The 144,179-nt window shown below is 41.5% G+C and overlaps 2 protein-coding genes and 2 long non-coding RNA genes across 7 annotated transcripts in view; 1 reads left to right on the top strand and 3 right to left on the bottom strand.

The window, feature by feature from the left end:
• Positions 1-54,489: 54,489 nt before the first annotated feature.
• Positions 54,490-87,842, bottom strand: LOC123454563. 2 transcript variants are annotated; one of them, XR_006633401.1, is made up of 6 exons: positions 87,730-87,842; positions 77,577-77,754; positions 75,509-75,588; positions 73,959-74,057; positions 55,190-55,289; positions 54,490-54,868 (listed from the first exon to the last, which is right to left on the bottom strand). It is a non-coding gene; the product is annotated as an uncharacterized LOC123454563 (long non-coding RNA). The 2 variants fall into 2 exon arrangements; XR_006633400.1 differs by lacking the exon at positions 73,959-74,057.
• Positions 87,843-115,065: 27,223 nt separating this feature from the next.
• LOC123454784 lies at positions 115,066-116,970 on the bottom strand. Its single transcript, XR_006633480.1, has 2 exons — positions 116,645-116,970; positions 115,066-115,299 (listed from the first exon to the last, which is right to left on the bottom strand). It is a non-coding gene; the product is annotated as an uncharacterized LOC123454784 (long non-coding RNA).
• A 1,083-nt stretch (positions 116,971-118,053) lies between these two features.
• Nr2f1 (nuclear receptor subfamily 2 group F member 1) lies at positions 118,054-127,908 on the top strand. 3 transcript variants are annotated; one of them, XM_004651619.3, is made up of 3 exons: positions 118,054-118,567; positions 121,091-121,618; positions 126,865-127,908. In XM_004651619.3, exons 1-3 carry the CDS (start codon positions 118,093-118,095, stop codon positions 127,143-127,145), a joined length of 1,284 nt encoding a protein of 427 aa, XP_004651676.3. In that variant the 5' UTR covers positions 118,054-118,092; the 3' UTR covers positions 127,146-127,908. The 3 variants fall into 3 exon arrangements, with proteins under 3 accessions (XP_004651676.3, XP_044989960.1, XP_044989959.1); XM_045134025.1 differs by having other exon boundaries at positions 118,420-118,567; positions 121,094-121,618; XM_045134024.1 differs by lacking the exon at positions 118,054-118,567 and adding an exon at positions 120,282-120,398.
• Fam172a (family with sequence similarity 172 member A) overlaps positions 123,692-144,179 on the bottom strand; it is a 438,504-nt gene continuing 418,016 nt past the window's right edge. The window contains exon 11 of the mRNA XM_045134028.1: positions 123,692-123,874. Coding sequence (XP_044989963.1) covers positions 123,807-123,874 — 68 coding nt within the window. The 3' untranslated portion in view covers positions 123,692-123,806. The remainder of the gene's footprint in view (positions 123,875-144,179) is intronic.

The raw sequence follows: 144,179 nt of genomic DNA, 5'->3' as shown, positions 1-144,179 counted from the left end.
GATTATCCACAGATATTTTAAGTGTTGAGACATTAAATTGTCAGCTCTATCAGTTTGATTGCAGTAAAACAGGAAAACATTGACTTTTGTCTAGTTAGAGAAATTTATTTTTCCCAGAATGACAATCCTTTAAGTAGAAGCTAGGCAGCTTGCCAGCCGTCCATGTCCTACACTGAAGTTTGAAAATGCAACCCATATTTTCAAGTGTGTGTTTTTTCAAGGTTCAATGAGTGGTGCATAGTACTTTGCAGAGTCTCATACACCACAGAATTCTGCAGCATAGTCCATTCTGTAAGCCTGAGGAGACCCCTCTTTGCAAGGGAGAAGTTGTAGCTTTGTCCTCATGCAGTACGTGTTAGTGGTGATCTTCACTTCTTTAAAGTGTCTCTGAAAAATAAAATAACATTATTTGGACCGCCACACTGTGAACAAGTTTGATTAATATGTTTTATAAGCCTGAAATAAACGTTCATCGGAACTGTCAGTAAGCTGACAGTTCTCAAGTCTTTGTTCCCAGATTGGGTGATTTGTCTTATCTTCTTTTTAAAATACCATACTCTATTCTAAAAAAAAAATGTTAAAAAATCAAGACACTACTAAAATTTGATTGCTGCTAAATCAGCCTGTGAATACTATGCACATGTGTGTATGATCTGAAAAGATAAAAAATGCCGTATGTTAGTTACTAACATCGCTTGTCAGACACCTGAGTTTTTCACTGGCCAGAACAACAGTGCTGCCTATAATACTAGCCCATTCTAAGAATCAAAAAAGTCAGATGTCCTACATAATCAATCCTTTTCATAACATCTGTGACTAGGAAATCAAGTGGCCCAAATGATTTCAATGAAAACACCCATCTTGTGACAGATGCAGCCATTACTTCTGCGGAAACATCTCTATGTGGTTGCATAGTTTCCAACCAGTTTGCAAGATCATGCATATAAAGGCCAGTGGGCAAACAAGCACCATGCCTGAGTCTTGCTGGTAGGCATGAGTCGATCCTGGTATGGTGAAGAGCACTTAGAGAGCAGAAGAGCAGCTGAGCAAAGTCCCCTCACCCAGGAGGGCACTGCTACCTGACTCCATCAGCTGGCTGTCCTGTGTCCTGCAAAAAGGGCTTCGTTGCCCTTCTCACCACAACCAAGACTAATAACTATTATAGGTGGACATTATCTGTCCCCTCATTTCTTGGTTCCATCTGTCACTGCTGATTCAACTTCCATTCCATGGCATAACTTTCAAACACACTGCCCGTACACTGCTGCCAAATACAGTTCCTCTTGCCAAAGAGCTTTCCACCTTAATTTGGTCCTACCTGCTCTCCACACCATGTCCACAAAAGCTATGCAACATTTGGTCACATATCCTCTTCTTGTAACTTATGGTTCTCTAAATGCTACAAATGTTCATTTTTATAACAATAATGTTTTAATTCCTATATCGCTTTTCTATATAATCAGTCATTTTTCATGTTTTCATCACCAGGAGACCACACTTTGTGCATGTTATGATGGATACATGGTTAAATATTATGGCTCTTTTTGCTCATTTTGATGTGCTTTATTCAACTTTTGATAAAGTTCATTTGCATTCTTCCTTTATGTTATGACTATCTCTTATGCCTTCTAATACATCATGTAAATTATACAATCCATATTTTCATTCCCTACTATGTATGTACATATGTATACATACACATGTGTGTGTGTGCTTGTGTGTGTGTGATCATCTATGTCTTACAAAGGTCTCACAAATTAGGTTCAGATGACGCTTATTTTGATCCTCTTTGTTAGGCTGTTTTTCCTTTAAGGAAAACTAGCAGCCAACTTAAAACAAGTTAAATTCAATTTACATGCTTATAACAATTCCATAACGTCAGTAGTTTCAAACTATTTTCTAGACCTTGAAATATTTCAAGTACTAAATTGAGTAAGGTATATGTTATTAACCCTAACAGATGTGGAGAAATCCTGCCTGGCTCTGTTTGACATCATTCCTATTTCTGACATCATAGATGCTGTTTTCCAAACACATAGTCAGAGTCGGGCGTGGTGGCACAAGTCTTTAATTCCAGCACATGGGAGGGAGAGGTAGGAGGATCACTATGAGCTCGAGGTCACCCTGAGAGTACATAGTGAATTCCAGGTCAGCCTGGGCTAGAGTGAGACCCTACCTTGAAAAACAACCAAAAAAAAAAGAAAAAGTCCGTAGTCAGGGTGCCTCTGTTCAAGTGGCCTGAGACCGGGTGCTTTCCACAGTGCTCATTTGCTCTCTTGACTATTCAAGACCACTTTTATCATCTGTTCTCTTTTTAGTTTTATTTATTTAGTTAGTTTTATTATTGGTTTAACAGTGCTGGAAACCAAACCTAAGACCTCACAAAACAAACAAGTACTTTATCACTAAACACACCACAAATGATATCCTCGACCTATTAAAACTCAGTAGGATCTGGGCTGGAGAGATGGCTTAACAGTGAAGGAACTTGCCTGTGAGGCATAAAGACCCAGGTTCAATTACCTAGTACCCATATAAGCCAGATGCACAAGGTGGCACGTATGTCTGGAGTTCGTTTGCAGTGGCTGGGGATCCTGGCATGCCCACTCTCTCAACCTCTCTCTCTCTCTCCTCTCTTTCTCTCTCTCTCAATCTCTCAAAATAAAAAAAAATCAGTAGGATCTGATTACTCTACTGATAACAGCCATCCTTACCATGATTATAAACTTAAATTAATATACTTACAAAAATTCCCACATTTCACTTCTTCCTATTTCATTTCATTTCAGTTGCACATAGTTACTTGCACATAAAGTAAAAGTAAAATTTATTGCTAAGACTTGAGAAAGTCTCCTCAGCCTACATGCCACCTCCTTCGCAATTTCCTGAGCTCTGGGGCCAAATATAGGCTGCCTCGGTGCTTATTTTTCCATATTCACTATTTTTAAACATCTATAAATATTTACCAACAACATCTATACACTCATAGAGTTTAGAAGAACATGCAAGTTCCTTCTTACCATTAGTGAAATATGAGAAATCTCCTTCTTTACATTAAATAGTCACTACACATAAAATTCTCTGCCTTCTACTCTTTCACTGTCAGAAGAAATGATCACTTCAGTGCAGTGGTTTTCAAGCTATGTCTAGGGACCCTTGGGGATCCTTCTTAGAAAAATAACGGGGAAAGAGAGGCATCAAAATAAAAAGAAAGAAGAGACAGGAAAGACAAGAAGGTCTTCTAGGCTCAATTCATCCAGCACACCATCACTTCCTTCCCACTTTTTATTTTGAAATAATTTTAAATTTATAGAAAAGTTTCAACACAGTACAAATAACTCCTGGATATTCTCAAACCAGATTAAACACCTTGTAACAACTGCTTTACTGTTCCGTCCATACCCTTCACCCTCCTCCCTTCATTCTTTGTACATATAAATGTTTTGTAAATTGAGGGTTACATTCACAGATCCCAAGCCCCATTACCTCTAAATACTTCAGCATGCATTTCCCAAGAACAAAGTCATTCACTTAACATTACCAAAGTATAATAATCGAAATCAAGAATTTAATATTGACCTAATACTATTACCTAATCTGATATAGTGGGCCCATTTTAATTCTGTCAATTATCCTCAAATGTCCTTTACAGCAATTTTTGTTTGGTTCTTGATTCAGTCTTTCCTTATCTTTCATGAAATTGGCCTTTGAAATAGTACAGACAATTTATTGTAAGCATCCCTCAGTTTGGTTTTGTCTAATAGTTCCTCAAAATTAGATTTAGGTTATGCGTCTTTGACAGTAATGTTATATAAATGATTAGGGGCTTTTTCCTAGTGCATTACATCAAGAAGCACATAATATTGTTTGGTCCCATTACTTACAATGTTAACTTTGATTATTTATGTAAGTGCTATCTAACAGGTCACTCCACTGTAAAGTGTTTTGCAATTAAAAATTATTTCACCCTTTGTAATTCAAAAGTAATTTAGATAAGATGCCTTTTTACTATATTTTCATTTATGTATTTTCAAGCAGAGAGAGAGAAAGAATGAGCACACCAGGGTCTCTTGCTACTGCAAATGAACTCCAGATGCATGTATCACTTTGTGCATATGGATTTACATGGATACTGGGGAATTGAACTCAGGATGCCAGGCTCTGCAAACAAGTACCTTTAACTCCTGAACCATCGCTTCAGCCCCAGAACATGCGTTTTTAAGGCTGCAAATGCCCTAATCTTTATCAAATTTTCACGCAGTAATGACTCTTGTCTGGTGGTTATAATAGTCTTAAAGGGTGCCTTTTCAGCAGTCACTCATCTCATAGTTTTAGTTGGTATATGCAATTGTTTAGATATCAAATGTTGCCAAAGCTCCAAATATTAAAGGGTTGGGCCCCAAGGTGGTGTTATCTGGAGATGTGGAGACAATCACGAAGTAGTGCCTTATGAGAGGACCTTAGGTTACTAGAGGTATATCCTTAAAGAGGACTGCAGCCAGTTGAAGCCTCTCTGATCTGACCCCCAAAGTTTTCTGTCATGTTCCCATTATTATTTGGGCCATAATATGGCTTTATTTATTTATTTACCTATTCATTTATTTAAAAGAGAGACAATAGGCACACCAGGACCTCAAGACACTCCAGAGCCACCTTGTGCTTACATGGGTACTGGGGAATAGAACCTGAGTCTTTAGGCTTTGCAGGCAAGTACCTTAGCCATTAAGCCAACATTTTTTTTTTTTTAAGTAGAAACTTTGTATGGACACATCATTTCCCTCCTCCTATGCCCGATTTCTCTGCGGGCCCTGCTTGATGGGATTGCTGCTGTTCACCATGGAGTGGGTTGTGAGTTGTGAGAGCAGTGGCCAGTCACTGTAGGGGGAGCAATGCCTTTGAATATTTCCTCACACCCTTACCTTTACAATCTTTCTGCCCCTCTTCTATCAAAGCACTTGATTACCAGCCTGAGTTAAAAGGTAAGACCCTATGGCTGACGACACCACACGCTGTTGACATAGAACAACTGGCTAGAATCTGAAGGGTAGCCAGTTCCTAGATGGTTAGCCCATATGGTGCTGGAAAGCGCTACATGAACCTAGGGAAAGTGGTCAACAATGTTTTGAGCAAGCAGGGGACGCTGTTATAAGAAAGCAACCAGCCTGACAAGACTTACAAGCATGTACAATGGTGACACCCAGCCTAGGTGGGTAAACAATGACTCTCTGATTGGCTAAGAGATCCACTCAGTGGAAAGGAACCCAAGTCTGAATCCTATGAATATCACTTTTATTTGTGGAACTCTGAACTCTTCATTGTTGTTGTTGTTGTTGTTTTCCTGCTTCTGCCAGATGAAGTGAACAGTTGTTGTTTCCCATGTGTTCCAATAGGACCTATGGTCACCAGGGACCCAAAGGAATGGGACTCTTCAGTGATGCACTGGGACTTCCAAAAGCAGGACTTAAAATATACCTTTTATCTTTTCAAGTTAATTTTCTCAGATATGGCATTACAGTGAAAGGAAGTTAATGCAGTGTACCCATTTCTGTTGTTTAGGGTACGTAGGGACTCGTGGACTTTAATGGCTTAAAATCTATGATTCTGCTTACTTTGGAGCTCATATTGTCTAAGATTTAGCCAGTAGAAGTATGTTTGAGCTGACTCTCGAGATATTTCATCATAATTTTGACTATATGATCACTTTTGTTTGTTTTAGATTTGGAGACTTACTTCCAAACAATCTTTTCAAAAGATTGAAACCCTGAGCCAGGTGTGGTGGCGCACACCTTTAATCCCAGCACTCGGGAAGCAGAGTCAGGAGGATCGCTGTGAGTTCGAGGCCACCCTGAGACTCCATAGTGAATTCCAGGTCAGCCTGGGGTAGAGCGAGACCCTACCACAAAAACAAACAAACAACAACAAAAAGATTGAAACCCTTTATTCTGCCATAACATGTTCCCTAGCTTTTCCTTACTTTCATTCCAGTTTGTATTAATGGCACCTAGAAAATAGAAAAGACGGTAAACGATAACGCTCCTTTGCGTCTCTGGCTTGCACGAGTTTCCTTCTGTCCCTCCAGCCTACCAAACCTGTTCCCACATGAGGAGCAGAGCAGCCACCGTCCCCTCTCCTTGCATCTGTGAAGTTCTAGTCACAACTCCAACACCCTGTCCTTGGTTTACAACAGCACAGAAATGGTTCCCAAGCTTTCTAACAAGCAACCACTTGATTTAGTGTGCCATTCTAATAATTATAATGGTATGCCTTCTAATGGTTAAGTCAAGGGTGTGCTATTAGCCCTGGCCTAATTATTTTACTGTTGAGGACTGGCAAACATTTTGAAGTATGTAATGGTGTACACACAGTGCTTGTGGGTCATAGAAACAACTTCAGTGTTACCCACCCTATAGATTCTGACTTTCTTATTCAATTCTAGCACCCAAAGCACATCCACTTGGTATCACTATGCTGTAGAATTGAGCTATGCACATAATTAGAAAAAATTTTAGTGTCTATGTTTTAAAAAGTAAAAAGAAACATTTAAAGTTATAACAAATAACTTAAAAAGCAGAATTGGTGATCCTGGTGTAGATCCCTCTCTAGTAGCAAGTATGTTTGACTAGTAACCCTCACCATCTGCTCCTCCCATGCATGTCTTTTCAAAGACAAACAAACAAAAACTCTGAACAAATAACATCAACATCAGAGTTAGCCACTGACTTTACCAGTCGCCAAGTGCTTTCACACATCCACCACAGGCACCCACTTTCCCAGAGCTCAGTCCCTCGATTCAGTGTGACTGCATTGTATTGTTCTGCTACCTAAAATGCAGAGCAAATTCTAGGACATACTCCACTTGCCCTGAGCACACTTAGTGTGTTTTTACCACATATCTAAAAGATTTTGAGTTTCTTAAACTACTTAAGTAGTCTTCTAAAACAACTAACATATTTCAGACCACCAATAGTACATTATTTCCAATAGCTATATTAAGGGCTTTGGGGTGGCTAATTTTTCATTAAATTACTTTGGTCTTAGGTTTTAAGGTTTGTTTGTTTGTCTTGAGATTTCTATTTTTTTTTTGTTTGCTTTTTTGAGATGCTTTGACACCATAGATGCAATGCATCTCTCAGCATGGTGAGCCCATTCACGAGATACACAATGTTGAGGCATCTCATTGTAAAAAATAATGGTGCAGACACCAAGAAATCAGCAAAAAATGCTGGTGAGGCTTCAGGGAAAGGGAAACACACTCTGGTTGGGGTGTAAATTAAAAATGCAGCCATCTGGAAATAAGTACAGAGCTGCCTCACAAATCTAAAAATAGAATTATCATAGAAGATAGTTACACCTCCTGGGTAGATACGGGAAGAACGCTAAGCCAGCACACCAGTAAGATACCTGCACATCTGTGTTTATTATGCTACTATTCACAATAGCCAAGCTATATAATCAGCATAAGTGTCTATCAGTGGATGAATGGATAAAGAAAATGTAATGCATATGAATTTTATTCAGCCATAAAAAAGAATCAAATTACAACATTTACAATAAAATGAATAAAACTGAAGATATTATTTTTAAGTGAAGTAAGTCAGACTCAGAAACAAACACATTGCATAATTTTAATACCTAAAATTCTATATTAAAAACAATAATATATGAAAAGAGAAAAGGAGATAGCTTGGGACTAGTGGGCAAGGGGAGGTAGAATAAAAGTGAAGGGAATATGAACAAAGTACATGATATAAATGTATTAAAATATCACAATGAAACCTATTATTTTGTACAATGACTATACACTAGCAAAAAATAATACAGATTTGTACTGAAGAGATGACTTAGCAGTTAAGGCATTTGCCTGCAAAGCATAAAGACCCGTGTTTGACTCTTCAGATCTCACGTAAACCAGACACACAAGGCCAGAGGCCCTGGTGCAACAATTCTCTCTCTCTCTCTCTCTCTCTCTCTCTCTCTCTCTCTCTCTCTCTCACACACACACACACACACACACACACACACACACACACACATAAAAAAGGCTAATCTGAGCTGGGCATGGTGGCATATGCCTTTAATCCCAGCACTTGGGAGGCAGAGGTAGGAGGATCACTGTGAGTTCGAGGCCACCCTGAGATTACATAGTAAATTTCAGGTCACCCTGAGCTAGAGTGAGACCCTACCTTGGAAAAAGAAAAAGGAGGCCCATCTGTTTGGCTTGCCTCAAGTTCTTTTAGCATATAATATTTTTTCCCTTAAGGGGAAAAGATATACATCAAACTGCAATGTTTTAACTTTCCTAGATGACTAGTCTTCTTAGTAACCTGAGTAGTTTTTCACTGATACATCCTACTAGTCAATTACCTTTTTGTATACTTTAAGTGCTGATTTTAAATATAACTGATTGTAAGTAAATTTTCCTTTAAAAATACCATGAAAACATGGCGGCCATTTGCTTTTCCATTGCAGTGCTGTCTTTAGCATTCAATTATCAAAAATAAAATTTATGCCATAGTGTTTAATCTTCTAACATACAAAAAAAGAGAACTATGTTTGGCAGATATAGTGAAACACAGCTTAATGTTCTTATGTGTAGAACTGTTTAGTCCACCATGGCCTATAGGAGCCACGTGTGGCTCCTGAACCTTTGCTGTGTATCTATACCAAGCAGATTTGCCATGAGCATGATTCATACCAGACGCAAAGATTTCAAGTGAAGAAGCATAAAATGTATCAATAATAGCATTATGTTGACATAATATTCAGATAGTGTTTGGATATACAGGGTCAAATGAATTATATTATTAATCCCACTTGTTTCTTTTTACTTTTTAAATATATAGCTACAAAAAGTTTCTGATTATATATGTGACTCACATTTCTGGCTTGTATTTAGAGAAGGCTAATCTAGACTAATACAAGCAAAAGCCACAGTTAAAAGGCCAATTCCTTGGCATTTCATAAATATCCTCTCACTACATTGTTTTCTGTGGGAGGGTGGGTTTGTTTGTAGCATTCTAACAGACCATCAGGTCTCATGAAAGCTCAAGACTCAGCCCTTGAGTAACACCCACTACATACTCCTTTGCCACAGTACTCTCCATGTGCCAAGCTAATTACGAGTTCCTAATTATTCCACCGTCCTACTTTCTCACAAATTCTCTTCTTCTTAGCCCTACTGTTTCCCCTAGTCCAGGTATTTCCCTCTCTCATCAGGATGCCTAATTTGCATCATTGCCTCCAATGTCACTCTGTTCACTCCATTCTTCATGTTGTGGCTGGAATTATTTCATTTGTCATTTCTCTGCCCTCAGGATAAAGTCAAGACTTCTTAGGGTGATAAAGTATTTCAAGGTCAGAACTTATATCAAATCCTCTTCAAAATTCCATGTATGATTATTTCACCTTAGGGAAAAAGAAAGAAGGAAACAAAAGATTAGCCTTACTCCTGGCAAAAAAGATGTAAGCAAAGGGTAAATTGTGTGCTACACCCTAGAAACAGCACTCTAAGAGAGCTGGACCCTCCTAGAATTTCCATAGTTCTACTCTTCTTCATGCATAATAATATATTTTGTTCTGCTCTGTGAAATAATAGATATTAGTTTGGTTTTCTTATACTACTTTAACCAATATAAATATATATCAACATATCATTTTGTCTATCATCAATGTATACAATTGTATCTCAATAAACCTTGAAGAATTAGAGACATTTGATCTAAACTAAAATAAATGAATTCCTTTACTGGGTCTGGTAACCAAAGTTTACCAATCATACTCGTGAAAGGCCATTATGACTTTCTTCACTGCCATTCATTCATGCATTTACAATAATGAGAGAATGTGTAGAATATGAGCAAATATTGTCTTTTGTCAAAGTGCCAGGTACTATGTATGTTTAATTCAGTTGATTCATGAAAATGAGCTATAGAAATTTCTAGATGAGCTTCTAACCTTATCCCTTATCCACAAGGCTGTCTCTGACTTCAATTGGTTTTCTTGCCTCTTTGTCTATGTAAATCCCTCTCCATTATTTAGCATAGGTTTTACTTCTCCCAAGAAGCCTTTTATGACTCCTAAAGTAGGATATGATATCTTTCTGGGTGCCCCCTTATCATGTAATGATTACTCGTGTTTTAGCAATTAAAATTACCCATATATCTATTTGTATCCCAACCAGATGGCAAAATGGTAACCTCCTTAAGGACAATGTGCCTAATGCAATACTGTCCCTCAGTGGTAGGATCATGCCTCTCACAAGGGACATACTCTATAAGCACTTATTCTTATAAAAATGTAAGTAGATCAGTCTTTGGAAAATCAAAAAGAAAACTGTTACCTTAAATCAAAAGAAGACAGGGTTTAGTAATAGAGTTTTTCTTTACATGATTCATATTTTCTCTCACTATCTTATGTACGAATAACATGACTGACTTACTGAGTTATTCACATATTTGAGTAAATATTGTTTCTCTCTGAGTCTCTGAGGATTTTTATGAGTGAGATTAATACTGAAACTGACCCAATGTTACTGGGTCTCAATTAATCCATTAACAGCCTGAATAGAATCCAAGACTGAGTGAGAAAGAATTCTTGTTCTCTGTTCACTGTTTCAAACTAAGATACTGGAATTCTCCTGCCTTTGGGCCTGACAAACTAGAATTTAAACCAGAGACTCTCCTAGTTTTCAGGCCTTTACTCATGGTGTACAACTATATCTCAGCTGCCCTGAGCCTCAGTTTTTCATTTTTCATTTATTTATTTGAGAGTGACAGACAGAGAGAAAGACAGATAGAGGGAGAGAGAGAGAATGGGTGAGCCAGGGCTTCCAGCCACTGCAAACGAACTCCAGACATGTGCGCCCCTTTGTGCATCTGGCTAACGTGGGACCTGGCGAACCGAGCCTTGAACCAAGGTCCTTAGGCTTCACAGGCAAGCGCTTAACCGCTAAGCCATCTCTCCAGCCCAAGTTTTTCAAACTCTATAATAATTATATGAGCAAATTTTGCAATTTTATATAATAAATCTCTCACTCTCTTTCCATTTATATTTTTTTTTCTCTAGAAAACATGGGATAATACACATACTGGCATATTATACCATGAATATTTTCTCTAATTTCAACATGACAAGTAGGTACTTGACAAATAATGCTAACGTTTTTGTAAAGGATTCACAAACAACAGCTTTCAAGCTGAGCCTATCCCTCACCTATTTGTGTAAGCAAGGTTTACCTGAAACATAGCAACACTCATGTTCTTATGCTCTGTGCACGACCATTTCAGGGTCACCATGACAGAGCTGATTAGCAGGAAAGATAATTGAAGAATTATAACAGAGAACAAATGGCCTACAAAACTGAAAACACTGATGATCTTGCTTCTGACACAAAAGGTTTGGTGACCTTAATTTATCACACAGATTTCACTATAATTCCTATTGTAGTATGATCTCATGGTAGAACATTAATAAGCCCAATAAGATTTATTGAATAATATTTCCTGTCTTTCTATTTGTGAGGTCCAAGACCACCTGATAAGATAGGCTAAAATTGTTCTCACAGTGTAAAAAAGGACATAAAAATATTAAGAGATATTTTGGTGGTCATTAGGAACTTTTGTCATAAAATACACACAGGACAATGGCTGGTCACATGACTTGTTTTCTAGCTTCAGGAGTGACTGCAGGTGCCTGAACAAGTGTGACAAGGATGGCTGAACAAAATGATATGGAAAGTTCAACTCTTTTAGAATACTGACAGGTTAATTACAGTACTTGCACATACATGTTCTGAGATAAATGAAATAGTCAGAAAAGCAAGAATATTAAGGCTTTCCAGAGAAATAGAACCAGGGGAAGAAATTTATCATAAAAAAAACTGGATCACATGATTAATGTAGACGGACTGAGTCTCAAAAGAATGCCAGCAGATGGAGACCTAAGAAAGCCAGAGGTTCAAGTCCAATCCAAGTCTGAAGGCCTGATAAATAGGCATAGAGTATTTTCCAATCCAAAGCAAATCCCCAGCTCAAGCAGTTAAGAATGACGAATTCTCTCTTACTCAACCTTTTTATTCTATTCAGACTTCAAGTGACTGGATGAAGCTTGCCCATGTAGGAAGGATAATCTATTTGGTCTAGCAATGTTAATATCGATCTCATTGAAAAATACTCTCAGACACTCAGAATGAAGGGTGACCAAATGTCTAAGTAACTCACCAGTCGAAATGACACGTTAAAATTATCACAAGGCTGGATAGATGGCTTAGCAGTTAAGCACTTGCCTGTGAAGCCTAAGGACCCAGGTTCAAGGCTTGATTCCCCAGGACCCACATAAGCCAGATGCGCAAGGTGGTACTTGCATCTGGAATTCATTTGCCGAAGTTGGAGGCCTGGTGTGCCCATTCTCTCTCTCTCTCTCTCTCTCTCTCTCTCTCTCTCTCTCTCTCTCTCTCTCTCATTCTCTCTCTCTCTCCCTTCCTCCCTCCATTTCTTTCTCTACCTCTTTCTCTGTATGTTGCTATCAAATAAATAAATAAAAATAAAACAAAAAAAATTAAATTAACCATCACAACAAGACCCTATTGCTGAAGATACCACAATCTTCAGTTGCAGGACATTGAGAACTCAAGCCCATACTAAATTGGAAGCTGCCCCACCCCCACCCCCACCCAGCTCCCTGCTCTCTGCTGGCTGCCAAAGTGCTCAGGTGTTTTGCAGGCTGTTGACAAAGAGCACTCAACACGGTCTTACCCAGAAGTAGAACAATCAGCCAAGCAGGACATGCTCATGGGTACAATAGTGGCCTGACTGTTATGGGGTCACCAGTTGCTCTCTGATTCTATTGGAGGCCCATACCTATGAAATTCATGCTTAGTACTAAAAAACCTAGTTAAAAACTAAGTTAAAAGCCTGTGATTGAGGAGGTTATGGCCCCTAAGATGGAAACTACTTCTACTGTTTGGTTAGATGTTATTTTGTGTGCCCATAAAATTCTCTTCTAAATTTGTAAGTCTATGTGTAAGTATTTGTTCTGTTCTCACCTTTGAATAACGTAACTTCTCTTTGCAGATGGTGGTGACTACAGGTGAAACTCAAAACTTGTCAAAGTGCTAAGGATAAGTGAATCTGGAGTGCTTAACACTGAATGAGACATCTATGTCATCCCCTCCAAGGCTTGGGGAAGAATTTAAAAGAGGAGATACAAAAAGGCCCCGACTGAAACTAAGGAAAATTGGCAAAACAAGCAAGGGTGCTGTTTTCCTGATGAACCAGATACCAGCACAAGGGGGAAAGAGACCAACACAGAGAAAAACCATCTCCTACCAAATCAGAGAGAGCCAGAGCCTCAGAGGCCCCCAACACCTCATCACTGAAGCAGACCAAAATCGAACCCAACATAGCTCAGGGAAATTTTGCAGAAGAGGGGGTGGAAATAATGTCAGAGCCACATGATGGGTCATGATATGCAAAGACATTGATCGTACCAATAACTGTGGGCTAACCCCACAATGCACGACCCATATACATCAACAAGGAGAGGCCATTGGTGAGGGGGTAGGTCACAGATGAGCCTAATAATGGTACTAAACTGCATGTATTTGCTGAATAGAAAACTAATAAAAAAAATTTTAAATAAATAAAGTAGAATTTCCCATAGAAAAATAAATAAGTAAGATAAGATAAGATTTAACAGAGATAATAATAAAAGAGGAGATAGACAGAATGCATGATCCAGAGGGCAGGGATGAGAGCTGTAGAATGCTGTCATCCGGTCATGACAAGGCTGTTATATTCTTAACTGCATGCTAACCACTGAAACTTGCACAAGACCCATACAATACTGGGTCCTTCAACATTCTGCCATGGATGATGGAAGAGGGCGTAAGGACCCCCTCTCTCCCTGAGGAGCTAATGAAGGCTTGGGGAATGGGAGACATTTTCTGCAGTGGTATAACCACTGCTGCTTTGGTAAATAATAACTCACCCATGCCCATAAAGGCAACCCTAATTAAACTTGGTGGATCATACCCATACACAAGAAAAATAAAAACAAAGATATGAAAGTAGGAGAAGCCAGTTGGGAAGAAAAAAAAGGGTCAGTGTCAGAACAGGAAGGAGGGTCATGAGAAGGTGATGGGAGATTAGGTGCAAAATATAATATATACATGCACGGAAGCTTTCAACTTTTTTTTAATTAACCATCACAGGAAATAGGTGAAGACTCAACTTTCATTCAGGTAAAAAAAAAAAAAAAAAAAAAACTTGGGATTGTTACTTGTAATGTTCTGTAAAGACTTTCTTATTGCTGCTGTACAGAAGAGCAGAAAATTTAGCATTTTCAAAGCCAGAATTGTATAAGGAAGCAATTCTACATATGTAAAAGAAAAACTAAGATTCAACATCCAAATTAGTATAGTATCTCCTAAAGCTATAACTACAAGCATATAACAAGTATATATGAGACAAAGAGTAAATTTTTCCAGGGTTTCTGAAAAATGAGTTGTATATTAGATTACACTCACTTCTTTGAGGCATGATATGGTAAGGCATACCGAATATTCCCAGTGCAATCAATGCTTATTGTTTATGAGTATGTTTCTTCTCACTCTAAACAGTTATTACAATTTTAAAGGCCTGAATATAGTTACAATGTAGGTTATCTAAATTTACTCCTTCTGTATTCCAGAAATCTACTTGGAAAAATGTGTACTTTTTGTTTGTTTTTTTATTTATTACTTTCTTGTTTGTTTTTGTTTTTCAAGGTAGGGTCCAGGCTGATCTGGAATTCACTATGTTGTCTCAGGGTGGCCTTGAACTCATAGTAATCTTCCTACCTCTGCCTCCAAAGTGCTGGGATTAAAAGCATGCGCCACCATGCCTGGCATGGAAAAATGTGTTTTAATCCTGCTAATCATCAATACCAGGACATTCACTAACCATATATTATTAATGCTCATCTTCTAAATTTTATATTATTTCTTTTGGATATTTAGAGATAATGATAAAAACTAATCTGGTATAGAAAATTTGCTATAAATATTACTATTTTATTTAAAATCCTTTGTTAAACTTTATAGTTTAAAAAAATGAACGCAAGCATTTTTTATAGAATTAGGGTGTTTTGTGCTCTACTGTTTTGAATCCAGTAGGAAAAACAAAAGTTAAGAAATTCTACTTCCAGAGGCCTACTGACATTACTGATTATTGCTTTGAGTAAACAAATAAATGCCTATTAGATCTGTGTATTAAGACCAAAACTCACACAGTCTAAGTGAGAAGTGACTAGTGCAATCAACTATCAAAAAAATTTTTTAGGGCTGGAGAGATGGCTTAGCGGTTAAGCGCTTGCTTGAGAAGCCGAAGGACCCTGGTTTGAGACTCAATTCCCCAGAACCCACATTAGCCAGATCCACAAGGGGCGCATGCATCTGGAGTTCGTCTGCAGTGGCTGGGGGCCCTGGTGCACCCATTCTCTGTCTCTATCTGCCTCTTTCCCTCTCTGTCTGTCACTCTCAAATAAATAAATAAAAATATTTCTAAAAATTGTTTGTTTATTTATTTATATATTTATTTGAGAGAGAAGTGGGGCACACCAGGTCCTCCTGCTGCTTCAAATAAATTCCATATGCATGTGCCACTTTGTGCATCTGGCTTTACGTGGGTCCTGGGGAATCGATCCTATGCCATCAGGCTTTGCAAGCAAGTGATTTTAACTGCTAAGCCATCTCTCTCCAAACTAAACAAAAATGTTTTAACAACATTTTGTCATATCTGTTTTAGCTATTAAAAAGGAATAAAAGACAACTTTTCATATCCATATTTCTGGAATATTTTTATACAACTTGAAATGCGGTCAGTAATTCTGGCAGACTGAGTAGACTTTAGTAGCTGACAGCACTCAGTAGCATGTCAAAACCTTTTTAAAAAAATCTCCTAAACACAAATGTTCATTTTCTACTCTTTGTTGGAATTATAAGTTAAGAACGGATGACTTCATGGTAATCATGCACATCCCAAACATTTTAATATCTAAACTTAGTAAAACCCAAAGCACATTAGTCAAAGCTCATTTTAAGCCATTTCTAAAATTTATACACAGGCATATTTCAAAGGCAATTTATCCCACGTGTTTCTGATTCATTTGCTCTTTTGTCATCCAATGTTTATTTTGTACGACTTATTTAATTTTGTCCAAGATATCTTATGAAGTTTGATTTTCTATGTAACACCCTTATTTTAAAGAGAGAAAGTTTCTCAAAAACTTGTACCTGAAAATCACTAATTTGGTTCATATGGATTCTAGACTTGGAAAAAATATTTCCATATTCTCAAGCTTATTTAGCATTTCTTTTTATTCTGTGACCCCAGATATAGCTGTATATGCAACTAGATGACATATGTCATATCCTCTTGGGTATTATTTCCAAAACTATGTTCTATGCAACACTGTTGTCTCAAGGGTGTTATTGTGTTTTTATGGGCGGAAAGTAGTGAGTAGTAGATGTCAAGTGGAAAGTGTTGAATTAAAACCAACCAAGGTTTTTTTACTGCAAAATTTTTCTAAACTTTCATTTGAATATAAGTATATTCAAGAGAGAAATACAAGAAACAGTATTTCTCAAACTCACTTGACAGTGTTATTCTTTTAACAAACCACTTAAGTTGTTATAGAGCATAATATTTGGTAAAATAATTTGAAAATCTGCTTCATAGCTGGGCAAAGTGGCACACACCTTTAATCCCAGCACCTGGGTGGCAGAGGTAGGGGATCGCCATGAATTCAAGGCCACCCTGAGACTACATAGGAAATTCCAGGCCAGCCTGGGTTAGAGCAAGACCCTACCTTGAAAAAAATGACTAATATTTATAATTTGTTTTTACCTTGTTGAATTGGAGTTATTAGTATTTTTTTATTACCTGAGCATGAAAAAATATCTAGGCTTTCACCTTCCTGAAAGTTTTTGCTGGATAGTCACAGTGAGTGACTAATATGGGTGAGTGAAAGTACAATCTCCTAACTGCTAAAAGCCGTATGAAGCAGATTTTCTTCCCCACTCCCATGGTAGTCTCACTAGCCCAGGCTGACCTGGAATTCACTATGTAGTCTTAGGGTGGCCTTGAACTCATGGCAATCCTCCTACCTCTGCCTCCCAAGTGCTAGGATTAAAGGCATGTACCACCACACTTGGCTGTAAATATTAGTTTTAATTAATATAATAATGATAAGCAGGCTGCCATATTGGAAGGATTAAGTCTAATTCACAAAAAGTTTCTAGGGGAAAGCTTTTAATGAAAACTAAAAACTGTTGATGTTTAGTGAGCTAAAGTATAACATATAGTCATTTCTTGATTATGACTACAATATGTTTTCTTTTTTAAATATACTTTATTCATTTATTTATTTATTTAAGGGAGAGAGAAAGAAAGAAGCAGATACAGAGAGAGGAAAAAATGGGTGTGCCAGGGCTTCTAGCCACTGTAAATGAACTCCAGACACATACAATACTTGTGCATCTGGTTTACATGAGTACTCAGGAACTGAACCTAGATCCTTAGGTTTCACAAGCAAATGCCTTAACCACTAAGCAATCTCTCCAGCCCCTACAATAGATTTTCATTCTAAATTGGCTACTCCCTACCACTGAGCACATATTAGAGCATCCCTCCAAATGTATAATTTATGCTGAGTAAATACAAATAATTTAAATAAATATCAGCTTAAACAAGACATAATTTATTAGGTCAGTTGGCCATTCTGCTTATGGCTGAGACTTTTGAAGGAAAGATTCCATTGGCACACTTATAATTCAGTGATAATTCCACTGTGTACTCATTACATAATATAGTCCAAATGTCTCTAGAAATTAATTTGTAATTACCTAATGTTCATATAATACATACTATTTCTTGCCTATAATTACAAAGACAATTGATAATAGTATCTACTAAGAAATATATTGTTTAAAAGCAGTGAATTATATTACACAGTAGGATAGACTACAACTTTCCTGAAATTCCTACCTTAAGCAAAGGACAAAAAGAAAATCAAAATCAACTTTCTCATAAGTAATATTAATTTAAACATCTAAAAACACTTTTACAAGGACTTTCACTTCTACCAGGAAGATTAATTGTTATAAGATTGTTCTCTGACCAGAAATGCTAGAAAACTGGATAAAATAAGGGGGAAAATGTTCAGAAATTGGATAAAAGCCAGCATAAGACTACGAAAAGCACACTGGTTGAGCCTTCGGTTGCTACATTTTATCACCAGGAAGCATTTTCTCAGTTTTAGAACAGTGATGGAGAATCGAAATGACCCAGAAGTCACAGAGAGTCTGAGGCAGAGGCAGGCATCTGGGTGTGGGAAACATTGTCAGACAAGAGGCAGCTGGGCAGCAAGAGCCCACTAAAGACCTGCAGAGGCTGGGCTGGCCTCCTTCTTCAGCTGATTATTAACCTGCACATGCATGACTGCTCTGGAACCTCTAACAATGCTTAAAAAGCAAACCACAACTCATATCCCATAATCCTATGGTGAATACAAGAAACCACACTGCGGAGGGTCCTGAGTGGAATGGGGACAGGGAGGAGGGAAATTGTACCAACACATGGTGTGTCCATACAAAGTTTCTACTTAATTAAAAAAAAAAAAAGCCAAACCACAAGAAGATGAAACTGATCCCAAGTCATATGGCTGAGTACCAAAACTAATTTCATCCCTCTCATATGGAATATAAGAAAACCCCACTACCCAACAACATAAACCTCATAATGTCCAGTGCGTGACTTTTAAAAAAGACTAGACTGTGAAGAAACAGGAAAATGTAAGCCACAACCAAGAGAAGGAGCAATCAGTAGAAAACTGTAAACAGGCCAGCCTGGTGACACATGCCTTTAATTCCAGCACACAGGAGGCCAAGGCAGAGGGACTGTTGTGAGCACAAAGCCAACGTGAGACTGTATAATGAATTCCAAGTCAGCCTGGACTAGAATGAGACTGCACCTTTAAAAAAAATGTAAATAGAATGACAAATGACAAAATTAGCAGAAAGAGACATTAAAATAATGATTATAAATATGTACTGAAAAAATGAACATGCTGAATAAAGAAGTGAAAATCACTTTTTAATTCCCTACAAGAAATAAAAATACTAACATCTGAAACAGAAATTACATTACATAAAACAACAGGATATAGCATAGAAAAGATCAAGCAACTTTTTTTCTTTTTTTTTTTTTGGTTTTTTGAGGTAGGGTCTCAGTCTAGTTCAGACTAACCTGGAATTCACTATGGAGTGTCAGGGCGGCCTTGAACTCACGGTGATCCTCCTACCTCTGCCTCCCGAGTACAGTACTGGGATTAAAGGTGTGCACCACCATACCCAGCAAGATCAAGGAACTTTAATTCAGTACAACAGAAGTTATTTAAATGGAACTGTATATAAGAATCAAGATTGTCCCATATTAAAAGTCTCCGTTTCCTATGACAATGCTGGGCAGACTAATGCTACCTAATATAACTGGGATCCCAAAAGAAAAAGAGAAAACATCTTTGAATTGGTCAACTTGAATTTTCTAAATTTTTAGCTCAAGAAATCCTAACAGACTAAACCTAAAGAAAATCACCCATATTGACATAAAAAACACGACATAGTAAAACTGATGATAAAAATAGTAAAATAAATTTTATGAGAGGCCAAAGAAAAAAGGTGCCTTCTGTGTAGAAGAAAGATAAAGCTAAGAATGATAGAAACTTTCTAACTTTAAAATGTCCCAGATATATGTCTAAAGACAATGGAGTAATATTTTTAAAGAACTGAAATTTAAAAGAAAAAAAAGCATACTTTTTTAAAAAAATAACTTTTCACCCAGAAAAAAATATGTACTTTAAGAACATGAAAGCAGGGCTGGAGAGATGGCTTAGCGGTTAAGCACTTGCCTGTGAAGCCTAAGGACCCCGGTTCGAGGCTCGGTTCCCCAGGTCCCACGTTAGCCAGATGCACAAGGGGGCTCACGCGTCTGGAGTTCATTTGCAGAGGCTGGAAGCCCTGGCGCGCCCATTCTCTCTCTCTCCCTCTATCTGTCTTTCTCTCTGTGTCTGTCGCTCTCAAATAAATAAATAAATAAATAAATAAATAATAAAAATTAAAAAAAAAAACATGAAAGCAAGATGAGAGAATAGATGGTACCAGTCTGATTCGAGGGCTGTCCCTTGATGAGCTTAAGAGATTGGTTCCGACCCGAGAGCGTACCGAATCCACAGTTTCTCGAGCGTCACAGGATAACCAGTGCACATTCTGCTGTGTACCTTAAACCACGTCTTGGCTATTTATATCACCAAATTCAATGTTAATAGTTGTTAATACTGTCAGTGTTTAAAGAGTAAGGCAGGGGGGAGATGTTTACATGTTCAGAATAAGTTTTGTTATTTGCGTGCTTCCTTGGTACAAGACTTAGGTAGACCAAACTGACACCTTAAACTTGCAATCCTCCTGCCTCCCAGGCACTAGGAACACAGCTTCCATTTAAATACCTTCTGTTGTACTGAATTAAAATTCCTTGATCTTGCCGGGTGTGGTGGTGCACGCCTTTAATCCCAGTACTCGGGAGGCAGAGGTAGGAGGATCACCGTGAGTTCAAGGCCACCCTGAGACTCAGCTATCCCTTTAGCCAAATATGTTTTATATCATGCTTGGCTGTGTCTGTGAAGGTAGAACCCATAGCTATGGAGCAATGACTGTATAAGAAATGTTCAAGTAAGTTCTTCATGTACAAGGTAAATATGGCTGGAGTGGTGGTGCACGCCTTTAATCCCAGCCCTCAGGAGGCAGAGGTAGGAGGATCTCTGTGAGTTTGAGGCTACCCTGAGACTACATAGTGAATTCCAGGTCAGGCTGGGCTAGAGTGAAACTCTACCTCAAAAAATCAAAAAAGCAAAAAAATAAATAAAGTAAATATGCCAGAGTAAAATGTTTCTCTACAGAAAGGAGTGAAAAGTGCCAGAAATGGTAAAAGCATGTGGGTAAAACTAGCAGACATTTTCCTCATTTGGAATCTCTTTAAAAAATACTTAACCAGGTGTGGTGGCGTATACCTTTAATCCCAGCATTCGGGAGGCAGAGGTGGGAGAATCACCATGAGTTTGAGGCCACCCTGAGACTACATAGTGAATTCCAGGTCAGCCTGGGCTAGAGGGAGACTCTACTTCAGAAAAAAAAAAAGATACTTGATTGTTTAAGACAAAAGCAATTACAACATACTCCAAAGTTTGTAACATAATATGAAATACATTTCATGTCACCTCCTAGTACTTGAAACCAAGGTCTTCTAAGATCTTTATAAATAGAAGCAGTAAGATATTTTTTGTCCTAACATTTGATCTTTAACCTCAGTCTCTATTACATAGCTCCTCAATTCTTCACAATTTCATGAATTATGTTCTAACAAAGTGACTGTTGATCAACTCTATCACACCTTCTGAGACTCTGGGACCATTGTGAAAGAGGTAGTAGAAAGAATGTAAGAGACAAGGAATAGGGAGGAGTGCTCTGCAATGCTGTCTTCCAGGCACATTGGTGGTCTTGGTGTTTATCACACCCCAGAGGCTGACATTACCTGAACAAGACCTGCACAATATGGGGCCCATCAAGATGTTGTCAAGAATGATGGAGAAGGACCAAAAAATGACACCAAAATAGAAGGACAGGTTGAAAAGAATAAGGGATGCAGGGAGAGATGCAAAGGAGAAAGGGGGTGGTTGGAGGCATTATGATCCAAGCATATTGCACATATGAATGGGGGTTGTCAATAAAAATTATTTTGGAAAAAGAAAAAGGGAGAAAATATAAGTTACTAATGATGGAAATGGAATATGTGATATCAATATAGATAGTACAGGCATTAAGGTGACAATGAGAGAAAATTATGAATTTTTGTACCAGTAAACACAGCAACTTATGAGAGTGCTGAACCCTAAACTCTGAACCACCAGGGAGCATCAAGCACAGAAACTTAAGATAAAACAGATAAATTGCCTGAATTATATAAATGGTTTTATATATTCTATGGCTGAGTAGCCCTCTATCTTTTAAAATCTTGTCACAGTAAAATCTCTAGATCCAGATGGCTTCACTAACAAGTACTTCCAAACATTTAAGGTATAAATATCAGCTCTACATAAACTCTCCCAGAAAATGGAGACAGAAGAAACATTTCTAAACTCATTGTGTACACCAGACAAAGTTGCTGTAAGAAAAACACAAATCAACAACCTTCATAAATAGAAGACGTTAAAAAAAATCCTTAAAAGAATTGCACTAAATTAAATCCCACAACGTATAAAAAGGACATTATATAATGATCAAGTGAAGTTTATGCTACAAGCATGTTAATTTAACATTCAAACCTCAGTCAGTACAGTTTGCTTAAGGAACACATGTATATGCACTCATGAGACACACACACACACACACACACACAAATCATCTAAAAAAGTTTTTTTCAGAAATGTAACTTCTGAAGAATCAATGGGTTCACTGTGTGTACATGCGTGTGTGTGTGGTGAATTGTATGTGAAGGGATATATCTTAAGATATCATTTCTCTCCAAATTGATATAAAAATTCAATAGTTTAAATCAAAATCTTAGTAAGGCTTTTGAGGGATTTGGTAAAATGTACATAAACATATAAAACACAATTTACTCTTTTGTTTAAAAAGAAATTTTCTCTTGAAATGTTGAAAAAGAGTACTTTCGCTATTTGACAGCTGTCATAACCAAAATAATGTATTCACTTATTTAAAGAAAAAACATCAAGATTTATAGTATATGCCAGGCAAAGTGGTACACGCCTTTAATCCCAGCACTCGGGAGGTAGAGGTAGGAGGTTTACCATGTGTTTGAGGGCACCCTGAGACTACATAGTAAATTCCAGGTCAGCCTGGACTAGAATGAAACTCTACCTCAAAAAAATAAATGAATAAGTAATTTTTTAAACAAATAAAGATTTGTCATATAGAGCAGAACTGTGAATATACCCATGGTCAACTAACTGATATTTAACAAATTCATAAAGTTAGTATAATAGGGAAAGAGTGATATCTTCATCAAAAAAATTAACAACAACTAGATATCTATGACCCATGTATTAAAAAATAAAGTTTTACCCTAATCTTGTACATTATATAAGAACTAACTCAAAATGGGTTACAAACTTAACATCCAAGGTTAAAAAAAACTATAAAACTCCTACAAGAACTAAACAAAAAGTTGGAAATACCTCTCATATTTGCATATCAACAGACTTAATATTGTTAAAATGTCCCACAACAGTGCTAACTTACTCTCCGTTGGAGAATCTGCTTCTCTTTTTCAGATAGATGCAGATCCTAAGGAGAGAGCCACCCCATCATACCTCAAAAAGGCCCCAAATAAAACTAAGGAAAATTGGCGAAACAAGCAAGGGTGCTGTTTTCCTGTGAACCGGATACCAGCACAAAGGGGAAGGAGACCAACGCAGAGAAAAATCAACGCCTATCAAATCAGAGAGCCAGAGCCTCAGAGGCCCCCAACACTTCAGCACTGAAGCAGACCAAAAATGAACCCAACATGGCTCAGGGAAATTTTGCAGAAGAGGGGGTGGAAAGAATGTCAGAGCCACATGTTGGGTCATGATATGCAGAGACATTTATCATACCAATAACTGGGGGCTAACTCCACAATGCATGACCCATTTACATCAACCAAGAGGGTCCAATGGAAGGGGGTAGATCATAGATGAGCCTAAGCAATGGTACCAAACTGCCTGTATTTGCTAAAAAGAAAACTAATAAATTAACTTTTAAAAAATAAAATAAAATAAAATGTCCGGTAACAAAACACAACACCCAGGCCTGGAGTGGTGGCATCACACACCTTTAATCCCAGCACTGGGAGTATCATTGTGAGTTTGAGGCCAGCCTGGGACTACAAAGCGAGTTCCATGTCAGCTTGAGCTAGTGTGAGGCCCTACCTCAAAAGGAAAGTAAAGGAAGGAAGGAAGGGAGGGAAGGAAGGAAGGAGGGAGGGAGGGAAGGAGGAAGGAAGGAAAAGAAAGATGCAATCCCCAAATTCTATTAAGAATATAATGACAATATTCATAATCTTAAAATTCATATGGACTTTTCAAGTTTTTAAGAACAAAATCATAAAGTTCATGTGGTTGTATAGGTAATTGCCACATAACCACGACCTGAGTAAAAACTAAGAGTGGAGGGCTTGGTTGGTTACTTCACAGACCTGAAATAGTTACTAGGGGCTCGGTGAGAGATCCTATCTCAAGAAAATATGGTGTAGAGTGAGTGAGAAAATAATTATAAAGCATGTGTTCAAAACTAGAAGACAAGGGGACAGGGGCAGGGGAATGTTTGCCTAGCAGACAGAAGGCCCTGTGTTCGACTTCTAGTACATATAAAACCTGCCATACTGGTGTATACCTGGCACCCCAACACACTAGAGGTGATGGAGACAGGAAAATCAGGGGCGCAAGATCATCCTCAGCTGCATAGCAAACTTGAGGCTAGCCTAAGCTATACAAGACCCTGTCTTCAAACAAAAAATAGAAGTCTTTAATTTATACATAATTATTTAATATAGTCTTAGAAATTTAGTAACACATTGCCTGATTGAACATGATTGATACCCACATCTACCAGTGGCAACTATCCAAGTGGTTCAGGCAAAGAATTTTCTTTAGCACTGGTATTTGGGCCACTAACCAAGTACTTAGAGCAGGTATGGCACAACAGAACCTCTGAGCTCCAAGCTTTGCTCTATAAAGTAGTAAAAGAACTTTCTACACAACTTCCAGAAGTGTTACTACAGTGCCTGGTAAGTTAAGCCCACCAAAGGGAAAAGAAAACACTAAATTGCTATGCTTGCTTTCACTTCTGTCTCTGAAAGAACTAGCCAGTGAAATCTTTCTAGAAAAAGAGCCACTTGTTCCATGTCTGTATGGTACCATTCCAGAGGTAAGAGAACCTGCAGAAGTGTCTTCCAGTATATGCCACTCCTGCTGAACCAGCCCCTCCCTCTTCTACTTCAGTGTTTATGTAAATAAATGCAACTGTGTAAGTGCCAAGAATTCTCCTAACACCTGAAAGCTTAGCTCTAATCTGAGAAAATATTCCAAGTGTGAGATGAGACCACATTGCCTCCCTGCTCTTAAACTCCTAAACTGATAACTTGCCATCACAGTTAACATAAAATCCAAGGACTTTACTGTGGCTTATCAAACTTTCGATCATCTGCTTTTGCCTGATTCTTAGCTGCATTTCTCACATTTTCTCCTCCATTCACTGTGCTTCTTGCTGATCTCTGAACATACCAAACATAAGTCTTTGCACTTGGTTAATCCTACCGCAAAGTATACAAAGCCTGAAACCTGCCTTAGTCCCTCATTTTGTTTGGATTTCTGTTTAAAGTACCACAGTATGTTGTTCTCTATCCTCTTAATCTTGCCTTTTAATAGCAAATCAAAGATATGTTTATGGGGCTGGAGAAATGACTTATCAATTAAAGGCACCTGCTAGCAAAGCCTGACAGCCTAGGTTTGATTCCCCAGTACCTAAGAACAGCCAGATGTACAAACTGGCACATACATCTGGAGTTTGTTTGTACCGGCAAGAGGCCGATTTCCTCTCCCTCTCTCCCTCTCTCTCTCTCTCTCTCTCTCTGTCTCTCATTTTCTCTCTATCTCCTTTCCTTCTTCTCTTCTCTCCCCCAAAATAAAGAAATTACTTATATATATTTGCTTGTGTAAAGAAGGGTCCATGAGGACATTAGATCATTATAGCCTAAACATTTGTGCTATTAACTCTTTGGAAGGACTTGATTACTTAAGGAAATGCAACTGCCAGTAGAATGAGGAGGGTAAGAAAGCAGGGATGGTTATGTAGCAATGCAAACCTAGACTACCCAGGGATCAAAGAGGTATTAGACTTAGATTTTCACTAGCTGGAGGATGATTGGGAGAACGGAAACAAAAAAGATATGGTCAAGCCCTAGACGGTAGAAGCCTACACAGTAAGGGGGGAAACAGTTCATCTTTCATCCCACCCAATCTCTCTTCTCTTACCTCCACATATCCTACCCGCCTTTTCTATCTCTTTGCCAAGTCCTCGTTTGGTTTCTCTGTCATAAATTTTTCCTTACTTGAAAATTGCCCTCAATGAACTTTTGTGCTACGAATCTATACAAAAAAAAAATATATATATATGTCCTTCAATAGTTCTCTATTGAGAAATTATTAAGAGAAGACTTGATGTTCCCTGAAACCAAGGAGAACATCATTGTCAGGTTGAGTACTGAGCCAATGACCAGGTAGCTGTTCCCTTTCATCTCCCAGACCAGAAATTCCATCAGAATTGCATCTGCTTCATTTTCTTGCCTTCCTGCCCAAGTATGCATCTTTAAGACACAGCCTTACGGTTTTTTGAAAAAAAAAAGTCTCAGCAACTGTCACCAAATTATATTAATTAAAAATCTTATGTCTGACATTACCTTTGAGTTAAAGGAAGAGAATTGGCCAGCAACACCATTGGGGTCATATATGAAGGCCTCTCCCAGAACACACCAAATAGCACCGGGCTTGGCATGTAATTAGATGCTTTGAAAAATAATTTCTAATACAATTGGTGCAACCAACAGAATATCTGTTAATTTAACTTAAGTAACTCCCCAAATTCCACACCCAGAAAGTCAAAGTATTCATTTCTGAGTCCCTCCATATGAGATTAAAGATATGGCATCTTGGGCAAGTAAACTATGGAACAAACTACTGTGTTCTTTATTTTTAGTGTATATTAGCTGTATAAAATAATAGGTTTCAAATTTTCATACATGTAAATGCATGCTTTGAGCATATTTACCCTACTATTGCCTTTTCTTATTTCCCCTTTCCCCATCTTCCTGTTCTCCTTCCCCAAATGGTCCCACTTCTCCCTTCTACTTTCATACCTGTTTAGAAATCTAGATTCTGTATATGAGAGAAAACATGTGCCACTTGCCTCTCTGAATCTAGCTTATTTGACTTAACAGAATTATTTTCAGTTTCATACATTTTTCTTCAAATGACATGATTCCTTAGAGCAAAATTTTAGTAGGAGTTCTTAGTGAAGTTCACTGTTTTGCCCACTAGTCCTATGGAAGAAAGGAAAAGGGAAGCAATGAGAGCTTGTTTTGTTTTTTCGAATAGCGAGCATACTTACACGGGACAAGGCAACAAGGCTTATTAAACTGCACGATGACTGAAAACATACTCAGTCTTGTTTTAAAAATCTAAAATAATTCTATAGGCTGAAGAGATGGTCCAGTAGATAAAGTTACTTCCTTGCAAAGCATGCCAGACAGAATTCAACCCCCAAGCCACTCACATAAGCCACCACACACACACACACACACACACACACAAAAAAAAAAACATGGCACAGGCATCTGACATATGTTTGTAGCAGCAAGAGGCTCCAGCACTCCCATGCATACACACACACATACAGATAAATATTTTTGAAAATAATAATTTATTCCATTATTATGGCAACTATGCTTAAATTCATTTCAGCTATATACAAAAATTTAAACACAATAAAGGATGTGGGGAAGATTCCTCATCAGTTAATGATGTTTGCTTGAAAAGCCTACTGACCTGGGCTGAATTCTCCAACCACCCATATAAAGCCAGATGGACATTACTTTCTAATGGCAAGAAGCACAGGCACATATGTGTTCATGCACACATGCACACACACACACATACATATGTGTGTGTGTGTGTATTATATATGTATATATATATATATATGTAGAGAGAGAGAGAATATAAGTTAATTCTATAAGTTAAAAATCAAAAGCCTAACACATATGATCAAGTTAGCCTCATGAACAATCCTTCATTTGGGTCATTCAGTCCCTATAATTAAAGATTTTCCTATTACTGTCCAGATTTATAATATCAAGTGTTATAGTTTGAATGTAAAAGGTAATTATTCTGACACAAGAGAGACTTGTAAAGTTCAATCATAACATACACATTTTACTTCTCCAAGGTCTTCTTTCTTTTTTCATACCCCTTCCTTCATACTTTTACTTCCTTCCCAAGGAGGTAAGTTCACCTCACGCCAGGACAGAGCTTTATCCACTTGACTTGCCTCCAAGTCTCATTCATTTGCCACCAAGTTGTCACTTGTTCCATTATCTGTCAGTTTCCTTCTCACAAATAACTATTCTGATAAACAGTTTTGATATTCTGGTAAAATACTTTGCCATGCCTTCAAGATCATAATTTGTATTTATAGTCAATCATAACTCTTTGAATTAACAGGGATATGTTGGCTTGTTGATAGAGATATTTATGGAAAGCTCATTTTTTGTACTACCTAAATTGTGTCAAAGGTAAAATTATACCCTGTGTGCATACAGCCCATTCATAGGGAAAGAAACTAAATCTCAGTGAATACAGTATTGCAGAATCCTAGTGTAAGCTCTGAGAGTTGATGTAGCCTGTAAGTTTCCTTAGGCAGACAACATATTGTATTCATCTTCCACATATGTTAGCACAGTGCCATGCACACACGTAATACTCAAGAAATACATGTTAAATCCATGAATTCTTAAATCTGTATATGATGAATTGATATTTTTACATCACTTTATTTGATCTTTCTAATTCCCACATACACATAACATTTCCATTTCTGAACGTGGAACTAATTGTAGTAGTTCAGAAGACTGAAGACAATGCAAAAGGAAAATAATAAGTATTTTTCTTTCCACAACCCTCACCACAGTTGTGTCCTCACCAACATATGCTTATAGAGAATTTCAAAGTATATACCACAATAGTTTGTATTTATACAGCATATTTATCAGTATTGCTATAATTTACCAAATTTTGATCAAAGTAAATCTCCTTAAGTATTCCCATTTAAAAATCACTTGTAGCCACAAAAGGTGGTTTTCATTACAAAAAGACAGAACAGTAACAAACTAGCAATAGACTGTTAAGAGTAAATATTTTGCTTTTCTATACACTCAGACATGATGTAGTAGTACTTCTGTGGTACCAGCACTTGGGAGGCTCAGGTAGGAGGATTGTTACAAGTTCAAGGTCAGCCTGGTCTATATAGCAGTTCTATAACATCCAGATATTCAATATAAATGTTCATAGTAACATTACTCACAATGCCAAAAAGGTGCAACCAGCCCAAATGTCCACCAACAGACTTATGGAAATCGATAGAATGAAATGTTACTTACAAAAGGAAGGACATTCTGATACATGCTGTAACATGGATGGGCCATAAATGCATTCATGTTCTACGTGACATTAGTCAGCCACAAAAGGACATGTACTGTACAGCTCCACCTCTGTGGGGTACGCAGAGTACTAGACAGAAACTTGAATGGATAATATTGGGGTGAGGGAGTAATTGAAGTTATAATTTAATGAACACAGTTTCTTTTAGGAGTGTTGATGATTTCTGGATATGGATGGTTTTGAGTTGCATATCACTGTGAATATACTTAATGTCACTGATCTGTACATCTCAAAATTACCAAGTGGTCAATTCCATGTGATGTATTTCAGCACAAATATAAAAAGCAATAAGAAAAAAATACTTGGGAGGCTGGAAAGATTTTTTAGTGGTTAATGCACTTGCTGGCAAAGCCAAAAGGATCCAGGTTCAATTCCCCAGTACCCATGTACAGCCAGTTGCATAAGGTAGCTAATGACCCTCTCTCTCCCTCCCTCTCTTTCTCTCTCCCTCCCTTACCCCTCCTCTTTACTTTTCTCTCAAGTAAATAAATAAATAAAATGCTTTGTTTTTCTTCTTTACTGGATGTTAACTTTATGAAATGTGACATTTTTGTTGAAATTATACAAAGAAAAGTGAAAATCTCAAATGGGGGCAGCAAAACCATTATTTTTCTCTTTCCCTCCCATGTATAATCTTTGATAGTTTGAGAACATATGAACTTTTTCATTGCTGGGATAAAATGCCTCACCAGAAGCATCCTAGGGAAAGAAAAACATTTAATTTGGCTTGCAGTCCCAAAGGAAAGAGCACATCATGTCAGGAGAAGCATGGCAGGAGAAAGAAGCTGGTGTTACAATGTCAGGTCAGCATGAAGTAGACAGAGAACAGCATAGGGGTAGCCACAACACCTCAAGCCAGCCCCCCCAGAAGTGACACACTTCATCCATCAAGGCTCCACCTCGTCAAGTTTCCAGAACCTGCCAGAACAGCGCCACCAGCTGAAGCTCAAGTGCTCTTATGGAACCTACATAGGGACATTTCACATTCAAGCTGCCACCTCTTGTGATCTATAATAAGAATAAAATTGGCTGCCCATGTGCCCACATGAAGGCCTGAAAAATAGCTAAGTTATATTTTATCTCTCTGGGCTCCATGAGAGACATACACAGGATACGGTTTTCATCTCTCTAAGGTAGAAGCCATGCTACATTCAGCTAGGCAGGAGTAAAATACCCAAACCACCCCCAGAATAGGCACATATAGGTTTGACATCCTTGTTGAAATCCCAAGTCTCTAGATTTGAATCACCTTTAAAACAGAATTTATTAAGATTTTAAATTCGGGCTACAGAGATGGCTTAGCAGTTAAGGCACATGCCTGCGAAGCCTAAGGACTCAGGTTCCATTCCCCAGATCCCAGGTAAGCCGGAAGCACATGGTGGCACGTACATCTGGAGTTCATTTACAGTGGCCAGAGGTCCTGGTGCTTCTACTCTCTCTCACTCTCTACCTCTCCCTCCCTCCCTCTGTCTCTAACTAATCAATTAATAAATAATAAATCTTTTTTTTTTTTTTTGAGAGCGACAGACACAGAGAGAAAGACAGAGGGAGAGAGAGAGAATGGACGCGCCAGGGCCTCCAGCCACTGCAAACGAACTCCAGACGCGTGCACCCCCTTGTGCATCTGGCTAACGTGGGACCTGGGGAACCGAGCCTCAAACCGGGGTCCTTAGGCTTCACAGGCAAGCACTTAACCGCTAAGCCATCTCTCCAGCCCAATAAATAATAAATCTTAAAAAAATAATTCAAATTCACATTGAATTTACATTTTCTGCCAGTAGATGTATTATTCCTAAAACCATGTTACTCATACAAATAAAGTATTCAAATCATTTTAGGGTTTAATAGACAAAAGAGAGATAATCAGGGAACATTCCCCTCATTAGATATTATGTTAGCATATTTTTCCTATTTCTGATTTACTACAAAATAAATGAGCTGATTTTTACCCTTAAGTTTCTCTAGAATACATTCTACAGTAATACAGATATTTTCACTGCACATTAGAATCTCATTTTCCTCAAAAAACTACTACAGAAATTAGCCCCAAAGAGACTTCATAGCACATACAATATTCAAGATATGACTATGTCCAATTGGCATACTAGTTATGACTTATATCAAATGTTACTTTAAATATTACTTTAAAATTAAATGTTAGTTTTTGAAAATCTCTAGCAAGATCACATAGGTCATTAGACTATTATCTGGCCTATTCTTAAATTAACACCAAAATAAATTAATTAGGCAAAATTAATGAACAAAATTAATCAACTCACTTAACCACCAAGTCAACTATTTTTTAGAAAGTAATGAACACTTTGGGCACGTAGTCACATTTGGGATTGGTCGGAGTATAAACTGGCACTCTTCTGAAAGGCTACACAGTATATCAAGTGTCGCTGTTCTTAATTTTCTGTTTTTCCTTAGTTTGAATTGATACTTACATATTTAAGTCTGCAATCCAACAAGACACATAGGTGAGTAAGGAAAACATAGAACTCAAAGAACTGCAGTGACAGCACAAAGCACAGAGAGCGCACAAGGACCGGTATGGTGGTTAAGACACCAACCAGTCAACTGTATTCACATTGTCCATGGTTAGCAGTAATGATCTGGTCTTGTCATTGCTAAACCCATTGCTTCCACAATGCTCATGGGCTTTTTCACCTCCCCAGTGATGATAGGCTTGCCACCCAACCAGTATTGGCAGTGCAAATCATAACACTGGGGGCTGGAAAAAATAGCTCAGTGGCTAAAGTGGTTGCTTGCAAAGCCAGATATTCCGGGTTCAATTCCCCAGTAGCCACATAAAGCCAGATGCACAAAGCGTTGCATTGGGAAGAGTCACTATACAAAGCTACTTGCAAAAAAAGTTTGGGAACCAACATTTAGTATCTTAACAGTCATAATGTGAATCCTTTTAACCATTTTATTGAACCTTTATTATAAGGTAAGTGTTATTGTCCCCATTTTTCAGAGGAAGGAATTGAAGCTCAGAGAGGTGAGGTAACTTATCTAAATTCACAAAGCTAATTAATAGTAATCTAGTAATTTGAACATAGATTTTTCCATATGTAGAACCCAATTATGTCAATAAGGAAGCTAAACTAATTATAATTATTGTGTTATTCAGCTGACATAAAGGGTTTGGAATATTTAACTATGAAGTGCTGAATAAATCATTTTAAAATATGATTACAAATTTACTTATCATCACATTTTTTTAAACAGGTTCTTCATGATGAAGTTAATCAATAGGCAGAAAGTGTTTTAATATTTCAATTCATCCAAAACCTACATGAACCTACTTTCATGCAAGATATCATTTTATATTTTGCAGATGTTTGTGACCATTTGGGCACACGTGTTCATATGGGTGTGGGTTCACATGTATGTACATGTATGTGGAAGCCAGAGGACAACCATGGATATTACTCTCAGACACTGCAGTCCAGCCAGGCATGTTGGCTCATGCCTTTAATCTCAGCACTTGAGAGGCACAGGTAGGAGAATCACTGTGAGTTCAAGGCCAGCCTAAGACTACAGAATGAATTCTAGGTCAGCCTGGGCTAGAGCAAGACCCTACCTGCAAGAACAAAAAAACAAACAAACAAAAAACCTTAGATACTGCAGACCACTTCCTTATGAAACAGGGTCTCTCATTGGCCTGGAGCTCACAAATTAGGGTAGACTGGCTAGCCAGTGAGCTCCAGCTTCCACCTCCCCAGTGCTGAGATTGTAGGCTCATACCACTATGCCCACCACTTACATGGATACAACTCAGGTCCTCACGCCAGCAAGGAGAGCGCTGAGCTGCCTCCCCATCCCAAGATACAGAATTTAAAGCCGGGCATGGCAGCACACCCCTTCAGTCCCAGCACTAGGGAAGCAGAGGTAGGAGGATCGCTGTGAGTTCGAAGCCACCCTGAGACTACATAGTGAACTCCAAGTCAGTCTGGGCTAGAGTGAGACCCTACCTCAGAAAACCAAAAAAAAAAAAAAAAAAAAAAGATAGAGAATTTAAATTGGCTAAAACAGAATATATAATCAAAATTTTGAGTAAGTCTTTGTGTGTGGGTGGGGGGTTGAGGTGTGGTGTGGATTCCCCGCTGGCCTGTGGGGTGGGGCACTCACCCATGGTGGACAGAGTGGAAAATCCAGTGTTAGGTTCCATTGCTCTTCGGCTCAGTCTTGTTTGGAGCTGGGGTCTCTTTACTGATTCCGGAGCTCGCAGGGGCTCCCTGATTCTTGGGTCTCTGCTCCCCTGCAAGAGTCATGACACAGGTGCACGTGGCCACGCACTGATCTGGAGATACGAGCTGTGGGCATCGCAGGTCCCCTCAAGCCCTCGCGCTTGCACGGGACACACCCTCAACTGCCCCGGCCCTTAGATAAGGCTTGATCATTAAGTAGAAACTGCGTGTTTGTAGGGCAGAGAGGGAGAGCCACAGAGTAAGCATCAGAGCAGTATTTTAGTCCCTAAGCAAATCAGTGCTAGGATGAATAAAGCCTAGAAGTGAATAAAATGGCCGGGCGTGGTGGCACACATGTTTAATACCAGCACTTGGGAGGCAGAAGTAGGAGGATCACCTCGGATTTGAAGCCACCCTAAAACTACATAGTTAAATTCCAGGTCACCCTGGACTAGACTGGAACCCTACCTCAAAAATATATATATAAGATAGGGCTGGGGAGATGGCTTATCAGTTGAGGTGCTTGCCTGCGAAGCCTAAAGACCCAGATTAGATTATTCAGGTGCAAGTAATCCAGATGCACAAAGTGGCATGCATCTGGACTTAGTTTGCGGTGGCTGGAGGCCCTGGAGCACCTGTTCTCTCTGTCTGTATCTGCATCTCTCTCTCTCTCTCTCTCTCTCTCTCTCTCTCTCTCTCTCTCAAATAAAAAAACAAAATATATTTAAAATGCTGACTACATGTAACAAGGGAGAAATAGAGGAGACGTCACAAGTGGGAATTCCAGGGGTGGAGGCACTTTTAAAAAATAAATTAAAAAAAAACAAAATAAAATTCAACAATTAATTGCTTTTCTTTGTTGTACCAGGGATCAAACGCAGGGGTTTGGGGATGCTAGGCAAGTCCTCTCCCGCTCAGCTGTGTTGTCAGCTCCAACAATTAATATTTTTCATCTGAAGGACTGGAGATATGGCTTAGCAGATAAGGGACTTGTCATGCAAGCATGTTGACTGGAGTTCAGATCGTAGGCATCCCTGTAACCTGTACCTGTAATCTCAACATGTCTGCTGGGAGATGGGAGAACGAGGCAGAAGAATTGGAAGTGTGCAGGCCAGCTGGCTTTGCAAATGCAGCAGTGAGCAAGGGACCCCGCCTCAGACCAGGCACAAGGCAAAGACTGACCAGCGAAACTGTCCTCAGAACTGTACACGTGCCTTGTCCCGCATGCGCCCTCACACACACACACACGCACACATGGTATAAAAAATTAATCTGAACATTCCTGTCCTTTAAATGACTCGTTCCAATGATTTTATGAATTTTCTTGCTTGATATAAAGTTGTTTAAAATTACAGTTCCTTGTCACGTAAATATTTATAAAAATATTGTTGACCAAGTCAAATTAAATGCCTATAATTCTAATTCACAAACTGGATCTGAATGATAGTTCCCTATTTTTACCAAGACTATGCTACCTACCCTATTAAGGCAATTAACAAAATTAAGGAAGCACATACCCTGAAAAATTCTAAAGATCAAAAAGATTTTGTTGCTGGACTATGTATTAAGGGCCAACTTTTCATAAGCTAATACAGATAAGAGAACTACCAGTCAAAAATGGGTAAGCATTGCTATTATCAGAAATTGCTAAAGAAAAAGTAAAATGCTCTAAAACCTGCTATATATAAAGTAAGCCAGAGTTTCTTTCTAATTAATATATTCTTTTTTTCTGTCAACAAACTGCCAACCTTTAACAAAGAAAAGTAATTTACAAAAAAAAAAAATTCTTACTGTTTAACATGAAAGTGGAAGGTGAACTGCTGGGGCTGGAAGGGCTGGATTCAGGGAAATGGGGAAAAAGGTAAACCAAAGCAAAGCAAAGATGAAAACGCCACACAGAAACTGATTACTTTGCATGCTAATTTAAAAGACAAGCAAGTTAAAAATGGCAAAAAAAAAAAAAAAAAAAAAAAAAGGGGGGGCTGGAGAGATGGCTTAGTGGTTAAGCGTTTGCCTGTGAAGCCTGAGGACACCAGTTCGAGGCCCTACTCCCCACGACCCATGTCAGCCAGATGCAGAAGGGGGAGATACACACATCTGGAGTTTGTTTGCAGTGGCTGAAGGCCCTGGTGCACCCATTCTTTCCCTCTCTCTCTCTCTCTCTCTCTCTCTCCCTCCCTCCCTCTTTCTCTCTCTGTCACTCTAAAAATAAATAAATAAAAGTAAACAAAAATAATGGCAAAAAAATTTACAGCTCAATCTTACCTATTTTATAGGTAGTGCCCACCTAAAAGAAGAGTATTAATTATACAGAGGTTTCTTCAGACCCTTCCTATGATCATCAGCTACTGTATCTATCTTTAGTTATGTATGCACACACATTTTACCATGTTAACTCCTAAACTTGATTTTAATTATTACTAAAATATTAAGTTTTACTACGTTCATTTTTATGCTCCAGTTATTTCATGTTTTTGACATTTTTATGGCATACTCTTAAATACTTACATATTTAATAATGCTAGCTAGGGTGTATTATTAAAGGATATACACGTACACAAACTAGAAGAAAAGGAACCTTTTGGGATCAAATGAAGTTGAGAATATCTGATAGAATAATAGTGTCTAGGTATACAAACATTTCTAGAAAGCAAACTTGCTTAGCCATATTCAACTTTAAATCTTAGCACATCATAGACACCTACTAATGGATTCTTAGAGAAATTAGCTCCTCCCCCAGATCACTTGTGCACTTTGAGTATAAATGAAACTAATTTATAAAAATTACATGTTACTGACTCATATATATGTATATAAATATTCCTTATATAATTATAAATCATACAACTTACATAACTAAATAACTAAAAGTTATGTAAATTAGATTACCTGAGATCATTAAACAAAAAATTATAAATAGATCAGAAGGATCAGTAATTCTTTGAGTTAGACTTATTTACCTCCTTAGTGTTGCAATAATTATGTTTTTGTCGGAGGAGGGGGTGGTTATAATTATTTTTATTGATTTTCTCGAAAAAGAGAGAAAGGGAGAGAATGGAAACACCGGAGCCTCTTGGGCTGCAAACTCCAGATGCCTGTGCCACTTGGTGTGTGTCCCTTTATGTGGATACTAGAAAATTGAACTTGGACCTTCAGGCTTTAAATAAAATCAAGCACCTTTAACTGCTGAGAATCTCCCCCCAGTCCAATAATTATGTTTTTCGGGTATGATTAATGGGAACTTGCCCATCTCATCGCATGCATAGCGTTAACCAAATTTACCAAAAGCCAACATTTATGTGGTTCAGAAAGCGAGCCCTTGTCTAAAGAAAAGCACTGCAGCAGTTCTGAAAGCATGTCAGTAACTTGTCACGGCCACTTGCGCAGACGCCTCGCCTTTCCCACTGTGACGTCCCAGATCTCTGGTGCGCCTGCTTTCCTCTTGGGCTTTTGTTGTCATCATTCCGTTGTGGCGGTGACCGGTTTGGCGTGGGTGGGGGGGGTGGCTAGGAATCATGCCTAAGGCCTGCGACATGCTGAGCAGATGCTCTGCGCCGAGATGCGCGCGTAGCCTGCACGGTCTCCTCCTCTGAAAAGCCTGGGATACCACGAGCAATCACAACAAACTGAAGTTACATGCTTTTGCAGCTGTGTCAGAATTATATTTTTTTTCTTGCTTCATTTTCGACATTTTCTTTTTTTTAATTTTTTTATTAATTAGTTTGATATTCAGCAAATACAGTCATTAGGCTCATCCGTGACCTACCCCCCCCCCCACCTCGGCCCCTCCTTGTTGAGGTACATGGGTGGTGCCTTGTGGAGTTAGCCCACAGTTATGGGTAGGAGAAAAGTCTCTGCACACAGGAATACAATGCATTTTGATCTTGCTTCACCTCCATACCAGCGACCTTTCTGCATGCCGGAAGGTGCTATGCAAGCTACTTGGAAAGAAAGGTCATCAGCAGTCCCACTCGGCTGTGAATCCTGTGTGCTTCGCAACCCACCTGCAAGGCAAGATGCGTCCGCTCCAGCCCTAGGGGCCGGGGAGTTCTGGGAACGCAGCGGTTACCGTCTCCGTGCTGGGACAAGACACCCATCCAGAAGCACTTTATGGACAGAAAGGGTTGGCTTGGGCTTATGGCCCCAAGACCTGCACAACGTCGTTCTAGCAGACATGACAGAACAGAAAGCTGGCTCACGGAGTCGCAGGTCAGTGGGGAGGCAGCAGCCGGAGCAAACTGAGCTCGCACTGGCAGTGAGGAGGCGGACTGCAAACCCAAAGGCCCAACCCCAGTGAATCACCTCCTCCAGAAGGCTGTACTGAGTGGGAATCGAGTGTGAGGTTTAATCACAAATACATGAGGCTATGGACGCAGCTTACCTTCAGACCACCACAGGGAGCAACCAACTGCTCTCTGATGGGATTTGAGGCCCTCTCTCTACAAGAGGTAAATCATATCTGGTACTGTCAATGTGGGCAAAAGTCTGTGGCTAGGGACTTGGTCCCTAGTGGGGAACTCCACACTGTGGTTATCCTAATTGGATAGCGTGTCAAACTGCCTTCTAAACATATGCTTGTTCAAATGGCAGCAGCTAAGACAGGCGTGCACAAATGGCAAAGTCACCAAGAGTGAGCAACTAGTGTGATCAGCCCTCAGCCACACCCTCCTGGCTGGGGAAACTGGGGTCACAAATTAAGAATGTCTTCAGCTGGGCTCAGTGGCATATGCATGAAGACTGAAAGTTGAAGGCCAACCTGGGACCCATAGCAAGATGCCATCTCCATTAAAAAAAAAAAAAGCCTTAATCCATTCAGTCTGATATTTAAAAGATACCATGAACTACATAGCTTATAACAACAGATATCTGTTTTTCACCGTTTGGGTGTCATCAAAGACAAAGATCAAGGCTCCAGAAGATTCAGTGGTGCATAACAACCTGCTTCTGGATTCCTGGGTGGCTTCTTCTTTTATTTGTTTTTGACCGCTTCCTTAATTATAGACAGTAAACCATGAGAATGCCCTCCCCTCCCCCACTTTGCCTTTGCAACTCCACTCTCCACCATATCCTCTCCCCCTTCTCAATCAGTCTTTCTGTTATTTTAATGTCATGATCTTTTACTCCTGTTCTGATGGCTTGTGCAGGTAGTGTCAGGCACTGTGAGGTCATGAAGATCCAGGCCATTTTGTGTCTGGAAAAGTGCATTGTAAGCAGTCCTACCCTTCCTTTGGTTCTTATATTCTTTCTTCCACCTCTTCTGCAATGGACTCTGAGCCTTGGAAGGTGTGATAAGGATATTTCAGTGTTGAGAACTCCTCTGTCACTTCATCTCAGCACTATGGTGCCTTTTGAGTCATCCCAAGGTCACCACAATTTGAAAAGACAAACTTTTCTAACCAAAAGTGAGAGTAGCATTAATATATGGGTATGAACCTTAAGAGAAGTGCTCACCAGGACGTTTGGTTAGCATAGTATATACATTTAGCCAGATACCAGCACTTGTTACACCCATAGGGCTCATGACTTCCCCCATCATAGGTTTGCAGTATCAGGCATGTATTTCCTCCCATGGAGTGGGCCTTCAGTCCAATTAGAGAGTGGTTAGTTTCCCCCATAAAAGACATGCCACTATCGCACCCATTGGCAAATTTAAGACTTGCAGTGTCCACTGTTGAGTATCTCCACTGGTGATTTCTCTCTCCCATGGAACTGCATGCAGTGTACCTTTTTCCAGCTTTCTGTCAGCTGGTCCATGTGGAGGAGGTTCTCATCTCAGTTCCAGCAGGATTTCTCAGTGACTTTGCAGCCCAAGTATGTGGGTTCTGCAGCAGTAGGGTCTTACCACCTAGATGGCTTCTTCTCATGTGTGTCCTCACATATAGAAAAGCAGCTCTCTAGGGTCTCCTGGTAGAGGAATGTCAGTTTTGAGAGAGAGCTAACCTTGTGATCAAATAACCTCCTACATGGCAAACACCAAAACATAGGAGATTAGGTTTCAACATGTGTTTTGGGAACACAGAAGTATTTGGTACACAACAGAGGAGACTCCAAACTTGAACATCTTATTGGATTACACCCACATGGATTTTAATGGGATGGAGATTAATATTTTTAAATGTTAAAGACCTCAGGTATAAGACAGTAATAGTACATATATACAAAAAGAATACCTGTTGGGCCTGGAGAGGTGACTGAAGAGTTAAGACACCTGCCTGCAAAGCCAAAGGACCCAGGTTCAATTCCCCAGGACCCACGTAAGCCAGATGCACAATATGGCAAATGCATCTGGAGGTTTTTTGCAGTGGCTGAGTGCCCTGGCATGCCTATTTTCTCTCTCTCTCTCTCTCTCTCTCTCTCTCTCTCTCTCTCTCTCAAATAAATAAAAACAAAATAAAAAAGAATGTCTATTGTTACACACTCAAATAATTGTATAAAATAAATAAGTTTAAAGCTACAGATGTAGACAAAAAGTGGTGAGCAATTTGCTAAATATAGGCTATAACATTGTACTACTTTATTTATTTGCAAGAAGAAGAGCCTTTTGCCACTGCAAATGAATGCCAGATGTGCCACTGTGTACATCTTTCATTAAATGGGTATGGGAGAATCAAACCCAGGCCATCAGGCTTTGCAAGCAAGTGCCTTTAATTACTGAGACATCCTTCCAGCCCTATGCTATACTTTAAAAACAAACCATAAGGACTGGAGAGATGGCTTACTGGTTAAGGTGCTTACCTACAAAGCCAAAGGACCAAGATTCAGTTCCCAGGACCCACATAAGCCAGATGCACAAGGTGGCACGTGCATCTGGAGTTAGCTGCTTGGGGCTCTGGCATTTCCATTCTCTCTTTCTCTATCTGCCTCTTTCTCTCTTTCTTTCTTTATCTCTCTCTCTCTTTCAAATAAATAAATGTAAATATAGATATAGATATAAATATAAAATAACACCATAGAGAACTAAGGGCACTCTAGAAATAGTTCATAAGAGGAAGAGGTCAACTCTGGATGAAGAAAAAGGAAATAGTTTTAATATTTATATTTATTTATTTATTTGAGAAAAAGAGAGGGGATTGGCATGCTAGGGCCTCTAGCCACTACCAATGAATTCCAGATGGATGTGCCACCATGTGCATCTGGCTTATGTGGGCGCTTGGGAGTCAAACCTGAATCCTTAGGCTACACAGGAACACACCTTAACCACTAAGCCATGTCACCAGCCCCCAAGGAAAAAGAAATATTGGGTGGGGGGTTTTTTACATGTTTATCTGTTCCCTTTATTATTTTGCCTACGTTAACCAAAATTCACTTGCAATTCTCCATTGAGTTTGTCCAACAGAAAAGCAGCTACTGACTGGATGACAAGCACACTTCAGAAAGGAATACTGCTGCTATCATCAAGTCACATATTCTGATAGCAGGATGAACAAGTATCTTGCTAGATAATTCCCCCTGGAATCCAGAGTTTAGCTTATTAAATAGTCCTTTCATGAAGCTCTGTAATCCTTACTTGCTACAATTCAGTAAAATTGTTGCTAAAGCTCACACTATAAAGAAAGCTACATTTCACATTAATTTTCCCACTCAGTGTCACTCAATCCCCTTTCAATTTGAGCACACTTATTTTGTAGGTGAACACCATATTTCCCTGGCCCCACTAAGCCATTGTATGTGCCTCATCCCAACTGTAACTAAAATGCTGTAACTCCACATCACTGCATTAAGCAATAGCCAAGTTTTGGATTTTACAGTCTGATTGCTAAGCTCACATTCGCTCACCACGAGTGGTGTAGTCACTGTGTCAACTTTTGGTATTAAATCTTTGGATGCGATGAAAGTTAACAATGCTATTTTTATGTTATGCCAAAAAATATCATTCAGTCTGTTTTCCCTTTTTGATTACAGTTCATTTAAGGGAAAAATGTTGCTGCATGGTTTGACAATATTTTATGTGTCTTCAGCTGATAGAACACACAAAACGTTTGAATAGGCCCATTTATTTGAGCAGACGTATTAAATAATACTTTAAACGTGAACATGCATGTCATAAATTCTGTAGTCTCTTTAAAGAAGGATAGATTTGGTGTTTAAAGTCATCTTTGTTCAAAGCCATTTTTTTCTAACAGTCATAAAGGGACTCTGATTTGTGCTGCATGAACAATGCCAGCATCATCATTTTTAATGTTATCCATATGGGCTTCTAATAATAGATAAGAGTCTACATTTGTATTATATGTCTCAGAGACATTTAAAATCTAGATAAGGAAAGGCTGATTTCATTGGCCCCACAGTTAAAGGAAAGCAGACCCTAATTAAAAGAATTCTGTTCTGAATTAACTAGTTTGACATGTGCTAATTGACAGTTCCTGTGAAATGGTTCTAATTAAAGTCAATATGTCTTTTTCAATTAAAAGGAAATTAAGAATATACTAATATACATTAACAACTTAATCTGCCTTCAATATCCCATACATCAGCTGCTTTTCCCCCTTAACACTATTGGAGAACCATCTGACATGAATCATCTACTGTTTGCTTATAGTATCTCATTATTACTTCACACAAGCATAGCAGTAGTGGAGATCCCCTTGAGGAAGAAGATAACCTACACATGCTTTGATTTTCAGAACTCCTACCTCTTAGTTCATTAAATATAAACCTACCTTTCTGAATTTAAAACATGGACATTTCTTAATAAGAACCTTTGCTAACTGAAAACAAAGACAAGTGTTCTCAATTAGTTGGTGTTTTTACTGTGGGCCTTAGAGGTAATTGCGTTCTGCTGGAAAGAAGGCTGGACTATGTTTTCATCATTTGGCTTGATTCAAAGCAAAGCTTGATTTGAGCAACATACAACAAAAACATCTTTCAAATCCTGTTCTGTTTCCCAAAAGAAACTTTGGGAAAATCTCAGGTGGGAATACTTTGCACTGCATAGACAACAAGAAAGGAGAAAGTACAATTGCTTGATTGCCAGCACTAACAGAAGGCACATCATACTCAATGAAAATGTAGCATTAGAGCTGTTTATAGAAACATAATTAAATATTCAAATGTGCATTACCAAAGCTATGGTGTTAGCAATTTTAGTGCTACAGAAAGTAACATTAACCAGAAGCATCAATACTAATGTATACAACATTAACATCACATGGAGAACTATGAAAAATATTAAAGCTATTTGTTTCTTGGGACATGATTATAATTTAAATATTTTAATTATAATAAAAAAATGCCTTAAAAGTAGTTTTTATATGCAGTTTTATTTGACATAGCTGATATTTTGATAGGCATTCTATGACACCTTCCTTCTTCAGGGTTTAAAATTGAACTATAAGATGTAGCTGCTTGCCAGGCGTGGTGGCGCACGCCTTTAATCCCAGCACTAGGGAGGCAGAGGTAGGAGGATCGCCATGAGTTCAAGGCCACCCTGAGATGACAGAGTTAATTCCAGGTCAGCCTGGCCCAGAGTGAGACCCTACCTCGAAAAACCAAAAAAAAAAAAAAAAAAGATGTAGCTGCTTATGTAAATAGGAAATTATTTCATTTGTTTTCATCCAAGCTAGTTTATTTTGGTTTGATGCAGATCAGGAAAAGCAGGTGAACACGTGACTTCCAGCATTCCACTTTTACTCAAGTGTGTGCTTGAAAGATGAAATGTGCTACCACCTGTAGCATTCTGGGTATGTGTGGGAGAGACCCAGAGGCAGCCGCCACCCGAGCTGCTCAAGACCCTTCACTGAAAACATGTCCCCCCAAATGTACTCTAATATTCTTTTCTGAGTAATTACCAAAACTTTAATGAAAATCATCATAAATGGGACTCTTGAAAGCAGCTGAAGTCTAGCAAGTTTCCAGCATGAGTAAATTCATATTAATCCACTTTCAATAAAGTGCCTCCTTACACTTAGAACTATGATAAGACTCAACAGTCAAAACACAGTGTTATTTTCCAGCATGCGGAGTCCCTACTTTGATTTCCAATCTGAGGATCGTGCTCCTCGAGCTGGCATAGACTGGAAATGCTGCAGTAACAGCATGTACTCAGCTTTTTGAAATGGGAACGAAGCCAATGCAGCAACTTTTCTGCCCAATTAAAGAGCATTGTCTACAGCAGGCCTACACAACATAAGGCCTGCAGACTGCACGCAGCCATGAAGCGGTTGTTCATGACCCACCCACAGATTTGGGAAGGGGAACGACTAGAAAGACAGACAGGATGGCATCTATGTCAGCAATGAGAGATGAGGCTCTCCACAGACTCCACCACTACGTTCACATGCTCAGTGACAAAGTCATGGATCTAAAGATGGCAATGAGCCGGGTATGGTGGCGCACGCCTTGAATCCCAGCACTCAGGAGGCAGAGGTAGGAGGATCACTGTGAGTTCGAGGCCACCCTGAGGCTCCATAGTGAATTCCAGGTCAGCCTGGGCTAGAGTGAGACCCTACCTCGAAAAACCAAAAAAAAAAAAAAAAAAAACCTAAAGATGGCAGTGTGAGCTGTCAGTCCTTCTAGAAACACCATTCATAATCACAATGCTGCACTAGTACATAACTTCCTAAAGACAGGAACTCCATTGAAATGGAACTAGGAAAAACCAACACCACTTGCCTAAGGTCTTAATAAATACTTATCAAAATGCCTACAGCTTATATTCTCTGATGAGAACTTGCTTTCATATCTTTTTCTTGCGCTTGTCATGCAATTACCTGTGAGTAATCATTTCACATCAGTCAGTCTTGGGGGAAGGGGCAGACGTCTCAGGATACTTCTTCCAGTGCCGTGGCTCTTCCTTTCCTTCTGCCCCCTCTTCCACAATGCTCCATGCTCCCTGAGCCTTGGCAGGCGTGGTATGAGTCTACTTTAGCACTGAGCTCAGTGAAGCCTCTGGATTTCTGCTTTGATGAGTTCTGAGTGTCCTCAAACTTTACCACCTTCTCCTTGGAGCAGGGTGTCAGGATAGAAGTGAGAACACTTCTCATGTTTAAATCAGTAAGCATAATCATTGGTGATGAGAATAGAACCTAATTTCCAAACTTAGTATATTATAATATTAAAATATATATACAGCTCTCAACAAACATTTACAAAATATCCCAACAAACAATTTAATCTCGTCTTTCAGCTATAGGATATCTACTTTGTTTATTGAAAATAATTTCTGTTGGGTGTGGTGGTTCACACCTTTAATCCCAGCACTTAGGAGGCAGAGGTAGGAGGATCACTGTGAGTTTGAGGCCACCCTGAGACTATATAGTGAATTCCAGGTCAGCTTGGGCTAGAGTGAGACCCTACCTCGGAAAACAACAACAAAAAAAAAAAAAATCTATATTTCTGTTGTTTAAACTTAGTTTGCCTAGTTTAATTTAGTTACATATTCATGATTGCTGTGAGTTCAAGACCAGCCTGAGACTAAATAGTGAATTCAAGGTCAGTCTGGGCTGCAGCAAGATGCAAGCTCAGAAAAGCCATAAAAAAAAAAAAAAAAGATATTTCAGAAAAAAAAGTAATCACGAAGAAAGCAATATTGGCTGCAAAAAGAATATATAATAAAGATTTGGCATATGGGGGAAAAAACAGTAGCAGAAACACTTATTATCAATAAAAATGTTAAATATCAATAGATTAAAGTCATCAACTAAAAGACAGTTTATTAGTTTTTGAAAAGAATGGAATCCTCTTATAAGCATGTTGATTATAAAAAAACTAATTTTATGGCCAAAGACACAAATACTATTATTTTTTTAAAAAGATATGAAACTAGTAACTAAAGGAGAGGCTGAATGATTATTATAATGGCAGACAAAAATGGATTTTATATCAAAAACAAAGAAAGACATTCATCATGGTAACGAAATCAACTCATCAGGACAACATAACAATCATAAACATAAAACAAACAAAATAACTTCAAAACATACAAAACCAACAGAGACTGAACCAAGGAGAAAAAGACAGACTACTAAGAATAATAACTGCTGGGTGTAGTGGTGCACGCCTTTAATCCCAGCACTCAGAAGGCAGAGGTAGGAGGATCATCGTGAGTTCGAGGCCTCCCTGAGACTACAGAGTGAATTTCAGGTCAGCCTGGATGAGAGTGAGACCCTACCTCAAAAAAAAAAAAAAAGAATAATAACTGGAGACCTGAATGGCCTGTTTTCAATAATAGACAACATGTAGTCACCAAGTCAATAACAAATAGGGAAAAATAAGCACAAAATTATAAAAACTAACAAGACCTAGCAAACATATACAGAACATTCTACCCAAAAAAAGTCAGAATATGTAATCTTCTCAAGTTTATGTGGAACAGTCTGTAGAATAAACCATAAACAAACCACAATGTAATTCTCAGTGAATTTTAAAATAGAGAAATGTCAAGTATCTTCACTTATCACAATGGATAGAACTAGAAAATACTCAAATACATGGAAATTAACTAACATTCTAAACAACCTATGGACCAAAGAAAAAAGTGCTAGAAAATTAGAAATTACTTTCAGATAAATTCAGATGGAAATACAACACCCTACTCTGAGTAAGGCCTCAAGTCAGATGGCATCACAGCAAAAGCACATGTGAGAAGAATCACATGGCCTTACAGGAAGTCAGAAGCCAAGGAGGGTGCTGGAGAGATGGCTTAGCGGTTAAGCACTTGCCTATGAAGCCTAAGGACCCTGGTTTGAGGCTCGGCTCCCCAGGACCCACATTAGCCAGATGCACAAGGGGGCGCATGTGTCTGGAGTTCGTTTGCAGTGGCTGGAGGCCCTGGCGCGCCCATTCTCTCTCTCTCTCTCTCGCTATCTGCCTCTTTCTCTCTGCTGTCACTCTCAAATAAATAAATAAAAATAAACAAAAATAAATTAAAAAAAAATAAAGAAGCCAAGGAGGAATCAGTCTTTCCTTTCTCTAACAGCTCACAATCCTATGGGACACCAGTGAGAGCATCATTAATTCCTCCTGAAGGCAGAGCCCCCAGTGACTTAATCCACTAGATCACACCCCATAAAGGTTCCACCACCCCACCCTCAACATTGCAACCCTGAAGACTCAGCGTCTACCACAATAACCCCTGAGATCCACAGCACATTATTTTTTTTGTATTTTTGTATTTTTGTATTTTTGTATTTTTATGACCCATCCAGAATACACAAAACCATACTGGCTGGCAGGAAGTGCATTAGTGGTTACTAAACCATGAAACTTCTTTCTAAACAACAAAAATTTGGAGTCAGGGTAAACAATGCATTGTGCAAACACTTGTTTCTCTAAATATCTGCTTAAAAGTTTTGGTGGGGCTGCCTGTGATCCTTCCAGTACGGTGAATGCTGTAAATAGTGATATGGAACTTACATGCATTTAATCTTCACTCCCCAAAGGATTTGCATATGAGTATCTCTTTTTTTTTTCAGTGTTTTATTCCATTGTTGTTTAAATCCAAAGATAATACTTTACTACTTCATTCTATCTGGAAAAAAAGTTCACCATCATATCTCAAAAGAGCCCCAGCTGAAACTAAGAATGATTGGAGAAACATGCAAGAATGCTGTTTTCTCGGCAAACCAGGTACCAGCACTATGGTGAAGGAGATAGACACAGAGAACACTCAACTCCTACCAAAGCAGATATCCAGAGACACAGAGGCTCCCAAAATCTCAACACGGAAGCAGACCTAATATGAACCCAACATGGCTGAGGGAAATTTGCAGAAGAGGGCAGAGAAAGAATGTCAGAGCCACATGTGGGGTCATGGCACGCAGAGACATCTCCTCCTACCTGAAACTAAAAGTTAACCCACAATTCACGACCCATATACCCCAACAAGGAGGGTCCCTGTGGAGATGGGAGGACAGGGAGGAGGCTAGCAATGGTACCAACTTGACTGTATTCACTGACTACAAATTTTTTTTTTAAAAAATGTTCTCCAAGTTTTAAATCTTTAACATGTAAATGTGTTTATAATACAAATTTTGTAACTATTTGACTACACAAATAGTGTTACAAATAGACAACTAGTAGTTACAAAAAAATAAATTAATCTGAAAATTAAATGTCCACTAAACTAGCATCACTAGTTATGGATATTTGGAAAATGTTCACAAATTTTCTGAATTCACTTTTGTATTTCTAAAACCATCAAAAACTGCTTTATATATACCTATAAACTAAGTGTAGTATATAATTCTCAAAATGTTGTTGAAGACAGAGGGTTTTATTAGCCTATGGCAGGACTATGATGTAAGCATGAAAAGGAACCTAAAATTATTTTAAAAAAAAGAACCTGGGCTGGAGAGATGGCTTAGCGGTTAAGGCATCTGCCTGCAAAGCCAAAGGATCATGGTTCAAATCTCCAAAACCCATGTAAACCAGATGCACAAGGTAGTACATGCATCTGGAGTTTTTGCAGTGGCTGGAGGGCCTGGCGTGCCCATTCTCTCCCCCCCCCCTTTCTGTCTCTCAAATAAATAAATTAATTAAATATATTTAAAAAGAACCTTAATATTACAATGAAAGACTAGAAAAGGAAAAAAATGAATGCAGCACCTCTCCAAGAATAAGTGTACAACTGCTTTCACATTTTATTATTAGCTATCCCTGAAAGTAAACAAAATCAATGTGAAACAAGCAAACAAGAAACTCTAATTCCTTTATTCATTCATCAAATAAACATCAATATGGAGTAAACACAAAGCTTACCTTTCCTATGTTGGTATGTTCATGTGAATATCTAGCAATGGATTCTAATAGCTTGTGTTTTACTTGATGGAAGCAGACTTATCTATGAGGGACAGAAACTCCTGTGTTGTTGATGGTAACTAAGAACGCCCTACACATTCTAGAACCCGCAGAAAGTATTCCAGCAATCAGCGTGTCTAATGCAGCATGGCTTGGCCTCTGTGGGAGAACGACTACCTTGCCTTTTCAGAAATGTTTTTACTGGAGGATATCTCCTTTTATTTCCTTCCCTCCCTCCTATGTCTCCTTACCTGAATTTTATGAAATTGCATCCTTTCAATGTGCCCATTATGGAAGGTATTTGGTGTTTTTTTTCTTTTAAACATATAGTCATTCTCTACATTTATTTGTTCATTGATTGAAGACAAAGAAATACAGGTGTTTTTAATGTCGTCCTGGCTTTGCCATATAAAGCAATTGCTCCCAGCCATTCTTAATTTACATAGCTTGATTTTTTTTCTTATTCTTGCTAACTGAATATTCATATTTGGTATCTAAAAAACAAACTTTCCTGCTGAACCTGATGTTGTTTATAACTCAAGTTCCTCAATTCTTCCCCAGAAGAAAGGCACCCTCCATGTCTCCTCCCAGGTGACTGTCGGCCTCCGCTTACAGTGAGCACTGAAGGCGTTTCCATTCAGGGCAGAATTTTCAATAAGAAAAAGACTACGTACAGGGAAAGCTACAGATGAAGAGCCCAGACATTCCGAAACCCTGTTGAAATGAGTGGACTTCTACTATGCAGTCCCTTCCTTAATTTTTTGTAGTCTATTTGGTAGAGACCCCCTTCTGAAAAGGACTTTTTTTAAACATACCCCTTAGTAGTAGTAGTTTTGTCTTGACATTCTCAATGATAACAAACAAAAAAAAAAAAAAAAAAAGGAAAGGAAGGAAGGGAGGGAGGGAGGGAAGAAGGGAGGGAGGAAGGAAGGAAGGAAGGAAGGAAACACATTGCCTAACTTTCGGGTTCACAGAAATAATGTTGAAGCAGGAAATGAGCTGGACAGCAGTGGAGATATTATGCTGTGCTTAACTTGCTGTGTGAAAAGCAGGCATTCCCACTGCCCTATCACCACAGCTGGGATTAAAACTCTGCCTAAAACCAAATATAAAGTTGTGTTTTCTTCACCTAGCTGTCAATCTTTCAACTGGCTGGTTTATAGACTCCGAGAAAAGACATGCTTCTGTTTTTGACACATGGATCAAAATTAGGCTTTGGCAAATTCAATTAGGCAGAAAATGGATCTGTCTTTCTCTTTCTCTCCCTCTCCCTCTCTCTCTCCCTCTCTCTCTCTCTCTCTCTCTCTCTCTCTCTCTCTCTCTCTCTCTCTCTCTCTTCCATTGCACAGTAGAACATTGCCAACTACAGGAATTAGAAGGGTCATTTTGCAGAGCTCAGAAATTACTCAGAACCAAGAGTCTGCACTAATGACCGTCAACCAGTTACCTATTTACACGTAGACAACTACTTCTGTTTTATTAAAAGTAATTTAGATACATAATGTCTAAAAGTCCTTGACTTTATTTATTGCCTTTTTTAAAACAAGTGCTAAAATCAGTTGATTCAGGTTCTCTGAAAAATAAATATGCTGTAAAAACACCTATAAGTAACTACTACAGAAGATGAGTTCTCATTTCAAATGAAACAGACAAGTTGGGGTAGGAAAAGCCATCATTTTGGTCGTAAGACATGTAAGATTGGATTAGCTGTGAGTGTCTGTGCAGGTACGTCATCACAGAAACAAGGGGACAAGCGGGTGAGAGAAGCAAATGTAGTTTATCTGCTCCTGGCAACTGAGTAAACTGCTCCTGCTCCAAACACCCAGAAATGCCCAATAAAACGGAAGGTGAGAAGCGCTCCAACTCCATTAACAAAAAGGCCAGGCAAAGCCAGTTATAGGAATGTAAGCTACAGCACTGAGGACTTGGGGAAGCTTAAGGGGAAAACTGAGCTGGAGCGGAGGTATTTAAAGTCTATAGGTCAAAACAGAATTGTGTTGGGGGCCCACACGATAGACTGTTAGAACAAAATAACTGAGATACTTAAATAAAAAGTCCAAAAAAAAAACTGTTTTCATTAAAAAACAGAGGGAATACACAGAAGCAACCCAGGAGAATAGCAAGGAAACTGGTTTTCTGCCAAAAGCTCTGGGAAGAAAAAGTTTCCTGAGAAAGAACAAAATGGAAAGACAGGTTTGAGTTCAAATGTACTTAGCCTGCATTATATTTCAGACCCACACCTAACAGTGCACAGGTCCTAAAACAAAGTTTTTATCACTATGTTGGTGAATTCTCCAGGATATTCTACTAAATGGGGGGGGGGAAGCTAAGTGCTAAATTATATGAATAGCATTTACCTATGGAAAGAAAATACAAATTTGGTTCCACTGTAAAAAACAGTGATAAATCAAACCTACTTAAATTATTTACTATGAGAAAGGTGAGAAGAGAGGATTTAAATTTTAAAAAAAGAAAAATTTCTCCAAATTCACCTCATTTTAAAATAATTATAAAATTAAATTAAATCAGGAACTTTAAAAGTTATACCCAAAATATTAAAGTTAAATGAAATAAACTAATCTGCATATCAAGCTGCTAGCTTAAACTCACAAAGAACAATTATTCCAAATGTCTTCAGAGTAATTTGAAAAATTCTTAGCAAGGACCAAGAAAATTGCATGGAAACTTTAAGCTGTTTCCAGTAAGTATACTGTTGGTAATGACATTGCTATTATTATATTAGTATCACTATAAAGATATTAAATGGATATGTTAAATATTTGGGAACTAAATTTTCTTTTGTCTTGATTTTCATTTATTTATTTGCAAACAGAGACAGATAGAGAGAAAGAGACATAGGGAGAGATTGAGCATGCCAGGGTCTCTGGACACTGCAAACAAACTCCAGATGCATGGATAAGAGACAGATGGAGAGAAAGAGAGAGAGAGATAGAGACAAAGAGAGACTAGGCATGCCAGGGCCTCTTGCCACTGCAAACAAACTCCAGATGCATGTGCCACTTTGTACTCTAGCTTTACGTGGGTTCTGGGGAACCGAACCTGGGTTCTACCTAACCCGGATGGTTAGGCTCTTCAGACAAGCATCTTAACTGCTGAGCCATCTCTCCAGCCCTAGGAACTATATTTACAACATAAGAGAACAGAGACCTAAACACATACACACAAAACAAAAGATAAGTGTAACCCTTGAGATTCCAAATGTAAACTTGAGAATTTCGTAAGAAAAGCCTGTTTGACAGGCTGACCCTGCAAACCTGAGTTTCAGGAGGCTCCTGCCCTTCTCAGAACTAGAAAGAGTTCTCCTTCTACCAAAACTGTGTCCAGGGACTTCACCTCTCCTGAGGGGCTGGGATTTTTGCATGCCAGCAGAAAAGGGCTACCTGACCCACCTCCAATGAACACCCTGGACATTTTGTCTCTAGGGAATGTCCCAGACAGACACTTGAGGGATGTCCGAACTCATTCCCAAGAGAACTAAGTTTGTCCTGTGTGCCTCTGTAAGAAAAGACGGCAGCTAGCTTCCTCCATTTGCCTTGTATGGTGGAACTGCACAGTGTCCTTGGCTACAAGAAGCCACGCCCGGGAACATTATGCTTCACTAGTCCACTGAGCCCTTGTAGCAAATCTCAGAGCTTGAGGAAGGGGCTTTCCTAGCAACTCCAAGTACAGTGGAATACTTTATAGACTAACAAACTGCATTCTTCAACTTTCGTTGTACACAACAAAAATAAGGGAAGACCTACCTATGAGGTTAATAAATAAATAAATACTTAATTTTATCTGCTTTGTTTTAGTTCCTTTGAAAAAGCTGGCAAATAGTAAAACAAGTTAAATTTGTTTTTTAGCCAGATACAGTGACATATTCCTACAATATTAGCACTCAGAGGGTCAAGAGTTTGGAAGCCAGTCTGAGCTACATAGAAACTCTCTGTCAGAAAAAAGCGGGAGGACTGAAGAGATGGCTTAGCAGATAAGGCACTCGCCTGCAAAGCCAAAGGACCCAGGTTCAACTCCCCAGAACCCACATAAGCGAGATACACAAGGTGGCACATGCTTCTGGAGTTCATTTGCAGTGGCTAAATGCCCTGGCATGCCCATTCTTTCTCTCTATCTGCCTCTTTCTCTCAAATAAATAAAAATTTTAAAAACAAACAGAAAGTGCATGCCTTTAATCCCAGCAGTTGGGAGACAGAGGTAAGAGGATTGCTGTGTGTTCAAGGACACCCTGAGACTACATGGTGAATTCCAGGTCAACCTGAGCTAGAGTGAGACCCTCCCTCAAAAAAAAAAAAAGAAGAAGAAGAAGAAGAAGGAGAAGGAGAGGGAGGAGGAGGAAGAGAAAAGGGAGGGAGGGAGGGAGGGAGGGAGGGAGGGAGGGAGGGAGGGAGGGAGGGAGGGAGAAAGGAAGGGAGAAAGGAAGGGAGAAAGGAAGGGAGAAAGGATGGGAGAAAGGAAGGGAGAAAGGAAGGGAGAAAGGAAGGGAGAAAGGAAGGGAGGAAGAGAGAAAGATCTGGGCATGGTGGCACATGCCTTTAATCCTAGTATGTATGAGGCAGAGGTAGGAGGATTACCATGAGTTCAAGGCCACCCTTAGACTACATAGTAAATTCCAGGTCAGCCTGGGCTAGAGCAAGACTCTACACTGAAAAAGAAAAGAAAGAAACATACACTCTAAATAAATTTCACTTATTAAGTGTAAAGGAATGAGAATAAATGGGCTCACTATGATGTGATACCATCTTTTTTAATAAAAATATGGCATGGTATTAAAATCTGGTATGGCACAGAGAGGGTTAAAAAAAATATTCAAATGTTAAATGTTTATCTTTGGGCAATGGTATTTCTGGGAATATTTTAAAACATTATACATTCTTTTTGTTGCTTCTGAACTTTATATAATCTGCATTTCTTTAGAAATCCACAAAAGTTTTCACTCACATAAATAAAATATGTTTTTTAAAGGGCTAGAGAGATGACTTAGTATTTAAGGAGCTTGCCTGCAAAGCCAAAGGATCCAGGTTTAATTGCCCAGGACTAATGTAAAGCCAGATGCACAAGGTGACAGCCTGCATCTGGAATTTGTATACAGTGGCTAGAGCCATTGGTGCACTCATTCTCATTCTCTCTCTCTCTCTCTCTCTCTCTCTCTCTCTCTCGCTCTCTCTCTCGCTCTCTCTCTGTCTCTCCCTCTTTCTCTCTCCCTGTCTCTCTCTCTTGCTTGCTCACTCTTTCCCTCAAATAAAAAAATAAAATTTTTAATAAAAAATTCACAAAAGTTATAAAATAAAAACCGTTGAATTTTCATGATTAATGAACATATCTTGGACTCAAGAAAAACGAGCTCATTGTAGAAATTATTTTGTAACATTTAAAAAATCAAATTAAATCATATGTCCATAATCAGTGAATAAGTTGTGGTATATTTATATCATGGAATTGTTAGGAAAGGGTACTACATGGATCATTATAGATAAATTTGAAAAGCATAATGACAAGTGAAACAAACAAGCTCCTGAATATATACAGAGAGACCTAATTTTTGTGAAATTTAAGAGCCTTCAAATGGTATACTGGAACTTTCTGCAGTGATGAACATGTTCAGCCTCTGCACTATCCAATGCAGTTCCTTCTAGCTGAATGTGGATGTTGGAAACTTACGTAACTAACTACTGCTCCTAAGAAACCCAATGGCTCCATTTTAGTTAATTTAAACTTAAATAGCCACATGTGGCTAGCAGATACCACACTGACAAGGCAAATGTGCATAATTTATGGATACATACATATAGCACAAAAGCATTGAGGATGAACACAAACCAATTTCATGGTAAACTTTTAGACTCTATAAAAGGGATAGAGCCAGGCATGGTGGCGCACACCTTCAATCCCAACACTCAGGAGGCGGAGGTAGAGGCAGAGTTTGAGGCCACTCTGAGAGTACATTCCAGGTCAGCCTATTCTAGAGCGAGACCCTACCTCAAAAAAAATTTTTTTTTAAGGAGGGGATGGAAAAAGAGAGATGAGAGAATATAAAGATCAGGAAGTCAGTGACCCGCAGCTTTTTTCCAAGACAGGAACTTTGCAGTGTAAAGTGGTAGCTTTCAACAGGTCTTATAATCAACATTAAAAATCATCCAGTTATCTTCTTATGGATATCCAAAGATCCTCAACAGAAAAATTGGTTCTCCATAAAAGTTGCATATTTATTCACATGAGTGCTTTGAACTCACAAAAATCCAAACTACACACAGTTTCCAGGTACATTCACGTTTCATTTTATAAAACTATAGAAGAGAGTGGGCTGAGAAGACTGCTCAATAGTGTCACTTCCTTGCAAGGCTGCCAGTCCTGATTCCATTTCCCAGGACCCACATAAAGGTGACACATGTGTCTCTGATCCCAACACATCGATGGCAAAGGAAACCGACAGTAAAAAGAAGCTCACAGGCCATCCAGGCTGGTTTCTTCCGCATCCTCCCCAAGTTATCACAGCACCAAAGAACGTGGAAGAATCTTGTCTCTGTGCTGCTCATCCACATAACCTTCCGTTGATCACTCTGTGTGAGGAAAACGACCGCATCAGAAGAAACGCGACGGTGGACCTGCTCTGACTGAGCTGCATGCTGCTTTGGAGTAATTTCTTTTGGATGATAGTACGAATGGCGGTAATTATCTCTTACATTTTTGTGGCAAAATGACTGGGACATTCTTGACTTCTGTTCCCTTTCATAAAATGGACACAGAACCTAAATTAATGTGATGGCTAATTTTATGTTTCACCTAGAGTAGGCCCCAGGGTGTTCAGATGAGGCCTTGTCTCCTGTGTCTCTACAAAGCAAGTGGGGCAGCAGGAGACTGGATAAATCCTATCAACCTACCAGCAAGGATGGGCTCCACCCAGGCCAGTGGGCATCTGACTCCATCAAAGTGTGGGTGGAGGAAACTTTGCCAAACTTGCTTCCTTCCTTTCTGTCTGGACTAGGAGAGAACAGGAAAGACACAAAACACACATGTACTTTAAAACTATTGTATAAAAATTACATAAAACTGCTTTTTACCTATATAAAGTATTATGAGATGAAAATAAATTTCACGTTTTCTTACATTCCATCCCAAGATTTCTTTTATTTTTTTATTGTTTATTTTTATTTCCATCTTGCTTTTATGAGATAGAGTCTTACTCTAGGCCAAGCTGACCTGGAACTCACTGTGTAGTCCAGATTGACTTTGAACTCATAGCAATCCTCCTGCCTCTGCCTCCAGAGTGTTGGGATCAAAGGCATTTGCCACCTCACCCAGCTTTCCCATCTCCAAGATTTCTAAGTACATACATTTAAATATTCCAAAGTTTGAAAAATTTGGAACTCCAAAATACAAGATCCCAATCATTCTGGATAATAGCCATTTATTCTGCATTTCCAGTTAGTATTTCTATAATACCCAGTATTGAATATTCCATAGCAAATACTAAATGTATAATAAATTGTTAGCTTTTGATAAATCTAAATTGAAAATGAGTAAATAAAAAATTCGTTATTTAAAATTTAAGCAAATTAATTTAAAAAAAACTGAAATATGTAACCCAATGGCATTCATTTTGCTTCCTCCACCTTCCAGCCCACCAGAAATATTTTTGTCTATCACCCATTAAAGAATACACTCATTCAGGGCTGGAGAGATGGCTTAGCGGTTAAATGCTTGCCTGTGAAGCTTAAGGACCCTAGTTCAAGGCTTGATTCCCCAGGACCCACGTTAGCCAGATGCACAAGGTGGCACACACATCTGAAGTTGGTTTGCAGTGGCTGGAGGCCCTGGAGTGCCCATTCTCTCCCTCCCTCCCCCGCCCCTCTCTGTCATTCTGGAAGGAAGGAAGGGAGGGAGGGAGGGAAGAATATACTCATTCAGGGCACTGTATGACTGATGAGGTTAGAGGTACCATAATAGAGTCTGGCTAGCTTCCTCTGTAAAACTTATGAAAGTTTAATGTGCCTACATTTGGAAATTTTTTGTAATTTATGTTCTACCCAACAGTCAATAGAAAATGTTATCAAACTATCTTCTCTATTACACTGAAGCAAGAGAATAATTTTAGTTGAGGCAATTCTTGTTAAGTATGTGTTAAAAACTTGGAGAAGCAGCTCTGACATTATAAAACAGCATAATTAGGAATCAAAATGCCAACCAATAAATTTTTTAAAAAATTTAAGATTAAATTCAGACTTTGTTTATGAAAAAAATATATTGTTATGGCATAGCACTAAAAATTGTCATTTTATATTTTAAAATTTCTTATACAACTTGAATAAGTGTATGAAGTTTATGTTAACAGATAAAATTAATAAATTTAAAGTGAAAATAATGGGTCCTCTTTGCAATGTTAACATAAAAGTTTAATGCTTTCACTAATATCTAAGGGAAAGAATTTATTTTGGCCCATTTCATAGCTCCTTTTTTTCTTCTTTTAAAAGCAAAGGAACATTGTAAGAATGTGATTTATTTAGAAGAAATAACTTGACATATGGATTTTTTATACTGGTTCTAAGGATATAAAACTGGAGAGTTTTCCTATAATGGTCCAGTTTTTCTGTTTAGCATTATTTGTACATTTTTTTCAAAGGATTCTTTATTACTTCAAAACTGTCAAGCTTATTTAGCCAGTGGGAAACTACCCCCATTTACAGCTTTATCAAAAAAATTACTCCAAAGCAGCATGCAGCTCAGTCAAATTCTGATATGTAAGACATAGGTAAAAACATACTTGGTATTTATTAAGAATAATTTCTCCATTTTTATTTTTTATAATTTATTTGCAAGAATCAGAAAGAGAGAATATAGACATGCCAAGACCCTTGTGCATCTGGTTTTATGTGGATACTGGGGAATGAATCCAGGTCAGCAGGCTTCGCTAGCAAGCACCTTTAACCACTGAGCAAGCTCACAGCCCAACTTCTCACGTTTTTATCATTCAAATGTGTTCCATTTGCCTTTTTTTTATATTTCTCTTAAATGTTATATATTATCTTAGGACCCTACACCTTTTGTTAGTAATTGTGACTGTTTCAATTTTAAACTTAACTCTGAAATTATTTAACTCATATCAATTTCCTCTACCAGACCTTAAACAACTAAAAGAACCATACTTCTTTCTTCCACTTCACCCTCAACATCAAGCATAGGGTATAGCTTAAAGTAGATGATAAAGAAATGTATACAGATCACTGAATGCTACTAAAAATAAGTACTTATTCCTTCTTTTACTTTTACAAAGTCTCTCCTGTTTGCTATATATACACTAGACCTCAGTAAATAGATGACTGTCCAGAGTTATTGCCCAAAGTCCTTCCTCAACAAGCAGCTAGTGGTCAATAAATATTGCACTTCTGCTAGCCATAGTGGCTCAAACTTCAACCCTGTCTCAAAAAGAAATACAGTACGTATATATCTTTCTATAGCAGTCTTAGCTTCTTTTTAATTAATTTAAAATTAAACAGAATCACAAATTCAAAGATGAACTGAACAGTTACATAGCATGGAAAAAAAAATTAATACAACATGGATCCAATAAACTGACAGCTATATTTTTATACTTAATGTACTCAAATATTTGAGCAAAGACAATAGATTTGTGCCTGGCACAAATAACTGTACAAAAATGGATGAGCTCATTTATGAAGAGGAGCCCATTAGACAGAGAAAAGCTCCATTGGGGGGAAGAGTAGAAACACGGGGTGTAAAAGCAGAAGAGGATACAAAGAGTTAAGTGAGGATGGGGTTAGAGAGATGGAGGAGAAGAGGTGGTGGTAGGAAGGACAGTAAACCAAAGCTAATGATGTATGTAAAAACCATAAAGATGCCTGATACTTCATAAGCTAATTAAAAAACTTAAAAAAAAATATAAAGGGGCTGGAGAGATGGCTTAGCAATTAAGCGCTTGCCTGTGAAGCCTAAGGACCCCGGTTCGAGGCTCAATTCCCCGGACCCACGTTAGCCAGATGCACAAGGGGACACTGGTGTCTGGAGTTCATTTGCAGTGACTGGAGGCCCTGGTGCACCCATTCTTCCTCTGCCTCTTTCTCCCTCTATCTGTCACTCTCAAATAAATAAATAAAAGTAAACAAAAATTTAAAAAAGAATTTGAACATCGATATCTTTTGGGGGCAGATAAAGCTACTCCCCGAAGCCGTATTTTACTGAATTAAAATCTTGGGCACCTCACTATGAGTTGCTGGTCAGGAAGGCCCCACAAGCTCTCTCAGAACAGTATGGGCAACTGCCACTCCCACTGGTTGCCCTATTGCTAAAGATGCCTCACACCTCAGTAACAAGAGAGGGAAGTCAAGCTGGAACTGGGCTAGAAGCTTCCTCCCTGACAGCGGCGGAAGGTGCTGTGCTTGTGGACGAGAATTAGGATCAGCAGTCTGACTCAGCTGTAAATCCTGTGTGTTACACTATGATCTGCCAGGCAAGTTGTGTCCACTGTTGCACTGGTGGAAAGTCTGTTATGGGGGTGGCCAGCCACTTTCTGACTGGACTTTTTCTTTTAATTGGTTTTGTTCATTTTTATTTATTTATTTGAGAATGACAGAGAGAGAGAGAGAGGCAGATAGAAAGTGAGAGAGAATGGGCTCGCCAGGGCTTCCAGCCACTGCAAACGAACTCCAGATGTGTGTACCCCCTTGTGCCTCTGGCTAACATGGGTCCTGGAGAATCGAGCCTGGAACCGGGGTTCTTAGGCTTCACAGGCAAGTGCTTAACCACTAAGCCATCTCTCCAGCCCCTGATTGGACTCTTAAGAGAGGATTTATGTCTTGTATTTTAAACCCAGTCAAAGTTCATGACATGGAGCCAGACGTGGTGGCATATGTCTTTAATCCCAGCACTTGGGAGGCAGAGGTAGGAGGATCACTGTGAGTTCGAGGCTACCCTGAGACTACATAGTGAATTCCAAGTCAACCTGAACTAGAGTGAAACCCTGCCTCAGGAAAAAGAAAAAAACAAAAAAAACATAAAAAAGTTCATGACTGATGAGTTCATAGGCTCTAGTGGGAAAGCTACTATTGTTTTTTGCTAGGTGGAAATGATTCTCCTGCCAAATTGCCTTCTAAATAACTATATTTATGCCAATAGATAGGAACTGCTGTCAGCCTTGGTCAGAAAGGCTTTCTTTAGTGGCTGTCAGCAGTGACTACAGAAACACGTAACTGATCCAAGAACTGAGAATAAGTGACTGTTGAATGGTCAGCCTTAAGTGGGACATCTTTATCACCTCCTCAAAAACTCTGGAAACACTACAGAAGAAGGGGCAAAATGGGGGGCAGTGTGGAATGCTGAACCTGCACAAGATCTGCAAAAGCTTGGGCCCATCCACACACTGTCTTGGAAAAGAGAAGGGCTCATGCGCCCCATCCCTTACTGAGGAGTGACACGCAGGCAATTGTCAGTGGTTCAGTGGTGTAGCCACTGGTAAGGTGTCCGCACTCCTCTAAACAACCCTAGTGAAATTCACTGAGTCACAAAAATAAAGAGTGAAAAGTGAATGAAGGAATAAATAAAGATGTTCATAAGACATGAAAGAAGAAGGAGGCAAGTTAAGAAGAGAAGAGGGGTTAGCAAGAATGGGCAGGGACCAAAAAAAAAAAAAAAAAAGAGCTGGGCGTGGTGGTGCATGCCTTTAATCCCAGCACTCAGGAAGCAGAGGTAGGAGGATCGCTGTGAGTTCGAGGCCACCCTAAGACTACATAGTGTGTTCCAGGTCAGCCTGGACTAGAGTGAGACCCTACCTCAAAAAACAAAAAACAAGAATGAGCAGGGACAGGAGTGTTAAAGGGAGTTATATGATATACAAGTACATTGGATATATGTATGAAATGTCATAATGAAACCCATCATTATGTAAAATAAATATGTGCTAATATTTTTAAACTAATGGAGGAATAAAGTTTTCTCCTGGAAAAGAACTCTTATTTTAATTAGAGTATTTCTCTAAATTCTGACAAAATATATATAACATTTATAAATAGTACACACAAACATGTATGCATATATACACGTAATATTCTCACAGGTGATCAATAAACTTCAAAATTTAGCCAGTAATGGTGGCGCCCACCTTTAACCCCAGCACTCAGGAGGCCGAGGTAGGAGGATGGCTGTGAGTTCAAGGCCAGCCTGATACTACATAGTGAATTCCATGTCAACCTAGACCAGACTGAGACCCTACATCGAAAAAAACAAAAAAGAAAATTCAAGGGCTGGAAAGAGGGCTCAGCAGTTAAGGTGCTTGCCGGAAAGGCCTAGTGGCCTGGGTTTGACTCCCCAGAGCCCACATAGAGCCAGATGCACAAAGAGGCGAATGCATCTGGAGTTTGTCTGCAGCTGCTGGAGGCCCTAGCAACCCATTCTCTACTTGCAAATAAACAAACAAAAATATTTAAAAGTAGTAGTCTAAAAACAAGAACTAAGATAACACTCTGTAGCTGAGAATATAAATAAATAAATAAATATATATGAGAATATAGAAGACCCGAAATCTATGCTACAAACTAAACCTCTCTTGGATAATGATGAACAGAACAGCTGGTCTTTCTGTTTCTAACCAAAAGTATGTTGGCTGGCATATCTAATATTAATATTAAGAGGAGTAATCAACAATTTAAATTGCTCTTTTTTTCTTATAGCTCTTATCAGCCTAAAAAAAGTATCTTAGATAGATACTTAATGGTACTTTACAATTTGCAGGATTTTCACATAAATTGCCATCTAAGTCACACAGTAACCCTGTGATTTGCGTTAGTATTATAACCCCATAAGAATGCTAAAATAAAAACAAATTAATTGGATCATAAAAACACAAAACTAATAAGGAGAAAAGCCAAATTACTACCCAAATGTTCTGACCCTTCATCTCTTCACCACACCACAAATGGTCAGAGCGAGCATAAAGCGTACGCCACCAAGTGCTCAGCTGAGAGGACACCTCTGGGAAGCATAAAAACGAAAACAGAATAATCTGAGCTTTCATGTCATAAAAAAATATGATCTCACTATTTGATTAAGACATTACTTTCAGGCTGGAGAGTGGCTTAGCAGTTAAGTCATTTGCCTGCAAAACTAAAGGACCCCAGTTCGATTCTCCAGGACCCACGTAAGCCGGATGCACAGAGGGGCGCATGAATCTGGAATTTGTTTGCATTGGCTAAAGGCCCAGGAGCACCCATTCTCTCTCTGTCTCAAATAAAACACACTCTTAAAAAAAGACATTACTTTCTTTGACTTTCCAGCATGCCAATCAACAGTAGAGTATCACCTACCTACCACAGCAGCTAACAAGCATGGAAGTAGGCTCTTTCAATTACATAATTAATACCAACCATTTTGATGCAGGTGGCTTACAGAAGGAGACAACGGGATCTCTTACTGAACCTCTTACCAATAGAACACAATCATTTCAATTCACAGGCACTTTTCGTAAAAGTATATTCATTGTGTGATTCTCCTTCTGTCCAAAGCTCCAGAAGTTTCCAAACTCGCTGAGGGAGTTCTAAACTGAAGGAAGTCACTGCTGGACCTCTTCATCCCAACAGGCTAAAGCAGCACACCTGAGCATGGAAGGAAGCGCGCATGGAAGGACGTCTGTTTGCCGGGGACATTGCAGAGTGGAGATCTGGGGATACAAACTCTGATTTCAGAGAAATCAGAGCTTAGTGAAGAGGAAGAGCAGCTCCAGCTAAAGAGACTCGCCTAGAAACAGAATCCACCACCAAGCAGGAAGTTCGCCTACAGCTGATTCCCCCTGCAAGTCGGCCATGATCCCAGCCCGATTGTTTCCTTTTTACTTATTTGGTTACATATCTCCATTGTCATATTTTCTTTGGTGATGGTCTAATTTTGTAAGCTTGATTGTTGCTAATGGGCCTCAGGGCATAACCCAATTATTTCAGCAGATTTTGTATTAAGATACATTATAATTAGATAGTTACAAAGTTGAATAAATTTCATCTAAGGTAGGTGAAAAAGTTATAATATGGGATTGTTAAAATTATTATTCAAAGGGCTTCTACAAAATATTGCAGGCATGAAATGACCTTTCAGGTTGGGGCTCATGAGAACAAGACTGGCAAAATTGCTTTTATGATAAACATTAGTAATGTGATATAAACTTGGTAACAAGTACATCTAGTATCTCTAGGCCTGAGGCTCTGTGGAAACAGCAGCAAGGACAGTGGACGGCTCTTCCTCATTGCCATTAAGCTGACAGCCTCACAACTGCTAGTGCACCATAATGCTAAATTGTACTGGTGTGTAACCTTAAAGTGTCACAGCATTTTCACATCGAGCTCATTTAGCCCTCTCAATAACACTACAAGAAGAATCCCATTTTTATATAGGAAAGCTGAGTCCCCAAAAAGACTCAGGGATTTTTCAAAAACTACATACACAATTTAAAAAATGAAATACAGGCCATGCATGGTGGCGCACGCTTTTAATCCCAGCACTCGGGAGGCAGAGGTAGGATCGCTGTGAGTTCGAGGCCAGCCTGAGAATACACAGTGAATTCCAGGTCAGCCTGAGCCAGAGTAAGACCCTCCCTCAAAAACACACAAAAATAAAAGATGAAATATGAATTCAGGGTTCTCTTCACTGAAAAGCAACATTTTTATTTGCATCTGTACTTCCGTTTCCTTATATTTAAAAATGAGAACAATTATATCTAGGTAAAATACTAGATATGAGTACTTCATTTATATAGTGAGCACCAATGATATGATAGGAAACACTGAATTATTAGAATTGTGAAAGTAATATTCATATTACTGGGGATAATAAGTAGAAACAAAAGCAAAACATTACGCATGAATGGAAGAAGGTAGTAGTAGTAGACTTGACTTGAGGAAATTGGTATCAAAGCTGCTTGGCCATTTTGCCCCACTATTATGCTTCTCCAGGCTTACCGAAACACAACTGGGAAGTCATGGTGGCGCAGGCTGGTAATGAAATCTGTCTTGCAATAGATTGAAAATAGACGAGTATGCTCTACCAGACTATGAAAAAAAGTGTATATATATACATACTTTTATATATATAAATATAAAAATATATTTATAATTTTATGATCCAATAATTTATAAATATAAATATATAAATATATGTAGAGAGAGAGAGAGAGAATTACTACAACTAAGTGGCCTATGTCTCAGGATTAGGACCTGAAGTCAGACCATGGGCCAGAGGGGGTATGTAGCTCAGTGGTGGAGTGCTTGCTTAGCCTGCAAAAAAAGCCTTGAGTTCCATCGGTAGCACTGTGGCAAATAAGCAAATAAAGCACGCCATAACATAAGAAAATTTGCAAATGGCCAAAAACCCTTAAGGCAAAGGCAAGTTGAAAATGGACAGACTTTGTCTCACAGCCGATGCTTTCCCCCCCCTTTTGGTTGAGTGTCAGATGAAGTAATTGTCTTGTATTTTACATTCTATTTTAAAAGTACACAGCTGGGGCTAAGGATGTAGTATTGGGGCAAAATGCTCACTAGCATTCTTGAGGCCCCAAATTTAATCCCCAGCACTGAAAAAAAAAGCAACCAAATACTAAATATGTAACTATCTTTAAGCCCTATGAATACACTCATCCCAGCACACATGAAGCATCAAGGCACTAGGACTAATATGAGTAACAGACTCATATTTTAACATACATTCCAGAACACACACCTATAGAGTAGTATCGTAGTTTTCTGCTTGTTCTTTTTAGCCAAAACTGAAAATATAGTTAAGCAAAATAAATGGATGACCCCATTGACTAAATTCCTAAAATAAAAAGCAAGAATCTAGACATACACACTAACATTCACAAATTAGAATTCTTAATTTTAAGTTATACTTAAAAATACTTCCCACTGGGCTGGGCATGGTGGCACACCCTTTAATCCCAGCACTCGGGAGGCAGATATAGGAAGATTGCAGTGAGTTCAAGGCCACCCTGAGACGACAAAGTGATTTCCAGGGCAGCCTGAGCTAGAGAGACCTTACCTCAAAAACAAAAAAATTACTGCCCATAATGCATCACACTGAAAGGATCCCAATTTCTGTTACTATACTGTCCATTTTGTATTAACTTGTGAGTATATATACAGCTCCCATTAAATAATATGAAAATACATATAAATGTGTATCGGAATTTCCTACATCAAAACCTCCAAAACAATGCTTTCCACTTAGAAAGCAGCCCACGTCTGTGTGGCTGTTGCCCAGTCACTTAATGTCCTAATGTTCAACATAAAAGAGTATATCCAACTTGCAATGCATACCTCATATCCTTTTTGTTTGTTTTTTGATAGAGGGTTTTGCTATGTAGTCCAGGCTGGCCTCTTCCTGCCCAGGCCTTCGGAGTTCTGGGATTACAGGCACGCGCCTCCACGGCCTGCTCCCGACCTACTTCTTCAGTGTAATAAGGATGCGATCTGGGAGAGAAGACTCTGCGGCAACTGCTACTGTCTGTTTGTTCACCTTAACACTGAAACTGTGCTGTGTTTGAAAACTAGACAAAGTGGCATCTAAGAAGTCTAAATGAAGAGAGAACTTCTGGAATATTACTCGTCTATGATGACTCACTGTAAATTAGAATTTATCCTACTAGAGATTTTTAAACATTTCTATTTATAGAAAGACAAGTTGGGCATTACTGGATCTAGAGTTTCAATATTAAGAAAAGTAAAGTTTTAAGGAGACAAATTCACATTCACTATTTATATCATATGTGGAAAATAGTAAACATGTAAATCATTAAATCAAAAATTAAAAATACTTTAGCTGTTGAAAATAGAACTATATGTACATATTATTTGTTTTAGTTTCACATATTGAAAACTAAAGGATTTTTCAATTTTTTTAATAATTAAGCACAGATGCTAACTTTTCTGTCATTTAAGCTCAGAAGTAGATTTGGTTCAGTTACTCTCCGCATTATTTTTAATTTTTATTATTATTTACTCATTTGAGAGAGACAGGCAGAGAGAGAAAGAGGCAGATACATAGAGAGAGAATGGGCACACCAGGGCCTCCAGCCACTGGAAATGAACTCCAGACGCATGCACCACCTGGTGCATCTGGCTAACGTGGGTCCTGGGAAATTGAGCCTCAAACCAAGGTCCTTAGGCTTCACAGGCAAGCACTTAACCACTAAGCTATTTCTCTAGCCCCCAATATTTAATTTTTGAGGCTGAGTCTCATTCTAACCTGTCCTGACCTGGAATGCACTCTGAAGCCGATTGGCCTCAAGCTCATAGAGATCCTCCTACCTGAGTCTCACATGAGCTGGGATTATAGGCATGTACCAGCACACCTGGTTTAAGCTGATCTCCGCATTCTTTGTCAATGAGTACTCCTATTTTCTGCCCTTCCTAACGAATGTCAAATCTACTTGCAAAAGCTGCCAACCCCACATCCCCGTTTGCACATACTGACAGTACTTCAGCAATGGAAGGTGACTTCCTTAAAATACCCTAATTCTAATGAGCTCAAACAGAAACATAACATTAACTTCATATTAGTATTCTTATTCAATAGGAAGGAATGCTAGGGTTGCTCTGAGTGAAGAATGTCCAGGTTAGAAAGTATTTTACTGAGAATTAGATTCTCATATTGAAAACCCCAAGGAAAATTTCAACAGTTGCACCAGATGTAAGGAGCTCCCAATAAATCCAAATAAATGCTCTTCCCCTATCCAAAATAGATAAAATAGCTTAAATGAGCAAACAGTGGATGAGGGTCATAACTGAAACCCCAGAATAATGTATCACTTACGTGTTAGTTGCAGTCAGCTTCTCACTGCTGGCAGAAAGCACCTGACCAAAGCAGCTTATGAGAAGAAAAGGCTTGTATTATTCAGGGTTTTCTAGAGGAACAGAACAGCTATAAATAATACTTATCATAAAAATTATCATTAGGCCGGGTGTGGTGGCACACACCTTTAATCCCAGCATTGGGGAGGCAGAGGTAGGAGGATTACCAGGAGTTAGAGGCCACCTTGAGACTACATAGTGAATTCCAAGTCAGCCTGGACCAGAGACCCTATCTCTAAAAACCAAAAAAAAAAAAAAATTATCACTAATATAAAAGACAAAACAGAAGATAACCAAGATCCAGCAATAAGAGAAGAAGATAGCCAACTTCCCAACACAAGACATGCCACCTCTACCATATCTGCTGGGGCCCAGAAGAAATTGCAGAGGAAGTATGGCATTGTTCTGATCTTACTGCTAGCCTGACAACCAGCTCTAGGGCAATGGTGACAGACATGGTGATCAATCAAAAAATAAATCCAAAGGCGACAGAGAACTCAACACTAAATCAGACTTCCAACAGACCTGCCATGGCTCAGGAAACATTGAAGAAGTCGGTGGGAGGTGGGAGGCGGAAGATTGTAATAGCCCCAGGGTGGATAGGAATACCCTAAGGCACAGTACCCCATGGGAACTGATGGAGGCCTTCTTATATTTTAGAAAGTACTGCTAAAGAAAGTAGAGAGGATCATCTATGTATTGATAGCCTCAAAAATTTCAGGTTAAAGATGAAATGAGGGCCGGGCATGGTGGCGCACACCTTTAATCCCATCACTTGGGAGGCAGAGATAGGAGGATCGCCATGAGTTTGAGGCCACCCTGAGACTACATAGTGAATTCCAGGTCAGCCTGAGCTCGAGCAAGACCCTACCTCAGGAAACAGAAATAAATAAATAACAACAACAAAAAAAAGATTAAATGAGTTAGTTTGATAGTTTCGGGAGAAAAGAAATGATGCTTCGCAAAGCACATTGGAAAGTCCCATTCTTTCCACAGCTGTCCCAGTGGTGTGGCTAAAACAGTGAAAGCAAACCTTCACTGGCCATGGTCCAAGCTACATGCTTTGGTTGTGCCCTCGAAAGTAAACTGAATTTTCTAGTGAAATGTGCTCATTTTTCCACTTAACTGGGTGACTTCTTTGTAATTGCTAACATCCCACAGAAGCATATTTGCAATTAAAGTGGTTAATGACTCATATTTTGTGTTTGGGAATGGTTCTTTTACCATCTTTTCAGTGTCCTTCACTTACTTTTTCATACATTGAGAATTTTAAACTGAGAGTGGTAGTTTATAAGCCAGCTCTTAGAATTGAGGCCACCAATTTATAGCTAGCCAAAGCTTCATAAGGTGGTCCTGTCTCAAAAATTTAAAAAAAAAAGGCTGGAGGGATGGCTTAGCAGTTAAGTGCTTGCCTATGAAGCTTAAGGACCCCGGTTCAAGGCTCGATTCCCCAGGACCCACGTTAGCCAGATGCACAAGGGGGCACATGCGTCTGGAGTTCATTTGCAGTGGCTGGAGGCCCTGGCACACCCATTCTCTCTCTCCCTCTTTGCCTCTTTCTCTCTGTGTGTCTGTCACTCTCAAATAAATAAATAAAAATAAACAAAAAATTTAAAAAATAAAAATAAAAAAATTCCAGTATACATTTGTTGACAAATTATTATAGATCCAAGAGTGAGAATATACCAAAACTGACCAGAGTAGAAATTGTAACTCTGCAGAAATAGATGAACATGAGAGAGAAACCAACTTGTAAGACAGACAAATATAACTGACAAGGAAGTAAAGAAGACACTTCAAGCTAAGCTCTAATAGCAGAGAAAGTAAATCTAACAGTTACTTGGCTTTCTCTGCTCCCAAGATGAATTCCTACCCTAAACAAAAATAATAGCAAATAATAGAAAATTTAGCGTAAAACTAATTTTACCCTTATTCTTTTTAATATACACAAGATCTCAATACTCCATATCACAATATACACTAATAAGTGAATTTCTTAATTAAAATAGTTCAGTAGATTGTTAAAATTGCATCTGATGATTTAAGTGGAACACATGTACTTCTTTTTAGGAACCTTACAACTGACCCAAGAATATTATTAATCTTCTTTGTTATTTTGATGTGTTTACCCATCTTCTGAGATGCATTTCGCTACTGGTTTTGTACAAATTTGCCTTTCTATATTCAACTTATGAACCTTTATCCCTACAAGAAAAAGGTATTCTGAATTTATTTTATAGAAATGCCTGAGTTTATTTGGTTGTTTCATTATGTACTTAGTTTTTTTTTTTTATAACAGTCTTTGCTTTTTTTATATAAGTTTCAGACACCATGACATAGAGAGGAAGAATGTAAAGGAAAGGGTTTTGTAATAGAATGCTGACGAAGCCAACTCTGGGTAGTCTGTTGGCACAATGCATTTATGTGAATGATTTCCAAGACCTCAGTCTGAAAGACAGCCAAGAGCTCCACAAAGGAACAGACCCCGATGGTTTGCTACCTTTCACCTTTGACCCTTTGCCCAGCTGTCTCATACTCTGTAAACTTGAAATCTTGTGAGAGAAAGCTTAGCCCTCCTGTTTACAAACAGCCTATTTATTGTACTGGAACAGCTTGGCAAGACATATCCAGGTCACCTGACCTGGAGTTGCCACAGAAACCATGGGCCTCAGATTATTCTTGTAGTTAAGCCAAACTACAACGTTTTGACTGGCTGAAATCAACATTGGATTGTGGAGTGATAATCAATCACTGAGTTCACTTTCATGTTGTGCATTTCACCCAAGCATTAATACACAAATATGAAAGGAATATGAAAGAACTCCAAGTGGTAAAAGTCATGGCCTGCATGGAAGAGAGAAAAAGCAACTCTTTCTAGCCTGGATATTGAAAGTTTATCTCAAGCTTAACATTAACTTACATTTTGCTTAGTTATTAATATATATATTATTATTATATACATTATATATACATATATGTATATATACATATATATATGTGTGTGTATATATATATTTGGTTTTCTGAAGTAGGGTCTCACTCTAGCTCAGAGCTGACCTGGAATTCACTCTGTAGTCTCAGTGTGGCCTCGAACTCATGGTGATCCTCCTACCTCTACCTCCTGAGTGCTGGGATTAAAGGCATGTGCCACCACACCCAGCTAAGAATATCTTCTCTTGGGCTGGAGAGATGGCTTAGCGGTTAAGCACTTGCCTGTGAAGCCTAAGGACCCCGGTTCGAGGCTCAGTTCCCCAGGTCCCACGTTAGCCAGATGCACAAGGGGGCACACGCGTCTGGAGTTCGTTTGCAATGGCTGGAAGCCCTGGCGCGCCCATTCTCTCTCTTTCCCTCTATGTGTCTTTCTCTCTATGTCTGTCGCTCTCAAATAAATAAATAAATAATGAACCAAAAAACTAAAAAAAAAAGATTATCTTCTCTTGAACTGGAGAGATGGCTCAGCAGTCTTGAGCCTGTAATCCCCATGGGCCTCTAGTGATAAGAGGTGGAGGCAGGAGGATCTGGAAGCTCACAGGCCAGTTAGACTAGTGCATGAAGCAGCAAAATAACAAGAGGCCCTGTCTCAAAGAGAGAGAGGACAGACACACTTGTGTTGCCCTCAGACCTACCTACGTGTGCCATATTCACATATATACACACATGTGCATATTCAAAAAAAATTGCTTTTTCATTGGAATACCATGCTAGAGCCAAAAGGGGAAATAGTTTCCTCCTGGCTCCCACTGGAAAGCCCTATGGGAGCTGCTGAAAGACAATGGTCTCCAATGGCATGGATGAGCAGGGACCCTGTAAACTAAAAAATCAACCAGCTGGACAAGTAGTTCACACTTGTGCAATTATGGAACACAGCCTCTGTGGGTAACCAACTGTTCTCTGATTGGATATGAGGCCAACTCAGTGGGAAAGAACTCATTACTGGTACTGGAAACGAAGTCAGAATCCCATTGTTAGGTGTGGTGGTTTGATTCACATGTCCCCCATAAACTTAGGTATTCTGAGTGCTAGGTTCCCAGCTGATGAAGATTTGGGAATTAATGCCTCCTGGAGACAGTGTATTGTTGGGGACAGGCGTATGTGTGTTATATCCAGCTTCCCCATGCCAGTGTTTGTCACACTCTCCTGTTGCTATTGTCCACCTTGTGTTGGCCAGGGGCTGATGTCCACCGTCTGTTCATGCTATCATTTTCCCCTCGAGTCTGTAAGCCAAAATAAACCCTTTTCATCCCACAAGCTGCTCTTGGTTAGATGACTTCTACCAGCAATGTGAACCTGACTGCAACATTAGAAAACTCTGACTTCAAAATAAATACATAAGAAAACTCTAACTTCAAAGAGAAGTGACAACTGCTGTCTGGAGGAGAAGAGTGGGCTTGCAAAGCAGAAAGTCCCTCAAATAGCTTTGCATATCACCTTCAACCCAAGCTGGTTCTCACTCTCCATTGGAGAATCTGTTTTATTTTACATAAGATAAGACAGAGAAAATATAAGACAACCAAAATCCATGGATAAGACAAAAAGATAGCTGACTGCCACCACAAGATGTGCCACCTCTTCCACACCTGCCAGGACCCAGGAGAAACTTCAGAGGAAGCAGTCACATGAACATTGCTCTTATTGCTCGCCTGACAACCAGCTCCAGGGTGATGGTGACAGACACAATGATCAGTCAAAACCAATCAAAGCAGAAATACAGGGCTCAACACTAAATCAGACTGCCAGTAGGCCCACCATGGCTCAGGGAAGAGGGGACAGAAAGATTTTAAGAGCCTCAGAGTGGATAGGAGTACCCAGAGGCATAGTTCCTCCACTACCCCCACAAGGACTGACTGAGGTCTTCAAAACCCCACAATGAACACCATAACCCCACTGAGGAGGACCCAAGGGAAACAAGAGCAGGGATGAGGGAATAAAATAGTAGAAGCTGTTACCATATGTATGAAATAAAATAATTTTTTTAATCTGCTATTTGAAACAAGAACAATGTAAATAAATTTTAAGGCAAGAAAACTACATCGTTGTTTATGTGTATATACACACACTTATTCACACACATACATGCATACAGATTCACTACAGAGACAAAATTAAATTAGTTGTCTTGCAACTTCACAGAAGGGCAGCCACTTAACAAAAACAACGGTGACAACGATGACAGTGGCAGTAACATCAATTAAATGTTCTCAGTACTACTATCTCAACCTCTACTCCCTATGACATACACATCACTACCATTTTCCTTTTACAGAAGAGTAAATTAAGGCTAAGAGAAGTTAGATCACATACACAGTAAGAGGAAGATGTGAAAATGACTTCAAGCATGTGATGTTACTGCCTCCCCAAACATACCCTTGAGAAACACTTCAGTGTACCAGTAGAATAGTATGTCTTCACTGAGAATTATACCTTATCACATTTTAGTTTACAAGACATCTTCAAAGGTATATCTCATTGAATTTCACAATAGCCTGGTAAGATAATTATCATTCCTATTTTATAGATACAAATGCTAAAACTAAAAGTTAACTGGACTGTGAAAATAGCTCAGTTCAGTTGATTGAAGGTGTTTACTAGCAAATCCTATGGGCCTACTTGGCCCAGGTTTGATTCCCCAGTATCCACATAAAACCAGATGCACAAAGTGGTGTATGCATCAAGTTCATTTGCAAGAGGCACTGGTGCCTAGAATACTTGTTCATTCTCTCTCTCTCTTTCTCTTTCTCCTTGAAAATAAATTAATAAACTAATAAAATTTAAAAATGAAAGCTATTATTTTATAAAGGGTAACTGGTTTACCTAAGGTCACTTTCCTACTCAATAATACAATAAGGGGCTAGAGGGATGGCTTAGGGGATAAGGTGTTTGCCTGCAAAGTCAAAGAACCCAGGTTCAATTCCCCAGGACCCATGTAAGCCAGATGGAACAGGTGGCACTTGTGTCTGGAGTTCATTTGCAGTGCCTAGAGGCCATGATGTGCCTTCCCCCCACACACCATGTCTCTCCAATAAACAAATAATACAATAAGGATTCCAGTCCATGTTTTCTAATGCAATACCTAACCTTTTTCTACTATAAATCCTTATTTCACATTCAAATCATTCATAAGATGGACTAGTAGTCACTCAAAAATAAGGATAATAATCATGGGTGTGAGGGCAATTTGCCTGTGACATCTGTCACACCATTGATCGCCAGGGTTGATCCAGATCTGGCTGGCTGGGCAGTGTCCCATTCCTCCCTCATTGCATAGTGTGCGTCCCTCCCGAAGCTGCCTGCTGGGTCAAACAGCATGACCTTCCCCTAACCCTGACCCTAACCTTCTCCTAATAGAAGAGGGCCGGGACGGTCTTTGGTCAAGGGAATTCGAGTAGCTGTACTCCCTACTAGAACCTCCAAACAAACTCCCAAGAATAATAATCACAGGCCAGGTGTGGTGGTGCACGCATTTAATCCCAGCATTGGGGAGGCGGAGGTAAGAGTTTGAGGCCACCCAGAGACTGCACAGTGAATTCCAGGTTAGCCTGAGCTACAGCCAGACTCTACCTCAGAAAACCAAAGAAGAATAATCACAATAAGAATGATGTCAGAACCAACAACATGAAGACGTCTTTAATTTAACATTAAAAGAAAACAGTGTAATAGTGAAACACATTAATGAATATAGATCCCAGTTTCCATGTTTTAAAATGGCGTGATTCCTATCATCAAGATTCTCAAGCCGGGTGTGGTGGCGCACACCTTTAATCCCAGCACTAGGGAGGCAGAGGTAGACGGATCACCATGAGTTTGAGGCCACCCTGAGACTAATTCCAGGTCAGCCTGGGCCAGAGTGAGACCTCAGAAAACCAAAAAATAAAAATTAAAATAAAAGATTCTCATACTTGAGGAGAAAAAAAAAAAAGAGCCAAGAGGACTTTAAACCCAGTGGATTCTCCCACAACTAAATGAGGCAGAAGTGGATCAGGAATAACTAAACTAGGATCCTGACAGAGAAAACCTATACCAGGAGCAACTTACACTCTCTGTGGAACACCTTCCATGAGTATTGCAAAGATGGCTCTCCACCACTTGGATGGTAAACGAAACTAAGAAATCTTGGGAAGCAATCATAGGAAGAGTTTTTTCCCAAGTGAGAAAGCGAGGGTCTCCTGTCCCTTCATCCTCTGATTTTGTGACAGTCTCCAGGAGGACCTGTGTATGCCGTGTTGGACAGTGTACCTTCTCAGGACTGACTGCGGACTATAGAGAGCAGAGAGCATGTCAAGGGAAGTTAACACATGTTCCCAGAACAAGAGATTGTAGAAAGCCATCTTAAACTGGGTGTCTCAGTAGAGAAAGTGAAAGAACTAAGACCTTATCTCTGTTCTGCTGTTATAAGACTCTCTTTAGACTTATCTACGACACAGCTGCAGCAGCCATTATCAAGAAATAAATAAAATGTCAAAAGGAGCCAGGTGTGGTGGGCGCACCTTTAATCCCATCACTCAGGAGGTACAGGTAGGAGGATCGCCATGAGTTCGAGGCCACACTGAGCTACATAGTGAATTCCAGGTCAGCCCAAGCTAGAGTGAGTGAGACTTTACCTCAGTACCTCACGAAAATAAAAAATAAAAATGTCAAAAGGAAGAGAGGAAAATAAAATAATGTAAAAATAAATACATTAGGCAAATTTTTAAATATTCATTTTTACTATTGTTATCTTTGACTGCTTGTGTATGTGAATGTCAGGACACACATGTAGAGGTTAGAGGACCCGAATGCTGGTCCTCAGCCTCCACCTTGTTTAAGAACCGACCTGTCATTATTCACTACTGCAGACATCACACCCGGATAACTGGCCGGTGGACTTCCGGGGGATTCTCCTGTCTTCATTTCCCAATTCACCGTGTGAGACCTGGAATACCAGCTGTTCACTTAGATGTTCTGAGGATCCAAACTCAGGTTGCTTACAGAGCAAGTGCTTTTATCCACTGAGCTATCTCCCCAACATAACTATTCTTTAAAAAGTTCAAGGGGGCTGAAGAGAGGCTCAGCGATTAAGGCCCTTGACTGCAAAGCCTAAGGGCCTAGGTTTGATTCCCTAGAACCCATGTAAGCAGGAAGCACAAAGTGGTGCATGTGTCTACAGTGGCTAGAGACCCTAGTGCACCCATTCTCTTGCCCCCTTTCTCTCTCTCTCTCTCTCTCTGTCTTTCTATCTGCCTCTTTCTCTCTCTCCTTCTCTCTCAAATAAATAAATTAATTAAATATTTTTTAAATGTTCAAAGGGAAGTTTAAAATAGATACAGAACCACTAAGAAAATGTTTTATAAAAAATAAGGGGAAGCCGGGCGTGGTGGCGCATGCCTTTAATCCCAGCACTTGGGAGGCAGAGGTAGGAGGATCACAGTGAGTTTGAGGCCACCCTGAGAATACAGAGTGAATTCCAGGTCAGCCTGAGCTAGAGTGAGACCCTATCTCGAAAAACCAAAATAAATAAATAAATAAAAACAAACAAACAAAAATAAGGGGAATTTTTAAATAAACAACAATAAAACATGACAACTTTAAATTTTAAAACAATGTTACTATGCAATAGATTAAATATTATTTTAAAAATAAGGAATAAGAGCAAGAGAGGTGACTCAGCAGTTAAGGCGCTTGCTGTAATGTCTAACGAACCCAAGTTTGATTCCCAAGGACCCATGTAAAGCCAGATGCAAAAAGTGGTACATGCCTCTGGGAGTTCGTTTGCAGTGGATAGAGGCCCTGCACACCCATATCCATTCATTCTCTCACTCTCCTTGCACAAAAGTAAATAAAATATTTTTAAAAGAATAGGGAATAAAGGAGACAGAAGGGGGAAAGAACATATTACAAGCAAACTAAAGTCACAGAATCCTAAGAAATACTATGAGCTGTTTTTGGTAAGGCAACCATATCAACCACATATAACAACAAAATAAATAATAAATAAGTAAAATAAAACAGGTCACTTGGCTCCCAAAATATGCCTCATAGTTATAAAGGCACTCAGGGAAAACAATCAACGTATTGAATTTCTATGTGATCAGTTTAATTTAAATGTTTAAAAATTATCATGGTGCTTGGAGTGGTGGTGCACTCCTTTAATCCCAGCACTTGGGAGGCGGAGGTAGGAGGATCACCATGAGTTCGAGGCCACCCTGAGACTATACATAGTGAATTCCAGGTCAGCCTGAGCCAGAGTGAGACCCTACCTTGAAAAACAAAGGAAACAACAACAAGAACAAAAAATCGCTGGCATCATTTCAAATATATATTACAGTTGTCACTGATCTTATAAATATGCAAAAATATTGTTTGAGGATATGGGGGTCAATGTACCATGAAAAAGAAAATGAAGAGTCGTCAATGTTAGATTATTTTCTTTGGATGAGGAGGAGTGTGCCTCACGAGTTTGTCACCTGTGCAAAAACAAACAAAAAAGGGGGATCAGCTCTCTCAGAAGGGTACTGAAGCCTCTTCTTTATAAAGACGATTCTGGATTTTTTCTGTTTCTTTCTTTGTATCCCATATTCCAAGAGCTGTATCTCACTTGATCCACACTGCTTGCAAAGCCACGTATTTTCTTTGTAGCTCTGATGTTTCACCAAACAGGCTCACAGGCCTGTCTGCTGTCATGAAATCCTATCTGATTGCCAGTGTCTATTTACTGTTCTGATATTCCAACGCTAAAAATTGACTTTGAGTCTTTCAGAGTTTCCTGTATAATGCAAATACATATGAGTAGTTTTCACATGATTTTCGTCGCAACTCAAAAGTGACCTTTTAGAGTTTTAGCAAAACTGTGCTAAAACCCAAAGCAAGAACATAACCTAGAAACATCCAAGCCGGTATAAAGAAGGATTTTTCCTTCCAAAAACATTTTAGACACGGAGAAAAACAGACCTTCTTGCCTACTTGAAGAAATAATAAGATTGTTATGATTCGATTACAATTGAGGGGTTCTGAAGCGAAAGCACGTGGGAGCACAGGAAGACAGTTGCTATTTTGTTGTGCGATTATGTGAGAGTTTGCAGTGGCAAGCATATGAAATTCACAGCTTAGACATAAGTGCTTCAAACACATTCCAACATTAGATTCATTACATGCTGTCTCAGGTTTCCCTAGCCCCACATGAGTGCCTACCTCTGCATCTGAGTTCATTTTGGCTGTGGTAAGAAATGCCTAACAGCTTCAGTGTGCATTAGTAGCTCTTACCACTTAGGCAGACGTTCACCACCCTGATATGAAAGAGCATGGAAGATGAAAACAGTAGATGCTGAATGGTGTTCATGTTTTCTCCTGAGCCTCACCCCCCTTGTATGACAAGCCGCCATCATGAAGTTTCTGAGATTTCCCTGTCTCTTAAGGGATGAGTTAGATTTCATAAGCACTTCTCCTCCTTCATACAGCCTTGCAAGCAATGAACTTTTAGTTTTCCTTAACAGAAATGATAGCCCCAATCCTGGTACATACGGCTTTAAACCTGATGACAATGGCCCCTCCCCAGTGAGATCAATTGAGTCCTGCCCACAGGGCCTGCTTTCTCCAGCTGAAATTATCAATTTATATTCTTGTTGATGTCATTGGTATCAATGATACACCCATGGGGTTCTTTCTCCTTTACTTTTGAGCCCCTGGACAAGAAATTTTACTCAGAGTATTACTAAAAGTAATTAAAATGAGAACTGCTGTCCCTCAAACCTTCCCCTAGTACTATGTGAAGACCCCATCATTTGTCCTGACCTACAAATCAAATCTAGGGCCAGCCCCAATCCCTTCATCCTGAATAAGCAACATACCCAGAAGAGCTCCCCCAAAACAGGGCCAGGAGGACAAGGACAGCCAGACACTCACCCTAGAACAATCTAATAAAGGTCTCAAAACACAGGAATCAATAATGTTTTGTTTTCCTTAAAACAAAGGTCTCACTCTGTAGTCCAGGCTAGCCTTGAATTTGTACTGCTCCTGCCCATCATGACTGCTAGAGTTAGAGACGTAAGATGTCACATCCAGCTTATTTTAATGTACTATTTTAACATTCAAAATAAAAAAAAGTCTGACAATTAAAATTTTAAATAATATTACCAGGTGTGGGTTGCTTCTTTTTTTTTTTTTTTTTTTTGCCTCAGGCTCTCACATGGTAAAGTATTCTCATTCGGTCTTTACTTAAGATTTTGAAATTCTGTTCACTGTATATATTGGGCCTCAGGCCAGCACTTTTCTTGTCTTACCCTAGTTCTGACCCAACCAATAAGAGTAAGAATAAAACCTAGATAGTTTAAAAAAAAAAGTGACCTTGTCAGTAATGTTCATGGAGAATAGAAAGTGGTTTAGAAAATTTCCTATGATTGGATATGAAATTGACGTATGAAATAAAATTCGTAACAGTGTAACAATTTATTAGTACCTCCAAACTTGGAATCATGAGCTCTCTTCTTTGACTTCTACTTTCAGTGATGGATGCGACGGTTATCTTGGCCTTGTCATTATTCACACTAGAGGCTAGATGATTCTTCTACCGGGAGTGGTCAACTTGCACAATAGAGGATACTTGAGCATCACTCAAGTTTTCAAGATTTCTACTTCTGTAAACACCAAGAGATTCCCAGTTTTAATAACAAAAATTGTCTTCAGACATTGCCAAATGTCCCTTTAGGGAGGATTACTCCAAGTTCAAAGCTATTTTTTCAAAGCTATCCCTCTTACTCAAACTTGAAAATGCAGTTTGTTTCCCCAGTGCCAAGTGACTGGAGTCAGGACCTTGAGCATGCCAGTCACATGGTCTGCCGCTGAGTTAGACTCTGAGCATTGAATATGCAGCATTTTTTTTCAATTGTAAAATTATTTAATTTCACTTTTACCATTTTCATACCTGTATACAGTGTGCTTTGACCTTATTCCTCCTAATTAACTTTTTTATCCCTCTCCCCAGTTGACACCTTTCTTCTTCCCCATTAACCCCCATCTTACATTCATGGCCCCTTTTTATTATATATATATATATATATATATATATATATATATATATATATATATATATATATATTTTTATTGACAACTTCTATACTTACAGACAACAAACCATGGTATTTCCCTCCCTCCCCTCCCCTCCCCCGCTTTCTCATTCATAGGTCTGCTCTCAGTAATATCCCTCCCTCTGTCCATTAGTCTCTTTTAAGTTGATGTCATCATCTTTTTCTATGATGAAGGTCTTATGTGGGTATTGCTAAGCACTGTGAAGTCTTGGATATCGAGGCTAACTTCTATCTGAATAGTTGTATGTAGGGACTGGGACCCTTCCTTTGGCTCTTACATTCTTTCTGCCACCTCTTCCACAATGGACCCTAAGCCTTGGAGGCTGTGAGATGTTTCACTGTGCAGCATTTTTTTAATGCAGCCACTGGGACTGTCAAAATAATAAAGAAGTGTCGGTCAAATTCTGGATTAATTTTTTTTAATCTGTATTTACCTCTCTGGTAAGTAGAACATCGAAGACCTCAGCCAATTTTTCCTTAAGTATATTTGCCAGCAGACCAATTTAAGACTCGATCCCAAAACTCTAAAGCTTAGACGTCAAGACTCACGTAAAATGAGATGTCTAAGAGTAAACCCTTCCCACAGTAAGTGGGACCTCAAAAGACTCTAACTATAATGGGACCTGTCCCACAGGCCATACCACAGGAGTTCAATGAAAACTGCTTTGACAATAAGAGCAGAAGAAGGAGCCAGGCATGGTGGCACATGCCTTTAATCCCAGCACTCAAGAGGCAGAGGTAGGAGGATAGCCATAAGTTTGAGGCCAGCCTGAGACTACATAGTGAATTCCAGGTCAGCCTGAGCTAGAGTGAGACCTTACCTTAGAAAAGAAAAACAAAACAAACAAACAAAAAAACAGAGGAAGGACAAAACAAAAGGGATGATCCTGTGCCCAAGGATCCTTGGTCTTCATGGGGATTTGCTGAACAGGTCCTCATCAACTTAAGTGGCCCAGGAATCTCAATCTAGGATTTTGTTTAGATAATTCTAGATGCCTCAGCAAAAAGAGAAAGAAAATGAAAATTCTTCCTAAAAGTTCCTAAAAGAAAGTATCTTTGCCCTAAGCCTGCAGGAGTCACAAACTGATATTGCAAGGGCTACAAGAAATACAAGCATCTGAAGAAACAGAGCAAGAGGGAAGAAAGCTTTTATAAAGAAAAGATAACTGGAAGAGACTATTAAGACTTTTAGATATGAGAACTATCACATAAAACTGTGCTTAGTATATTTTTAACGTCATTCTTGAAAATATCAACAAGGACATGAACTGTATAAAGTGGAAAAGCAAGTTGAGGAAGAGCCAAATGAAAATTCTATTAATGGAAAATACAATCACTAAAATTTAGAACTTGATGTATTTATTTTAACAGCATATTAAACCCTGGGAAAAGAAAGAGTGAAGTCAACTGGAGGACAGGTCAGAATAAATTATACAGAGAACAATCTAGAACCAGAATGAAGAGAAAGATGAGAAAATGTTTACTCTCAGTTCCAGAAGAAAATGAACAATGTGGACAGAAGCACTCCCATATTTTGGTGTTAATTTGTACACTTTTTTTAGGTATCTCTGAAATCAAGGTGCACCTCCAAATTGGTGATTTCTAACAATTACTGTTGGCCAGGCAGTGTTTGGAATGCATCTGTGTTACTAATGTGATCATCATTTCCACTGACTTATGCATAATGTCAGCAGGAAAATAAGAGTCTTATGCTTAAAAGGTCTCCTAAAACTGATAGTATTGAGAAATTATTGTTTTAGTCCATATTTGTTCAATAACAGAATACTACATACTGGATAATTTACAAAGAAAAGAGATTTATTTCTTTTGTTTTTAGAGTTCCAAACAAGATCTGGAGGCCCGCATCTCATCTCTCTGGTGAAGGTTTTGCCATGGTCACCTGATGGCAGCAAAAAGAGAGGGAAACCAAGAGCAAAGAAGGAACAGGAGGCCACACTTGCTGTAACGACATGGTTTACTCTTTAGGAAATGGCCAGCCCCTTAAAAATCACATGAATCCCATCCGTGGAGGCAGAACCCTCGTGAACTGGTCAGCACTTCAAAGTCCTGCCTCTCGTTACCTCACAACAGTGCTTCCTTGAGGAAGAAGTTTCTGGCACATGAACTTTAGGGGACATGTTCAAACCACAGTAGTTGCTATGATATTTACTTTGACTCAGGGATAGTTTGTTAGCTGGAGAGATGGCTTCACGGTGAAGGTACTTGCCTGTGAAGCTTAAGAAAACCCAGATTCTATTCCTCAGTATCCACATAATCCAGATGCACGAGATGGCACATTTGTGTCTGGAGTTCATTTGCAGGGGCTAGAGGAACCGGTGTGTCCATTATTTCTCTCTCTATCTGCCTCTCTCTCTCTCTCTCCCTCAAATAAATAAATAAATACAATTTTAAAATTAAAAAAAAATACAGAATAGTTTAAGAAAGTATATGTACAATTCCTGTGACCATGGCCTATGCTATCTTCAGCAATAGAGTCTTACCTTTTAGGTCTGGCAGTGTTCTGACATTGTTTTGGGAATTTCATGGGTCTCCCTAGCCAACAGCTCACTGGGTGGGGGGCAGCAATAAAAATTAGCTCTCTCCTTGCTAGCCCACATAGTGCTTAAAAGCACTATGGGAGGTGCTGGAAGGAAACAGTCACCAACAGCATGAATAAGCAGGGAAGCCTACAGACTATGAAATCAACCAGCTGGACAAGAAGTGCACACGTGTGCAATAGTGGCACACAGCCTCTGCAGGTAACCATCTGCTCTCTGATTGGACGTGAGGCCCACTCAGTGTGAGAGAACTCATACCTGATACTGGAAACTCATACTCAAAGAGCATCCCCCAATGCTTTCTGGGAAAGAAGAGTGGGGTAAGCTTGCACACCAAAAATCTCTCAAACAACTTTGCATGCATCATTTAACCCAAGCTTCTCTCACTCTTTTTTGGAAAATCTGCTTTATCTTAAAGATGTCAGAGAAAATAGAGGAGAGTTGAGATCCATCAATAAAATCAAAAGATAACTGCCCACCAGGAGACTTGCCACCTCTTCCACATCTGCCAGGGCCCAGGAGAACTTGCAGCAGAAACAGCACCATGAACAAGGCTCTCACTGCTAACCCGACAACCAGCTCCAGGATAGTGGTGGCAGACCAGTGACCAAGCAAAACCTACCAAAGCAGAAATCCAGAGGCTACAAAGAAACCAACACTAAATCAGGCTTCCAAAAGGCCTGCCATGGCTCAGGGAACACTGTAGAAGAGGGGATGGAAAGATTACAAGAGCCACAGAGTGAGTTGAAATACCATGAGGTCTGGTTCCCCACATCATCCCACTGGGACTGACTGAGGCCTTCATGATCCCATGAATCCTATGACCTTTGTGATCACAGTGAATCCTATAACCCCACTGAGGAAGGCCCCAGTGAAACAGTAACAGGGCAGATGGAATAAAAGACTATAATCTGTTAAAATAAATAAATAAATAAAATTTTTAAAGTGTGTGTGAAAAGAGTAGGGGAAATATCTCAGCAGGTAAAATGCTTGTCTGGCTAGCATGAGGACCTGAGTTTAATCCCTATAAGTCACATTAAAAAAAAAAAAAAAAAGTCCAGGTGCAGAGGGAGCATGTAATGTCCCAGTACTGGAGAAGCAAAGAGACACAGATTCCAGGGGCCCATGAGCCAGCCAGCATGGTCTACGTTCTGAGGCCCAGGCCAATGAGAAAACATGTCTCAAAAAATAAAAAAAAAGGATGTATGGTACCTTTGGCTTCCACGTGCACATGCACCCACATACACATGTGTGTCCACACATATACATGCATGCACACAAAAAAGTGTGTGTCAAGGGGAACATAGACTTATATTAGAGAGGCAAATATTTGTCATTGAAGTAATGGCCACAACTGAGCAGCTATCAGATGTTTCAAAGCAACAGCTAAGTACTTACCAGACCTAAGAAAACAAAATGTAAGTATATGTAGTGTGCTCTTCTTCCAGGAATGTGTCAACCAATGTCAGCGAGGAAGTATTTGCCAACTTCTTTGGCAAAGGCACACTATAAAGTACCCAGAATCCAGTGAACCGATTCACATACCACATATTACTATTACTAGGCTGAGAATATAGTTCATAGTAGTTCAAGGCCCTGCATTTGAGCCATAGCACAAGAAAGAAAGGAGGAAGGGAGAGAAATAAGAAGGAAAGGAGGGAGGCAGGGAAGAGGGGAAAGAAGGAAGAAAGGAGGGAAGAAAGAAGAAAAAAGAGAGAAATAAAAACAGTACTATTGTTGAAACAGTTGTAGTCTTATTTCTTCTAGAGGTACATAAATTATTTGCTTATGAAGGATAGTCACCTAGATTCAATGAAAAATAGTATTTGAATATATAAAATCTCCAGAACTAATGAAAGATATCAATTTACATATTCTTAGCCAGTATGGTGGTGCATGCCTTTAATCCCAGCACCAAGGAGGCAGAGATAGGAGAATCGCTGTGAGTTTGAGGCCAGTTTGAGAGTACATTCCAGGTCAGCCTGGGCTAGAGCAAGACCCTACCTCAAAAAATAATAATAATAAAATAATAAATAAATAAAAGCTCTAAATTTTCAAGTAGAAGAACTATAAGGAAATCCACACCCAAGCATATTGGTGTGAACTTGTTTAAAACCAAAAATAAAGTGAAAGACTTTATAAACAACCAAAAAGGTGGGGGAGGGGAGACAGATTACCATCAAAAGACATCTCTCCAGCCCATACTCCCCACTTCTTAAGTTTGTGACATCATGGCCTCATTACAATTCAGGCACTCAAAGAAAACTATACCTCCTTTAAAAGGAAATGTTTGTAAAATGCACAGTCCTCCACATGCATTTTTTAATTCAAAGAAAGGAAAATAACTTTGGTTTACAAGGTAGACTTAGACAAGTGCCCACACCCCCTATAGAAATAGCAGTAGAAATTCTTCACATATTAACAAATGATTCTAGGGATTTTTTTAACCTGAAAAATAAGCTCATCATTGTAATTCCACTTAGAAATCCAAAGGCAGAAATTACAAAATGTTCACAACCACATTTCAGTTTTTGAAAAGTCAATTTAGTTTTCCTGAAATAAAGAGCTGATTACATCTCTTATTACTGTTCAAGAATTTGATGTATCACAAAGAGGAAGTGTTACAGCATGTAACAACAATCAGCCAGGAAAAATGAACCCGATTCATAACTCACTTTGAGAATGTCTAGTTAGTCAATCAAGTGATTTGTAATCATAAAGGCTTGCAGAAATTGAATGAATAATAGGCCGAGTAAGATACTCTGATTTTTCTTCTTAGTATTCTTATTTCATTATGTGACTTTTACTGCCATTTTTAATCGCTGTTTCTTAGCAGCACACATTAAATCACACATATTTACTTAGGAGTTTTTGACTATTAAATAGGCTAAATGATGTACAAATTAAATCACCAGACTATATAATGTCTTCCTTAAAAATTAAGTCTTAGTATTTATTACTTAAACCAGGAAAATGTTATTCTTTCTAATCCTCAAACCCTATTTAATTTAAATCATTTAGTGACTATACTATTCATCAAAGTCCATTCTAATTTGTGATATTTTAAAGTTATTTGTATATATTATTAAATAAGTCATTTAGCATAATTTAGCTGGTATTAGGTAACTTAAACTTCCTTTTAATGTCTTCATTATATAATTTTTCTCAGATAAAAATTATAACCTAATGGTAAAAAAAATCAATCTCTAATTAATATAATTTTATCAGCCCAGGAATAGTGTCACACACTTTAATTCCAGCATTCGAGAAACAGAGATAGGAGTATCATTATGAGTTTGAGGCCAGCCCGGGACTACACACATATGAAGTACATTTTCACTGGCTGAAGACCCTGCCATGCCCATTCCCTGTCTCTCTCTGCCTCTCTCTCTCTGCCTCTGTCACTCTCTCACACTCTCTCTGTCTTTCTCTCTCAAACAAGTAAGTAAAAAGAAAAACATTTAAAAAGAAAAAATTAGACAAAATATAAAGCCAACTGAATGCTTGGCATATTATAAAAGTATGATAAATGTATGCTTTTGAGTGCAAAACCATTGAACCATGTGAAAACACGCCATTGTACTAGTACTAGACGGAATCATCACTTTAGTCAGGACTGCATGGCATAAGAATTACAGCTTAAATCAATTAAACCTTAAATATGATAACACGTGTGCTTTTCCCTTGATTTCCTTTTTATGATTTCTAAGTAGAAGGGTCCTTCCCCATCTCTAGACTCGTTGTATCACCAGAACACATAATAGGAAGGAAAATAATAATGATAACAACAGTGACACACATTAAAATTTAATATTTATGAAAATTTTAGCTATTTTTTTCAGTCATGATCCAATAACAAGTGTTTGTCTACCAAAATTCTGGACATTTACTCTTAAGATGCTTGAATGACCTCCCACAATGACTGACTGCTGATCTCATAACTCATAACCCACAACTCCATGATGAATACCAGTAATCCCACTAAGGAGGGCCCCAAGTGGAGAGGAGGCAGGAAGGAGGGAAATGATGGTACCAACACATGATTGTCCAAAGTTTTTACTTAATAAAAAATCAAAAAAAAAAAAAAAAGATCTTAAGAGCTGGAGAGATGGCTTAGCAGTTAAGGTGCTTGCCTGAAAAAGCCAAAGGGCCCAGGTTCTACTCCCCAGGACCCACGTAAGCCAGATGCACAAGGGGGCACACACATCTGGAGTTCGTTTGCAGTGGTTGGAAGCCTTGGCGAGCCCATTCTCTCTCTCTCTCCCTCTCTCTCTTTCTCTCTCTTTCGCTCTCTCCTTGCCTATTTCTGTATCTCTCTCTCTCAAATAAATAAATAAAAACGAAATATTTTAAAAAAGAGATCTTGAATGAATACAGTGATATCTTGGAAAATATACTTCTGTATACACTGAAAAGTTCCTTAAACTTACAGTAGCGCTCTACTTTGGAATTCATTTTACCACCTTTGTCACGTCAATTGACAAGGTTCCCTTTGTTTTCCTAGAAACACTAGCTATTCCTTAGTGGAACAAGTCTGATTAAGTACTTTCTACCATGGGTTACACTAACAATTGGGACTAAAAAATGAATCAGACACAAAACTATTATACTCACCCTTAAGACATCTAGAGTCCAGTGAGAAAGAGAACTACAAATAGGAGCAACTGGCAAAACAAGTGAATGAACTGGTAAAACTCAGTAACAGGTCAGTCACCAAGAAGGGCCTCGAAGAGTTACCAGAGCTCAATCTCAAATGGAAAGCTGGTACTCACAGGGAGAAGAACAAAGAAAGAGTGTAGTTGTCAACATGAAAATAGGAATGAAGACAGAGGTGAAAACCGGATTATCATGGTTGCATGGCTAGAAGCCACGCAGCTTGCCTGGAATTTAACATGTAAGGAGGATCTATGATGTTGGGTGATCACAGGAAAAAGCTGTCTTAGGTAAGCCTGAAGCAATCTGTGATTACCTGATAACAGAAGACCTTGTGTGCAGAGTTAAAAGAATGAAATCTGCATTGTATAAGCAAAGAAAAGCCATTGAAAGACTGTAAATATACATCTCTGATGGCTGAGACCACATCTCTGGTAGAGCTTTTGCCTAGCATGTACAAAGCCCTGTATTCAATTCTTAGAACCACAGTAAATAAATAAATACATAAACCTTGCAGAAACACAGATTTTCATAACGGTTGAACAATTCATGCATTTTATTTCGTCAACGATGATCAAACTAACATTTCATACTTCATGATGTAGTTATTAGGCAACTAAAACATGTTTAGATGACCTGTTTTCTATTGGTATGTAATTAAGTATGTCTGAGAACCAAGGTCTGAAACTCTAGCAAACACTCAAGACATACTACCCTAACTTTCCAACACGCATGTCTAGTCAAAATGATTATTTATTTATTTATTCAACAGGAAAGAGGAGGAGAGAAAGAGAGAGAGAGACAGAGATAGATAGAGAGAGAGAGAATGAATGGGCATGCTAGGGCCTCCAGCCACTGCAAGTGAACTCCAGATGCGTGCGCCCCCTTGTGTGAAGCAGTCCCATCTGTAGGTGAGAACATAAAAGCCTCGTGCACCTTAATTTAGCACTTATTAGCAGAAGCTTGGAGGTTAGTAGCTCAGGCTTTTAACCCCAAGTTAGCCATTGACCTTGTGTAATCAAATTCTTTGAATGTCAATCACTCATCCTTAACCCTAGGATGAATACTCCTACCATAGGAGCAAAAAGCGTTCCAGCATGTGAGCCTATGGGTGGCATCTGACAGTCAAACCATGACACTTATACAAACACATGTACATAGACATACTTACATGGTGTACACAGCTATATATGTACTTTATGGTTAGGTAAGATTGTGTCATCACAAATGTAATTAGCACAGAAAATGAGGTTACGATTATGAAGTATGTATTAAATGACATTGAGCCGAACCTCGGATTGTTATGTATTTATACTACTGATTCTTTTAGTAATATTAAACATTTGGAGTCATCCACAATATCTTTAGAATAGCAGACTATGACAAGCATTAACAATGGCTACTAATTGAAAGATCAAATTAATCTATTTGAAGTAGAATACAATCTTTACCTTAACAGTAAACTTATCCTGAAATTTCAGAAATCAGTAGTGAGGGGGAGGTGTGTGTGTGTACATGTGTGTATGTGTGTAAGTGCAAGTAGGGTCCAGAAGTCAATGTTGGGTGTCTTCTTCAATTGCTTTCCACTTTATTTTTTGAGACTGGACCTCTCACTGAACCAAGACCTCAGCAACTCTGCAAAACAAACCAGCCAACAAGCACCGAGAACCCTCCTGTTTCTGCCTCCCTAGTACTGCCATTAAGGTCTATGCCACCACGCCAGTATTTTCACGAGTGCTGGGTACCTGAACTCAGGTTCTCATGAGTGTGGGACAAGCACCTTACCCTCTGTGCCATCTCCCAGCCCCAGTAATACATTTTAAAATAAATATGCATATATATATACATAACCAGCTGTGATTCTTTTCTTGTCAATTCTCATTCAAATAAGAGTCATGAATTTTATCTAGCACGTGCTATATGGAGATATAATGGAGGTAAGGCAAGGCACTGATCAAATTTCTCTCAGATACGTGTGAGTGGTTCATGCCTATAGTCTTAGGAAGTTGGGAGGTTGAAGCAAGAGAGTAACTGTAGTTCAGAAGTTCAATGCCAGCCTAATTAACATGATGAGACTCCCCAACTCAAAAAAAAAAAAAAAAGAACTGCTTTTAAGTACATTTGGAAGCAACTGACTACTACTTCCATTTCCTCACTGTTGATTACTATGCTATCCCCTCCACTCAAGTGATGAAGGGTCACAGTTCAACAGCCCAATAACGTCTCAATAAACAGTTTAAGCCAAATTGTAGTGAGTTTGATAACTGTAGACATACGGTGCGAAACTGCTCACATATGAACATGACCAACTCACCATCAGTAGGAAGGCTTCAAGTTGCTTTTCCCCAATGAAGACGGACTTGTTGATGGGTCAGTTCCCTTGCCACAGCTCCCTGATGAACAAGGGCTTACATCTGCAAGATGACTGTCACGGTGGTCATGGGAAATAACAAGATAAAATGATCAGTACCAAATAAAATCTGTCTTTTGATCCCAAACTACTATATTCTGATATATGTTCTGATAAACTTTTTAAAAAGCAAAGAAATGCATAAAAACCAATATATTAAAATGTTTGTGGCTTATCAGTTAAGCTATTTACCAGCAAAGCCAAAGGACCCAGGTTTGATTCCCCAGGACCCCCATAATCCAGATGCACAAGGGGGCAAATGAATCTGGAGTTCATTTGCAGTGGTTGGAGGCCCTGGCACACCCATTCTCTCTCTTTCTCTGTCAGCTTCTTTCTCTGTCTCTCTCAAATAAACAAATATTTTATAATGTTTAATTTATATATGTACCTACTGATACACTCATTATGGTGTTCTATATGTCTCTGACATGAATATACAATAAATAGACCCTGACCTCTACTCCCATCTAAAACTATTCTCAGGTGCCTTAACAAAAATATGGTTTCTGACATGTAAAATCAGAAGTGTCTAATGATAGTGCTCAAAACATGAAAGCATGCCAACTTTATATCCCTCATCACCAGTAGCAATAACTGAGGAAATTACAGAATATTTTTGTTAATGTTAGCAATATTCTCAATAGCATTAAATGCAATATGAATGTAGCCGAAATTACTCTGACATTTTCCAGAATTCTGAAAAATACTCTTATGAAGAAAAATACTTTAGTTATTAGCTACAGCATTCGTTCTTGTGAATAGGGAGGCTTTGTACTAAAATATGTCTCCTGGGCTAGAGATATTGCTCAGTGGTCAAAGCTGCTTGCAAGCAAAGCCTGACTGCCCAGGTTCAATTCCCTAGTACACAAGTCAAGCTAGATGCACAAAGTGGAGCATGTGTCCTGAGTTCATCTGCAGTGGCAAGAAGCCCTGATGTGCCCAGCCCCCCTCTCTCTTTCTCTTTCTCTCAAATAATATTGCCTATTGCTAATAAGTTGAATTGTATCCCCCCAAAAAGAGGCTGATGTCCTAACCTCCATTTCCTATGAATGTGATCACATTTGAAAACAGGACTCTTGCAAATAATAATATTTTTAAAAGTTTCTTCTAATTCTTGAAATGGAATTTTATGTTTTAGCTGAATTTCTTTCACAAGTGTTGAGGATCAAAAAAAAAAACATTATTATGAATAAAACTAATGTCCCTCTTCATTACTTAAAAGGATAAATTGACCTAAAAACTGTTTCTTAAAAAATCCATAACAATCAGGGCTAGAGAGATGGTTTAGCGGTTAAGCGCTTGCCTGTGAAGCCTAAGGACCCTGGTTCCAGTAGTGATTTCCCAGGACCCACATTAGCCAGATGCACAAGAGGGCGCAGGCGTCTGGAGTTCGTTTGCAGTAGCTGGAGGCCCTGGCGCACCCATTCTCTCTCTATCTGTCTCTTTCTATCTGCCTCTTTCTCTGTCTGTCACTCTCAAATAAACAAATAAAAATAAACAAAAAACTTTTAATCCATATGAATCAGCTAACAATTCAAGTTAAATCAAATACTCCAAGCAAGGCACTGTGTGAGGGCTCTGTGACACACTCAAAGACAACACAGGATTCACTCTCAGGGAAACAGCAGCATCGATATGACTTAAACATACTTCTCCCACCCCCTCCACAGCTATTTTCAAAGACAAAAGGTTCCACTCTAACTCGGCTCCTCCGCTATCACGGGAAGGATGCCGTGGGAAAGTGCAGCATCATACCAGGGCAGGGCTGTCACTGACACGAAGCTCTTGCAGGTACAGATCAGGGAAGTCAAACACTGCTACGGAGAACATCTGCTACCAGCTATGCTGTGAGCCCAATGCCACCTGCAAAGAAGGAAACTTTAACTTTAAAGCAGCGTTTTCGGTCACCATTATATTTTAATGGGTGTTCCAGGTATATTCTCTTTAACAGCAAAGCCTTCCTTATATTCTGTACCACTGCCCTCCACCAACCCACTAAAACTGGGCATCCTCTGCTAGGCTACGGCCTTCACAAGCTGCCCTTGAGTTCAGTTTCCCATTTCTAAAATGCATAGCAAAGCATTTAAGAAACAGTCCAGTAAAACTGAGAAAGATGAAAACTGGCTGATCCAATACCCTGCAATCAGTTCTACAACACTTTCATAGCAAGTATTAAAACGAAGGAAAACTTGGCTTGAAATAAAGGCTTCCGAGATGAAGTGTCATTTGAGATAAGTGTTGGAGTATCTACTGGACAGAGGAATGGATAGAAAAAGGGTGTTGGTGGCAGAGAGGCGCTTAAAAAATTATGGAGGCGCAAAAGGCTACATGAAATTCTGAGAACTGTTAAGTAGCTTCAGAGGAAGGAGAAGATGGCAGAGGTGCCTAATATGACAAAACCTGGACCTCTGGCTGCAGGAATGACGCCAGGACAGTTAACAAGACCACTGAAGACATCTCAGCATCAGCATGAATGCTGTGAGGACAGGACTGAAGGACATGGACTCAGTCGCACAAAGTCCCATGTTCTATGAAATAGGATGAATCAATTCATCACCAGCAACCACCAGGCCTATTATACAATATACCCCAAATTAAGCCATAGATTAAAAAAAAAACAACACTAAGGACTCTACTTTTTAAGAAATAACACACTATTTATGTAATATAATCTCAATGAAAAACTTGGCAAGAACTTGATAAGAATCATCTCACAATGTTATTATATTAACAATGATAAACCGAGTAGTAAGGTTTTGTATCTGTGTCTTTATTACAGATATTGTTCAGATTTTCTACAAAATAAAATTCAAATAAATCCTAGAATATCTCATTGAAGTTCAACAGCTAAAACCCACATTCACCAGTTTGAAGAGCCTGAGCTGGGATTTCTTGACAACATAAATTGCCCCAAAGCCTCCGTACATGACCACTGCCCACGATGCCTACAGCAAGGGCTTTGATCCATGCTCTGTCTTACTTTGTAACAACCTCTTGCCCCAAATCCTTACAGAAATCTCAACTTTATCCTATCACCAGCTACAAGGATCTTATTATAGCCCACACATTTTAAAGACTAATCAAACTTAAATCTAATCACATCTTCAATAGTTCTCCAGTTTCTTCCTCCTACATTTTTCATAAAAAACAAACAAGTCCAAACTCAGCCCTATTCCAAAACAAATATTCATATATGACTCAGCAATTGAAATATGTTCATACAATTATGCCAGTGTTTACACGAAACTCAAGCTTATGTGCATAGCCACTACTGCAGAGTTTTCAAATACATACACACATCAGAAAAATTTGCTCTTGCTAATAAGTTGAACTGTATCCCCAGAAAAGATGTTAATATCCTAACCTCCAGTTCCTATAATGTGACAATATTTGGAAATAGGGATTTTGCAAATGATCAATTTAAGATGACATTATTAGTTGTCCCTGGCCCAATATTACCAGTGTGCTTATCAATAAAGAAATCTGGACATGAGAAAGGCATGCACACAGAAATGAAACCACGTGAAGATGAAGGCATAGGTTCAGAGAAACACATCTACAAGCCAAAATCACCAAATTTCTTCAGCACACCTGCAGGAGCCAGAAAAGAGCGTGGAACAGTGTCCCTCTTGTGGCCCTTAGAATGAACCAGCCCTAAAGCCAGGTGTGGTGGCACACACTTTTCATCACAGCACTCGGGAGGCAGAGGTAGGAGGATCACTGTGAGTTCGAGGCCACCCTGAGACTACATAGTGAATTCCAGGTCAACCTGAGCTAGAGTGAAACCCTACCTCAAAAAAAGAAAGGAAAGAAAGAAAGAGAGAGAGAGAGAGAGGAAGAGAGAGAGAAAGAGAAAAGAAAGAAAGAGAGAGAGAAAAAAGAAAGAAAGAAAGAGAGAGAGAGAAAAAGAAAGAGAGAAAGAAAGAAAGAAAGAAAGAAAGAAAGAAAGAAAGAAAGAAAGAAGAAAGTAAGCAAGCAGGAGGGAGGAACAAAAGAATGAAGGAAGGAAGGAAGGAAGGAAGGAAGGAAGGAAGGAAGGAAGGAAGGAAGGAAGGAAGGAAGGAAGAAAAGAAGAATGAATCAGCCCTGCTGAAACCTTCACCTTGTACTTCTGTCCTCTACAATAGAGACAGTAAATTCCAATTGCTTAAGTCACCAAGTTTGTGTAACTTTATTTTAGTAGACATAGCACAATAAAATACCTACCAAGAGAAACATTACATTTTTTTCTCCTCTAAAGTCACTATATACTAACTACACACACACATATGAAACAAGAGTCAGAAACAAAATTTTCTTCTATTCATTTTTTAGTCTGGCAGGAAATTATATTTAACAGCTAGGCAAATCTACTGGCAAAAAAAAAAAAAATGTGCCTCTGTGATACTACCGTGATTTCATCTCTATGCTAAATAGTACACCAACACTGATAAGACTACATAATCAAAAGTTGGAAAATAGAGCTGAAGAGATGGCTTAGTGGCTAAGGCACTTGCCTGCAAAGCCAACAGACCTCAGTTTGATTCCCCAGGACCCACGTAAGCCAGATGCATAAGGTGGTGCATGCATCTGGAGTTCATTTGCAGAGGCTGGAGGCCCTGGTGTGCCTATTCTCCCTCTCTCTCTCTCTCTCTTTCTCTCTCTCTCTCTCATAAGTAATTGAAAATAAAATATTTTTTAAAGTTAGAAAATACTATACTATTGCATATACTGAGATAAAAGAATAATGTGAAGTTATACAAACCCTCCTTTGCATCATACAAGTTGCTTAATGCACATCGGCATACTTGAGAGAACATGATTTGACCCATTCAAATGAAATCATAATGAAATAGGCCCTAGAACAGCACATATGTCAACTGAAATACTTGCTCTGTCACTCACTAGCTATAGGACTTGGGTAAATTATTTAATATTGTTAGCCTCAGCTTCTTCATTGGCACAAAGGTAGGTTTGCATTTTACATTATTAACGAATTAAATAACACATGAAATGTACTTCACAAACAATGATGATAGGTAAGGGGGTTGTAGTTTGTTTTGAGTTTTATTACTTTGGATCAAACCCTAGGAGGGTTTCATGCTTACTAGGCAAGTGCACTACCACTGAGATGCAGGACCATTCCTGAGTTTTTTGAAAGTGGGTCTCATTATATAACCCAGACTGGCCTTTACCTCCCTGTCCTCCTACCGGCATCTTCTTAGTGCTGGAGTTACAGTTATGTGGCACCGTGTCTGGCTTTTTGAAGTGCTTTTATACTTCTCTTGGATAGGAAAACTAATTAGGCAAGCTTACATAACAACAAAAGTCTTGATTATCAAGGTACATCGCATATATAAAAGTTGCCAATAAATATTAAGTCTTGATCATATATACTGCAAATAAAAATATTGACTTTCAGGCTGGGGAAATGGCTTAGTGGTTAAGGTGTTTGCCTGTGAAGCCAAAGGACCCAAGTTCACTTCCCCAGGACCCACACACATAAGCCAGATGCACAAGAGGATGCATGCATTTAGAGTTCCTTTGCATTGGCTGGAGGCCCTAGCATGCCAATTCTCTCTCTCTCTCTCTTTCTCTCTCTCTCTTTCTCTCTCAAATAAATAAAGAAATAAAATGTTTTTTAAAAAATAATCTTTTAAATCTGTTCTGCTTTCATATTTAGTGGAGTTTCTAATTTAAACCCACATGAGCTTTCTTAGTTGCCTCTTAGAAAAGTAAGCCTACTGCCATGGGTGGTGGTACACACCTTTAGTCCCAGCACTTGGGAGGCCAAGGCAGGAGTATCGCTGTGAATTCAAGGCCATCCTGAGACTATAGATGAATTCCAGGTCAACCTGGGCTAGAGCAAGACCCTACCTCAAAAATCAAAAAGTAAAAAAGAAAAAGGAAAGAAAAGAAAACACCAATACACAACATTTTTTTTAATTTCCAGGGAGATAATTAAATCAGTGGGTCCAACTTAAAATAGAGTATTGAGAAAAAGCTTAGCATGACTTAAAAACTGATCTGAAGTAGCAAATGTCACGTACTATTCAAGACACATGTTGTAAATACTGTAATTTTGGTTGTTCCCAAATTACAATTGCAAGAAGTTTTGTTTTTTTTTTTTTAAAAAACATAAAACCAGCCTGGCATGGCGCCTCATTCCTATATCCTAACACTTAGGAGGTAAAGTAGGAGGATAGGAGTTCAAGGTCATATTCAGTTACATAAATAGTTCAAAACCACCCTGGAACGCATGAGATCCTATCTCAAAAGAGAGAGAGAAAGAAAGGAGAAAAGAAAGAAAAGGTGAACAGCAAGGAAAACTAAATGCATTTTCTTTTTCTGTTAATATAGAAAGATTAGTAAAAATCACATGAGTACATTATATGAACAAAATATATTCTGTTTAATTTCAAGTAAAAGGTAATATCAATTATCCTAAGGGCAAGTATTATGACTTATATACTCAATATGTCTTATGTGTAACAAGAAGATAAATATATTGACTATATTCCAAAAACATTGAGATAGAAATAGCTTTATCTCACTGAGACTCAAGTGAAGGAAATATCCTAGAGCTGGAGATTCAAAACAAGAACTGGAGAAAATATTACAAATTTACAAACCTAACACTGATTGGAGAATATTCTACCCTATTTCCCCACCAATAAATTCTGAGGTCATAACTATGGATTGGATGCTAGCTGTGTTGATGGAAAATACACATCTAGTTTTGAAATGATTTTAATTTGGACTAAAATGAAGACATTCAGAACTAAGAAGAGGTGCACACACATGCTGTTATGAGTGTTCGTCCAGGCGTAGTGGTGCACCCTTTAATCCCAGCACTCAGGAGGTAGGGGGAGGAGGACCACTGTGAGTTTGAAGCCAACCTGAATAAGCACCAGGTCAACCTGGGTGACAGTGAAGCTCTGCCTCAAAAATACCAATAATAAAGACAAAGATCACTGAGGCACAGTAACCTTGGAAATATATGGCAAAAAAAAAAAAATCACATTTGTCAGGTTCATTTACTCTGTGGAGCAACGTGGAGACAGTTAACCAATGTAGAAAAGTCTTTATATGACAAATGCTCTCCACAAATTAATTAAGTTGAAAAGATAACTTTAAAAATATTCACAGCATCATAAAATATTCTTATATACATATCCACTGAAGATAGAAATGAAAAAAAAATTATATTTAATCAGTGTGACCAAAATATGCCTAAGTAAAATGGCATTTGATTACATTAGATTTAATTAATTAACTTATTATGCTACTATGTGTCTATGTGCTATGTGTGTATAATGCGTTGCTAAGTTAATGTGCCTAATATTACGTGCTGTATCTATAAGACCATTTGACCTACTATGTTCAAAGACAAATGTGTTATCTGGTGTACTCTTAAAATACAACTACCCTATACCAAGCATGCTGGCTCATGCCTATAATGCCAACACTTAGGAGGCTGGGGCAGGAAAATTACTACAAGTTCTAGGCCAGTCTGGAATACAGAGTGAGACTCTGAGTCAAAAAGACTAATTGGTTAACTAAATAATAGATAAATAATGAAATAAAAATACAACCACTGTGAGAACATTTATAGCACTGATAAGGCTACAAATTAGTTGTGTTTACCCTAAATAATATGACTACTAGCATAAGTATTATGAGCTTTTTGTGGGGTTGAGGCAGGGGACAGAGATTTGCTCTAGCCTAGGCTGACCTGGAACTCACTCGATAGCCCCAGGCTGGCCTCAAACGCACAGACGCCCCTCTATCTCAATCTCCTGAGTGCTGGCATTATAGGTTTGAGCCACCACACCCATCTTAGTATTATAACTTTCCAAGAATATGTATGCATAGGAGGGAGCAAATGATTTATTAAACCCATTATTTGATCTTGATGCAACAGCTTTGGGAAAAAAATGGTTTTAAACAGGAATACGTAACTCTAACCACCAGACATAGTGCTGTTTTGTTTTTCCCTTCCCCACAGCAGTGGCATGGCACTGGGTGAACATGACTCAACCTTAGTCATCTCAACTAAGCATGAATTAACTTTGTTAGAGTAAAATCCAGAAAGAGAAAGTACATGCATGTAATTCTACACTGCTGCATTTAGAATAGGGTTTTTCTCCAAAGAGGTTTTAAAAGCGTGTTTCCACATCATTCTGTTTGCGCTATTCTCACTTTGGTACTCTGGCATATTGGCCACCAAACAGAAGCTGAAAACAAAGGTATTTTCAAATGGAAAGTCATTTGTGATGAGAACATAGCACAAACTACACCAAAAAGGAAGCAGTAGTTAAAACCCTCACTGACAGAAATATATCAAAAATTAGACACACAAAAACACACGCATATGAAGAGACGGCTGTGGCCATCCTGGACCAGTTACTGGTAAAGAAACTACAAAAGGTCTCTTAATACTCAAACTATCATATTCCCAAGAAAGTTTTAAAGAACACAAAAGGGTGTCACGGGCTTTAAGACACACAGACTTCTCAGTCCATAAGAAGCTACAGGCTGATGTGACTTTACTGTTTTCCCTACAGAAAAAAAAGTATATTCAGAAAAAAATCTCTTATCTTCTTCTCTTGCTCCTCTCCCTTTCCTCCTTATGTGTCCTACTCATTCTCCTTACAAATAATCCCTAGGGCCAGAGAGATGTTGCCTGCAAAGCCTAAGGATCCAGGTTCAATTCCCCAGTACCCATGTAAAGCCAGATGCAAAAGGTGGTACATGCATCTGAAGTCCATTTGCACTGGCTAGAGGTCCTGGTCTCTCTCTCTCTCTCCTTGGAAATAAATAATCTTTAAAAAAATAAAATTAATTTAAATTTCAAAAATCCCTAAAAGTTATGAAGAGAATACCTGAATTGAAGTCAAGAGAAGTCCTTGCTCTTTGACTAACTATATAGCATTAGTGAAACTACCTCATCTCTCTAAGCCTCCTTCATTAGGTTTTTATAATTTTGCTCAATATGGAGCTCAAGAGAGAATTGTTTATTTTTTTAAATGGTGGATAAAACAAACATCAGAAACCAATTTTTCAGACAAGGACCGTAAAGCAGATTAAGCATGACCCCCCGCCCCACAAGACTAAAAGGGTTCTAACAGCTGTTATAATCCAATTTTTTTTTAATTGTTTGTTTTTTGAGGTAGGGTCTCACTCTAGCCCAAGCTGACCTGGAATACACTATGTTGTCTCAGGCTGGCCTCAAACTCACAACGATTCTCTTACCTCAGCCTCCCAAGTGCTGGGATTAAAGGCATGTGCCACGACACTCTCCTCAAAAATTTTTTTAAATTATTTAAGGATAAATGATTTAGGTCACATTTTTTTAGATTGTCTTTTTCTAAAATATCTCAAAAAGCAAAATAACTGTCAAATTTAGGAAAAGAGTACATCTTTAGCAGCCATAAGACAGTTTCAACAATACTGGTAATGTTTTATCTTTCACTTTAGTTTAAAAGAAAAAATGTCCTCTCTCTCTCTCTCTCTCTCCAAAATAAATTTTTAAAAATACACTTGTGGGGCTGGATAAATGGCATAGTAATTGAGGCACTTGCCTGCAAAAACCAAAGGACCCAGGTTTGATTCTCCAGGACCCACATAAGCCAGATGAACAAGGTGGTGCATTCATCTGGAGTTTGCTCACAGCTGCTAAAGGCCCTGGAACTCTCTCTCTCTCTCTCTCTCTCTCAAATAAATAAATAAATAAATAATTTTTTTAAAACTTCCACAAATGGATTGTAAAATAAAATGAATTATTTGATGAGTTACTTAGTAAACCCATTTAAGAATAGTGGGAAAGGCCAAGGAAATTGCTCAATAGTTAAAGGTGCTTGTAAGGCCTCATGGCCTGGTTTCAATTGCCCAGTACCTACATAAAGCCAGATGTGTGCAAGTGACATAGGGATCTGGTGTTTGTTTGCAGTGGCAAGGGACCTGAGTATGTCCATTTGTGCCCTCTCTCTCTCTCTCTCTCTCTCTCTTTCTCTCTCTCTCTCTCTCTGTTTCATTCCCCCCTCTCTATTTCTCTCTGTTCGCAAATAAATAATAAAAAATACATTTAGAGGGCTGGAGAGATGGCTTAGCGGTTAAGCGCTTGCTTGTGAAGCCTAAGGACCCCAGTTTGAGGCTCGGTTCCCCAGGTCCCACGTTAGCCAGATGCACAAGGGGGTGCACGCATCTGGAGTTCGTTTGCAGAGGCTGGAAGCCCTGGCGTGCCCATTCTCTCTCTCTCCCTCTATCTGTCTTTCTCTCTGTGTCTGTCGCTCTCTAATAAATAAATAATTAATTTAAAAAATATATTAAAAAAATACATTTAGAGCTGTAGAGATTTCTCAGTGGTTTAAACACTTGCATGCAAAGCCTAACAACCCAGGTTTGATTCCCAGGTATCCACATAAAGCCAGATATAGTGGAGCATGTGTCTAGAGTTTGTTTGCAACAGCAAGATGTCCTGGCATACCCATTCATATCCTCTCTCTCTCTCTCTCTCTCTCTCTCTCTCTCTCTCTCTCTCTCTCTTTCTCTCTGTCTCTCCCTCTTTCTCTCTCCCTCTTTATCTCTCCCACTCCCTCCCTCCCTCCTTGTTAAAAAAAATTTTAATTAGGAAAAAAGAATATTGGGAGATGCCAAATAATTTTTACTCCAAATATGCTTGAGAGAAATATTATTCAAGAGGATAACATCTGAAGGCCTAGTGTTTATTCATCAGGTTGACTGTTTTTGCTATGAAAAATAAAAAATACAATTATTTATCCAACATAAACTGCTACAAGGAACCAACCTGTAAAAAACTGACATATCTCTGAAATTTTTCAGCAAGAAAGTATAGGTCATTCAGCAAAATATATTTACTGTATACTACCATAATAGCTATTTAATTGTTATCATTATGATGCAGTTATATAAAGGAAACAGATGTTCCTTTTTCCTTTCAGCAAAGCAAAGGAAAAGCATAAACTTGCTGATATTGCATGGACTACCACCATAGCACAATAGAGAGGGAGAAAGACATTAGCACATGACAATATTAGTTTTTACTACACAACTAATTGCATAAAAAGTATAACTTGAGATCATTAAATCAATATAATTTTCAGCACTACAGAAGGGAAACAAATAGATTTGTATAACCAGCCTATTTCACATCTGCAGTTGGGAAAATACTTCAGAGAAATTAAGTACATGCAAAATGCTACTATTGCTTTCAGAACACAAGGAAAAGAATGTTTTTCTCTTTTCTTGGCTTGTATAACATAAATTAGAACACTATATCAAGGGGGAATTTTTTCCCCCAAAGTACTGGTATAAAGTGGAAGAACTTTTCTGGAAAACATCTTGCTAATAAATACAAATACTCTCCAGAACAGTCTGTACCTTCAGACCAAGGAATTGACCAAGTAACCTCTTCTGCTAATGATATGTTGTAAAAAATAGACATACGAATGATTAAATATTTATTCAAATATACAACTTTATGTACAAAAATGGAATATTAAGAATCTAATTTCTTGCCAGGCATAGTGGCACATATCTCTAATCCTAGCACTCAGGAGGCTGAGGTAGGAGGATTGCTGTGAGTCTGAAACCAACCTGGGGTACAGAGTGAATTCAAGGTCAGCCTTGGCTGAAGTGAGAGCCTGCCTCAAAAGTACAGAGAATCTGGATTGAAGAGATGGCTCAGCAGTTAAGGCACTTGCCTGCAAAGCCTGAGGACCCAGATTCAATTCCCCAGTACCCATGAAAGCCAGATGCACAAGGTGGTACATGTGTCTGGAGTACGTTTGCTGTGGCTGGAAGTTATGATGTGCCCATTCTCTCTCCCTATCTGCCTCTTCCTCTCTCTCTGTAATAAATAGATAAAACAACATATATAGATAATTTATCCAAAATAACACAATGATTAAAGTATATGTATCGTGAAACCATACGGTCAGTATAAATGACTTCAATATTAATATTAATCATATTAAATGTTTGAGGGGAAAGAGTTGGATGAAACACACAAAATGACACTTCCAATCTTTGTAAATTATTTCTTATGACTAGTTACTACTTTTTAATCAGAAATGTTATTTTTTTTCTGTAAACAATTGTATTTATATGTCCTGATACTCCCAAACATTGTTCAAAGGTTCCAAAAATTATTTGGGTCAAGAAATCCTATACAAACTTATAGGCAAATTGACTTAAAGTTACATGACATGTTGTTTGGTTTCAAAATTTGTCAGAGAAGGGAAAACACCTGCCAACCACATAGATAACATACTTTTCCTCTTGGTTAAACAGGTCGCTTGCAAATTAGAAACCATTTTTGCAACAAACATTACAGATATTTGCTTATAATCTATTAATAATGTTGTATTGTATGCCATTAATTCAAGTTTTTTCAATTAAAAATATTTCTAAAACAAAGTAGCTTACTAATTGCTCTCCCAAGAATGCCAATAAAAAATGTTTGCCATAGCTTTCCTAGGACTCTGAGTTTCCTTGTTCTGTTTTTACAAGAAGGAGCTGATTTGTCTTAGGCTATTACTGTCTATTACTTCTGGAAGTCATGGGGAAAGGTGGGAAGCAGCAAATCCTGGCAATCTGCCTAAAGAGAAATCAATGAAACAAATTAATCCTTCGCTGGCTGCAATGACACAGTAATCCATCATTCAGAGCTGCTTTATATACCAAATCAGAGAGCAGAGGAAAGAGCCCTGGGGGACATCACAGACAACAACTTGCACCAACACTGGGAAAATACTGAAGAATCAGTTTATTTAAAGAGGATAGATTTCAGTTGATTGCCTATTTCGTCAAATAAAGATTTTTCTTCTACAGTTGGTGAACCCAAGGGCCAATGACTATGTCTTCAGAATTTAGCAATAAATAGGCTGGCTGACATCAATAAAGGGTGCATATTTTAAATAATTATAATTGTTAATTGGCATGATCTGACTAGAGTAATATCACTTTTTTCATGCAACTTTCAAGTGTTTCACATGTTCCCTTTTTAGGAGGGACAAACTATAAATTTACATGCAAATATATAACTTAGTAGAACAATTACTGTTAAGCCACATTGGAAGTATTTCTTCACACACCAAATATAATATTGAAGAGACCTCTAATTTTCTAAGTGTTATGTTAAGTTTAAAGACTTGAAATTTTTAGTTACCTCTGGTGGTATAAACTACAACAAGCAAATCAGATGATATAAATAAATAACATTTTAAGATGATAAATACTTGGTTTATAACAGTTGACAGTGCTAAAAGATAAATGTGATCTCTTTTAAAAATGAAACTGGTAAAAATCAATATACAATGATATATTCACACTGAGTCTATTTACTTCATATACAAAACCAGGGACTGAGGACATAGCTCAGTGCCCAGGTATCTGCCTAGTGTGCAAGACATCCTGAATTTGGTATACCATGCTGAAAAACAAACAAAAACATGTGTATCTAAATTTACTTCTGTTTGTGTATAAGTCTATGTAACTAAGTATGTCTTAGTAGTACAATGTATTATAAGTGAAAGTATATACCCTAAATGAAAAGAGCTGTAAAGTCACAGTGTGTTACCATTGTCCAATGCAGGTGTCATTTTCATGGTTAAACATGAGGAGTTAGTGAAAAGATTTTAAGAAATTAAACAAACCACAATTTCCTTAAGTCACAACAGTTTCTGAAATGCCCAAACCTCAGAATACTAATTGCAGATTCAAAACAGAAAAAGAGGTTAAATAAATGCTAACCATGCAATTTTTGGAGTGGCACCTCTGATTCCAAGGTCTGTGGCCATATGATCACAATTCCTGGTCACGCTGATGCATTTTTAATTCAATGCATGAATCTAGTATTTATTGATTTAATAAGGCTAGGGGAATTATATTGTGACTGCTACTGATGAACTGTCAGCAATTTAATCTAGTGAAATGGTACAGAGAAATATGTATTTTAAGAACTTGGAAGATGGAAAAGAAAACAATCATGTAAATATAACACCCTCACTACTAGGACAGTGAAAATAACAAAACCTTTTCTTTTTCATATGGCTTTGGACTGCAGACATTCTGTCTTTCTAAAGATGTTGGCCACCAACTAACTGAGCTTACAGTGAAATGGGCATAGCAAGTCTCTCAGGTACGCCTACAAAATTGAATAACTTCTTTTACCAATATGTACTTTATAGCCTTCCCCATAGATTTTTTTAAGACATAGTAAACTAGCCTGGCCTTGAACTCACTAAGTAGCCCAAGTTGACCTTAAATACATTATCTCCTGCATCAGACTCTTGAGCACTGGATTTATGTAGATTTTAAGGAATGTACGCACCCTGAGCCTTTACCTTATCATCTAAAAGAACTTTAAGAACGCCATCAGTGTCTGTCTCTGTCTCTCCCCCACCCCTCTCTGTCTCTGTCTCTCTGCCTCTCCCTATGTCCCTCTCCTTCTTCCCTAACATTTTCTACAGCATTATTAGCACATAGGACAGAACGTAATGGGTGGAATGCACTTCCTTAAATGCAATTCTGCCAAAATACAACCAAAGGAGACAAGTTTTTAAGGTCATGTCATAATAGAGAGATATCATAGGATCTAGAATCAAATTGGGGATCAAAAGCTACAACGTTTCCGAGACAAACACTTGGGGACGATTGGAGAGCTTTCTGTACCACCTTTGGTCCCGGGCCTGTGGGTTTAGTTCCCGAGCCTGGACACCTGGCATGCATGTTGTGCACCAGCTTTTCCCTGACTTTGAAGAAATGGATAATCTAAGGAGCGGTGTTGCTGCTGGGGTCAGTAAAACTATGCTAATTGTGAGCCTAATTGTTTCAAGCAGTCCTGCCTCTAAACAGGGAGAGCACACTTGATGGAGTCAGTCTGTTCCTAATAAAATGAAGAGGCACTGAATTCAATTCCCAAGGAAGGCACTATAAAAGTTTCCAGTGTAACCAAATGACTTCACCTATGCTATTACCTCTAAGATGACATCTCTGAAAGAAAGCAGACCCCAGTTGGGCTCCATATTCATAAATTGGCTGAGCTTAGGCCAGTAAATCTGGATTGATTTAAAAAGACCTCTTCATCCTTCCAATCAAATGAAGTCATTGTTAATTAGATGCTTTTTTGTTAACAATGTCACTCTTCTCCGCATTACCTGCTCACACTTGCAGCGCCTCAAGTGCAACATCTGGAGCGCCAAATCCCCTGTAATCAGTCCTCACAACACTTGGGCTGGAAGGGAGTGTATTTCCGTTTCCCGATCCCTGTCTAAGAGAAGACACTACTCAGTGCATTGGTGGTGCTGGACATGCCATCTAAGTCGAAAGATTATACAGCAATCACTGGGAAGATCTCCCAGGTTGATTTTTCTGACTGCACAGTAGTTTGGGTTTGTGGGGGAAGGGTTTGCTGTTGTTTTCCTGTGCTTTGAAATATAAAACATATAAAAGGCTACAGCTAATTAGTTTTCTAACCTGTTAAAACCAATCTCTTCCTTAAAATAGAACAATATATAGTTTGAGGTCTTTCAACCATGCCATAGGCCCCGTTTCCTCCCCTTTCCAACACCATTGACTTCTCAAGACAGGCAAATTGTCAGGCAGCCCTGGAAACTGCAAGGCTTAGGAGTTTGGCCAGCGAAATGGTCAGCACACAAAAGCAGCGTCATTGGACGCTGAATCACTGAATCTGACTGACCCTGCTGGGCTGGGCTGCCGGGGCGTCCTCATACTCCTGCAGGGGCCCATTCCCAGGGGCAATGACCCAAAGGGGTGCCAAAGGCCAGCACAGCCCAGGGCACCCTCAGTGGGCTTGGAGAGCGCGCGCCACCCCACGACCGGCAGGACCAGGGATCCTTTTGGAACACCCCTGGGCGGGCTCGGGGCTTTGCCACTTCAGAGGCTGGCGGTCTCTGGATGTGAGCTGGAGCACTACCTGTCTGCGTCCGCCCCGCGACGTCCCAGCTACAGGGACGCCAGGGGTGCGCGCCCTGGGCGCCACGCTCGGGCTCCGGATGTGGGCCTCGCTTCCGGGAGCCTCTCCTAGGGTTGTGGTGCTGGGGTTAAAGTTCTAGAGGAGCCTCCCCAGGAAGAGTGGGAGGGACCCCAATAAAGGAACCTGGATGATACATTCCCCAAGGAAGCGTCTTTGTGGGGTGATGAATGTGGGCGGGAAGGGGTCCGGCCATGGGCCTGCATCGCTCAGGGTGGCACTGATCCACCGGGTCATGCTACCCGAGCGCCACAGGCACCTCCGTGGGACTTCAGGAAAGGCTTGGGCACCCTCATCAGAGCAGACCAACCGCCAGTCTCGCATTCCATCCTGTGCTAGAAGCTTCTGAGAAGGAATCACCAGCCAGGACTGGGGCCTTGCCCCTCAGAGTCCAGGACCTGAGGAGACAGCCGGCGTCTAGGAGCCTGGGGTCACCATCCTCCCAGGCTGAGGGCTGCGCAGGAGTCACGAGCTCAAAGGAGTGGCTACAAAGTCTTGAATTTTCTAGCGGTCCATAGAGGGTAGAGCCACCCCAGGGGAGGTGAGACAGTGACCACAGAAGGACACAATCTCCAGTGTGCACACAGCACACTCTTCGAGTTAGGATTTTTCATTTCATATCTCCAAATCCTTGCCCTCGAAGCTTCTCTACACCCGTGACATGTACTTCTCTGAAAGAGAGGTTGGGAAAATTCGGGTTCTTCGCCCATGTCATACGTGCCCGGCGGCGGAAGGTGGATAGAGCCGCCGCCTAAACACCTGCCGTCTCTCAAATCAATAGGATCTGAATGGTGATTTCAGTCCTTCCTCCATCTGCTTCCAGAGGGAGCTAAAGCTCAAAGCGTTGAGGTTATTCCTTTCCAGTGTGAAGAAGACAGACAGGAGGTTTGTAAAAACCTACTAAGGTCACTGCCCATACCTAAGGAGAGTCACCTCGCAAACAGAAAATATATATATACATGCCCCACTCCCTGCTTTGGTGCTTGTGTGAACCTAAGTTCTGTGCTTGAGCCGACTAACTCCTTTGATCCTCCAGAGATTCCGTTGGAACCAAGCAAAGTGCGGTTAGGCAGGAGAAAGGCGAGTGGATGCTGTGCGGGGCGGTGGTGGGCTGCTATAACCCGGCTAGGAGACCCACTTCAGAGCAGGTGAATCCAAAAATGCCTGGAGCCAGGGCTCTGGGCAGACCTGGCCTAAATACAGCCACGTGCTCAGGGCTGCTGTGACCCAGCTCTGCCTTTGGGGCGGTTTGAGAGCGCATACACACACACACACACACACACACACACACACACACACACACGCAGACTAGTGCTTCTCTGTCCCAGCTTTGGGGTCCTTCTGAGGTTGCCCAGACAACGGAGTTCTAGAAGATCACTGACACTGGGGCCATTTCGCTGGAGTTGAAGGACAGACAGATCGCCAGAACCTCGGCATCAGGGAGAGGCGCCCGGGGAGTGGCCATCCAGCCTGGGCCGCGAAAGGACAGATAGTGGCTGAACCTTGGAAGGGGTGGCATCTTCCCTGGCTCCGGGTTCCTCCCCGCCCCGTCTGCTCTGTGGCTACTTCACCTGGCTTCTTTTCCCTCCCCGTAGTGAAAAGGCTCTGCCAGACAGACTGGACCTGCGCGCTCGGGTGGTCCGCCCCCCCCCCCAGGTGGCCTGGTCCTTGGAGCCAGGGTTCACCTGCGACACGGGGGTCTCCAGGTACCAGCAGCACTGGGCGCGCTTCCACAGTCTCGGGGTCCTTCCCTCGCCGCCCCCCCCCCCCCACACACACACAAGCATGACTCGCCGGTGTTTGTGGCGGTGGTGGTTCTTTTAAGAGTATATTAAAGGATCATTGGCATCTCCCCGTCAAGTCATTACGCCTTTATCCCCATCAATTAACCACACCTCAGAGGACTGCTATTAAGAGCTAAATTGAGCTGCAAAAGTAGGTATCCCGTTTCAGGCAGATGCTGTTATCTCCCGCTGAGAGGCGCGGCTGGCGGGACCCAACCCGCAGCTTCCAGTGAGGGCGGGAGCCGCGCTGGACCCCGCGGACCCGAGCGGGGACCTGGGAGCTGGAAGGGAGGTCGCTGCCTCGCAATGCTCGGGAGCTAGAGAAGCTAGGAGCGGTAGTCCGGGAGACCCTTGCCCCTGGGCCTCGGCGGGAAATGTCTTCAGAGTTAGGTCAGGGACAACGCCAAGACCGAGCCATGCGTTTTGGCGCAGAAATGGAGCCTGTCACTGGGACCCTGCTCTCAGCTGGAGAGTCCGAGGGAGGAGGTTGTGGTGGCCCTCCTGCTACCAACATCGCTTCCTTCCTCGGCCTCTCTAGCCTCCTTCCCTGGTAGCAATCCCCCCACCCCTCCCCACCACCGCCAAGAAAAAGCAGAATTTCTTGTGGATAAAGGCCCGGTGCTGTGGAGATAGGGGATTTGGAGCTAGAAAATCCGGAACAGTCATGTGCACTTAGGACAAAGAAGACTGACTTGAGACCAGCTCGGTCCTCCAGCCAGATGTTTCTTCACAGCCTTTCTCAGTGCAGTCGCTCCAGACTCCTAGACGCACCACTGTACCGTCTTGCACAGTTGCAAGATCTGGGAGCCCTGAGGTAAGGAAGGAACAAAGGAACGTGGCCCTGACTGCAGTTACAGGCGTTCCTTCTGACAATGTCCAGGATAAATTTAGCCCAGGCTGAAGGAGCTTAATTTCCCAGCATAATCCAATTAAAAGATTTTTAAAGTAATCTTTTAGGAAAATGGAAAAAAAAAAGTGTGCAGCTAGAGAAGGGACTGGTCCTCAGGACTGTGAGTTATCCCCTTGGAACTGCACGCCTGCGCGGGACGCTGGCTCTCCTACTGGTGATGTGACCAGAGCATCCTGTTGGCACCTCCGGTCCCACCTTTGCCTTCCATACAGACAGCCATCTACCATGACAACCTGGGCAAGAGAGAAAGTGTGAGGGACTGGGGTTGCTTACAAGCACCATAGACTTTTTTAAGTGCTATTAGATTTATGGTCTCTTTTTCAACGCCCATCCAAAGTAATTAGAACATATGTTCTAAATAGATGATAGTTTTGTGAGCAATAAAGCAATTACCCATCGTTGGAGCTGACAGTTCCTCCAACTAAACTCCAACCAGCAGCTAATTGGAAAAGTCATTTCAGCTACATTGTCTGCAATTAGTCCTGCTAAACTACTACACCCTAACTTGCTGGTTTGAGGTTAATTTATTCAGTGTTGTATTTGCATGGACAAGCCAGCGTCTCAAAGGGACTTGCCTTTTGCCCCTCTGGACTGCACCCGGGGACTGAAGGAGCAGGTGGGTGTTAACAGCTGATATATTGGGACCAGGATGGCTTCTGAGCCAGGGGTAACCACGCAGCCACAGTTTCAAGGCCCATCAGACTGAACACCAAAAGTGAAAACCACTGTTTCTCCTGCTGGACAGAAGCCAAAGGAAACTGGAAAACTACTCAGTTTGAGCTCCAACACCTATACTTAAAAAGAAAGAAAGAAAGAAAGAAAGAAAGAAAGAAAGAAAGAAAGAAAGAAAGAAAGAAAGAAAGAAAGAAAGGGAGAGAGAGAGAAAGAAAGAGAGAGAGAGAGAGAGAGAGAGAGAAAGAGAGAGAGAGAGAGAGAGAGAGAAAGAAAGAAAGAAAGAAAGAGAGAGAGAGAAAGAAAGAAAGAAAAGGAAGCAACAGGGTTCTGTATCACACCCCTCACCCTCACACCCAGTCCTGACCCAGGGCTGCTCCACTTTTACATGGGCCAGAACCCTCAGCAAGAAGCAGAAATCTCCAGTTCCTGGAGTAGTTGGGGGCCAAAAATAAAAATAAAAAAGACTAACAGGTCAGGTAGTCAGGGCTCTGCCTTCAGCAGCTCTAAGAAAAACTCCACCACCACCCCCAACACTGGGATTTCTCTATACCTTCTCACTTTCTCCTCTTTGTTTTAGTCTCCTCATTTTTTTTTCTTTCTGCATCTTTTTCATTCTTCTTTCCTAGAGTTAATCCTAACAGGTCTAGGATTTATGCACATCAAGTGGAAACAATGTGCTAAACGTTGGTTTGACACCCCACCAGTGCTTCCAATCATACATTGGCTGGGATTCTTCTACTTAATTTAATCTTTATTGGCCAGGGTGGTTTTCATGCTCTTATTCACCAGAAAACCCAAGGAAAAGCATCAGTTGGGATTCAAAATCAAGAGCAGGAGAGGCATTAACTAGGGATTAATCTTCCCCCACTCCAACTCAAACTTTACAAGTGCAATCTCTAGCAGGCTGGTGGTTGGCAGAGAAGGGGCTCAAGGTGCTGGTCTTACAGCCAAGGGCCTGTGAGGGCTGGATCAGAAAGCTGAGGGGCTGGTAGATGAGATGAGTGTTTGTAGCCCTGGTAACCAAGTATTCCCTTACAGGAATTTACAGCAGTGTCTTAGGCTCTAGGAGCAATGTGAATTGTGAATAGTGCCCAGAACATGGAGGGGGTGTCTTCCTAGGAGGCAAAGCCCAGTGCTCTCAGTCCTAGAAATGAAATGTCCTCTCCTGGGCAAAGTATTCATATTTACCACACATATTGCTTTTTAAAATAATTATAACAAACTCTAAGAAAGATACCTTGAGTGCGGTTTGAGTCAGGCTGAGGCTTACTAAAATAATTCTAAGTTAAATGCAATTATTTATCAGTCTCAAAAATTTGGAGGTATGTACCCAAAGAAAGAAAAGCTTTTAAATTGGCTAATGTTTGGTTCGTGTTTCCTACTTGTTTTGTGTGTGTTGTAAGTAATTTAGTTCTTAGCAAAAGAAACTGAAAGTAACACTCTTGCCTTGTTGTCACTGTGCCTACCTGTCACATAATCTCCACCTTCCAAAGAGAAACCCTTCTCTCAGTGTGACTTCCAGTTGAAAGCAGATTAGGAAATAAGATAATTTCCTTAAAGGGCTGTCCATTGGGTCCTCAATTATTTGCTTTTGACAAGACTTAAATATGGCCAGAAATTGAGGACAAGAAAAGGCTGAGTGAAGAATCAGTTAAAAGTACCACCTTGGTGTGGTAGAGAATTGACATGTGGATGTGGATGTACACTTATATCCAAAGAGCAAAATAACTTAGTCAACGCCCCAGAACATATGAGATATAGGCCATAAATATATATTTTTTTTCTCTAAGCTTATGTGTGCAGAGATGCTGATGTATCCAAACTCAGCTAGCTGTCTGCACGCCTGTACTCACTTCTAGAGTAAAGGCATTTTTGTTGCTCCCATAGTTTCTTTCCATTAAGAGCGATTAGATGATGTCTATTCAAAGTTGCTGATCCAGAGAGAAAATAAGAGTAGATAAAAGGAGATTTCGAGTGACCTCCTCATCCCTTTCACACCAACCTGAGCCCTAGAATAGCCTAGGATCAACTAACACAAAAGCCCTTTACTTTCCCCTTTCAGCTTCAGAAGACTTCATGCAAGGGGTTAACAATAAAACACAGAACAACCCTGAGTTTTGTTAGATCATGCATTCAGGATACTTTATTAACTCCTCCTGTAGATGAGCTACATTGATTTTCCACCTCTGAAATGAGTAAATAAAATACACATAGCTGAACCTAGGACATAATTATTTACTGCTCCATGCGGTCTGTATCAGTGCTGCACTGTGCTTCTTCATCCTCTCTCGTTTAAACTTTACCAAAACCTCTCTCTCCTCAATGACAGAGAACACTGTAATAAACATATCTTTCCATTGACAGTTTAGAAGGAAATGTTAAGTTTACTATTTTGATCAGCTTTCTGATAAGTAAATACGGCGGCAGCACAGTAGACCTGCTGGTATGTCTAAGCCAACACCTTTCCACTAGTTTATGTCATGGTGAAGAAAATGACATTGAAGATTTAAATATATTAAGCAGTCTTTAGCCAGTGAAATGCCCAACTCAGATCTAGCTCTGATGGGCTAAACCTGTAGTAAAAGAACTAGGTGCACTGACAGGTAACTATTAAGGGAGATGATTATACAGTGCAGTTGATTGTATTGTCAGGGTGGTCTTAACAACCTTCAAGCTCACTTCAACACTTCAACTCTTCATCCAAACCAACCTGTCTTCCCTGGGAAGAATATCCATGCAGTTATTCTTCAGTTAGGTTGGGCATTTAAAATAAAGAAATTATGTTTTATAACATGAGAGTCTCCTTTTCTTCCTTTCTTTTTGCATAAATACTCTTAGGTAGCTAAGACTTGGTTTTTACAAAAAGTAAATATTTGGCTCTGGCTTCACTGATGTGCTAGGAATGATTGTCACTTTCCCTCCTATGAAAGGACTTGATCTGTATGCAAAGGTCAGCACTAGCTTGCTCTCCCGCCAGCCTCCCTAGGCTGTTACTTCTGGGGCCTTCTAAGTGGAAGGCACAAAGGGGGGGAGACTCCCTTATCTCTCCTCTCCAAAACATGTGTTTTTTAAAAAAATGCACGTTTTTAGATAGAAAACTAAACTTCCTACAAAGGTAAAGCACTTGAGGTTTTTGACCCAAACGTGACAAAGAAGAAATGCCTAGGCTGCTAGCCTGACAGTAAGCACCACGGCCAGTTAGTTCTGTGGCTTGTTGAGCCCTATGGGCAGGCTCAGTAAGAGTACACAGTCCAGGAGAAGCCTAAATCCTAACCTGGTCTTTCCACCCTGATTTTCATGTCAACAAAGGCAAAAGGTTTGCAAATGGGTAACAATAATACAAACCGAACTCAAGCTTGGGAACCAAGGGGAGATTTCTGGTCTAGGCCGGGTCTATTGTTTGTTTTGTTTTTTTTTTAGTGATCACAAAACATTAGGTGGGCATTCCTGTGCCTCTCCCCAGACTTTCCTCCAAAAGATCTGGGCAAGACCACTTTAAATACGTCTTTTTCAACTGTATTCTTCCTGGCTTTAATCTCATGCCAAGGGAGACTAATTGATTTGATACCTTTAAAATACGCTCTTTGGGAAAGGTCTGCACTGAGATCAGAGGAGCTGACCTTTCTCTCAGTGGCTGCAAGTATGTTCGTCACTCCACGTGAGCTCGATAAGACAGGTTATTTCTGTCCTGTGGTTTCACTAAACAGAATAATACTGTTTTAACGACTTAATGGTAAGGAAAAGTTGTACAAGAGAATTTTCTACACGTATCTGGTCACTTGTAGATCCCCATGGTTCTTGAGCTGAATTTAGAAAATATTTGCATAAAGCTACTTTTTTTTCAGTGTGACTTTCAAAAGAAAAACTAAAATGTATGATTTGATGGCTTTGTAGAGAACAAAATATCAATATGTAAGAGGCCACAGGGTTAGTTAACAGCGCCTACTCTCTCTGTGGTAGGAAAGACTCCGACACAGGGCTATGCTAATGAACTAGGGAGGCTGCTCAGACTCACAGTGTGGGGCCTGACTCGCCAGTGAACACTGTAGGAGCAGCCACGGACCTGGGCTTCTCTCCTTTCCCACCAGAACACAGCCATGGACTGGCTGGCTAGGAGTGATCTAGTGTTGCAGGGCAGGCTTTTTAAACAGTGATTAACGCCCAGTCATAATGCTAGCAGCCCACAAGGGGTATTGTAAGGTTACAGCTTAATTCCTCTCCCCAGGCGAAGGATACCTTCTCATTGTCTTTTGGGGTAATCACCCTGAAGACCTCTGGTGCACTGAACAGGTCTGTGGGAACTAAGGGGGTGGACAAAAAAAAAAAAAAAAAAAGCCCAGGAGTCCAGTTCTCACAAGAGGCCCTTTAGGTCCAAGACCATCTTAATCAGGCAAGAGACCTTGGAAAAACCCAAGCTCCTCTGTCCTCCCCCACCCCCCGCCCCCCGCCCACCAACACCCCCCCCACCACCACGCAGACCTTTCTCCTAACCTAGGATAAAGTGCTGAGACTAAAGCCACACGGGCTCTGGTCCAAGAAACAAATTTCAGACTCACTGTAACTTTCCAGTGTCGCAGGATGGTGTGGAGGCAGGGGCCTGGGTGAGAAGACAGAAGGAAGAAATCTGAGGAAGAGAGAACAGTGGAAGAAGGGCGGAAATTGTAACTTCGTTTTCTGCACAGCTGGGCGTGCCTAGACTTGTGTGTGGAATTTCACAGTTTGGAAATCAAGGTGTCCACAAATAAATGTGTGTGTGTGTGTGTGTGTGTGTCACTTTCTATTATGTCCTCTACCAGACAACAGATAATTAGGTAGGCCCAGGACAAAGTATGTCAACTTGGAGTAATAGCCAATCATAGCCTGGAAGAGAGCAAGCCTAGGCTCCCAAGACGGGCGCTGACCCCCTCGTGGCCTCCGTGGAAGCCATTTTGCCAGAAGCAGCGCTGTGAGTACAAGTGGGGCGCTCGGTGGACGCGCAGCTGCACGCGGGGAGCCCCTGGTCCTGGAGAGAGACTGGGTCCCACGTGCGGCCCGAGTCCACAGAGGTGGACAAGCCCTCCGCAGAAAGTCTCGATTTCACCCTAGCCCTTCTCCAGAAAGAAAACGGGGACACCTGACGAGGGAGGTGGGGATCCAACGGCTCATTTCGGAGAAGCCAGAGGCTTCCACCAGCGAACAGCCCTCCAAACCCACGAGGGAACTAGGGCTGCAGACTGCGTCTCCCCTTTCCTCGCAGAGGGACTGAACCCTTTGCCAGAGGCCTGGAGATCCACGGCCCCGGAGTCACGGTCCAGGTCCCAGAGGCCCTTTTTTTTTTTTTTTTTTTTTTTTTTTTTTGCAAGTTTGAAAGCTTGATGGGAGCAAGAACAGTCCACCATGAGGATTGGTGGGGGCGCCACCTCTCCCAGGGACTCTCAGCGGGCCCTCCAGCCTTGTTGCAGAATCTGACCCCTGACTAGTCCTTCCAGGCAAAGATGACTCATTCAGGAGCCCACCCAGGCCCGGGAGAGCGGTCCCTGGTGTCCGCTGCCCACCCGCCCCCGCCAACCCCCAGTGCCCCGCTCGCCCACCCTGCGCGCCCTCTGACGCAAACGCGCGCCCCTGCCCAGTGCCAAGGAAAGAGCTGCTGTTGGTCTTAATTGAAGCTCACACACACACACACACACACACACACACACACACACACACACACACACACAGCAGGGGTGTGACCTCCTCCCCGCCCCCAGCCCGCCTGGCGCAGCGGGAGGAATCCGGCTCTGCTACCCCGGGGCAGATTCTCCCCGCGGCCGCCGCAGGTTCTCTGCACCATAGAACGGCTGATGTCCCTTTTAATCCGCTGACACTATCGCCCACATCAAACAGGCAACCATCGATTGCCTTACATTACAAACGGCGACCGCCGGTGGGCGTCTGAGCCAAGCCGGGGAGGTCCCGGCCGGCCGCAGCCGGTGTGGTGCGAGCGCCCGGGCCGGCGGGCTCCGCCGCAGCTCCGGCTCGGCTCGGCTCGGCTCGGGGCTGCCTGCGCGGACGCTGAAGCCGGCGCGGTCCCCAGTCGCCATCCCCGGCCCCAGGCAGACGTTTCCCGCCCGCGGCGGGGGGAGGGGGTGGGGAGGGAACGGGGAACCGTGGGTGGAGGTGGGGGAAACCTGCTTTGGATAGGGACTGATGCTGGACCTTCTAGGAGGGGGCGAAGCGACCTCGGGCCGAAGCTGGCCCGGGAGCCAGGCCCTGCGCAAAGTTCCCGCGGTCCCACCTGGGCTGCGGTGTGACTCCCTTCTCCAGCCTGGGCGAGCCTCGCCAAGGAAGACTGCCTCCCTTGCCTGACCACATCACCAACCCCGAGTTCAAAAGAAACGAGAATCGTTGGCGTTACCTGCCTGGTGGGGGCCGGGCTTGGCTGAGTCTCGATTCTGGTGCCCACCGCGCACCGTGGAGGGTCCGAGGGGAGGGCTGGCCAGGCGGACCCGCCGTCCAGCAGGCCTCCGGTCCCCTGACGCTCGCTCTCTCCTCCTCTCCCATCTTACTGTCTGCGATCTGCTTACAGATCTCTCCCAGCCTCCTTCTTTCTGCCTGCTCCTTCCGCTCGCGACTCCTTGCCTCCGACTGCATGGGGAATAGAATTTAGAATTTCTATATAAACAGCGCTGTCTCGCTCACTCTCTCTCGCTCTCTCTCTCTCTCTCTCTCTCTCCTCTCTCTCTCTCTCTCACTTCCTTCTTTATTTTGTATTTTAATGGGGTGGGGTGGGGTGGTATATTATAATCATATCAGTTTCACCTCTAAACCAACCAGGAGACTTGAACGCGTGTATCAGGGCCGCAGGGCCAGGGCCAGGATCCCATGCCAAGCTCGCCCCCCTTCCCTGTCAACCCCGCACCAGTCGCCTCCCCCACCATCAGTTACGTACAATGGGGCCGCCGCACTCGGGGAGCACGGACGGTCTCTCCATCACTAGAGCTGGAGTGGGGGGGGATGTGGGGCACTTAGGAGAAAACCTTTATTCTGCTTAAAAAAAAAAAAAAAATCACCGGTCACTAAGCGGTCCCTAAGCGGCTCCTGAGCCGGAAGAAGCACAAAAACGCACACCCCCCCCCCTTCCAAAACCTGCCAGTGCTTTCCTAAACCCCTCCCCGGTGGAATGTAAAGTGAGAAGGAGTATGGAGAGACAAAAAAAAAAAAAAAATCCCTACCTCTGTCCACTCAGCGTGGCCATTTACTTCCCCCCTTTACCCGAGGGCGAGACGGAGCTGGGAACGCTTGAGCCGAGACAAACTTTTACGCTCCCTGGAGTCGAGCGCGGGGGTGGGCACGGCTGGCAGCAGCGACTCCCACTCCCGGCGGCGGCGGCGGCGGCGGCGGCGGCGGCTTTGTCACTCCGCCGCTCCGCGCCCGCCCCAGCCTGCCTTAGGGGAGCGATCTGAAAACGAGGGTGGCGGTTTGGAGACGGGGTGTGGGGGGGGGGTGCGAGTGTGGGATTGGAGAATATGTAACTAATAGAAGTATCTCCCCCCCCCCCCCGCGAAGTACGATCTTTCAAGGATGGGGGGGGAGGAGGTAGAGAGAGATCCATTGAAAGAATTTTCAAAGTAGCAGCGTTGGTTTGCAGAGCCGGCGCGGGCGGGCGGGCGGGCGGGCGGGCGGGGCGCGGAGCCGGGCTCGGCGGCGCGCGGCCCCGGGGAAGCGGCTCCCGTCCGCTAGGTGGCAGCCCGAGCCAGCGATTCCTGCGGGCCCCGCGGCGGGGACCCGCTCCTCTCTCGCCGGCCCCGCCTCCTGCGACCAATCACCTTCGGGAACAGGGTCTCCATCTCCCCCACCCCCGAGACACACACACACACACACACACACACACACACACACACACACACACACAATATGAGCGCATACTGCTGTTTTATTAATATTGTTGAAGCTTTGTTTGGAGTTTGGAATAGGCCTGGGGATTAAAAGAAGAAGCAGCAGCAGCAGCAAGGGGGGAAAAAAAAAAAAAACCAGAATTGATGGGAAAGTTGACTTTAAAATCATCTTTGGGATGAATAGGGAACGTCGATTCAGATCGAATTTGTGGCAATAGCTTCAATCCCACGAGTGTTCTGTCGTAATCAAACCTTAAAAAAAAAAAAAAAAGAACTACGATATAGTTCAGATCAAAACACGAGGAGAATGTCTATTTGAAAAGGGATATAAAGTGAACGCGATCCAAAGTAGGATTGTGGCTTTCTTTTTCTTAATGTGAAAGGAGAAAATCCACACCTAGTATATTTCACAAATCATTAAAACAGTGGGGTTTCATTCTCATTATTTTTTTTTTCCTCCAACATGTTCAATGACACTTTCTCTACGCTCATAAAATCTGATTTTTTAACTTTTTAGAAGACATAAAAATAATACCCTTCTCGGTCTCACCCTTCCCACTGCAACGCGTTCTCTTTCCCTTCCCCCTCGTGTGTGTGTGTGTGTGTGTATGTGTGTGAGTGCGTGTGACCATACACGACCCATACTAATCAGGTCTCAGTAAATAGCAGCGCAGGGTGATCTCAATGTAAATTGCGCTTGTCAGAAGCACCCCCCCCCCTCACTTTCTCTCCTCCTCCCTACGGCATCCCAGTCTGTAGGTAGCTGAGAGGGAGGGGAGAGAAAAAAAAAAGAAAGAAAGAAAAAGAGGAGGGGGAGGGGCTCTTCAACCAATGGCGTGAAGGAGGCTTGGCTAACCTTAGCCTCCCATTTTCTCTTCCCCCCCATTCAGGGCTCTGACCAGTCAGTCGCCTTTGATTATCAGTTGCCAGCAGCCGTTCTCTTGGCTCCTTGACACGAGCTCCATATAAGGCAGCGATCTCCATAGAAACGTGTCAGTTTCAATAGTAGTGTCAAAGTTCACTATATACAGACATTCGCGCAGATCCCCCTTTCGGAAACATTGCTCTGCGAGTCCTCCCGTTTAAACGCATTCAATTTTTGGGTCTCTCTCTCTCCTCTCTCTCTCTCTCTCTCTCTCTCTCTACCTCTCTCTCTCCCTCTCTCTCTCTCTCCTCTCTTCTCTTTCTCCCCCCTCTTCCTCCTCTCCTTTCTCGCTCACTCTTCTCTTGCCTCTCTCTCCTTTCTTTTTTCTCATATATTCTACTAGTTGTTTCTCTCCTTCTTCTCCTTCCTTCTGTCCTTTTTTTCTCCTCCCTCCTTTTCTCTTTCACTCCATTCCTGAGGAAGAGAGAGGGCTAAACTTAAAAAAAAGGAGGACTCGGCATCCCCCTTCGTATTCTTCTTATCGTTATTTTATACATATATGATTTTTTTTGGAGGGAGGGTGTTGGTTCCCGGCTGAAGAGCACTTATTTAAAATACTAAAAAAAGAACATTTTTGGGCGAACTCCAGGGTTTTTTTAACTAGCTCTGTGTGTTATAGCAGAAGCAGAAGAAGGAGCAAGAAGGAGGAAAAGGATTATTTATTCGACCTACTTTGGATGTCTCTCTCGCTTTCTCTTTTGCCTTCCTTTTTTTTCAAGTGTTTTCTTCAGATTTTTTTTTTTAAAAATTTTTTTCCTATTTTGCTGTGAAATCGTCGCCGGCGTGAATTATCCCGTATTTTTCTCTCCCTTCCGTCACCTCCGGAAAGAAGAAGAAGGCAGCAGCGAGAGCCGGGCGCCACCGGCACAACAAAAAGAGCAAAGTGTGTGATCCTCCTCGCCGGCCGCCTCCAGCTCCCCAGCGCTGCCTTCCTGAATGGCTGGCCGCGTCCGGCCCTGGACCTGGCCCCCGGACACCCGCGCGCCCTGATCGTCGCCGGCAGCTTCGCTCGGCTCTCCCCGCTCCCCGCGCACTCCCGAGCCCCGCGAGGGCTCCCGCCGGGACAGCGGCGGCGGCGGAGGCGGAGGCGCGGGCGGCCCCGGCCTTGGCTCGCGCGCCCTCCGGGTGGTGCGGCACCGACTCCCGCACGGACTCCGGCCCGGGCCTGGGCTCCTCCAGCGGCGCTCGTCCCAGCGGCCGAGGAGGCAGTTCCAGCGGCGCTCGCAGCCGCGACCCTCCTCTCCTCCTCCTCCATCTCATCTTCCTCCTCCTCCTCCTCCTTCTCGGCCGCCGCCTGCGTCCTCGCCGGCTTCCTCTATGTCGGTTCAGCCCGCGCGCAGCGCTTAGCCCGAGCGGCCGGCGGGAGGGCGCCCGGCGCGGGTGAGCGAGTGTGTGTGTGTGTGTGTGTGTGTGTGCGTGTGTGTGTGTGCGCGCGCGAGTGTGTGTGTGCGTGTGCGTGCGCGGGGGGTGCGGGCGAGGCGGAGGGCGAGTGTGTGTGCGCGCGCCGTGGCCCATGCCCGCCGCCCCCGGCGCTGCGCCCCGCGCGGCTCCCGGCTGCCGCCTGTGCCATTTCTGATTTTGCAACTTGGGGAAGAAGAAAAAAGCGAGAGAAGGGAGCTTGCTCGCCGGGGGGTGGGGAGGGGGGGAGAGAGAGAGAGGAGAGGAGGAGAGGAGAGAGAGCGTGCCCCCCCAGGATCGGAGCGCGGGGGGGGAGCGGGCGAGGGGAGCAGGGGTGTTGAGGTGTTGGGGGGGAAGCCGGAGAGCCTGGGGGGGCTGCAAAAAAAGAGAGAAAGAAAACAGCAGGAACCACAACAAAACGCCAGCAGGGCGGGCGGGCGGGCGCGCGGCGGCAGCGGCAGCAGCAGCAGCCGGGCGGCCGAGGCAGTAACGGCGGCGGCGGCGGCAGCGGCGGCGGCGGAGGAGGAGGAGGAGGAGGAGGAGGCAGAGGCCGGTGCCCGGCTCGGGCTCGGCTCCCGCGACCCCGGGGCGCCCGGTGGGCCCCCCGCCCCCTCCCCCTCCCCCCCTTCCCCTTCCCCTTCCCCTCCCAGCAGCGCGCCCGCGCGTCCCGCGGCCCTCGGCGAGCAGCTCGGCTCCCCCCAGCGCTCCCCGGGCCCAAAGATATGGCAATGGTAGTTAGCAGCTGGCGAGATCCGCAGGACGACGTGGCCGGGGGCAACCCCGGCGGCCCCAACCCCGCAGCGCAGGCAGCCCGCGGCGGCGGCGGCGGCGGTGGCGGCGGCGCCGGCGAGCAGCAGCAGCAGGCGGGCTCCGGAGCGCCGCACACGCCGCAGACCCCGGGCCAGCCGGGACCGCCCGCTACCCCCGGCACGGCGGGGGACAAGGGCCAGGGCCCGCCCGGGTCGGGCCAGAGCCAGCAGCACATCGAATGCGTGGTGTGCGGGGACAAGTCGAGCGGCAAGCACTACGGTCAATTCACCTGCGAGGGCTGCAAAAGTTTCTTCAAGAGGAGCGTCCGCAGGAACTTAACTTACACATGCCGTGCCAACAGGAACTGTCCCATCGACCAGCACCACCGCAACCAGTGCCAATACTGCCGCCTCAAGAAGTGCCTCAAAGTGGGCATGAGGCGGGAAGGTGAGTATTTCTTCTCGGCTACACTGCCCGCGCTCCACCAGCCTCCCTGGCTCTCTTTCTTTCTCTCTGGCTTGGGTGGCTGCTGTCTGGGGCTGGTGCTGCCCGGGTCCCGGGGCCCATCCCGGTTCCCCAATCCTGCTGCCTTCCTCTCCCCCCCCCCACCCACCCTCTCCCGGTGCTCCCTCCCCCTACCAGCTCGTCGCTACTGCCTCCCCCTCCCGGCCTGCGCTCTTCTCCCCGGCTCCCCAACCCCGCCCGCTGCCTGCTCAGGATTGTGTCCCCGGGATCCTAAGCTACAGGCTCAGATCCCTCCCTTCTGCTGCTGGATGTGCCCGCTGTGAGCCTTTCCCGCCTGGGCGTGAGGATGCCTGGGGCTGCGCTGCCATGAACTTGGGCAGGGGTGCTTATCTCCCCCCCCACATACACACCCCAGAAAACTGTTTCTGTGTGTGTGTGTGTGTGTGTGTGTGTGTGTGTTTTCTTTCTTTCTTTCTTTCTTTTTCATTCCACTTTCCTGTCCACCTCTTCATACCCTTTATTTCTAACAGGAGAGGGGCTGGGGGCTGGAGGACCCTGAATCATAGATTCATTGCTGCCATCATCCTTTTGGAAGCTTAGCTTAGAAAAAGAGGAGTGAGATTTATGGCACTTGTAGGTCTAATTAGGAGGGAAGGTGGGGAGGGGGCTTCTGGCCTGTTCACTGGTTCCCTCTCCTCTTCAGGGAGCTGGGGCCGCCTCCTCCCGAGCTGTGGCCTTGTTTTCACCCCTTTACTTTGAAAGGGAAGTTTGTGACTGAACCCTGCTTTCATAGTAGTGTCATTTTTTTTTAAAGCACTATCCTCGTTTTATTTCTTCATCAAACTCCACCCTCTGCTTAAATACTGCATACAAATTACAGTTTACAACGGCATTTACCGGTCCTTCTGACTTGGCCATAATGCATAGACTGCAGCTGGCATGAGCCTCAGCATCCTTTAACCCCTGTGCTGGATGGGTTTGTTGTTTTTATTTTTAACAGAACTTTTGATGTTGTATTTGGATATGCTTCATGTTCATGTGAAGAGATGGAGCACTTTTCCTTATAAATATATTTTGCGGTTTATAGTTAAAGTTTATCTCCTGACAATCATTAAAGATGTCTTATAGTCAAATCAGTGAACCAGTCAATTTTGCAGAATGCAGATTACTCCTTCTTGTAATTGACTTTAAAATTATATTTTATATGCCACAAGAAAAGAAATTGAATTCTCTCAGCTCTCGGGGAAAATATGATGACTTCATTTCTAGCTGCAGGGAGATTTTGTAGGCATCTGAGAGAGAGAGAGAGAGAGAGAGAAGCTTTGAATTGTGCTCTTATTTAATTGAAAAATAACTGCCAAGTTCAAAACTATAATTAGAAGAAGTATTCTAGCCCCATTGTGCTTCAAGAAAGTCAATTGCAGTGGAACTTGCATTGGAATTAAAACCAAAGCAAACTTAAGAGTGTACCACCTGAAATGAGACAGTTCTGTGGATATGGCAGGATCTGTACTAATTTGTGTGGGGGGGGTATAGTTCAGTGGCCCTAACTTTCCTTAAAGTTGTCTTTGTTTACATGGCAATTTAAAATGCTGGCACTGTTGAAGTAAAACATACACATTTAAAAAAAAAAAACTTTGGTCAGCTTTAAGAACTCAAAGCATGCTTACGTTTTGCATTCAGATGGTTAATGAATCCAGTGTTTTTGCAGTTGCAAGCTCGTGCACTCACTGGGCAAAAGCTGGCTGCAGTGGCACCGCGCAGAACAGACATTAATTATATTTCCCACTTTTTTCAATAATGTTTGGCTACTGTAAGTTCAACCTTTTCTTGAAATTTTTTAATTTTCTGTTGCTTTTAATAGCGAGAACTTTGTATGGGGTCGAGCAAAGGGAGGGAAGAGGGGAGGGGTGCCGAATACTTGTTCTCTGCTCAAAAGTTCTAAGTGGTCAGTAAGAGATGCAACTTTTATCTTTTCTAAAGTTAATTCTATAGCACTTTGTAAGAATATGGAAACATTTTATAAGTAAAACGTTGCTTGTTTGTAAATGTAGAGGCCGCTTAGACCCTTGCCTCGAACCAAAATCTTTCTCAGGTTTCGCCTTTTTTTGTTTTTCTTTTGAACTCTGATTTGTTTCATTCTGGAGGGTGAATGGGGTGTCGCTTATCTGCATGTTGCTCCCGGGTAGCCACGGGGTTGGGTAGCATTTTCTTGGCCACGTGAAGCTGGGGGCCCTGAAATCGGGCCTACCTCTACCCGCGCTGAGATGGCCAGGGGCACAGGCTGTGGCCGGACACACGGAGCCCGTGGAGTTGGAGGGCTTCACCATGGACCGCCTTGCAGGGTGGGCTGTGACCGAGAGCCAGCGGGGACGAGGTGCCGGGCTGGGCGCCCGTGTGACTTCAGGAAGAGAACCGCATTGTGTGTGGGTTGCGTTTCGGCTCGGCTATGTTCTCAAGCCCTCTGGATGCACATTGCCTCTTTTCTCTCTTTCTTTTTGTCAGCGGTTCAGCGAGGAAGAATGCCTCCAACCCAGCCCAATCCAGGCCAGTACGCACTCACCAACGGGGACCCCCTCAATGGCCACTGCTACCTGTCCGGCTACATCTCGCTGCTGCTGCGCGCAGAACCCTACCCCACGTCGCGCTACGGCAGCCAGTGCATGCAGCCCAACAACATCATGGGCATCGAGAACATCTGCGAGCTGGCCGCGCGCCTGCTCTTCAGCGCCGTCGAGTGGGCCCGCAACATCCCCTTCTTCCCGGATCTGCAGATCACCGACCAGGTGTCCCTGCTACGCCTCACCTGGAGCGAGCTGTTCGTGCTCAACGCGGCCCAGTGCTCCATGCCCCTGCACGTGGCGCCGCTGCTGGCCGCCGCGGGCCTGCACGCCTCGCCCATGTCCGCGGACCGCGTCGTGGCCTTCATGGACCACATCCGCATCTTTCAGGAACAGGTGGAGAAGCTCAAGGCGCTGCACGTCGACTCCGCCGAGTACAGCTGCCTCAAAGCCATCGTGCTGTTCACGTCAGGTGAGGCTGCGGTCGCGGGGAGGGAGCCCGGCCTCCCCGACCTCCCGCACGGTCCCCTGCGGCTGGGTGAGGCCAGGGCGCGGGGTGTGTGTGTGTGTGTGCGCGCGCGGGGGGGTGGGGGCGGGGGTGACGCTTCGCTGGACCTTGGACCTGGCAGGGGTCCGCAGACCACCTCCCCCCACCCGCCACCACCACGACCCCCACCCCCACGCCCGGGGACGCTGCGGGGCTGCGCCGCTGCCATCTTGGGAGCGCGGCGGTGCGGGAGCCGAGGCGGAGCGGGGACCGCGGGCTGCTGGGCCTAATGGCCTGGAGCCTGGCGCGGCGCGCGGGCCGCAGCCCCGGAGACTGTGCGTCTGGGGATGGGGGAGAGGCGGTGCTGTGGATAGCCTGGCTGCTGCGCGCGTGTGCATGCAGGGAGTGTGTGTGTGTGTGTGTGTGTGTGTGTGTGTGTGTGTGTGTGTCGGAGCTCAGCGTTTCTGGGGGAGGAGAGGGAAGCAAGAGAACGTGGGAATGTGGCTTCCTATTCTGTGTGGCTCGATCCCTGGATGAGTTCTCCCTCCCCACACCACCACCACCAAAAAAAAAAAAGAAAAAGAGACACAGGGAGAAGAGGAAAGAGAAGAATACGCACAAATAAATCATAAATAATCCCGCTTTATTGCTGCCTGATTTTCCCTTATCGGAAACCATTCATGTTTGCAGTTGCTGACGTTATTGGGGGTCGTAAAAAACGGATTCGATCTAAACAAGAAAGATTTTAAAAAAAAAAGAAGAAGAAGAAAAAGAAAAAGAAAAAGAAAGCAATACTGCTGAAGCTGCAAGCATGAGGGGATTCCTAGCCCTAGCCCGGGAGATAAATTCCATAGCTATGCAAAGCACATGAACATTGAAAATGTAAAAAGAGTGCCTTAAAAAAAATAGCAAATTAAGTGTAGGCGGTGGTAACACGCATGTTAACAATTTCTCTTATGATAGATGGTTCAAATTAACTTCCAGGAAAGTGCATTAACGTTGCCTTTGAAGGTGCTCTGGTCTGAGCTGGTGAGAACACTACCCGCCTTTTATTATTGTAACCTGCAAGAGGGAAACATATAAACACCCGGGACAGCAGGTAATGGGGGAAATATAAACAAAGCCAGAAAGGACTCTGGTGGGGAACAGAGCGGCTTACACTGGGTCTTGGGCCCTGCCCACTGTGAGTAGGGTAAGCTGCAGTTTTACCACCGTTATTGGCACTATTGTTTTTAATTCCGCCATTTGGAGAACAAATAAACCATTCTCATAAATCTACCCTAAAGCCAGGCCCTCCGAATGCCAAATTAAAACCATTCTTGAGCAGAGATGGCACAACCTCTTTCCCAAGGCCTTGCTGAGCAGTGAGCAGTGTGTATAATCTATCAGTATTTCGTGGGTTTCATGCGTGAAGAATCGTATTTACATTGTATTAAAATGACTCTTAAATTTGCACAATATTGTAATGTAGCAAATGTAGTATTAATATCGATCCGAACAGCAGATAATTTATTTAGACAAGAGCAGCTCATTGGTATGCAGGGTGGCCAGAGCCATGGACTTGGACTGCCCCCCCTTTTACTTTCTGTGCAAATGCAGGACTGCTAGGGAGAGAGGGAGTTATTCTTTGCAAGGGGATAAAGTACAAACCTTAAGACAAATGGAAGATTTATTGAATAACCTCCGCAGTGTTTGAATGCATTTTATCTTCTTATGTCTTTGGGATGGAAGCATGTTTTTCAAAGGGGACAATGCGCCTGGGAAGCAGGGCCAGGCTCCTTTCGCTCTGGCAGGCGGAGGCCAGGCTAGCTCTCCAACTACCCAGCTCTTTAGCCAAATTTATCAGGAAGCAAGCCAGTGTCAGAGCAACTGAGCTTTGAAAACCCTCATCCAGTGGGGTGTCTCAAAGCAGAAAAGTGACTTGGAGCTGGACAGAGGTCTTCTCAAGAAAGATCTTTCCTCCCTTTTGCTGGTTTCCCCTAAGGTTCTTTGAACATCCTTGACTCTGCTGATCTCCTGGCCTTTCCCAGAGAGAAGCAAGGACTGTGTAGGCTGCAGGGAACATTGTGGAATTATTCATGCTTTCCTTTTAACTTTCCATCCTGAAACATTCCTGTGAAAAGTGTCCCTTTTTAGAAAAAGTTCTCCAAAAGAAGTTTCTTGAACCAACTCTTCAAGGTGCGAGGGGTGTAGAGAAGTGAACAATAGTATTATTTTGTTGGAAAATGGCAGGTAGAATATCTGAAAATGGAAATAGAGCTGTCAGTAGTAATTCACCATCACCACCACCACCCCCTTTTCCATACAACACATTTCCACTTTTGACTAAACTTGTTTTGATTGCTAGCCAGAAGGGAATTCATGGGAAGCCTTCTCAAAGTCATCCAACTTTTAAAACAAAGTTTGAATGATGAAAAAGACGATTTTAGACATATTGTTCAACGTGGTTTGCTCTGGCTAAGCATTTGAAGCTGGCATGAGGGTCCCCCATGGTGGTTTTCACATTTGGCCTCCGGATGGTATGTTTAATCCTTAATATTCTGGACAGCATCCAAAGACTAGGTCATGACCTGAACTTATTTTTAAAAAATATTCTTTAATTCATACACCTAAATATCCCTTCAAATAACTGAGACAGACTCTAAAAACAGCCATCTAGTTAACATAAATACAATAAATCCATTTTCAGCACAATAATAACTTTGATTTCTAGTTATGGCAGCTGATTACATCTATATTTCCTGAGCACTAAACTCTTCTGAATGCACAACATGAAATACATTCTGTGCACTACAAAGGCTAAGCCGGGAGGGCCTGAGCAGTAATGGTTATTTATTTACATAATTTCTTTTCCATACACTGCAGAAGAAATATTGAGGGTTCCCACATTGACACTACCATATAAAAAGTGAGACATGGATCTTGCACATTCCATCTCTCCTTTTCTTATCTGGACTATAACTCATGGAGTGCAAATATGTACTGAGTTGCCCCCCCACACACACACCACCCCCACACTCATTCACACACAAACTTAGCTTTGCCACCACAGCCCATCAAGTGATATGAGACCTCATACTATCTGTCCACAGTTGGGAGATTCTTGCTGCAAAGGGCAAATGATTACCTAGGGTATGAAGCCAGGCCAAAACGAGGGCTCCTTTTGAAGGGATGCTACAGGGGGGTTGGCTTGTGCCAGCCAGGCAGACAGGCCCAGAAGCAAACATCGCTCCTTCAAAGCTCCAGGCGAGAAATGGAAGCAGCCAACACAGGAACCAAGTGCACTTTTCCAGTGTTCATTCTTTTGAAGTGGCCTGTCTAGGAGTGGGGAAGTGACCTTGTATTCTACAGACATTCATCGTAAATATCAGATAAATGACCTGGAGGATGGGGTGCCATATGGATCTTAAAAAAAAATTGTCTTCTGGGATATCAGTGGGTTCTTTCCATGTTGCATTTCTCTGTGTGGAAATAATCCATGGCAGATGGGGCAGATACTGCATGTTAAAGCAAGATATATATGAACACAGGTTTGCGAAATGGTCATGCGAGTAAGCAGGGCTAAGGGCGGACCTCAGAGTCCCCTCTGTAAGTAGTGAACTCTTAAAGAGACCCTCTCCTGGCTCTGTTGGCTATAAAACCCCAGTAGCTTACCAATTCAGGCCAGTGTGGATGTATTAAACCAGCTGGCTAGAGTAATTAGACATCTGAGAGGAACCCAGTCTGAATCTTGGGTCAAAGGAGACTTGCATCAGAAGTTCTTGAGTTGTCACTAGTTTCATTTATATATTTGCTTGAGGCCATAGCCTTGTAGATGAAGGTGTAAGAATGCTTTGTGAATCCTAATTCCTCAAATATAAACACTTCAGCATGGAAACTTAGCAGACATAGGGTTTTTGCTTTGAACAATTTGTTGTATCTTTATAGGGTTGCATTTGACTATTATACAATTTCCTTTTGTGGACACTGACATACATGAGTTTCTTCCCTGATCTATATATGACAACTTCTGTCTTTCATCTCTAGTCAACCTCTTGACTGTCTAAGGGCTCTTCTGTAAGCAAGTTTTAAAAATTATTTTATCATTAAAATTTAAAAAAACAACATGGATGTATGAAACAGGAAAGAATCCTTCATTGGGTTCCACTGAGTCCACCTTCCTTCTTATTTGCTTGGCCCTAGTTCGGTGAATATAGTATAATCTGCTATCTTGAAATGTTTTTAAAGGTCCGAGAAGAGCTTTGGTTGGTTTGAAATAAGCATGCAGATCTTGAGATGCCATCATTGTCTACCAAGTGCCTTTTCCTCCCTTAGTCTTGCTACAGGAAGCCTATGTACCCCTAAATCCATCCTTAATTCCCCACCCCACCCCCAGTGATGAGGCAGAAACATCAGCTGCCACGAGCCCAGCTTTTTGTCTGGTTGCTGAAGATGCTTCCTTTCCACAGCCTGGAGTAACTGAGCCATATTTCTCCTGATTATTATACAGCTTACAGAGATGTGACCAATTTTCAATTACTTGATCTAAGGCACAGATAGAAGTGCACACTCTTGCTGAGGATTTGCTGCAGAGTCCTTGCTTGCGTAGATAGTGGATCTCAAGTCCTGTATCTCAGAAGCACTGGCTTGATCTGATTCTAGGTACTGCCAGCTTGTGGCTCCTTACCCCCTGCCACGTGTGCCCACTCCACCATCGAGGTTCTTCCTGAGCTTTCTGGTTGCGTTGTGGGTTATTTGGGTTTTAAAAGCGAGATTCCAAGGAGCCTTTTAAGAACTACCTGAAGGCTGCATATTGCTTGAAGGGCCTTTAGCACCCCAAATTTAAGAGCAAAGGGAGCAAAAGTCCTCCTTTTAATGAGTGCAGCCAGAAAGATGCTCCCCTGCAGGCGAGGACGGGCCGCTACATACCCACAGCAGCAGACGTGGCTTCCCCACTGCACATTATTTAATCCAGAGGTGAAAGAGGGGAAAACAAAGGGGCCAGAGGTTGCCGCCTCTGCATGCGTGTGCATCTCTTTCCAGCTCCTCTAGACTAGGTGGCGGTTTGATTTATTTTCATGGGTGGGGGGGCTATGGAAAGGGAATGATGAAGAAGGAAGCGTGGAGCTATAGAAGCATTTCTTTTCTTTTCCTTCTTCGAATACTGATGGTTTTGTGCGGGTTTTTCTGTGCACCCACCTAACAGCCTGTCCCCTTTTCCCTGTCTCTCCCTCCCATGGCTGCTCTGGCAGACGCCTGTGGCCTGTCGGATGCTGCTCACATCGAAAGCCTGCAGGAGAAGTCGCAGTGCGCTCTGGAGGAGTACGTGAGGAGCCAGTACCCCAACCAGCCCAGCCGCTTTGGCAAACTGCTGCTGCGATTGCCCTCCCTGCGCACCGTGTCCTCCTCGGTCATTGAGCAGCTCTTCTTCGTCCGTTTGGTAGGTAAAACCCCCATTGAAACTCTCATCCGAGACATGCTACTGTCCGGGAGCAGCTTCAACTGGCCTTACATGTCCATCCAGTGCTCCTAGACCTTGGGCACTTCCCACCTACCCTTGTCCTAACCCCTAGAGGCTCAGAGGACTCACCCAGGCCAAAGACTCAAATGCCTTGGAGAAGCCGGTGAGTGGGCCAGACAAGTAGGTGGGGGGTGGCGGAGAGAAGGCTGGGGACAGGAGCAGCCCACCCTGCAGAAATGCACCCTGAGCTGCAAACCAGGAAAAGAGACTTTTAGGAGAGGACCTGTGGGTATGTTGGGAAGGAAAGAAAATGGATCTTGTGTCTGGTGAGAAAATGAGAAAAAAAAATTGTTTTTTGGAAGAGAGGACCATGAGAATTTTAATAAAATAGAAGGATACTAATGGACCTTCCAGGATTTATTGTGGACGGATGTGGATATATTCTGTACAGAAAACAACTCATATGAAAGTGGACTGAACTTATGTAGAAACACACACTGAACATTGTTATTCATTTTGTAAAATACTAGTCTTTATTTTCATTTTTTTGTAAAATTTAAACATTGTATGCGCATAAAGAAAAAGGAAACAAGAATTAGGGGGAAAATAACATTTTCCAAATAATTATAAAAATTTGTCCTGTGTCTATGTATCTATATCTGTTTTGTATTTTTTTCTGGTTCCAAACCAGATTTCCTGTGATTCTATACTAATAATTTTTGATATAACCCTTTGCTTCTTATAATGAGTGCGATATATGTTGTCGAGGCTGTTCTTCAAGAATTAAAATTGAAGTGAAAATTTAAACAAAAATAAAAGAATTTAGCAAAACCCATGTGTCTGGTTGCTTGAACTATGTCCTCAGTGCAAGAGAACCCTTGGTTAATTTCTATCTTAGCTATTATTAGAATCTGGGCTTTTTTAAGGGGAAGAGAATTTTAAGGTCCAAGTTGGCTACATTCATTTCTTAAAACTAGTGTGATGCTTTGGCTTTAGGAAGGTGAAAGGCCAGGTTCTACATGAGCAGAAGCTGGAGAGGATAGAGTGCCTTGGAAGTGAAAACAAAATTTTTTGTGACTTTAAGGCTGAGGATGGCCCAGTGAGCAGCCTGGCGGAGGAATGGCATAGGCTGGGTAGCAAGTGGGCCAAATTTCCAGGCATCAAGCACTTGGGCTCAGCAGGCTTCAGTGACCCAGTGTCAGGACCAGAAGTCTGGCTGCTGTTGGGAGCTTTCTAAACTGGAGAGGATTTGAGGAGACTTTATAAAGGGCAGATCCCAGGGGAAAACAGAAAGGAGAGGGTCACTAAAGCCTCAGAGACTGGGCCCGAGGCTGGATGGTTGCGAACTAACTGGTGTCCTTAGAGTCCCCGCCTCTCTGTGCTTCTGGTTACAGAGTAGGGGTCAGCACTAGGAGTTTTGTCACTTCTTATCCTCCCTTGAAGGTCTGCTCTTCGTTTTACCCTCCCTCCAGTCCAGTCACAAGGCTTCTCAGAGGGGTCCTGAAGCTCAGGTGGGTAGGCAGAAACTGGCACTCCTGTCCTGCCTGTGTGGCAGGTGGGGGTGGGGGTGGACTTGGAACCCAGGAGTAGGAGTTAGGGAGCCGAGCTGGAGGGGTTCTTTCCAGAAGCGCCATAGGGTAGTGGCCCTCTGAGGGCAGAAACTTAGCCTTGAGGTCTCCAGTTGGGTGTGCGTGGGGGGCAGCTCTCAGCAACAGTTTTCGGAGCATGAATGTTTTATAGGATCTGAGCCCGAGCTGTGGGAACACACACTGCCAAGGGAGCTCTTTCTTAACGTATTAATAAAGCCAGATCTTTAAAAATAACACCTCTCACACCCTCCCCTCCCCACCCCCAGCCCCAGACAGGCTGGGTTGAATCAAGAGCTTCACTTTCAGAATTCACTGGCAATCTTGTGATTTCAATTTGCTATCTAGAAGACTCTGTATCATTTCCCCCAAAATGTCTTAACAAGCTTGGTGCTTGAGGATTCTGTTTTTTAATATTCTGGGTGTAGCTTAACATGTACAGAATTGGGCTCACTGTGGTGATGGCAGGGTAGGTCCAGGATGTCAAGCCAGGTCTGAGGAAGCCCTGAGCTGCTAGGTCTGCATGGTGTGGAGCCTATGAGTGGTCAGCACCACCCTGTCCTGGTCTCACCCTTTGAAATACACCCAGTAATATCTTTGAGCCTAAATTCACCTTCCAGCAGGCTGGATTCCTAAAGCAGAGGGGTTGGGGAGATCTTCATATCTAATCCCCAGGGCCTCCCAGGAAGTTTTAGACAACTCTCCCAGGCTGGCCTGTGTGGGAACAGTGTGGGAACTGGGGTAGGCTGCATCTTAGGGCTGAGGTGGGGGAGGGGAGCTGAACTGTGGAGAGCTCACCGATCTTTCCTGCCTTTCTTGAAATGAGATGTAAATATATTCATTACAATGTGATACCTCTGATGAAAACAGATAAACATTTTTTGTAGGTCAGAAACATATTTTTCAATTAATTTTAATGTGGAGGTCCAAGCACAAGTCGCCAAAAGTGTAGAAATGAGCGTCCCAAGAGATACCAGGTACTTGCCCCAATTCCATGAAGTGATAGTGGTGACTTGATTTCTGCTGTCCATGGGAGGGCAGGAGAGGAATCCCGACAACTTTTGTCAGCCTGGGCCCAAACCCATGGCCAACCTGCCCAACGAGGAAGAAAAACCAGACCTCCTTATAAGCTCCTGGAGAGCCAGGAGACCCTGGAGCTGAGTAAAGGAGGAAGAAAGGAGGGGAATGCGGGCAGAGGGTTTCCTCGGTTATCATGTCGGTGCCTAGGTGTGCAGTGTATACACAGAGACCCTCCTCTTTCTGGAACCAGACACCTCGGGGTGTATGTTCTTGAGATAGAAACACCCAAGGAATCAGAGGTCATGGCATATCCCCCCTCCCGGCTGGGCCAGAAAGCAGCTTAAAGTCCAAGACTTTGCACTTTCAGGGCAAGCAATTCCGGAATCTGTTCTCCACGAGGGAATGTTGAGGAACTAAACTAAGCCTTAACAACTACCCCGTGGGTCGAGCCTGATGACCGGGAGTGAAGGGCCCTCTCCAGTCCTGGAGATCTGAAACCTGCCTTCCCCTTCTTCCTGGCTGGGCTGGGGATGAGGTTTTCTTCTAATGAAAGCGGACTGACTCCCAGAGTGGCCAGGCTGCCTGGGTCTCCTATCTCTGATTTCTCGCACCCTGATTGCCACTGTGGACCCGGGACCCCCCAACAGGAGGCGGAGCAGGTGTCTCTCCTCTGATTGGGCGGCCCCCTAGAGGAAGGTGAGCACAGCACCAAGTCTCCCTTCATGCCAGGTACCAGGGGGAGCCAAGGAAGCTGATGTGAAGTGCGGGCCAGATGGAAGGTTTGGGGGTATTGCCTTCCCCCTTCCTCAAGAATTGGGATAATAGAGCTTGGATTATTGGGTGTGGTAGAATCATGGGTTCCTCAAAGTCAGAGGGAGTATGGCTTAAAATTGCAAGCAACCCACTTAAAGTGACTTCTTGCAATTAGCCATGACCTAGGAAAGTTTAATGTTTTCTTTAAAAAAAAAAAAAACTTACTGGGCAACTGAGAACTTTAGGGGTGTTGAAATAGGTTTAAACTACCTTATCTGTGACCTATGTTGGGAACATGAGAAAGGCATTTCAAAACATGTTCTCTGGGGAGAATCACTATGGGCCCAGGTTCAGTCTTTTCAGCCCAGAATGGGACCTGGCAGAATGGGAAGATATGGCCTGTGATACCTACTGCCTTCCCTCACTTATCCTAACAAGGGCCCAGGCTGGGTGAAAGAAACCCCGGGAGTGAGGGGCGGGGCATGTGGGTCCCATCAGTGCATCCAGACCACCTGAGTGCAAACTCGTGTAACAAGGGGTCTGTGCAGCTTCCGGGAGGCCTCACCGCTAAGCTCTGCGCTCAGCGCTCGCTCGCTCGCTCGCTCGCTCGGGCAGCGCGGGAAGCTAGTTCCCAAACCACCGGAGCCTGCCTGAGCGTGTCTGCTTGAAATTGTGCAAAGAAAAATAAATGGTTAAACTTAAAAAATATATATATATATATATATTTCTCTTCCTCCACAATTACCCATTCGTTCTATCTCCAACAGTGGCTGGATGGCATCACCGTGGGTTCTGAAGTTCCTTGGAATGGATCACCTGAATGTCTTTGCAAACAGGGAACCCTGAGGAGTATTGGGAGGGAGAGAGGGGACGCGAGTGGAAACCAATAAAACTCTTGTTAAAGGGCCTGCTCCCGCATCGGTGGCATCACTGGGCCTTTCACTTGGGAAGCCAAAGAGTTGTATTCCTAAATGAGTTAAAGACCCATTTACTTCTGTCGTGTTCTATTCATCAAGCCCCAAGTTGAGAGTTCCTAACACGAAACTATTTGTTTGCTTACACAACCAGCTGGGCGCAATTTCACGTCTGAGATATCTATCTGAAAGCGGCTCTCATTTATTATCTCTTCTTGTCAGGGAATCCATTTTCCAGCTCCCCCTACCCCCCCCTCCGGAGTTTATTATTTATTTATTTATTTAATTTATTGTCAGACTTATTTCCTTGAGAAGACCCACTCCCTGGGGAGTAGCTTAGGTCTTTAGCACCCAAGGAGCGTGTGGACCTGTGGGCAGCAGAGGTGAGCGCAGCTGACTGGAGCTGGCCGGATAACCAGGGCGTGGGCTGTTCAGTAGGTGGGCCTGGGCCAGCACTGCAAAACGACCTTTCTCCATAACCGGCCTCCCTGATAACTCTGCCAGGGTGATCTTCAACCACCTGTGCAAGGGAGGCACAGAGGTGGTGGCGGGGGGTGGGGGGGGAGGGAAGGGGCCGGAAATCTGGAGCCTTTTCCGGAGATGGGGCCCTGAGATTCGGATTTGAAAGATGCTTCCTCTGGGGCCAATTTTTTCTCCTGGGGCCGAAGCACCGTGTGAGTAACCAAGATGTAAATAGTTGCGTGATGGGTTGGGGGAGGGGGCACAGCATTTAGTGTGTGTGTGTGTGTGTGTGTGTGTGTGTGTGTAGAGGGGAGAGGACTGCACGTGGTTTCAATTTTGAAGCACAAAGAAATAACATGCAATGCAGAAAATAGGTTTATGAATGTAATTGAGAGGAAAGAAAACAATTAACACGGTGCAAGGTTGAACACCCCACTCCCCACCCCTCACTTTCCTTTCTATCAGAAATTTTAGAAATCCGATCATGTGAATAGAGTGGGTCTGGGCAGTTGGATACTGCTGACAAGGGAACCCCTGATGGGAGCCTCGGTGATTGCTGAATAATGATGGCTACCCATCCCCTAAACTGTTAAGGCCTCTTCCAACCAAGCTGAAAGCAAGGGATCAAATCCCCAAGTCCGGTATATAAAATACGCTGAATTGTGTAGCAGGAAAGAAAAGGGTGGGAGGAAGAGAGGGAGGGAAGGAGGGAGGGAGAGAAAGAGAGAGGGAAAGAGAGAGAGAGAGATTTCTTTAAGACCAGGCTGCTCTCTGCAAGCTATCCTATTGTGTTGATTTAGGAAGACATTTGCTGTATATAACGTTTAAGGCTGATAATATCATTGCGCAGCCAGATAAATAAAGTGTTGGCCCAACAGTGGGGTCAGTGATCGATCTCTGGGCTCCGAGGAAAGAGGAGAGAGACAGGGTCATGCACAGTGCTCTGTCTATCTGCTTGTCAGTCGGCATGCAGAAGCAGGAGTGTGTGTGGGCATCAGGGTGTGTGAGAGCAAGAACCCAGTCTTGAGCCGGCCAAGAGGCTCATTAGCATTCCTAACCCATGGACCTGCGCTGACAACTAACAGAGATATCCCCCGCTCACCACCAGGCCTCCTCTCCTTTTGTCTTCAGATCTGGAAGAGTAAAAGATTTTTCTGTGGAAGCTGGAACCTGAACTTCCATGTGATTGCTGGAGTTGCAGCGCACACACACACCACATATGAATATTGTATATATGGAGGGAGGGAGGGAAGGAGAGAGAGGGAGGAAAGGTCTTCCAGAGTTTGTGGAGATGTTGCTTGATCTTTCATGCTGCTTAAAAAAAAAAAAAAAAAAAAAAAAAAAACCTCCTAAAGATGGAACTTTTTTAAAAAAAAACTTTTCTCTGAAAGAGTAGCATGTTTGTTGAAAGTCCACGTTTCAATAAGAGAGAAAATCTTCTGGAACTATTTTGCCATTTTTCCTTGTTGACAAAAAAGAGAGAGGGAGATATTTATATATTTGACTCACATTCACATGTAAAACTAGTACTTTTAGTTAAAGATTTCTAGGGTTTCCTATTTCTCTTCTTTCATTTGGTTTGGTTTTATTATAAGATGCAAGTCATTTTATTTTCTATGCTGAACATATTGCTTGTCATTGTATTATTCTCCATTGTTTTTAAATAAAGCACATCTTAGGAAATCACAGAGAACATAATTTTGTATTAACTAGAAGGAAAATGTCATTTAAAAATTATATTCATCCAGTTTTAATTGCCCTCATACTCACTGGGGATGTCTTTTTCATCACGCCTCACAGAGATAAACATGGATCCACTCTTTTCTTCCAAGCTCTGTTTCTTGAACTCCATCAAACTAGGCAGATAGTTTTACATCCATGTGTACAAATTATCCCATGTTGACAGATATTTGTCACTTAGTAACTTCTTTCCAAGTTTTCTTCCCCTCCCCTAAGCCTTCCTTCCAGCTTGCTTTGTTGTTTTAAAATATGCATGTTTCTCACTGGAATGCCAGTCACGAGTGCAAACTTTGTGTCCAACCTCTCACATGAAATGATCCTTTTAGAAGGAACTCGATATGTCTCAATCTGCCCTTCAGTCAGAGCCTCTGGGCCTGAGCCACTCACTGGTCCTGGCTCCAAAATAAGTTTTGTTTCCAACTAAAAAATCCACTTGAATGTCTCTCTGGGAAGAAATATATCTCCTATAATTAAAGGAGGCAATGGCCAGAGGAGGGAATTCAGCTGGCAGACAAAAAAAAAAAAAAGAGTTTTATTTTATTTATTTATTTATTTTTTGCTGGAATTTTTTTTTTTTTGTTGGGGTTCACAGGTGAGAGGAGTGGGGAGAAAAAAAAATAGGAAGGCCAGGAGGGTGTGCCATGGAGAAGGTAGAATGAAAGAGACCAGGCCAACTTTCCGAGGGAGAAAGATCTCTGAGTGACAATGCAGATGCATTTCCCAGCACCCGGTTTAAATCAAAACTTGCAGAAGAGTAATATTGGAGGTGGGGCTCAGAAGAGAGGAAAGTGTAATAATAGTGTTTAAATGTGGGTTACCGTCAGGAGGAAGCTGTGTTCCTCAGAAAAGAAATGTGACAGCAGGAAAATTATTAGCTGTGCTGTGTGTGGCAACTTGGTGTGTGTGTGGGGGGGGGGGTGAAAGTATTGAGGGGAGATCTAGAGAAAGGAAGAGGCACCAGGACACAAATCAAATGTTTGAGAGGCCAGAGCCCTTCCCTCATCCCACTTGCAAATCCGTCTGAGAGGTGTGGATGTGAAATCTTCCCTGGAAGACACCCTCTTTGCATCTTATTTTTGTCCAGTTCATCCAGAGAACTGATGCCTGCATTAGAACAACTTCCAGGGCAATTCAACTCACAGGTTGAAGAATATCTCCCAGCCTCTGGGACCACTCCCCACTCCCCTCCGAAGGGAGTGGCCGCGATGATTAACTTCAAAACAGAAGGAATACTTAGGCAGGGCCGCTCACGTCTAGTTAAAAAAAGGGGGGGGGGGAGGAAAACTTTAAGACTGATGAAAAACAGATGATTTTTTTTTCTCCTTCTCTGAAACAGTTACTCTCTTTTACTGATGTGAAGTGACGTCAGCAGTGCCTGCCCTATCCCCTTGGAGAGTAGTGAGAGAGAGGAGGAGGAGGGGTTGGAAAGAAGGAGCTAGAGAAAATGCTAGAGAGAAAGAGGAAGAGAGGCTGAGAGAAGAAGTTGAGGGTTGCAGGGGGAACAGAGAATGAGTATCTTCAGTGTTTCGGGCCAAAATTTCACAGAGTATGCCAAACAATGATGTAGAAGGTGGAGATGGGTCCCGTCGGTCACCTTTTCCGGGCCGCTCCCCATCTACAAATCCTAGCGTACGTAGGCAGAGCTTGCAGGCCCTGTGCACTTATAGAAGCCGATAATGCATTAGCTCTCAGCAATATTTACAGCACCACTTTTAATACACACCAGATGGCTCGCGACTGTGCCGCCTCAGCCAGCTCACTCTTCGGTTTTTACTCGGCGGCACTTTGTTGCAATTACGCTCCATGCTGAGACCAATTTTATTGGTGACCTATTTTTCATATTTGCAGCATTTTATGTTTAAAAACCTCCTCTCTGGCTTTTTTTTTTTTTTTTTTTTGTGAAGGGCCACTCTAGAAAAGGAGCTTAAGGAGGACATCGGTGCTGTGGGACACCCGCCCCCGCCCAGTAGGTGGATATTAATATTTATCATGATGTTACATACCTCGGGTTTAAGTGAGCAAACCCAATAGACATAAGTACTCTGGTCATTATGTTTGTTCACTCACCCTCCTGCCCCTCTTTGCCAGACCCCCACGGACTGTCTACACGACTGCGCCTGCCTCAGAGTCAATACATCGGACCATAAATATTGTATTCCATTAATTATCACGCCACTGGCTGATGCTGCCCCCACCTCGTCCTCCCCCCCCCCCCGCATCCTCATCCTTGAATGGGGGAGACGCAGAGCAAGTGAGGACGCGTCCAGAGCATCCTTCCAGGCAGGGAAGCTCGCAGCAATGTCCCCGGGTGCCTGGGAATTCCTAGAGCCCAGAGCTAGGCTCCGGGCTGGGCCTGGCCTGGGGCGGGAGAAGGCCCGACGTCGCCAGGAGCGCGGAGTACCTGTTATCTTGCCACGCAGAAGGCCACTGGGAGATTCCCATTTGGCACGCGGGGTGGGAAAGCTTTCAACTTTATCTCCCGCCGTGTAAATATCCCCGAGTGCCCGACTGAAGGGACTTTTGTTTTGCACCGAACAATATAAATATCCTATTTTCTACAACACAGGTGTGCTTTTCCTTCCCAAACTCTCTCTCTCCTTTTTTTTCTTTTTGCTTCAGTCGTTTATAGTAACTCTTTATGCACCCCTCCCCCTGATTAAAAAAAAAAACACAGATGTTTACTTTATTGATATAACCTATACCATGGTTAGGCTGAATATAATATGCTTCAACTAACAGTCATTTAGCAAATAATAGAGAGGCGTTCTGGATGCATTCCAACGTTACACATGTACTTGGTCATAAAATGATACGTGAAAAAAATTAACATCTGCTTTCCTAAAATAAAGTGTGCCAAGTAGCTTTTTATGAATGCTTTCCTCATTTTACAAAGAAATATGGAGAGATAAACTGGCACCCAGATGTATAGCGTATTTTATAATAGTTTTAGGATTTAAAGGTAGCGATTCATTTGCACAAGCCATTTAAAAACTGACGTTTTAAAAAGCTACTTAACCCTAGACATCTTTTAATTCTGAAGAGCCTTCCGAATTTTACTACCTAAAGAGGAATTTACTGTAATTTAATTGTGTATAGAGGCAGAGCTCTGTGCAAATCGGGACACCACAGCCTCAGCTTAACCGAAGTTCCAGCTCGTCTTTTATTTACCTAATTTCTCAGCAAGGTTCCCAGGCCCTTAAGAAAGCAGAGCTGGAAAGTTTAGTTGGGCTCTTTTTTGTTGTTGTTGTTTAATTCCACTATTAGGAAATGAGGCCTACCTTTGAATTATTTCATTAGGGTTTGGCCTTTTGGGGGAAGGGGTGGGAACCATAATCATTAGTGGCTTTTTATTATTTCTACAGTAAATGGCTAGATTCTTTGTTGAATAAGCTGCTTGAATGTTTTGCAGATGTTCCACTTAGACCAGATCTGACTCTCTATTTCCTCCCACATAAGTCGCTTCAACTCTCCCGCCAGTCCGTTAGCTTGTGGGCATCCATTCTAGCAAGTCCGCAAGCACAGAGCATGATAGACCCTGGGGGAACCTCCAGCGTACACACACAGCACACACTTTACACACACTCACTCCCTCCCACCCACTGAGTCTGTCTCTGAGCAGGGTGGAGGGTGTGTGTGTGTGTGTGTGTGTGAGAGAGAGAGAGAGAGAGAGAGAGAGAGAGAGAGAGGGGGGGGGGGAGGGGAGAACCTGGTGGGGTGGAATGGAAAGGAGAGTAGGGAGACCAATGGTTACACCCCTGTGCAGAGGTGCGCCCTCCACTGGGCCCCTTGGCCTCCCCCACCCCCACCCCACACACACCCTAGTGCCTTTGCTTTGAAACTTTGGAGGTGGCCCAACTCCGTTTCCTCAAAGAGCTGGGAATCTTGATGTGCCAAGCGCTCTGGGGCATCCGCTCAGGGTGCTGGAGGGCTGTCCGCGGAGCCCAGGCAGAGCCGGGGCCGTGGGACTGCCACGCTGGCTCTCGCCTGCCGCCGCGCCGGCCCTGCGCCTCGGGCCGCGCGTGGGGCACCGAGGTGCTTAACAAAGGGCTTGGCGGGGGCGCGGGGCACAGCCACGTGACGGGGGACCCCCGAGCGCGGCGTCGCGGCGGCCCCGCGGCGGGGAGGGGCGGCTAGCTAGCCCAGGGCGCCGGGTGGCTTCTTGACATAGAAAGAAGTGCCGGGCTCGGCCGGGAGAAGTGCAGGTCCGGCTCGGCGTGGGAGAAGCCGCACCTCTCGGCTCGCCGGCGCTGGGAAGAAGCGGGGTGTGCGCGGGGCGGGCGGCGGGGTGGGCCGGGGCCGGGCTGCGAGGCGCAGGGGGGCTGGCTTGTGGGTGGATGGGGAGGAGGGCGAAGAAACAACTCCTTTCTGAGTGACAGGACCCCTTTGCAAAGGGCAAACGTGGGGGGGGGGGAGCACCTAATATCAATAGGAGAATTTTCAGTGTTTCACAGTTTTTATACCTCTTTCAGATATTTTTCTTTCTTGTCTCATTCTTTCTTCTTCTTCTTTTTCTTTTTCTCCTTCTTCTTATTTTGTCTTTTATGTTAGGTTGGAAATACGTGCGGAAGCATGGCTTGATGTATTTTCAGGAGAAACAGTGGCCCATTTTTTTTTTTTAAATCTTTTTGGAGGTTGGAAAAATGGTGGCAACATGTTAGTGTGTTTTTGTGTACTCACTGACCAGAGTGGATAAGGCGCAGGCGAGTCAGCTTTCACTCAAGAATCCTTAAAGATAATGTTTGTAAAGAAAGGGACATCTTTAAAAGTTCTTCCTCATCTCAATAACAAATCCCTTCACTTCTTACCACAGAAGATATAGTCTCATTTACTTATTTCAAAGCCTCTAACTGATATCAGATGTCTCCTGAGAAATCAGGAGAGGAGAGAAAAGCTTATCGCACACGAAGACTTTTTTTTTTTAAAAGCTTGCTTTCATATCATTTAACCTTGGAAACACTTTTCAAAATGTCCATTAGCAAACATCGCTTTTGAAAAAAAAATGGAAAGACCGTTCCTTATGAAGGAAGAAACCTTTTAGAGCAGTCTTAAACCCGTCGTAGTTTGCTGTTTTTAGCACGACTGTGACGGTGAGGGGAATTACGTCCTCCTCTCCTTTTTGCACTCAGTCTGATGAGAGAACTTTTTCTAAGAGTGTGAGATGGAGGACACAAAGACAGTATATCAGTGAAGAGAAGAAAGTGGTCCTTTTATTGCAAACTAAAGAAAACCCAAATGTAGATGAAGTGTACCAGAAAAGGCTGCTTCAAAGTCCATCCTAATTCCCTTGGGCTCAGCCATCTCCAGCCGGTGATAATTGAGAGTTCTTCTTGGAGGTAAGGTGCCCATGGGTTAGGGAATCACGGGAGGCAACGCCCTGCCCTATAATTTCAGAGACATTTTAACTAACAACTTAGACGTATTACAGAACTCAGATTTGGCTACTTCCCCTTTAAACACTACCTGCCCATTAAAGTCATTTTTGTCCTCCTGTGGTTACTTTGCTTACTAGGGGGTCTGCAGCCTCTGTCCTACCTCACCCCATTCCCAGCAGGTTGCTCTAGGCTGGGACATACCTAAGTTGTGTTTTAAACTATTATTTTGTGAAGAACTCTTTCATTTTCTATTTATTTTTGGACCTCAATTCTTTTTGGACCACAAAAGTCCCCACGAGTAACACAGCAATAAATCTGAACAAAAATAAGACAGATTTCCTCATCGATGTGTAATAAAGTTAAAGGACATTGTTTTGTCAGACAAGCGCTAAGTAGAAAATAAATCTCAGAGTCTGGGGAAACAAAACGGAGCGCTGCTGGCATGTGTGTAAATTTACTTTTAAAAGCAATAAATCAATGTTAAATTAAACAGCTGGGTACCCTGTCTAAGAGAAGGTTCCATGTTTAAGAAGACCTTGATAGGAGAAATGTGCTATTTAACAAGACACACACACACACACACACACACACACACACACTACATACACACACAGGCATGAACACATGCACACACACAGAATTTTATTGCGAACCAAAGGTAGGACTGGACCTTAAACTTTTCCTCTAAACTTCAGACAAGATAGTGGAAGGAGAGAGATGCTGAATTGAATCTCTTGTGTATCCTCAGATTTTTATACATGTTTTAAGGCATAGGAAGACAAGGAGGTTTCGTACAAACTGTTTCAGATTCTTCCCAAATTGTTAGCTAACCTCTAAAGTCCTATTTGTTGGCTTATGTTTGTGTTTTTTTTTCTTTCTTTCTTCCCTGTAAATAGTATGACCTGTAGAAATGTTGCAGAAAGCTTATTGGACATATTCTCACTTCATGCTTCTTCTGTTCTTGATGTGGTTGTTTTGCACAGTAAGTAACTTAGCAAAAATAAAGACAACTGTTATTTCTTATTTATTATGCCTGTTTTATTGAGAAGCAGACCTGAGGTTGGAGTAGGACTTGTAAATATTTTAGTTTTTAATTAAATTAATTAATTTTTTCCCCAAAACTCTTCACTGGGAAAACACTTGAGAAGTGAAGGCACAGGAGGGAAGGAGGACAATAGAAAAGCCCAAGCTTTGGCTCTGTATTCTAAGGACAATGCGAGTCAGCGTTTGGTGGGTTTCTTTATTTCTTACTTTCTTTCTTGCTTTCTTTCCAGAGACAATATTCACTAGCAAGAAATTAGGATCAGGAGAGTGTGTATGCATACACTAGATGTTTTTCCATCTCTAAGAATGAAATCCCAGGAAGATTCAACAGTTCTTAGGAGCATCCATTATTTGAGATGAATTTTTAAAAGAAAATGTGAAATTTAGAGCACAGATTATTCTTTTGCTTGCTTCATATTGATACCCCATAAGCTTTATGTTATAGTTATACCGTTATCCCAATTCCAAAGAACATTCACATAATTAGGTAACACCATTCAAACTTCAACAACTGAAAAGTGCAGTTCTTGCCTTTGAGCTACAAACTAACAGGAGTATTTTACAGCATCCTAGGTAGCGTTAACTTTCCTCCAGCCCAAGGTGATAGATATCAAAGGCCAGGTTGCCTGGAGAAGAATGAAAGTTATTCTATTTATATTTAGAAGGCACCATTAAGTTTCCATGATCATTTGTGGCTTGTTAAGTAACTCCATGGCTCATGTCACTCAGAGACAGCTCAGATTGCCTGTCAGGAGACATCTGGGCAGTCTTACAGACTCAAGATGACTTCTGCAACCCTGCTGGGTTTTCCTGGTACTGTGCTTTCCTCTGCGTTGAGAGAGTCATTTCAGCTCAAGGTGAGCTTTTCAGGCACTGCTCTTTGTCCCCATTTGGCTAGGAGGTTCAGAACCAGTTAGACAGTGGTCTCATTTTGGGGCTGGAGAGGCTGCCTGCTCTAATTAAAGACAATGAGCAATCCTGTGAGGAGATGTCCTTTAGCCTTAGCTGGAGGCAGAGACACTTCATCTCACCTCAGTAGTTAGGTGTGTTTGTGTTGTATAATGGGGCAAAGAACAGAAATTTGCAGGTAAGACTGGTCTCAGGTGAGACTGAGCCGATGGTTAAATTACAGTAAGCACATCTTCAAGTCCTCATTTCCCTCCCCATGTCCTGGTCTCACAGTGCTCTGCTTCAAACAGACACTTTCATTCTAACTTTGCTTGCTAGATGGCGCTCGGTGTCTCAGGACCTTCTGTTTCAGAATTAAAGGGCTTTTTAGCACCGTTGTTCTGAACTAGTTGTGGGCATTTGATTAGCACAGTGATGGAAACCTTATTATTGTGCTTGTTTCTGTCATTCTTCTTCTCTTTGTAATTATGGTAGTATCCAGTTGGGAGCTGCCCATCTTAATCCTTATAATAATAAAATTTTGGTAAATTCTGCACCTGAATTTAGAGCACGTTTGTGGCACAATTATTCATTCAGTTACATTTCAAAAAGCACCTTACCTTTTCTTCTAGTAATTTGAGTGAGGTTTTCTAGAAGAAGATAAGTCAGCAATTCCAGATGTTTATTCATAATCCCTGAGGTTTATTACAGGAGTCCAAGCATCCACTATGCACTCCAGTACCACTCCTCATTACTACTTCCATTTGGCATCATAGGAAATCATTAACTGATTTCAAAATATGACTTCTTTAAAGCCTGCATAATAAACATTGATGTCTACAGAGACATGCTTTAATATTATTAATAAAAGTTACTACAAAACTGATTTCACATGAAGAATAATTTCTGGATTCTAATGTGTATTTATTTTAATCAGTAAGCAATTCTCAGATATTCAAAAACACATTTTGGAGGGGTGGGTGGGTTGTTCCTTTGTGTTGAAGCACAAAGAGAAAAAAAAGTGGCTCAATATCTAGAACTTTCTGATGGAAAAATGAACATGAGCCAAAAAGGGCCTGTATATTGTTTCTTAGGATGAAGGTGTCATTTTCACACACCCAATGCTCTCATACCATGCATTGTCCTTTAAAGAAAGATTTGCAGGTGAGAAAGGGAGTGGTTGCGAATGAAAGAAACACATCTCTTTATAGACATTTTACCAAAGGTGAGTTAAACTTATTAGTTACTTTTAGCATTTGGGGAACTGATTTGAATAGAAATGCCCCACCTTTGGGAATATTAACAACACACAGAGCGGGGTGGTTTGGAAACCTCTTGTAAAATATTGGCTGCTTTGGAGAAGAACTCCGCAAAGCCTCTCTTTAGGTGTTAGGCTGAAACTAACAGGCGCTGAAAACCTAAAGAGGGAAATTTACAACTTGATCAGCTCCAGCCACAGACCAAAAACCCTGCCACTGGTGCAAACATATGTTCCAGATTCAGTTAAGAAATGATTCCATTTTTTTCCTCCAGGGTTGAAAGTTGATCATGAAAATTCACATCCAAGTGCATTGGATCTCCAGTGGATCACCAGATCCTCAAGTGTTTACACATCCTCCCCAGCCATTTACTCAAGAGATTTCATGCACGTTATTACATTCTTGAAACCCCAGTTGAGTCTCTGTGCAAACTGAATTCAGCAAGGTGTTATTTCCCAGGAATACACATAGTTTTAAAAGTTGAGTAAACTGAAAACTGAGTATGTTCTTCCCTCTAATAATAAACTAGTCAATAGTTAAAGTATAACTGAGTTGTTTTAATTGCTTGTCTCTTTCCTCACGTACCTCCTGAACTCTAAAAACTGATATTAAGCTGCAGAATTTATTTTAGAGATCTTTTAAAGTTTCATTCATGAAAGGAGTAAGTTTTTATTTCACAGTATGGGACAAAATAAAGGAGTGTCACTGAAGCCTTATTTATGCCAAGAAAGACTGAAGTAAGAGTGCTTAAAAAAATGAGAGTATCTCTCTTTTGCAAACTACCTGCAGTTATTCATCAGCCTCCTAACTCGTTTATATGAAGACCAGTCTAGCTAGTAAGATGTTTGGTAAAGAAGTTTAGAATTAACTCTTTCCTTTTCAAGATAGCCCCTTGGACAATTTGCAGAGGTGGAAGCTAAGCATCAGGCATCTTGGGTTCTTTCCTGTGTGATACTGGGACTCATGCCATTCTCTTTACGTCCTGCAGTTGAATGACCACCCTGCACATTTCAACCAATATTGTTCTGTTAACGCTTGGTAGTAATGGTTTATACTTCTCCATTTCCCTAGGGGGTCTTTGCAAATGCTTACAGCTTATAAATTTCAAAAGAAAAATAAATTAGTGTAGCCTGTTTTCATAATGTGTAAAGTACACATTTCTTTAACTAAACAGTGTGTTTTTACCATTTACAAATAGTCAAGAAAAAAACTTACTTTAAAACATTAGAAGTGCAAAAATGCTAGAGCATTAGTAATCCTATAGAATAGGGTTGGAATCAAAATAAAAATTTGGATAGTAAAGAAAAATGTCTATTAACTTTAGGGTGGTTTCAAGTTTCATCAATCACGTGTAAATGAAAGTCCCCTTTTTGGGGACTTGATCAATATCTCCACTGTTTTGCTATATTATATGAAAACTGAGTTCATAATTCTTCACTGTTTTCTCTGGCTAAAGTTGTTTGGAATATTTTCTTAGGTCTGATCACTTTTAGAAAAGTTATTCTGAAACTAAATTAGTAATAGCTTTAAAGAAGAAAAAAATCCTGATTAATAAAAGGAATTTTGTATCAGGGGAAAAGACCTTCCAAAACTCATATTGACAGCAAATCCTCATCACCCTAGAATTCAGTCAGGATATGTCACCCCACATCTCCACAATCCCCCTTTTCTACTAAGGGACTCCCTGTACCTTTTCCTGCACCTGATTTCCCTTTGCTCCTGAGTTCCAGAAGACTAGGCTTAAATAATTCATTTATTCAAGAATGAAAACTCAGTTCGGAGAAAGAACTCCCAAAACCTACACTGACCAAAGACAAGTAAATACATGGAGGTACTCCAGCTGTGGGTTTAGACAGTGGTAAGTACACTCCAGACCAGGATATACAAGTCCCCTGGTCACTGGGATTCCACAGGTCCCCTTTGTCATCCTGCACCCCGCAGCTGCTAACTGCACTCAGCAAGGGGTCTTTGCCTCCGTTTTAGTGGAGGGCGCGGCAGCTACTTTAAATAAATTTCTCCAGTAGTACAGATTTGCACTCAATGATTCTTGAGACCAAACTATGAGGAA

The sequence above is a fragment of the Jaculus jaculus genome, chromosome 14, assembly GCF_020740685.1.
Source record: "Jaculus jaculus isolate mJacJac1 chromosome 14, mJacJac1.mat.Y.cur, whole genome shotgun sequence".
Classification (NCBI taxonomy): Eukaryota; Metazoa; Chordata; class Mammalia; order Rodentia; family Dipodidae; genus Jaculus; species Jaculus jaculus.
The sequence above is the reverse complement of the archived record's forward strand: the minus strand, read 5'-3'. Positions and strand labels throughout refer to the sequence as shown.

Bases quoted from the DNA above. Each gene is read 5' to 3' on its own strand.
- Nr2f1 (XM_004651619.3), top strand. From the start codon at position 118,093: ATGGCAATGGTAGTTAGCAGCTGGCGAGATCCGCAGGACGACGTGGCC. The intron at 118,568-121,090 runs GTGAGTATTTCT...TCTTTTTGTCAG, and splicing joins AGTGGGCATGAGGCGGGAAG to CGGTTCAGCGAGGAAGAATG. The intron at 121,619-126,864 runs GTGAGGCTGCGG...CTGCTCTGGCAG, and splicing joins CATCGTGCTGTTCACGTCAG to ACGCCTGTGGCCTGTCGGAT.